General features: G+C 44.6%; 1 protein-coding gene across 1 annotated transcript; it reads right to left on the bottom strand.

Moving 5' to 3' along the window:
- Positions 1–50,867: 50,867 nt before the first annotated feature.
- On the bottom strand, positions 50,868–135,091 carry LOC148534612 (speriolin-like protein). Its single transcript, XM_088465864.1, has 3 exons — positions 134,884–135,091; positions 80,369–80,508; positions 50,868–51,203 (listed from the first exon to the last, which is right to left on the bottom strand). The coding sequence occupies exons 1-3, from the start codon at positions 135,089–135,091 to the stop codon at positions 50,868–50,870; spliced, it is 684 nt and encodes a 227-aa protein (XP_088321990.1).
- Positions 135,092–144,179: the final 9,088 nt, after the last annotated feature.

Below are 144,179 nucleotides of genomic sequence, written 5' to 3'. Positions count from 1 at the left end.
CACGCCAGGCCATCTATTACCTGCAGGTATGAAACTCCAGGCACCGGGATCCGCTGTCAGCGTGCCTACGCTATTTATCAGCTGATGGTGTCGAACTACAATCTCACCACCGCTGTCACGTTCTGCTACCAAGTACACATAGGCACGGGAGCCTTTGCTGATCGGGACCTTCCGCAGTGTGACCACACTATTGACCAGCTGATGGGTGACTGTTGAGTAATATCTAATCATCTATAGGGGACATTAATTGAATTATCAGTAGTACTGGACGGTATTATTTATGTGCACTGGGACGCCAGTGACATAGAATATTCCGAATTTGTTGCTTTACTTTGACCAGCACAATGGATTTGCCTGATGGAACTTGAATAGCTGATTAACTGCTATACAATACCAATTTAGCTACACTAAACATATTGTTGCAGAATGCAAAATACTAGTAAATCGAAACGATACATTGTCCTAGCGATCTGCTAGATTTCTTCTTAAGGTGCCTATACACATACCGATTTTTTACAAAATCTGTCCGATTCCGAAACATTGGAATGACAGATCGTGTAAAAAATGCCCAAATTGTGAGTCCCCACTCACAGTCACGATGCGATGTGCGTCCCCGCTGGTCGCACATCGCATCATCAGATCTGCCGTGCTGTAGGGCAGATCTAACAATCTAGGACGCAATGCACTGTAAAAAGTCTGGATGCAGGAGAGATCGTATGAAGATTGGACACCAAAATCGTATGCAAATCGTGTGCAGATCGTGTGCAGAGCTGCCGGGGAGAGTTTCAAGGGAAATCGTACACATCGACTGATCGTCAGCACATTGCTATGTGTATTGCACCTTTACACATCTCTCACAAAGATCCTGCTCTTATCAGCATTCAGATACATGAGATTATTGATGAGATTATTGCTGCTATATATGTTACTTGTGATATGATTATTAGGGTGCAGGTTCTATGATTAGTTTAAGCAATTATTAATGACATTGTTACAGTATATATGTATTGTGGGCTATAACTTTCAAACAGATTTTTATTTATTATTTTAATTGCCATTTTAAATGTGTATATTTTTGTTATGTGTATGTAAATAAACCTATACTGGGTATACTACTAAGGATACTAAAATTAAACCTCTACACGCTCCTGCCTATACCTTCTAAAACCTGCCTATACCTTCTAAAATTTACCCTATTTGCGTACGCAGTCATACAGTAAATAAATGCCTTCAGACTTTGAGAAAATGTGTTTCCAATGCACAAAGGTTATTATTCAAGCAAAGTACAGATAGTTACACGCTGTGATCTAAATACAATTTAGCGCAAAGAAATTATGCAGACCCAAGGTACAGTTATACATACGCACGCGCTCTGGGACCAGATACCGGCATCAACAAGAAACCTCCATCAACAGCATCAGCATGAAGACTCCAGATTGGGGTCAGAACACACATATATATACCCTTACAGAAATAGACAACAAAATAGAGAGTTTTGTTGCGATCCCATTGGTTCTCCATCACGGTGCTTCTGTTACAGGGCATTTAACAGGTCAATTCAAATGGACACAGACCAGCCTCCGACAGCCTTTTTTTTCAGTTTTCCCGCCTCATGCAGATCTAAGCTGTTAATTTTACAAAGTACATTTTGGTGTTTTAACTCTCTACGGTCCATAAGTTGAGAATGCATGTTGCGATCATCACAACGATGATACCGGAAAGCTGTTGAGAAAGTGCAGATCAGTATAACACCAAACACGGGTTACTTATCACGTATTAAACCTTAGATACCAAATAGCCTTTATTTCACAGCATTAGTAATAAATGAATAAAACTTGAATCTAACACTTTGATACTATGGAACCTTTTATGTGAGTGTGCAATGTGTAAGTAGGGGTTTGGGAAAAGATGCTAATTAACTTGGGGAAGATGTGTACACATGAAGCTAATAAACAGCGTTTACATGCAGGATATTATGCATTCGCTAATGTGCGACATGTTAACAGCGCAACTGTGTGTATTAATGTGTGTATGGGGTATGGTAAAATATCCGATCGCATGATGCTAATAATAGCATTGCCATATGTACTTAAGTGTGAGTTTAGCTAAAATGGCTCTGAGCGGCCATTCGCAAAATGGCGTCTTGCAGATCTCATTTTCAAGATGGTGTGTTGCAGCCTTTCGCAAGATGGCATCGTTTCAATCTAATTTTAAGCTGATCTTGTCTCAGCCAATTATCCAGCTTCGACAGTCCACCCTTTGATAGCGAACAACATGCTATCACACTCTGGTTTTAAAATATTAATTTAGGCTTACATTTATATATATTATTTAATGTTATTAAGGGATGGCACAAGGGGCTTCTTAATCCATCACTAATGTGTCTCTGGGAGGGGACATAAAACTACCATTATACGCACACCGTGGATCTTGGAAGATCATGGGAATGATGTTGGGGTGCATCAATCCTATAAAGGCAGTCTCGAGGGGGAATAGGGACTTACATTATTTGAGGTGTTTTTTTTTTAAATAACATTTTAATAATACATTTTGTGCACGTCCAAATATAATACATTATATGATGGTATTTCCTAGTTCAGGGTTGTAATGCAGTTCTATATTTACCTCAGTATTCATATTGTCATTACTGACCACCATCAGAATTTCGTTCTTTCGTTTTACCTTATCTTTACATTTTCCACACTTCAACACAGTAGGAACACACTGGACACATATGCCAATTACTATGATGACTACCAGTATAAGGATCAGGAGTTTACCTATGCTTGCAGTCATTTCCTGGACCCATTTCCCCAGGCCTGAGAACCATTTCTACCTTCTCCTCTACTTCAGCCACTGAAGCATTATGGTTCTTTCGAAATTCCCATTTTAGCTGCAGAATTTCATCCATCTTCCGGTCTATCACCTCCTTGGGGTCGCTGGTATCATTGGTGACATAGGTGCAACACTTCACTCCAAATTGGGTGGCCAAAGTTACGCAGTACCCTCCAGTGACAGCGGTTAAATAATTTAACACTAGCCTGTGTTGCACCAGTTCTATCTTGTACGCTTGCAATTCCCTACCTGTATACCTGAAGGTGTCATCATACATCTCGGTGATATTATCTATCAATTTAGCAAGATCCTGAATATATCTAAAATTTAATGTACCCCGAGCGATTCTGGTGGGATCCAGTGCTACTAAAACTTGAAAGCCAGTTGTCTCACTAATTAACTGAGTGGCTTTATGCACATCACCAGGTATCATATTTATTTTGCCTCTGTGTTCATACTGTGTGTGAAGATATGGTGATGGTGTGTTTTTATGAATACCAAGCATTTTAACATGTGTGAGGGTCATAACCTCTGGGACTACTCTTCCCAGGTAACACAAACCTTCGGAACTCGGGGAGAGCCACTTATACGCTTTTCTTCCACATATAAAATATACATTATCGGGGAGAACATAAGGAATAGTATGCATCATTATCATTAAACACATTTCCCTTGCAAATAATCCTATCTCAGGTTCTTCCATCTGGTACATGCAAGTTTCTGGTTGTATTATCTTAGCACAATATCCATCTGGTACCTTACCAATAATTCCTTTGGTGGAACTTAATGTATACCGATACCTAAAGTGTCTCCCATTAGATCTAATTGAGCGTAACAGATCATGATTCATAGACTCATTATCAGCTCTCAGTGAGCAGGTCATCGTCTGATTATTCCCCGTCACTTCCCAACTTCCTGGTTTATTGGGGTTGGTTATGTTTAAACACAAAAGTGATCTATCTACTTGGAATTGATATAGTTTAAAATGAGGTGGTTTGGATGAGAGGAATTTTCCATCCAGCGTTTTCCCTTTTTGCAATTCTAAAATTTCCGTAATATTCAGCGGAAATGGCACCAACCCTACATTTGGCTGACCCTGTGGCATTGTGAGCACACCCAACCATCAGTCTGGTTTAATACTTTGCCTACCATGCTATGATAATCCTCTAAAGGATACCCACCCCAGTAATTGTTATATTTAGGCTGGCACCATTGGATACAGTTCTCATCAACTAGGGACCCACAAAGCTCACAAATACAGGAATCTTCAGACGATAAACGTCCACACCATCCCCAAGTGTCCAGAATAGCAGCTCTCTTAACAATTACAGTACTAAGATTGGTCAGACACTCCCCTGATTGGCATAGCACTCCTCCTCCTGACTCCACTCCATCAGCACTACCATCAGCTACCATCTCCTCTATCAGTCCCCCATCACAGAAACCGGAAATTCCCGAACCAACCAGAATGGTGGAAACTCTGGAAGAGTATATGAAAATGAACACAGCAGGCCAGTCCATTGCAAACAAACAAAGGCCTGCAAATTTCTTTTAGTTCAGGTATCTCACTACGACCTTTTAATCCTCCCGGAACAAGCTCGCGATCGACAGGTCCACGTTATCAGCCTTGTCTCTGCCTTGTTTCTCCACCGGTTGGTTGACCTTTTTGCAGTGGGTGGAATGAACCCAGGTATCTCTCTTAGCCACCTTCAAGGATGTGGTACTTGTCAGCAACACCTGGTACGGGCCTTCCCACTGATCAGTCAAACAACCTGAACGCAAGAAATTTCTGATCATTTTATATTCTCCAGGTTCAACATCATTACAGTTGGTTTCAGGCATATCATGGGACAACAATTTCAGTTTCTGCTGTTGCTGTTTTAACTGTTTACTCTTTGATATAAGATACCTTGCAGTTACCTCATTGTTACCCTTCAAGTCTTCCTGTGGACTTATAATCAAATGAGGTTGTCTACCAAACAGTGTTTCAAAGGGGGACAGATTTAGAGGGGGTCTAAGAGTGGTCCTTATACTATGTAGGACCAACGGTAATGCTTCTGGCCATCCTAGTCCAGTCTCTGCCATGATTTTACTTAACTAATTTTTAATAGTCCCGTTCATCCTCTCTACCTTGGCACTGGCCTGCGGTCGGTGTGAAGTCAACTATTAATACCCATCAGCTTACACATATTTTGAAAAACATCACCTGTGAAATGAGTATCCGTGTCACTCTCGATAATTTTAGGGATACCGTATCTGCATACAAACTTCTGTACAATTTTCTTGGCAGTAAACGCAGCAGTATTAGTGGCCGCTGGGTAGGCCTCAACCCAATTGGAAAACACGTCAGTGCACACTAATACATACTTGAGATTCCTGCAGGGTGGTAATTGGATGAAATCAATTTGTATTACCTGGAAAGGTCCGTCAGTCGGTGGAATGTGGGATGGTTCGGTAGGGATCGCTTTCCCTATGTTCTTCCTCAAGCAGGTCAGTCAGGACATTGCTCTCTTCTCTGCTTGTGAAGAAAAACCCGGTGCACACCAGTATGCTCTCACCTATTTGCACATAGCTTGCTTTCCCAGATGAGTCAGACCGTGTGCTGCCTCAGCCAGGCTGGGGTAATATGCCTTGGGGGCTACTGGCTTACCTTGTCCATCCCTCCAGAGCCCGGAGGTCTCTTGCCAACATCCCTTGGACTTCCAGACTGACTTTTCCTGGATTGAACACAAATTTTGCATCTCAATTAATTTCAGCATATCAATTGTTTGAAAAGACATTATTTGTTCCTTTGGTATGTTCATTTTTAACCCTGCTGCCCATTTTGCAGCTTCATCTGCTCTGTTGTTGCCCAGTGACACCGGATCATCCTCACATGTATGGGCTTTACACTTAATTACTGCCACCGTTTTGGGCAGTTGGATTGCTTGTAGTAATTGTTTTATATGTCTGGAATGTGCAACTGGTGTGCCTGCTGCTGTCATAAAATTTCTCAGACTCCATAGAGCTCCGAAATCGTGTACCACTCCGAACGCATACCTAGGGTCAGTGTAAATGTTAGCAGATTTGCCTGCTGCCAGTTCACACTCTCTTTTTAGTGCTACTAACTCTGCTACCTGGGCTGAGTGAGGAGGGCCAAGGGGTTCAGCTTCTATGATGTCTGTGTCATTTACAACAGCATAACCTGTACATAATTCACCTGTGTCTGTTTGTCTATGACAACTCCCGTCCATGTAAAATGTCACATCCACATTCTCTAAAGGTGTATCACGTATGTCAGGTCTTGCAGTAAAGGTCTGGTTCAGATATTCCATACAATTGTGTGTATCATTATGTCCACTGAACTCACTTCCCGCCAGCAAGTCGTCTCCTTCCACCCTTTGTACATCATGTTGTACATATGGTAAATATGTTGCTGGATTCAGCGTATAGCATAATTTAACAGTGATGTTTGCAGGTGTTATTAGAGCTAGTTCCCATTTGGTAAACCTAGCTGAAGAAACCTGTCTGGTTTGGGCAGAGTTGAGCAGAGCAGATATAACGTGGGGAGTATAGACAATCATATCATGGCCCAATACTATGTCCTCACTTTTACTCACCAATAGAGCAGTTGCTGCTACACTTCTTAAACACATTGGGAGTGATCTTGCCACAGTGTCCAATTGGGCACTGTAGTATGCTACGGGCTTACTGTCATCACCATGTTTTTGTGTGAGGACACCTGTGGCAAAACCATCGGCTTCCGTACAATACAAATCAAAAGGTTTTTCATAATCAGGTATTCCCAATGCAGGTGCTTTTGTCAGACTATCCTTAAGATTAAGGAAAGCCTGCACTGATTCTTCTGTGTGTATGACATGATCGGGCTTTGAGGAAGAGACTAAGGGTCTCATTCAGAGGCGGCCGTACGGTCTACGACCGCACGGCCACCTCGATGTTTGTCCAGTGCGCATGCGCACGAGGGAGCTGGCTCCTTTGTGTGCATGCGTGAGACCCGCTACGACCGACAGCGCCGGTCATAGCGGGTCTCTTTCTCAATCAACATCGACAGCTCATTTGGAAGGCGGGCCGGGGGGGGTGGCAGCCCAAACAGAGGTGTTCCCTTGGGAACGCCTGCCATTTGGGGGAGGCCCCACTGACATCACTAGTGATGTAAGTGGAGAGCTTCCAGCTCTGACGGCGCTTACGACAAGTGAGACCCTACCCTAGGGTCTTGTCATAAGCCCCGATGGTCGCGATGGTCTCTGACCATCGCGACCATCACCCTAGCGGTCGTTAGAGCTGTGAGTGTTAACCCACAGCCTAACGACCGAAACAGAGGCGGCTGGTCAGGATGCAAGCGGCCGCCCAGTTTCTGAGCGACCGCTTGCATCCTCCGACTGCTTCTGAATGAAGCCCTAAGTCCTGTAATGGCAAGGCCAAAATAGAAAAACCTGGGATCCACATTCTACAGTATCCACACATTCCCAAGAAGGTACGAATTTTCTGTTGGTTCTGCGGCAGTGTCATGTTCTGTATGGCTTGGATTCTGTCATTTGTGAGATGTTGTAACCCCTGAGTTAGGCAGTGTCCAAAATATTTTACTCTGGATTGGCACATCTGTAGTTTGTCCTTAGCAACCTTGTGACCTGTGTGTGAGAGGTGAAGCAATAAAAGTTTAGTATCATTTAAACATGACATAAACGAATCAGAACATAGCACTAAATCGTCTACATGTTGAATTAGAACAGACCCATTGGCAGGTTGAAAAGATTGTAAACAGTTGTGCAATGCCTTGGAGAAGATACTGGGGCTGTCTATGAAACCCTGGAGCAATTGTGTCCATGTGTATTGTGTACCCCTGTATGTGACAGCGAATAGGTACTGACATTCAGAATGGAGAGGCACAGAGAAGAAAGCAGAACAGAGGTCAATGACAGTGAAATGGGTTGCATTGGGTGGGATCTGCATGAGAATGACAGCTGGATTTGGCACTACGGGAAATTGGCTTTCTACCACCTTATTAACACCTCTAAGGTCTTGTACCAGCCTATAACCCCTCCCACCACTCTTCTTTACCGGAAAGATGGGACTGTTGGCTACACTAGCTGTACGAACTAAAATTCCCTGTTGTAATAATCACTCAATTATTGGATAAACTCCTAATTCTACCTCCTGTTTTAGTGGATACTGGGGAATTTTTGGAGCTTGCCTACCGCCTTTTAAATTTACCATTATGGGGCTTACGTTTGCCATTAATCCAGTGTCCTGTCCATCCTTGGTCCAAAGTGAATCTGGAATTTGGGATAACATTTGATCTACCTGAGATGGATTTTCACTTAAACTGGTAGAGTGATACATTATCCTTTGGGGAGTGTCCAACATATCCCTCACCTCGTGTGCAACTCTCTCTGGGATATCTAAGAAGACACCATCAGGGATACAATATATGACACATCCCATCTTACATAACAGATCCCTTCCCAGTAAGTTAGTAGGAGCTGCTGCTGCCAGGAGGAAAGAATGCCTGGTATGCAACGGGCCAATAGCAACCTCTGTGGATTTTGTTAAAGGATAATGTTGCACTTTACCCATTACGCCCATTGCTAGTACTGTCTCGTTGGTTACCTGTAAATTAACGGGAGATTTTATCACTGACCTGGTCGCCCCTGTGTCTACAAGAAAAGGATATTGAGTACCAGCTACATCAACCATCATTACCGGTTCTTCTCTAGTACTTCCCGTTAACCTGACTATCTGTAGACTACAGGTATGACCTGACCCCTAGCGTTGGCTCCCACTCTCCAATAAAGCATTAACGGCCACAATTGGAGCTGGTGCCTGTTGGATATTGGCTGGTCTCTGTGTATATCCTTTATGGGGATATCCAGGTACACCCTGGTTAGGGGGTCCTACCCTCTTTCCGTACAGTTTTTACTTACATGTCCTTGTTGATTGCAATTAAAACACTTTCGTGAGTGAAGTGGAGGAAAGGATTGTTGTGTGGGTTGAGCAGGAGAGAAAGGTGGTGGGTATGGGTAAGGATATTGAGGGAAAGAATATTGTGGGAGATATGGGGTTTGTGGATAGTATGGGACCTGTGGTTGTGTGTGATAAGTGGGGTATGGCAGCATTTGCATTGGTGTGGGGTTAGTGAGGACATGTAACCATTCAGGTGCTGGTGCAGGGATGGGTGCAGGTGTGGGTGCAGGCTGTGATGTTACCGTCATTCTTTCTAGAGCTTGAATACTGACAGCCATTAGTTTCTCGCTCTGGGTCTCTCTCTTTTTAGAGATGTTTTTGTCATGTTCAATTGCAGATTCTATGAGGGTGTCTATTGTGACTCCCCTCCAGCCAGGCTGTGAGGTCTGAACCCGGGTCTTTAGGTTCTCTTTAAGACCATCCATGAGTACAGTGACAATCATTCCCCTGTGGTGTGTGCTGTCTTTAATATCTTCTAACCCAGTGTACTGGGTGATAGCCTGCAGAGCCCGGTCACAATAATCTTCTGCAGATTCACTCTCTTTTTGTTTTATGGTGAAGATTTTGTTCCAGTTAACTACTACTGGAAAATATACACCCAATTGAGTTACAATACGGGAAATGTTATCTTGATTGATTTGGTCTGTTAAGGGAACGTCTCCATCCAATGCACAATCCGTGATAAACTTTGTCACATCGATATTGCATAGAAGACAAGTCCTTAACACTACTCGCCAATCTTTGTTGATTGGCTCGTGAGAACTACCCAAATTTCTCAAAAATCTTTGACATTTGGCTAATTCCTTTTTGGGATCAGGGAAATCATTCATGATGGAATTTAGCTCCGCTCTTGTCCAAGCACAATGCATTACTACTTCCCTTGCGGGCACTACTCCGTTCGCATCCGCATTTCCATTTGGAACAGTTATTGTCCGGATGGGATGCAGACCGGCCGCACTGCTATTTTGACCTTATTACCTGGCTGGGGGTTTAGTCTGTTACTGCAACGTATAGGGTTAACAAATTCCTCTACAGGTGCAGTGGATGTTAACACTTCCTGTACCACCACAGATGAAGATGGCGGCGCCACTTGTGATTGTCGTGGGGGAGCATCTAACATGTGTACAGCATGGGAAATGGCAGACATAACAATAGGCTCATCATCCACATCATAAACATTTTCCTTATGGTTACTCAAGAGAGGGTACAAATTACTTGTTACATTTTTATGGGTTTTTTCAATAACTGTTCCTGCACCTCCATCCACATAAGGTGGCGGTGGTGCGTGTGAACCACTGGCAATACCTTTTACAACGCTACTTTGCTGCATGTGCACGCTATTTTGCGGCTCGCATGCTTTGCAATCCAGCTCTGCGGGTGTACTTTCTGGTAATTCGTTCGCAACAGCAGTTGACGTTGCTTGCACACCATTAAGCCACGCATCCCCTTCATGCTACCACAATTTTAAACATTACCTTTTTCACTCGAGAACGCATCAGGCTGATGTGATCTCGGATATTGTTCAATACATCTTTATCAAAACTACCAATTCTGGGAAACGGCCTAACACTCTTCATCGTTATCTTAAACCATAAGTCACAATGCCTTATTGCATAAGCACCATACTTAGTATGCATAATACGACAGCGGCGCTTCCATTAGCAGCACATCATTGTCTAACATCTCTATTGTTTGCGTGGCTCCCATCTTGGGACAACTCCTACGTTTTTCAATAAAGATTTAAACTGGTGAAAGACAGTCAAGATACTTTCACTTACCTGCGGACGCCTTGGAAAATGGGTGTATCCACGAACCCTATGGAAGACCTCTAGATGCCTCCACTCATCTATGGAAGAAAGGCCGCTTCCATGCAGCAATCCCTTTTTTGACTACTTTCCAACCGCTAGGGGGCAACAAAGTACCCTTTGTTTTCCAGTTGATTTCGTCCACCCTCTCACCAGTTCACAATCAAAGTTTAGCCAAAACTATGCGGTTCAATTATAGTGCTCAAATAAGCCTAACAGATCACACACATTGATTACTGAATACTATAATCACACTGGGAGCCGAACCCTAACAAAAATAACAACCCATACACCTGCCTTGTGTAAAGCAAATGGTAAGCTGCTATCGAGTCACTAGGCCAACTCCTGCGCCTAGCACTTAAGGGTCCTACGATACCCTTAAAATTTAGGTCCCGTGTTACACCCTAAACAAATACTCACAGTTACACACTTTTTTCCTGAGCAGACAAATACACGTTAACCCAGTTATTGGCAACAATTGATAAAGTAATCTCAATGGCTTTGTTTAAACACGTGGCAGCACAACCAGAAATACGTATACACTTTTGTGCGACTAGTCGCATACACAATAATGTGACTACTACACAACCGTACTTAGCTGCGTACGCAAAAGTGCGTCTCTGCTGCGCCCTCAAAAATGCGACTCAGCCGTGTACGCAATACTGCGGCACCCTTTTTAGCGTGAAATTCTATCAACAAAGGAAAACAAACTTTTTCCTTTCTTGTCCCTGGATTCTAGTCAGCGTACCTTGACACACACGATAACGGGTAGCTATCTGTCAGCATCAAGTGGTTACAGGTAAACTGCATGTGGCCACACTCCACCCTTTGGTGAGTGATCGATAACCGTATGTTTATCATGTGAATAGGTAAGTGACCTCACTCTACGAGCCCCCAACTAAGGATACTAAAATTAAACCTCTACACGCTCCTGTCTATACCTTCTAAAACCTGCCTATACCTTCTAAAATTGACGCTATTTGCATACGCAGTCATACAGTAAATAAATGCCTTCAGACTTTGAGAAAATGTGTTTCCAATGCACAAAGGTTATTATTCAAGCAAAGTACAGATAGTTACACGCTGTGATCTAAATACAATTTAGCGCAAAGAAATTATGCAGACCCAAGGTACAGTTATACATACGCACGTTCTCTGGGACCAGATACCGGCATCAACAAGAAACCTCCATCAACAGCATCAGCATGACGACTCCAGATTGGGGTCAGAACACACATATATATACCCTTACAGAAATAGACAACACAATAGAGAGGTTTGTTGCGATCCCATTGGTTCTCCATCACGGTGCTTCTGTTACAGGACATTTAACAGGTCGATTCAAATGGACACAGACCAGCCTCCGACAGACTTTTTTCTCAGTTTTCCCGCCTCATGCAGATCTAAGCTGTTAATTTTACAAAGTACATTTTGGTGTTTTAACTCTCTACGGTCAATAAGTTGAGAATGCATGTTGCGATCTTCACAACGATGATACTGGAAAGCTGTTGAGAAAGTGCAGATCAGTATAACACCAAACACGGCTTACTTATCACGTATTAAACCTTAGTTACCAAATAGCCTTTATTTCACAGCATTAGTAATAAATGAATAAAACTTGAATCTTACAATTTGATGCTATGGAACCTTTTATGTGAGTGTGCAATATGTAAGTATTAGGGGTTTGGGAAAAGACGCTAGTTAACTTGGGGCAGATGTGTACGCATGAAGCTAATAAACGGCGTTTACATGCAGGATATTATGCATTCGCTAATGTGCGACATGTTAACAGCGCAACTGTGTGTATTAATGTGTGTATGGGGTATGGTAAAATATCCGATCGCATGATTCTAATAATAGCATCGCCATATGTACTTAAGTGTGAGTTTAGCTAAAATGGCGCTGAGTGGCCATTCGCAAAATGGCGTCTTGCAGATCTCATTTTCAAGATGGTGTCTTGCAGCCATTCGCAAGATGGCGTCGTTTCGATATAATTTAAAGCTGATCTTGTCTCAGCCATTTATCGAGCTTCGACACTAAACAAAGCCTCCTTGTCTGTAATAGAGAGCACAACCTTTAACATATGTACTTTTGTACCAGCACAGTAATTTTTCTGAATTTATAAGCGTTTTTGAGATCACATTGATCTTTGAGTTTACTGCACCCTTTAATTATCTGCACCATGTACATATTTAAAAAAAAAAATTATACAACCAACAGCACTAGGATTCTTAGTAGTTTACTACTTATATTGTTGTCCAAAAATAACTCTTTTTCTGTTAAAAAATAAATAATAAATAAATATACATTGTTTCCTGTTGTCTAAATATAACTTGCAGTTTTTTCTAATTCAATTTAAATTGTATTTTTAAAGAAGTGTCTGATGAGATGCAGCGTATATTACTGTTCTAACTGAGGGCCTGATTCAGAGTTGGGAATAGAGTAAGTTGGGATGCCGACGGTCTAAATGCCGACCGTCAGCACCCCAACTGTCTAATCCCGGCAAGTGTCTTTTGACCGGCGTCGAAATCCCGACGCCTGTCATTAGACCTACGCCAGGAGCCCGACACCCGGCTCACCGATCGAAGGTAAGCTTGGCGCGGACAGCCACGGGGGGTGGGTTAGGTTAGGGGCTCCTGGGGGGGACTTAGGGTTAGGCCCCACCGAGAGGTTATTGTTAGGCTAGGTAAAGGGGGGGTTAGGGTTAGGCACCCGCGGGGGGGGATTAGGGTTAGGCACCCCCCTGGGAGACTGAGGTTTAGGTTGTGGGGAAGGGCGGTAAATCATACTGATTCCAATAAGATATAGCAAGTAACCAATGCAAGGGGTGCAAATGCATACATTATTTTTGCATGCAGGGAAAATACTGGTTGCTTTTACATGTACCCCACAAATACTACACAGCTTTATTTTTACACTGTAATTTAGATGTCAGTTTGGATTCACCCCTCCCACATCTAACTCACATGTTACATCTGCCCAACCTGCAGTGCAGCATGGTTTTACCAAGATGCACAGTGACTTACTACATCTTACTCTATTCCCAGCTCTGAATCAGGCCCTGTGTGCGGTAGTATCCCTGTAATCTTCACCCCAAAATATTGTTGCAAAAGAGACCTTTTCTGTTCCTGGTGTGTAAAACAAAATTGCCAGTGTTTTGCAAAGGAATTTAAACATTTGCATAGTGTGTATTTCAGTGGCAGCTTACCATATCCATATCATAAATGTTGACATTCTGATGTTGACAAAGAATGTCGACATTGTCACCTTGCTTCGACAATCTAACTGCATACTCTCTCTGATGCTGAAGAAACCTCTACTTCTGTGCCCACAAGACCTGGGGGTAACTGAGCATATACAGCTCTAGGGCCTAGCATCATGCTTGGGAAACTGTGGACCTCATTCAGATCCGCTTGATCTGAATGTGGGCGTATTTTATTTTTATCTTTTTCTCCGGCCGCTCGCAAAGCTGTGGGAGACCACCCACAGCTTGTGCGAGCGGCCAGAAGACCATCGCAACCATCATGCTTGCGACGAGGCCCTGGGGTAGGGTCTAGCTGCCGCAAGCCCGAGTGGACTTCCTGCTTGACTAGTCCGAGTGGACTTGACTAGAGCAAGAAGTCCACTACTGACATCACTAGTGATGTCAGTAACCCCTCCCAACAAATGCCAGGCATTCCTAAGGGAACGCCTGCATTTGTCCGGCCACCCCCCCTACCCGCCCGAGCTGTCAATCAACATCGACAGCAGCACCGTCTTGTCATGAGCCCGGTAGCGACTGAACTTCAGTCGCTCAGCAGGGCTCATGCATGCGGACGCCGGACGTGGCGCATGCGCAGGGCATTAACATCGAGCCACTTGCGAGCGCACAGTGCTTGTGAGCGGCTCTGAATCAGGCCCTGTGTGTGAGTGGCTTGTGGTGAAGAAGACCATCCACTATTATTGCTGCAGTGGATAGTATTAGTGTTATTTTGTGGGTATTTTTTATCTTAGTTTTATCTACATGGTCAACCTGGATCACACAAAAGATTTTATTTCTCATTCTAACTAAGATCAATAATTACATTTTCTGTTCTATTTAATACAATGGTAAATGTGGTTTGTGGAGTATTTGCTTAATTAAACTTTGTTTTCAAGTTTGTATATATCCTGAATTTTCTTACTATAGTATAGTGATGCCAGGGCCATAGGGAGGAATGTGTGTGAGGGGTGTCATCGCACAGGGCCCAGGGAGTAGCACCCTTGCCACCTCATGTCCCATGCATCTGACTAGCAGGCAATGGCATAACTAGGGTATTTGGAGCCCAGGGAAAGATGAAAAATGGAGGTCCCCCCCTTGGCGAAAAAGTGGGTTTGGCCACTTGCCACAAGGGGCGTGATCACTGAAAAATGTGGGCGTGTAAACATGACACACCAGTGTTTCTCGTCACTCAGGGAACATTCCTTACCATTCCATATGCACATTAATGCACCCAGTTGTAGTGCCCCTCTTGCAATGCCCACTGTAGTAGTGCAATGTCACCAGTAGCAGTGCATTGTCACCAGTAGCAGTGCCCCATGTAGTAGTGTCCCAGTAGTGCCCCTTATACAGTGCCACCCAGTGGCAAACTCAGGATTTCTAGAGAGGGGTTTCCAAATGCTTGATTTTAGAGTGAGTGTGGCCTGTCCATGAAGAGGGCATAATTAGCACGTATCCAGCTTTAATATGTTACATACAAAGTATATTGTGTTGCATAATTCCAGCATATACAGGACAAGTGATCACAGTAACCCATTAGATGCAGCAGTAGGGCCATCCTGTCTGAGCAGAATGTTTTTTTTCATATGTGGTCATCATTCCAGAGCATTGGAGCAAGTCCGGGAGTCTGAGGGAGCAGCAGAAGAAAATAGCGCTGTCCTGGACATATATGTACATATTAGTCTCCTAATGCACTGATAGTGTATTATTATACAGTATTATTAATTAACCCTATTGATGGTCTATAGCAGTGCACCCCTAACAGTGCATGTTTTCCACATCTTCTAGTTGGTGCACAGGTATATTTATTACTGGCTGACACATTTTAAAAGATCCACAGGTGGTGCTAATAATTTTTTTTGTGATACTGAGAAGAACATGCAGCACTTGTAACATTCTATTACACTACTATTTCTATTGTGGTCATGGTGTGTGCTGGGGAGGGAGGTTTCCAGGCAGACGGAAATCCCCCCTGCGTTTGCCTATGCCCCCAGTAGTGCCCCTTATACAGTGCCCCCAGTAGTACCCCCTTATACAGTGCCCCTTACACAGTGCCCTCAGTAGTGGTCCCACCTCTGCAGTGCCCCTTATACAATGCCCCCAGTAGTGACCCTTATACAGTGCCTCCAGTATTGCCCCATATACAGTGCCCCCAGTTGTTGTCCCCCCCTATGCAGTGCCCCTGTGGTCCCCCTTATTCAGTTCCCTTTATACAATGCCCCTAGTAGTGCCCCTTATACAATGCCCCCAGTAGTGCACCCTAATACAGTGCCCCCAGTAGTTGTCTCCCCTATGCAGTGCCCCCAGTAGTGCCCCTTATACAGTACCCCCAGTAGTGGTCCCCCCTATACAGTGCCCCCCAGTAGTGGTCTCCCCTACGCAGAGCCCCTTATACATTGCCCCCAGTAGTGGACCCTCTATGCAGTGCCCCAAGTAGTGGTCCCCCCTATGCAGTGCCCCCAGTAGTGCCCCTTATACAGTGCCCCCCAGTAGTGGTCTCCCCTATACAGGGCCTCTTATACAGTGCCCCCAGTAGTGAACCCTCTATGCAGTGCCCCAAGTAGTGGTCCCCAATATGCGGTGCCCCCAGTACTGCCCTTTACATAATACATATACACAAGCACAGACATACACATACACAAAAAACGTACGCGAATCCCAGATCCTGTGTCCACCACCATCCATTCCTCCGTCCCCTCGCTCGGCATGATGTCTCTCCCATTACCCACTGCCAGAGCCAGAAGGCGGAGCTCATGAGTGAGCTCCAGCCCGAATCCCTCTGTGGGTGCAGCAGCTAATGAGAGTCTATTTGACTCTCATTGGCTGCTAAAACAAACACACCACCGCCGTGTAGAACGAGTGTACTACCCAGTGGCGGAGCCGGTGGCGTGTTTGTTACTGTGTAGTGCGGACTGCACTCACAGCGCATGGCACTACACTGACCTTAATGGACCTGGACTGCACCCACTGGCGCCCTACCCATTCACCGACGGTCTGACTGTGCCCTGGGCACAAGCCCCAGCCTACCCATCCTGGTTACGCCACTGCCAGCAGAATGACTAGAATGGCACCCTGTGGCCAGTAGTGCAACTTAAGTGCTGCTTGAATTACACACAATGCAGTGTGTGGAACCGCCCAGATCATTCGGGCAGCTCTTCACACTTGTGCCAGTGCCACTGAGAGGTGGGGTGGGTACTGATCACCCAGACCCGGGCTGGTTGGAGTGGCCCTGTGGGGGTTAGAGTCAGCTGCTAAATGTCCCCCTTTGCAGCATTGTGCATAGTATTTACTTTTTTTCTGAGGGGGTGAGATCACAAGTCTCTTATTTGGCCATGCCCCCAGTACCTGGGCCTGGTGCAGCTCTTGACGCTCCCGGATGTCACTGTTTTAAGGGCAGCACTTGCACAAGGTGCCAAGATAGTCCTGTTATGGTACTGAATGGTGCCTTCCCAGAGTCCCAATCTTGATCTTTTCTCTAGCCCTGACTGCCCAAGTTGTTTGGAAGAGCTCTAGTACTTATCAACACATGATAGTAGTCTCAGAAGTGCCCTCCTTTCCTCCAGAGGCACCAGACCTGGCTGACTACTAGCAGGTGTTTTTAACTTTTGAGGAGGGTCCCCACTAACCATTTTCTGTGATCTGTTTAAATGGAAACTGAGAATGTCACCCTGTCTGATTTAGCTATTTAAGTATTAACCACTTGCCTGGTCGCATCGTTTGCTCTGACATGGTCTCAAATAATGCGACCGGTCAGAAATGCCCACTGGACCGCTGTCGGAAGGTAATCTCCCAGCAGCCACCAATCGCAGAGGGACCTCATGACCCCTCTGCATCTCTGACTGTTATGCTGCTGTTCACTGCTGATTGGGCAGCATGGCAGGACCACCACCGAGCAGCTGCAGAGGAGCAGCCACCGGGAAAATGTAAATCCAGCAGCCCTCAGCTCTCCCAATGTATACCCAATGGCTGCAGAGAGGAGCAGCCGCCGGGGAAATGTAAAGCTACAATGGTCCATTCATAGATGGTCCGATATTTCGTTGTCCAGTATTAAAGTCAACATTAATGTTGTGTTTAAAAAAATATATAATTTTTTTTAATAAAATTGTGTTAGACAAGATATAAATAGATGTTCTTGACCTAATTCAATCATAAAAAAACAACAATTTCTGAGTGGTTTTTGGAAAAAATATTGATTAACACAGTTTTTACCGAATTAATTTAATAATATGCAGCAACAAGAAATGTTAATTGTCAGGCAAAGACCGGAAATGATGATAAGTAGGCTAAATTACTAAGTAAAAGTTTTGGTGCCATTTAGGAACCGCCGAGAACTGCCGCCGGCATTCGCTCACGGACCTGCTCCCCAACCAACGGTATCACCTGCCCTACAGAGAGCCTGTTGGGCTATCTTTGAGCATCCCGCTGGTCCACAAGCCCCTGGCTGAGTGCCACCAGCTCCCCCTACACTTGACAGTGCTGGCTGTTCAGCGGTCCTCCTGTAGCACTCAGAGGCTCTCTATTAGTCCCCTGACCCAACTCCTCTCTCTGGCTAAAGAACTCCCTGCCGGCCTGCTGTTGCATATGGAGCTGGACTATCCTTCTGTCTTCATCACCTTGCATGGTGCCATTTTTGGATATCTTCAGTACTCATACCAAGCACTCATCATTTACTTTGCTGCACTTTTTGAACATAGCTACCTTTAACAGTGAGTACTTGGCTTATCCTGACAAAATCATGGCTTCAGTTACAGGTGTCCCGGCAGTCTCTTACTCTGCGTCACAGCTGCAGTTATTTCAGGACCTTGCCCACACCATGCTTCAGAAACGACGGGGCCTTGTCAATGTCACTAAATCTCTACAGAATCACTCCATCAAGTACAAATGGGGCTTCCCTTTCCAACTTCTAGTTGTTATAAATGGAACAACTCATTCCGTCAAGATGCCTATGCAAGGATATGACTTGCTCCAAACCTTTGGGATCATTGATGACCTTCCTGAGTCCCTGCGGACTCAGGTTGACAAACAGCCTTGTGGTCCCTCTGCACCAACTTCGGATTGGTCTACACCGTGATGGACTATCTACATATCCTCCTGATGTCTTCTGCATAACTATCCCATTATAAACGGGTCTGCTAATGTTATAATATGTTTGACTCTAATTCATTTTCTATACTAGTTGCTTGTACGATCTCCCAATTTCAATTTTTTTTTACTTTATTGTCGTATTTTATCTTGTTTTATTAATTGATTCCACATTCCTGTATATTTCTTTCAAGATTCGTAATTTATGGGATGTTCTAGATATCTTTTCACCTAGCACAACTTTTTCAATAAAATGTTAATCTTATGATTTGTTTCAGCAAATTGTTTTCAAAAAGGTATAATTGTTCCTATGTTCATATTCTTTTGGTCTATCAGCAGCTACCCCCCTCAAAATGACCTTACTTCTTACCACTCGGTCGCTCTGCAATACACTCTCATAAGCTTATACCATATTCCCCACTGAAAGGAGTGTCTGAGAGGCACTAACTCTTTTCACTTTAGACCCAGCCCTATTATTGGAAAGGGCCACCCACACCCTCTTCACTTATTATACATATTGTTTCTTTACCAATGCCCATCCTATATATTTCCCTAGCCGCTCTGTGTTTGTCGTCACATTGTACCTTTGCTCTGATATTCACCATCCACCATGAAACTAAAAACTCTTACTCTTAGGGGAGAATTTACAAAGCAGTGCTTTCTGTATGTGGCGGGTTGCAGGTACATATTCAAAACAGGATGCGGTCAAAATGCAGACGGACGGGAAGTCGTCTGACTAAATTCCGGTGTGTAAATCATGATGCGGGACTAAAGACAGACGTCGAAATTCCGACATCCATCTAGATCCCGACACTGGAATCTAGACAAATGGTTTCCCACGTAGCAAAGCCAGGCACTGATAGCGCTAAGCGGCGGGGGGTGAGGGTTAGGTTTAGGCATCCCTGGGGGACCTTAGAGTTAAGCACCAGCCCAGGAGGGTTAGGTTTAGGTTGCGGGGTGGGGGGTTAGGCACCACCAGGGGGGAGGTTAGGGGTAGGCACCAGCCCAGGAGGGTTAGGTTTAGGGTGTGGGGAGGGGGAGTTAGGTTTAGGTACCCCCGGGGAAGGTTAGGATTAGGCACCACAGGGGGGGAGGTTAGGGTAAGGCACCACTAAGGGAGGGTTAGAGTTAGGAGGGAGAGTGGGGAGGGTTAGGGTACTTATCAGCACCAGTCGGGATCTTCAACGTTCGGGCTTGCGGCGTCGGTATTTAGACAGATGGCTTCCCGGACGTCTGCATTTCATACCCAACCCAAAATGGCACCCGGAGTCAGTGTAAAGTCTGGTGTGCTTTACACTGACACCGGGTGCCATTTTAAATATGTACCTGCAACCTGCCGGGAAGCAGTGGCTTACAGAGGCTGCTGCTTCATAAATTCTCCCCTTAATGTTTATGGCCTTAATTTTCACACCAAACGTGCCATGGCCATTCAATACTTTTCTCAATACAAACATGACATTGTTTTGCTGCAGGAAACTCAACTTAGAGCCCCACATCCTTCTTTAGCATGTAAACAATATCCACATGTTTATTACTCTTCTTACTAAACACAGAGGCACAGCTATCAAAAACTCAATCTTTTATGCTGGAGGCCGCTTTATTATATACATATAATCAGACTCCAATTATATTAGCCTCTGTTTATGCTTATGCACCGAATACGCAACAGGGTTCACTGTACTCTACCTTCTTTGACCACCTCACCCGACTCCCACATTTACAATTCTAGGAGGTGATTTTAAAGATACATTATATCCTACTCTGGATCGCTCCCATACAAATACAACCCTTCCTGCTCATGCCAAACTCTGTTATTTATCACACCTTTCTCTTAATGACCTTCATGATGCATGGTGTGTCGGCTACCCTTCAGCAAAAGGCTTCACTCATTACTCCTCACCTCATGATCTGTATACTTGTATAGATTATTTCTTTGTGGACAGTGCCACTACCCAAATCCTCCTAGGGGCTCAGACTCTCCATATCTCCGAGTCTGACCATTGTGCTATTGAATTTGAGTTAGCTACTCCCTGTCCCCCTGCTGCTAACTGCACATGGCGACAAAATTAATCACTACTCTTAAATTCTTCCAATATTAAAGATCTTACTAAAACTTTGACTGATTTTTACTCAACCAATGCCACTTCTGATATCACTCCCTCTACCCTTTGGGAGGCCCATAAAGCTACCCTCGAGGCTTGCTCATTAGTTTATCAGCTGCACAAAAAATAAAAGAAAAAAATAACAAGATACTGGACCTAGAAGCTACCCTTGCATCTCTAACCCAACTTCACCATCGTTATCTCAAAAAATGAACTTATCTAAAAATCCTAGCAGTTAAGGGTCAACTCTCACAGATCCCCTCTAACAAAACTGCTAAAGCTCTTCTTTGGGTACAACAGAGGTTGTTAGGATGCAGCCTAGGATCGTCCATTACTCACCCCAGTGTCAGCTTCCCCTGACTTCTCGAGCGGTCAGACGTCAGGTGCGGCGGCGAGTGACGTGCTGAGGATTATGCCTAGGGACCGCTTGGACATTCATGTGCTGCTCGGTGACTTGGTTGCCATCATGGGCGCAGTCATGAGAGTCTCCATCACCTGACTGACCCTTTACCCAATGGTAGCTTGGTTGTTGTCAGCTGACTCTATCCTCCAATGGACTGCTACCTTAGGGTATATAACAGGGCTCTGGACAACAGGAAGTTGCCTGTACAACAATGTTACTCCTTGTGTTTGCTTGCCGTCACTATGTTCCAGGTTCCGTGCTCCTCTCTTGTCAGAACTATTTCTAGTGTTCAACCGCAGTGTGTGTACTCTGGCCCTGATTCAGAGCCGGACGCTCTGACAGAGCGCTTGCTCTGAATTAGGGCCGTCCTTCTTAACTTTAGAGCGGCCTCCTGGCCGCTCGTATACCTGTGGGTGACCACCCACAGCTATAGCGAGCGGCCAGGAAGAATGTTCGCGATGGTCAAGACCATCACGACCATCGGACTTGCGACGAGACCCTTGTGTTAGGGTCTCGTTGCCGCAAGTCCCAGTGGACTTCTTGCTCTTACAGAGCAAGAAGTCTACCCACTGACATCACTTGTGGGGCCGGCCCTAGACGGAAGGCGTTCCCATGGGAATGCTTCCGTCTGGGCAGCCACGCCCCCGGCCAACCACCAAAGGGGGCGTGCTGTCACTCAACATCAACAGCACACCCCCTTTGTAGCGAGACCCGGAGTGACGGCTTGCCCGTCGCTATCCGGGTCTCTACGCATGCACGCGACGGAGCCGCCTCTGTCGTGCGATGAGCACTGTGCCAACATCGACCCACTTGTGAGCGCTCAACGCTCGCGAGCGGGTCTGAATCAGGCCCTCTGTACTTTCACCAAGTACCATCTCGTGATACCAACTTTCAGTGACAATGCTGCGTCTAAAACCACAGTGTGTGTATTCAGTACCTTCATCAAGTACCGTCTCGTGATACTAACTTTCAGTGACAATGCTGTGTCTAAAACCACAGTGTGAGCGCTCGCAAGCGGGTCGATGTTGGCCCAGTGCGCATGCAAACGACGGAGGTGAATTGCGCATGCGCGAGACCTGGATAGCGATGGGCAAGCCGTTGCTATGGGTCTCGCTACAAAGGAGGCGTGCTGTCAATGGTGAGTGACAGCACGCCCCCTTTGGTGGGCGTGCCGGGGGCGTCGCTGGCCAGATGGAGGCGTTCCCATGGGAACGCCAACCGTCTGGGGCCGGCCCCACTGACATCACAAGTCACAAGTGATGTCAGTGGGAGTGTTTTTGGCTCTGATAGAGCCAAAAGCACTCCAGGGCTTGCGGCAACGAGACCGTACCACAAGGGTCTCGTCGCAAGCCCGATGGTCGCGATGGTCTTGACCATCGCAACCATCTTCCTGGCCGCTCGCTATAGCTGTGGGTGGTCACCCACAGCTATATGAGCGGCCAGGAGGCCGCTCTAAAAATTCAGAAGGACGGCTCTGTCAGAGTGTCCGTCTCTGAATCAGGGCCTCAGTACCTTCATCAAGTACCATCTCGTGATACCATCTTTCTGTGACAGTGCTGCATCTAAAACCACAGTGTGTGCACTCAGTACCTTCATCAGGTATCATCTCGTGATACCATCCTTCAGTGACAGTGCTGCGTCTAAAGCCACAGTGAGTGTACTCAGTACCTTCATCAAGTACCGTCTTGTGATACCAACTTTCAGTGACAATGCTGTGTCTAAAACCCCTCACCTCACCTCCAGGCCCCTCACCTCCAGTTCATTTCCCAACCCGGGACCTCGACTTACAGCTCCTCTGTAGGAGATCTCCCTAACACGAATGTGACAGAGGTTCTACGACACTCTAACAAAGCTGATTCATTATTAGCTCAAAAACTACGAGCCAAGCATACCCGTAATCGCATACATACTCTACAGTGGTTAGATGGCTCCACTACTCATAACCCTCAAGAAATGGACAAACAATTCCATCATTTTTATGCATTCTTCTTATACAATTTACACCCTACAGCTTTGCTTTCTCACACTGATAGTAATACTATCCATCACTATTTAAACTCCTGTTCCCTACCTAAACTCATCGCAGCCCAACTTGACACCCTCAACTCTTCTATTACAGAGGAAGAAATCACTAAAGCTATTGAGCAATTGTGTAAGTCAGCTACTCCTGGTCCTCATGGGTTTACAGCCCTCTATTATAAAAAAGTTTCCAATCCTCCTCTTCCTTTGCTCTGTCTGTTATTTTATTCACTGTTAGAAGGCAATTCGCTGGACAGTGCCACCACCAGGGCTAACATTATAGTTATCCTTAAACCAGAATGTGACCCATTAGATATGGACAATTATAAGCCTATTTCCCTAATAAATGTACATATCAAATTATTTGCAAAAATACTCGCCAACTGCTTAGCTCCCCTGTTGCCATCCCTCACCCATCATGATCAAGTAGGGTTTATCCCAAACAGGCAAACGGCTTATAAGACCAAACGCCTTAGTAATCTCTTACAAATGCACCCAGGATAGATCACTGTTGGCCCTGGTGGTGGCACTTTATGCATATAAAGCCTTCAACCAGATAGCAGGGTCTTTTATACTTCAAACTCTTCAATGTATGGCTTTAAAGGCTCTTTTTACAAAGGTGTAGCAACCTCTTCACTTCAGTGTTCAATGTCAGTAAATGGTCTTTCTTTTGATCCTTTCACCATAAGTAACCATTTGCTCTTGTGATGGAACCATTGGCGGCCAGGATCAGGTGTAATAATAATATTACAGGCATTACTCTCCCCCTTGCTTCTTACCCGTATCTCCAACTATCTCTCTGCTATCTCTTCATGGATGTCCCAGCGCATTCTTAAACTTAACATGTCTAAGACTGAGCTAATCATCTTCCCACCCTCTTCCATTACCTCACTTCCCACAAATTCTTTATCTATTGATGGCACAACTATCTCCTCTCTTGGAGTTATTCTAGACTCCTCCCTCTCCTTTAAACCACACATTCAGCACGTCTCGCAGTCCTGCCGCTTCCACAAAAAAAATATTTCCAGGATTAGACCCTTCCTCACCCAGGATGCCACTAAAACCCTCATCCACTCACTGGTCATCTCCAGATTGGACTACTGTGACCTTCTCCTAGCTGGCCTCCCAGTCTCCCACCTCTCTCCGCTACAATCGGTCCTCAATGCTGCTGCTCGGCTCATCTTCCTCTCCAGATGTTCTACATCTGCTTCTCCTCTTCTTTAAGCCCTACACTGGCTCCCCTTCCCCTTCAGATGCCAATTCAAGGTTCTTACACTTGCCTACAAAGCCCTCACTAAATCCTCCCCCACATACATTTCTGACCTTCTCTCCCTTCACACTCCCGCCCATCCACTTCGCTCAACAAATGCATGCTGCCTCTCTTGCCAACTGATTACTTCTTCCCACTCCCGCCTCCAAAATTTTGCCCGTGCTGCTTCCTACCTTTGGAACGCTCTCCCTCTCCCTATCAGACTCTCCACCTCACTGCATATCTTCAAACGGGCTCTCAACACCCACTACTTCATCAAGGCTTTCCAGCTCTCATCCTAACCCACATAATACTCTCTCTTCCCTATCTTCCCCTTCTGTTTCATGCCTGTCTGTCTGCCCCTCTCCTTTAGAATGTAAGCTCTCACGAGCAGGGACCTCTTCCCTCATGTGCTTCTCCTTACACTTTCTTCTACTCCTTACTCCTCCTCATAAGGGCACGTAACATGTCTCTGCCAACTCCCTGCTGCTTATTGTGAGTGTTTTAATCGCTATTGCAGCAATGTATATAATGTCCTTCACTGTACTGTAGGTTACTTGTTTTTTTTGTTCACTTATTAGTTTTATGTACTGTGTAAGACGCTGCGGAACACTTGTGGCACCATATAAATAAAGGATTATAATAATAATTACTGTGGGTTATATAGACCATAAAATTGCACTTTATGCAGATGACATGGTACTGACATTAACCAACCCTCGCCTCTTGCTCCCCAGTTTGCTTGAAGAAATTTAAATTTATGTCCAACTGTCCAACTATATAGTTAATACAAACACATCAAAATTATTAGACCTCAGTATTTCTCCGACAAATCTTATCTTTCTTCAGTCCTCAAATCCGTTTAGATGACAACCACATAAACTTAAATATATCAGAGTTTACCTTACTAAATCATACTCTGACTTATACTCTGCCAACTTTCTGAGACGTTTGGCGTCCATAATATCCGATCTGTGAAATTGGAACAAAATGCTTATTTCCTGGTTAGGACATATACCTGCAATATAAATGACTATTATACCCTGCTTACTATATTTATATTATATTTATGGCAAACGCTTCCAATACTTATTCCCATGAAAATTTTAAAACATCTTGGGCAGGTAAGAGACCTAGAGTTAAAATGTGCCCATTACAGAAACATCATACCTCTGGAGGTGTTGGTGTCCTAGACCTCATTAAATATTTCTGTGTTGTTCACCTTGCCCCATGTATACACTGGCATGCTCCTCCTAACCACAGAGTTTGGACATCCATAGAGGCAAATATTCTCTCTATATACTCACTCTCTAGCCTTCTCTGGTGTCCACCTTCTTCTCACCATGCTATTATATCCCTGCCACCAACGATCCATTTTTATGCTAGCCACTCTTCCCACCCCCTGTTGACCACTCTATTGAACAACCCTGCGTTCCCTCTGGGAGTTGATCATACGTTGTTTTCTACTTGGACACGTCACAATATTTTATTCACCTTAGATATTGTGCCTTTACGCACGTTCCCAGATTTTTCTGGCCTACAGTCACGTTTCTCCCTTCCTTACAAAGTGTTTTATACATTTTTGCAAATACGACACTTTTACCATACTCTCCCACGCATTACCCCTCCCCCTTCCACCTCACCATTGGAATCCTCATGCAGACATGGCCAAGCTACTGAAGGTCTTATTTAAACTATTTACCAACTGCTCCTTTCTCATAATCAACCACCGATAGAAGCTCATTATTTTGCTTGGGAATGAGATGTGGGAGAGATTCTGTCCCCTGAGGAGTGGTCCAAAATTAGACAGGAAATTGCTAAAAGTTCTATTTCTGTTTGCGTAAAGGAGAATTCTTATAAACTATATTTTTGTTGGTATTTAGTCCCTACCCATCTACGTGCGATTTACCCCACCACTTCAGAACTTTGCTGGCGTTTATGTTGTCAGTGGGGAACCCTGCTGCATATTTAGTGGTCCTACCCCAATATACAGATTTTCTGGACAAATTATTTATTAACTTTATTAACAGTTTCTTATATAGCGCAGCATATTCCGTTGCGCTTTACAATTGCGCTTTACAAATGTTGCGCTTTACAAATGTTCATGATCTAATCAAATCTTTCCATTCATTTACCCTCTAGATTTCGCACTATTATTTTCCAACATATATACATATCAACTTTCTATGGTTTTCGATTGGATTACTAATCTGCAAATGTTATATTGTCATATCTGCTTAAATAGTCTTTTGATTTGATTTGTTATTCTAGTACACATTGATGATCAAATACTATCGCAATATTTGCCTTTGCACCTTTTCCTAGATTCATATCTGTCTTTATTGAATTTTGGTACATTTATACATTTATATCTGTATTATACATAACATTTTAAAACTCTTAATAGATTAAAAAAAGAAACCACTGGAAGTTGACAGCGGTTTCAGTGTCATTGACAGCAGTTACTAAAGGTTGGTTTTGATATCTAAACTGAAACGCCTGTCGACCCCTGGCGGTTTCTAGATGACAATCCTTCCAGGCGTGTTCTATTTGACGGCAGTTTCTATTGAAACCACTGTCGTTTAGGAGGCATTCAATTGAGATTCTTTTCCTGGGGCTTTTCAATTGGTGTTTGAACACTTGTCAATTGACATTAGCACAAAATACATAAATAGGCTATCCACTTCAGGCCTGATCCAGAGATGGCCGCTAAAGCAATCACAGCTGCGATTTCATACGCAATGCAGCTGCGTATATATGCTAATCTTAGCAAAGAACACTTGAGCATAAAGACGCACACTACCGCCTTCTTACCTGCGTGCGACGACGCATACCTGCGTAAATATCGGTAACATCGCCGCACATCTGCAGGCTATCTTTGCCTTGCGACGGGTCTGACCTGGCGCAGCGTTGGTGGCTCTTTAGACACGCAGAGCTGCATATGCACTCGCAGTGGCTAATTTATACACACCCATTTAACGGCGTTCAAACGGGCAGACATGCCTGCGTTCTCTGACCACCTCCCGTCACCACCCCAAAACGCTGACTGCCTGTCACTCAATTTGCGGTGGATTCCTATGTGAGTCTGTGATTGCAGTGTGATCACTGCGCATGCGCAGTGCGGCTTATACACGTGCGCGACGGCAAACAATCACTTGATTGCGCGTGTAATCGTCTTTGCGTCTGTCTCTAAATCAGGCTCTTCCTCTTTCACTTTGAGGTTTGTGAGGTGCAGAGGAGTATAAAATCAATATCCAAAACAAATAGTTCTTGTTATAAAGAGCAGAGATTTGATAGCTGAGTGCTGAGTGCTGGAGGTTTCTTTTTCAACTATAAAAATATTTTTTTCAGACATGCCCCAAGATTGTAGATTTATTTTTAGCTACCGAAATAAGTAAATTATAGCTATTTAAACCTGATTCTGCATTTTAAGAAAATGTAATTATCAATTATATTGAATTAGGTTTAAATAGCTATTATTTACATAATGTATTAAAAAAAAACATGGGCCCTCATTCAGACCCACTAGCGAGCGGCTGTCCGCTCGCAAGTGGGTCGATGGTCTGCACTGTGCATGCGCACGACGGAGGGAGCTCCGTCGTGCGCATGCGCGAGACCCGACGAGCGAAGGACTTTCCTTCGCTTTGAGTGTCTCATCAAAGGGGGCGTGCTGTCGATGTTGACTGACAGCACGCCCCCTTTGGTGGGCGTGCCGGGGACGTGCCTGCCAGACTACCGTCTGAAGCCTACCGTCTGAAGCCGGCCCCACTGACATCACTAGTGATGTCAGTGGGAGTGATTTTGGCTCTGATAGAGCCAAAATCACTCCTGGCCTTGCAGTTGAAAAACTCAACCGCAGGCTTTTGCTCGCAGTTTTGATGGTCGCGATGGTCAAGACCATCGCGACCATCATCCTGCACGCTCGTATATGCTGTGGGTGGTGACCCACAGCTATACGAGCATCCAGGAGGATGCTCCATATTAATGGAGGTGGGCCCTGATTCAGAGCGAGCGCCCTGGTCAGAGCGTCTGGCTCTGAATCAGGGCCATGATCTCTGCAGTGCTTCTCTCAAACTCACCTACCACAGGCAGGTCTATTGTTTGGGTGGGTTTTGAAGGCGGGATTTCTATTCTATTCTTTCTATGGTCTATCCCATCGATGGTGCTTTGATATTCAATTCTGTTCTATTCTATGCTATAGTGTGCTTTCATATCGCTTTTGCCCTTAGTAAATAGGCGAATAGCAAAACCGCCGCCAAACTGCTGAGAATTAGAACCTGACGCTTAGTAAATTTTGCCTTTACTCTCAAATACCAGTAAATAGACTATATATATTGATGCTTACTGTGACTATAAATGTGAGCTTTGTCTCCCTCATGTGGAAAATTTGAGTATACTGTATCCATCTAGCTATCTCTCTATCGATCTATCTATATATCTGTTAATGGTCGAAAAAATCTAAAAATAAAAATAGGAATTAATGAAAGTCTAAAATGAAACTCTGCACCTTTCACTCCAAATGTTTATTTTAAAATAATGTAGAGATTTTGCTGAAAACCGAAGTTTGTGGTTCCGAGTAGAACCAAGTCCCAAATCTAGTCTTCTATCCAAGTTCGGAACTCGGATCTAAAAACCGATCTAGTTTTTTTAGTTTTAGATTGCATTTAAGTCCCTCCCTCGTGATTTGTTGTGAGGTGATCAAAATGAATGTCATTGATGTTATTAATACACTAGTAACAAAAACTGGTCCAGGTTACATGAGTTTAGGTGTTTTTAACAATTTTTAAAGAAATCCAAAACCAATACTGAACCAAAACACTTCTGTGTGGTTTTGCCAAAATCAAAACATGGGCGTCGGCGCACATTACTAATGTAGTCAAAGCTCTCATGATGAATAAGTATCATGTAGCATAGGTCAAATGGTACCAATTAATTATATATTGTGTTGTGTAATTAATGTTTAAACCGCAGTCTCCAGAATGACACAAACAGATGTCAGCAATAGTGAGTTAATGTAAAAAAAATAAAACAAAACATAAAAACACAGAAATATACAAAGAGAACAGGAGCTCCTATAAATTAATCAACATATAGTATAGAAAAAGTCGGTAACAATCTGCTTCAAATATATTGGAGGTGATTCAATTCTTTTCTCAGGCGTCTGACCTAATGGGCGCCCAACGGAAGAATTCAATTGTTGTCCGGTTCATGCGCACATAGCAGCTAATAGACACATTTCTGCTCGCAGCCTAGTGAGGTGGTGAGCATAAATGTGCGAGAAGTGGCACTGTGGGCACACAAATGGGAGTTTCGGCACCCAAACCAGTACTTTAGATGGATTTAGCAGCACACCCGGTGCTGTCGGACGCGCACACTCGGCACAGGCAGCCTGAACAGAACAACAGCAGTTGAGGCGTCTGATAACAGAATTGAATCTTCCTCCTCTAGCAGGATTAATAATTAGGAAAAACATATGTATACATCTGACACTTCAGTGTAGTTTGATTACCAGTCAATATGAAAAGCATCTCCCCAGATGGGGGTGGCTAACCCCTTAGAAAATTGTAAAAAAAGAAAAAGAAAATGCTTGGAGCGCTTAACAGATATATTTATTGATTGCAAATGGATTTATAACAAATTATGCTGAATAATTAATTGAACTATTCAATGTTCACTTTAGTAATTAATAATTATGCATACAGTGTGGCACACAGAATATGGAGAAACAGATATTAATGTATCAGAAAAAAAAAAAATCCTCATTTAAATTAGGGGTGAGCGGGTTCGGATTTCTGAAATCCGAACCCCCCGGAGCCCCCCCGATCCGAGTCCGATTCGAGTCAGGCTCGACTTTTCCCGCCTGACTCGGATCTGAAATCGAGGCAAAACGTCATCATCCCGCCTTCCGAGTCTCGCGGGTTTTGGATCCTATATAAGGTACCCGCGTCGGCGCCATTTTCTCACTCGGCTGTGGACAGTGAAGAGGGAGGGTGGGAGTTAGGGCTGTGTAGTGTAGTGTAGTGTAGTGCTGCTGTTGTCCACTACTTCAAAGTCCATAGGGGCTGGCTGTGTTGTGCTGTGCTGCTGTTGTTAATAGGGGCTGTGTCCACTACTTCAAAGTCCATAGGGGCTGGCTGGACTGTGTTGTGCAGTCAGTTCTCCATAGGGGCTGTGTCCACTCCAAAGTCCTGTGCAGTGTCCTAGTCCTAAAGGGGTGCTGTAGTGTTGTCCAGGGGGTGCTCTGTCCATCAGGGGTGCTCCCCCCAAGTGCTAAAAAAATAATATATTTTCTGTGTTTGTGAATTGTGTGCGCAGTAGCCGCACGTGCATCAACAAAGTAGTGCCAAGCGTGCTCCTGTGTCATAAGTAAAGGGCCGGCTGGCTTGACCGTTAAAGGGTGCTGTAACCCCCGAAAGTACACTCCAGTCCAAACTAAAAAAAAAATTATTTTCTGTGTTTGTGAATTGTGTGCGCAGTAGCCGCACGTGCATCAACAAAGTAGTGCCAAGCGTGCGCCTGTGTCATAAGTAAAGGGCCGGCTGGCTTGACCGTTAAAGGGTGCTGTAACCCCCGAAAGTACACTCCAGTCCAAACCAAAAAAAAAATTATTTTCTGTGTTTGTGAATTGTGTGCGCAGTAGCCGCACGTGCATCAACAAAGTAGTGCCAAGCGTGCGCCTGTGTCATAAGTAAAGGGCCGGCTGGCTTGACCGTTAAGGGTGCTGTAACCCCCGAAAGTACGCTCCAGTCCAAACCAAAAAAAAAATTATTTTCTGTGTTTGTGAATTGTGTGCGCAGTAGCCGCACGTGCATCAACAAAGTAGTGCCAAGCGTGCGCCTGTGTCATAAGTAAAGGGCCGGCTGGCTTGACCATTAAAGGGTGCTGTAACCCCCAAAGTACACTCCAGTCCAAACCAAAAAAAAAATTATTTTCTATGTTTGTGAATTGTGTGCGCAGTAGCCGCACGTGCATCAACAAAGTAGTGCCAAGCGTGTGCCTGTGTCATAAGTAAAGGGCCGGCTGGCTTGACCGTTAAAGGGTGCTGTAACCCCCAAAGTACACTCCAGTCCAAACCAAAAAAAAAAATAATTTTCTGTGTTTGTGAATTGTGTGCGCAGTAGCCGCACGTGCATCAACAAAGTAGTGCCAAGCGTGCGCCTGTGTCATAAGTAAAGGGCCGGCTGGCTTGACCGTTAAAGGGTGCTGTAACCCCCAAAAGTACACTCCAGTCCAAACCAAAAAAAAAATTATTTTCTGTGTTTGTGAATTGTGTGCGCAGTAGCCGCACGTGCATCAACAAAGTAGTGCCAAGCATGCGCCTGTGTCATAAGTAAAGGGCCGGCTGGCTTGACCGTTAAAGTGTGCTGTAACCCCCAAAGTACACTCCAGTCCAAACCAAAAAAAAAATTATTTTCTGTGTTTGTGAATTGTGTGTGCAGTAGCCGCACGTGCATCAACAAAGTAGTGCCAAGCGTGCGCCTGTGTCATAAGTAAAGGGCCAGCTGGCTTGACCGTTAAGGGTGCTGTAACCCCTGAAAGTACACTCCAGTCCAAACCAAAAAAAAAATAATTTTCTGTGTTTGTGAATTGTGTGCGCAGTAGCCGCACGTGCATCAACAAAGTAGTGCCAAGCGTGCGCCTGTGTCATAAGTAAAGGGCCGGCTGGCTGGACCGTTAAAGGGTGCTGTAACCCCCAAAAGTACACCCCAGTCCAAACCAAAAAAAAATTTATTTTCTGTTTGTGAATTGTGTGCGCAGTAGCCGCACATGCATCAACAAAGTAGTGCCAAGCGTGCGCCTGTGTCATAAGTAAAGGGCCGGCTGGCTTGACCGTTAAAGGGTTCTGTAACCCCCAAAATACACTCCAAAACAAAAAAATATATATTTTCTGTGTTTGTGACTTGTGTGCACTGTGGCTGCACGTGCATCAACAAAGGAGCAGCGCCAAGCGTGCATCTGTGTCCCATAAGTAAAGAGCCGGCTGGCTCATTTCTTAAAGGGTGGTGTAACCCACAAAGTGCACTACTCTCCAGCAAAAATAAAAAAATATTTTCTGTGTTTGTGTGCGCTTTAGCCGCACGTATATATCAATATAACATAAATGGAGGACCAAACTTTCTCCGATAAAAATAAAATAGGGAAAGATCAAGAACCACTTCCTCCTAGTGCTGTTGCTGCTGCTGGGAGTTGTTCATCATCCCAGAGAGGAAGTAGGAACATCACTACTTTTACTAAACAATTGACCCTCCAACAGTCCCTAGCGATGAGGATGAAGTACGACAGCAGTCATCCTGAAGCAAAACGTATAAATGAGGCCTTGACTGCTATGTTGGTGTTAGACGTGCGTCCGGTATCCGCCATTAGTGCAGTGGGATTTAGACAATTGATGGAGGTAGTGTGTCCTCGGTTCCAAATCTCGTCTAGATTCCACCTGCATCCTCAAAGCAGCAGCGACAAGCATGCGTCTGTCTGTTAAAGGGTGGTGACACCCTCAAAGTGTGCTACACAAACAATTAAAATATTGTTCTTTTTTTTTCTGTCTTTGTGAAATGTGTGGGCTGTAGCCGCACCTGCATCCTTAAAGCAGCAGCGACAAACGTGCGTCTGTCTGTTAAAGGGTGGTGACAACCTCAAAGTGTGCTACACAAACAATTAAAATATTGTTCTTTTTTTTTCTGTCTTTGTGAATTGTGTGGGCTGTAGCCGCACTTGCATCCTCAAAGCAGCAGCGACAAGCATGCGTCTGTCTGTTAAAGGGTGTTGTAACTCTCAAAGTGCTCCAAAAAATAAAAAATTTTTTTTAATGTGTTTGTGACTTGTGTGCGATGTAGCCGCACCTGCATCCTCAAAACAGCAGCGACAAGCGTGCGTCTGTCTGTTAAAGGGTGGTGACACCCTCAAAGTGTGCTACACAAACAATAAAAATATTCTTCTTTTTTCTGTCTTTGTGAATTGTGTGGGCTGTAGCCGCACCTGCATCCTTAAAGCAGCAGCGACAAGCGTGCGTCTGTCTGTTAAAGGGTGGTGACACCCTCAAAGTGTGCTACACAAACAATTAAAATATTGTTCTTTTTTTTTCAGTCTTTGTGAAATGTGTGGGCTGTAGCCGCACCTGCATCCTTAAAGCAGCAGCGACAAGCGTGCGTCTGTCTGTTAAAGGGTGGTGTAACTCTCAAAGTGCTCCAAAAAATAAAAAACTATTTTTTTAATGTGTTTGTGACTTGTGTGCGATGTAGCCGCACTTGCATCCTCAAAGCAGCAGCGACAAGCGTGCGTCTGTCTGTTAAAGGGTGGTGACACCCTCAAAGTGTGCTACACAAACAATAAAAATATTCTTCTTTTTTCTGTCTTTGTGAATTGTGTGGGCTGTAGCCACACCTGCATCCTTAAAGCAGCAGCGACAAGCGTGCGTCTGTCTGTTAAAGGGTGGAGACACCCTCAAAGTGTGCTACACAAACAATTAAAATATTGTTCTTTTTTTTTCGGTCTTTGTGAAATGTGTGGGCTGTAGCCGCACCTGCATCCTTAAAGCAGCAGCGACAAACGTGCGTCTGTCTGTTAAAGGGTGGTGACACCCTCAAAGTGTGCTACACAAACAATAAAAATATTCTTCTTCTTTTTTCTGTCTTTGTGAATTGTGTGGGCTGTAGCCGCACTTGCATCCTCAAAGCAGCAGCGACAAGCGTGCGTCTGTCTGTTAAAGGGTGTTGTAACTCTCAAAGTGCTCCAAAAAATAAAAATTTTTTTTTTATGTGTTTGTGACTTGTGTGCGATGTAGCCGCACCTGCATCCTCAAAACAGCAGCGACAAGCGTGCGTCTGTCTGTTAAAGGGTGGTGACACCCTCAAAGTGTGCTACACAAACAATAAAAATATTCTTCTTTTTTCTGTCTTTGTGAATTGTGTGGGCTGTAGCCGCACCTGCATCCTTAAAGCAGCAGCCACAAGCGTGCGTCTGTCTGTTAAAGGGTGGTGACACCCTCAAAGTGTGCTACACAAACAATTAAAATATTGTTCTTTTTTTTCAGTCTTTGTGAAATGTGTGGGCTGTAGCCGCACCTGCATCCTTAAAGCAGCAGCGACAAGCGTGCGTCTGTCTGTTAAAGGGTGGTGTAACTCTCAAAGTGCTCCAAAAAATAAAAAACTATTTTTTTAATGTGTTTGTGACTTGTGTGCGATGTAGCCGCACTTGCATCCTCAAAGCAGCAGCGACAAGCGTGCGTCTGTCTGTTAAAGGGTGGTGACACCCTCAAAGTGTGCTACACAAACAATAAAAATATTCTTCTTTTTTCTGTCTTTGTGAATTGTGTGGGCTGTAGCCACACCTGCATCCTTAAAGCAGCAGCGACAAGCGTGCGTCTGTCTGTTAAAGGGTGGTGACACCCTCAAAGTGTGCTACACAAACAATAAAAATATTCTTCTTCTTTTTTCTGTCTTTGTGAATTGTGTGGGCTGTAGCCGCACTTGCATCCTCAAAGCAGCAGCAACAAGCGTGCGTCTGTCTGTTAAAGGGTGGTGTAACCCTCAAAGTGCGCTCCACAAACAATAAAAATATTCTTTTTTTTTTTTCTGTCTTTGTGAATTGTGTGGGCTGTAGCCGCACTTGCATCCTCAAAGCAGCAGCGACAAACGTGCGTCTGTCTGTTAAAGGATTACATCGGTGACAGCATCCAAGTAGGCATGTCAGACAGTCCGTACCTGTACTGGCAGGAAAAAGAAGCAATTTGGAGGTCCCTGTACAAACTGGCTCTATTTTACCTGAGTTGCCCCCCCTCCAGTGTGTACTCCGAAAGAGTGTTTAGTGCAGCCGGGAACCTTGTCAGCGAAAGGCGTAGGAGGTTGCTTCCACAAAATGTGGAGAAGATGATGTTCATAAAATGAATTATCAACTCTTCCAGGGAGACCAGCCTCCAGAACGTACAGAGGGACCTGTGGTTCCAGCAGGGACGAATTAATACTCTGTGAGGATGAGGATGTACACACTGAAGAGGGTGAGGAATCGGTGGATGAGGAGGATGAGGATGACATCTTGCCTCCTAGAGACAGTTTGTGCAGGGACAGATTAATTGCCAGCTTGTTTTGTGGGGGCCCAAACGAACCAATCATTTCAGCCACAGTTGTGTGGCAGACCCTGGCGCTGAAATGATTGGTTTGTTAAAGTGTGCATGTCCTGTTTATACAACATAAGGGTGGGTGGGAGGGCCCAAGGACAATTCCATCTTGCACCTCTTTTTTTTCTTTGCATTATGTACAGTTTGGGGCCTAGTTTTTCAAACTGCCATCCTGTCTGCCACTGCAGTTTCACGCCTCGATGGGTCACGTGTTTGTGCCGCCCACTCGTGTCGCTTAGCATAGTCATCCAGCTACCTCGGTGCAACCTTTTGGACATAAAAACACTATTGTGAGGTGTGAGGTGTTCAGAATAGACTGGAAATGAGTGGAAATTAAGGTTATTGAGGTTAATAATAGCATAGGAGCAGAAAAACCTACAAATTCTGTGATTTTAGCTGTTTTTATGCTTTTTTTAAAAAAAATACAGATCCAAAACACAAAACCCAGAACCCAAAACATGGAAGGGTGGTTTTGGCAAAACCAATCCAGATCCAAAACACGAAGAAAGATCCAGATCCAAAACCAAAACACAAAACACGAAAAGTGGCCGGTGCACACCTCTAATTTAAATTGATATAATAAATTCAAACGATGGGCATCAAATCCTCTTAGGTTTATCTAGAACAGGGATAGGGAACCTCACGCCCGCGGAATCATTTGGTCTGGCCCTCAGAGCTTTTTTTCTGCTAGCCTCAGCTGGCTAGCAGGGTGCCTAGAATGGCACCCTGCAGCCAGAATCTATGCAGCAGTGCCACCTAGAGCAGTGCGCTTCGGACGATCACACCGCTGCCCTTACAGTTCCCCGGAGCATCCTCAGGATGCTACGGGCATTACTGTAATAACAGGTGATTGGGACCCCGCCCCCATGTGACATCACACAGAGGGGGCGTGGCCTGCACCGGGCTGGTGAATAATGTTATATATATCAAAATAGCCCTTGCCAGGAAAAAAGTTCCCCACCCCTGATCTGAAAAGTCCAAATTGTATATGAAAAAACAGAGGAGCAATACCTGAAATATAATCAATCTCCGAAATATATAGTCCTCAAAAATAGATGTTCAACATGCAATAAAATAACCCATTCACTACTGTGTTTCGATATTAACCCAAATAGTCCATGGGTCTGTGTCTGTATCAGAGGCGGATCTACTGTGAAACTAATGAAGCTTAAGCTTCAGGGCCCCTAACCCAAGAGGGGCCCTGAAGCTATTTTTTTTTTTTTAAATGAGTGAATTTTTCAACAAAATCAATGGAGTTTTTTAAGTGTGTGTTATTAAAATAAGATTATTTTAATGATAGAATCATAATCCACTGGGTTGAACTACTTATTATTATTGATCTTAAAAAATGCTCTACATTAGTGCATGTAGGGGGGGTTTCTGAGTAACCAGAAACCCCCCCGCCGGATCAGTACTGGCCGGTAGACACTCTATATACAGCTTGACCAGAGGATGGCTCTTATGAGCCGGCCAGGCGCAGTATAGTGAGCTGCTGTCAGTGTCACTGCTGAGTGCAGTACTGCCAGGTGACACTAGATCAGTGGTCTCCAACCAGTAGCTCGCGAGCTACTGGTAGCTCGCGGTCTTAATTTTGATAGCTCACTTAGCTGCAGTACTGCCAAGTCAACTAACAACAAAAAGTATTCCCCCAGCACTCAGAATGAAATCAGCAATAAGATTTGAAAAACTACATGGTGGTAGGTAATTCAGAGATCTCAGTTGCATATATTTGCAAATATATGCAACTGAGATCTCTGAATTACCTACCACCATGTAGTTTTTCAAATCTTATTGCTGATTTCATTCTGAGTGCTGGGGGAATACTTTTTGTTGTTTCTTGTATAGACTAACCCCTCCCTTACATGCACCTGAGTGATATTACTGATTGAGCAGCTTCCAACTTGTATTTCTGCCAAGTCAACTAGGAGGTAGTGACCTCAGATGTGTGCTCCCCGTGGCATTGACACCATGGGTGGAGCCACAGGGAAGCACGTCAGGTGATTTCCGCAGCCTCTACAGCAATCACCTGACGTGCATCCCTGTGATTCCACTCACAGCGTCTACGCCACGGCAGAGCGAGAGACTCCCGCCCAGCCCTGCTGGAAAATCACACAGCAGCCCTGCCTATATCTTTTGCTAATCTACTGCACGTACCTCCTTGGAACTGGTAATTAATAGTGAAATGTGCCTGTGTGTAAAATTGTATTTAAAAACTACAGCAATATCACTGTAATAATTAAATGCACTTTTATTTTTAATGAAACATTTTTTTTTTCATGTTCATTAAATTACCTTCAATTGTTCGGTTATTAGCCAGCTTTTTTTTTTTTACAATTTTAGTAGCTCTTCAGGAGGTTTCAATTTTCTAAAGTAGCTCACACCTCAATTAACGTTGGAGACCACTGCACTAGATGCTCCCATCTCCATTTTTGCTTTCCCATCTGACCTCAAACTGAAAGCTTAGCTGAGTGAGGGATGACATGCAGCTCAGAGGCAGGCAGCATGGGAGAGAGATCCTACTCAGGAGGATCAGGAGCTGGGATCCTACAGAGGAAATTACTAAGTTTTGGTTTGTATTTGATCTATTTACAGTCTCTCTCTCTCTCTCTCTCTCTCTCTCTCTCTCTCTTTTTCTCTGAGGGGTATCTACATCTATCTATCTATCTATCTATCTATCTATCTATCTATCTATCTACAGTCTCTCACTCTCTGGGTGTCATCTATCTACAGTCTCTCTCTCTCTCTCTCTGTCTACATCTATCTATCTATCTACAGTGTCTCACTCTCTGGTGGATTTCTATATCTATCTAGCAATCTATCTATCTACAGTCTCTTTCTGGGGGTTCTCTATCTACAGTATCTATCTTTCTATCTATCTATCTATCTACAGTGTCTCACTCTCTGGGGGGTTTCTACATCTATCTATCTATCTATCTATCTATCTATCTATCTATCTATCCATCTATCCATCTATCTATCTATCGTATCTCACTCTCTGGAGGGTTTCTACATCTATCTACAGTGTATCACTCTCTGGGGAGTTTCTACAGCTATCTATCTATCTATCTATCTATCTATCTATCTATCTATCTATCTATCTATCTATCTATCTATCTACAGTGTCTCACTCTCTGGGGGGGTTTCTACATATCCGCCCTTTGGGCCTCAAGGTCCTTGCAAGGGCAGCAAGGCCTTTTGGACCTTTTTGGATGTTTCTCTATGGTTGCTGGCTGCAAAGGGGCAACCATAACAGTTCAAACTTCAGGGCCCCAAAAATGTAGATCTGCCACTGGTCTGTATTTATTGGTATATCAGTCATACAGGATTTGCGTGTTCACCTTTGTACAAATAAAAGGAAAACAACGGGGGAGAGCCTACTGTGTATGCTGAAGGACAAGCCCCATAGTCCGCTCTGTGTGTGGATAATTCCTGGCCGGGCTGTAACTAGCGGCAATAGAAGACAGGTGCTTGCCTGGATGTCCCTATGCAGCCTCAGCACGGCTGTGTGATCCCGTACAAGCCACAATGCACAGTGAAGGTGGTCAGACAGTTTACTGGCTGGGATTCTGAGATTTGTTCGCACTTGGGATATAAAACAATGGGTTCCGCTTGTGAGGCAAAGTTTAATAAAGGCAACAAATGTGTTTCTCAGCTGACAGTGTACTGGCCGTTTCCTCATTAGAACACATAGAGCACATAAAAGGTCCATTGGTTACATTTTAGGGGCATATCTATAATGGGTGCAGGGTTTGCTGGGCACACATGTACCTGGAGCCCACACCACACACCCTGCAATAATATTTGTAATTTTTATTTCTCCGGAGTCCCACATCGGCGCATTTTCTCAGTGTCCTGCACATGCAGTAGATTTTGGGCAGACTAGTGCCCAAAGTCTACTGCTGCGGCGCTGCGCTCAGTGTGCTGCTGGAGAGAGAGGAGGGGGCCTGGTACTTGGTTATAGCACATTAGTAAAAGCCAGGTTTCATTAGCTGTGATCCACAATCCACAGATGTAAGAAATATTGGACTTTCCAGTGGGCCACAAAGCTTAGTATGCAAGGCTTGGATTGCAACACTTTTGTTTACAAGACTCGTCCTTTTCCTGTCCAAGCAACACAAGTGCGTGAATCCAAACAAGCAAGTTTGAAAGTTGCATACAATTGAATTGCCCCCTATATCTTGTACAAAAAGGTAAAAAACAAGCTCTCTCTGGTGTGGTACACAAAATATAATTCAAATATAGAGTGAGAGGAAGCAGCCTACAAACAAGTTTAGTTTGCCCTTATGCCTGGAACAGCGCCCTCTACATCCCATGGTTATCCAGTGTTCACCAGATTGGATGCCAGAAAAACACCTGTCTGTCAGTGAGCTGATACACGAGACTGTGGAAAACATTTGAATATAATCAAAATCAAAACACATTTTTTGGTTTCATTATCCCATTAGGATTATCAAATAAAAAAGGCTATCATTTTTTAGTTTGTTATATTTGTATTGTTCATGCTTCTAATGATATAAAAGTGCAACCACCTGATGCTTGAATGAATCTTAATTATTTTTAGGTAAAAGATATAAAAAGCAGAATGCAGCTATATCAGCTCAAGATGCACCAATCCTTGAAAAAACTACAGATAGAAATCAGGGTATTTATATATTAACACAAATACTACAAAAAACTTATACAAATAAATGGATCATTGTGAATTAATAAAATCCTGAGCATCACCCCAACATATGATATGGCAATACAATAGTAGCAGTACTGTACACGGGTAAACGTGAGCTGTGTTTGACCATTGTTATTGGCTGCAGTCGAGGATTTCTCAGTCCTTGAGCGGTGTTATCAAGCATTTCATATAGTTGTTTAGTGGTAATAGTAATATTGTGGATACTGGGCCTGATTCAGAAGGGAACGCACATTAGCAGACGCACGCACCCAGCCGCTACGAGAATATGATAATCAATGCATACGCACGGAGACAGCAGCACAAGAAGCAGACACCCAGCAAAACATAAAGCCGGCCACCTATGCTGTGATTGACAGAGTAAACATCGGGAACATCGAGTGCCATCGAAGCTGTGTATAAGCTAAGGGTAGACCTGACCCTGCCGCAGGACTTGAGAGATTCCTGCACGCAGAGAGGTGCCCGGCTGCGTGCGGCGCCGCTGAGATTAATTTATGTACGCCTCTGTAATGGACAGGCACGCCTGTGTTCAGCCGATCACCCCCCTGTCACCACCCACAAATGGCACTTCCTGTCAATCAACATCGAAGGTCTCTGCGGGCTCCCTGCCTACTCTGAGAGAGCCCTTATCGTACTCAGCAACCTGTTTGCATACGAGCAATGCGATGCATATGCATGTGCAGATCGCAAACATCGGCTCGCACCGTTCGTTCTTTCACTTGCATTGCTTGCTGAATCAGGCCCACTGTCCCAAAACGATGGATGATTACTATAGTATTATTATCGTCCCATATGGATCCTGTGCAAATTGGATGGATGTCAGTAAGTGATGTGAATCACTGTCTGTTGTAGAGACCGACTCTGTTCTCCGGTCAGTTTGGTAATCCTCTTGATGCGATATGCCCTAGGAATCAGTGAGTTGCGTGATGGCATAGGAACAGTGGCGTAACTAGGGCAGGGTGAGCGGGATGCGTGCCCTGGGCGCCGTTGGACCGGCGACGGTACCGGCCCGCCTGCCCTAGTTTGCCAGTGTAGCGCCGACCGCAATGAGTGCGGTCAGCGCTACACATTTACACAGGACCGGCGCTAGGCTTCCAGCGCCGGTCCTGTGCTGCACGCGTGAGCCCGTTCCCTCCCCCTGAGCGCTTGCCCAATAGCGCCAGGAGGCGGGCTCAGGCTGTGCATAACACACGCATCGCTGCCAGAGCTGGCGGCGATGCGTGTGTTAAACAGAAGCCAATGAGAGTCAGACTCTCATTGACTGCTGCAGCACCCACTGCAAGAGCCGGGCTTCCGTCCGGCTCCTGCAGTGGGTAATGGGACTGACGTCATGACGTCATGACGTCTGTCCCATAATGCTGAGCGCGCCAGCCCAGGCGGGAGCGGCGTCGCGACCAGGACCAGGAGCAGAGATTCAGGTAAGTATATTTTTATATATATATATATATATATATATTTATTTATTTTTTCTACCTATCTGCACAACGGGGGAGGGGGTTGGCTACTACTGGGGGGACCTCTACTGGGGGAGGAGAGGCTACTACTGGGGGGACCTCTACTGGGGGAGGGGTGGCTACTACTGGGGGGACCTCTACTGGGGGGAGGAGTGGCTACTACTGGGGGGACCTCTACTGGGGGAGGGGTGGCTACTACTGGGGGGACCTCTACTGGAGGAGGGGTGGCTACTACTGTGGGGACCTCTACTGGGGGAGGGGTGGCTACTACTGGGGGCGCCATTGGGAGGACCTACTCTACTGGGGACTACTACTTGGGGGGGAACTACCACTGGGGGCATTATAAAGGGCCTACTACTAGAGGCACTGCACTTGGGGGGACCACTACTGGGGGCAATAATAGGAAGGGCCACTACAGGGGGCACTGGATAGGGGGGATCACTACAGGGTGCCTGCATAAGGGGACCACTACTGGGAAAACTGCATGGGGGGGACTACTGCTGGGGGCACTGCATTTGGGGGGCCACTACTGGGGGTACTGAGTAAGGGGAACTAATTGGGGGCTGTATAAGGGGGGCCACTACTGGGGATACTGTATAAGGGGCACTACTATGGGCCTGCATAAGAGGGACCACAACTGCATACTGGGGGTACTGTATAAGGGGTACTACTGGGGTTAAGGTGTATATGGATAGGAATGTTCAGCGTGAAAATAAAGGGGTGTGTCATGTTGACACGCCCCATTTTTAAGTGACCACGCCCATTTTTTTCCCGCGCGCGCCTTCGGGATGTTGAGGGGGGGGGCTCCCTTTTCATATTTGCCCTGGGCTCCAAATACCCTAGTTACGCCACTGCATAGGAATGATGCCCAGGTGAGTGCAGCAGCAGTCAGATGACAATCAACTCTGCCCTGTGGGCAATCCTAATGGGTTTCTCTACTAGGTATAACTTTGTCAAAGAGACCTGTATAGTTTTGGATATTTATATTGGTATTAACTAATTAATAATCGCATGATGTAGCAATGATAAAAGCTTATATGTAGAAGAATCCATACACAAACATCATACCTGCTTATAAATTGTTTACAAGTTATAAGCATTCTATGACCACTGACGATCAGGACATCACATGATCTCCATAATGGTTACAGTGTTAGTACTATATAAAGATATTTGTAAAAAAAAAAATCACATAATGCAAATGATCTTTGTATAGACCGATCATAATAAAGTTGATGTTCATTAGATATTCTGATCATAGTCGAATCTTTTGGTATAACATCATATTGGAATGTTTAATGAACACATGAAGATTTCACCTTATGCAGATGTATAAATATAAGTTATAAATAAAATATACATTTATGAGTATAAATTATTTATAGGCAAAGTTGGTGTTAATTAGATATCCCGAACATAGTTAAATCTTGTTGCATTCCATATATAGCAATGATTAGATGTTTCATTGTTTAGATTTGCGGACCAATCTGTTGTATAAATGTGGTAACAAAAATGGAGTAAATATAGTATTTGTCATGAATCAAACACAGCTTAGTTTTATAATTAATAATTATATATCTGTTTCATTATAGTTTACAAGTATTGAATTATTGCTGCCCATCATTAAAAACACAGGGCCTGACTTTGAGTCAGAAGCAAGTGGTATTGCAGACGCATCTCGCGTATTTCAGCATAATGCGCAAATGCCATAGAAAGAACCTGGAGACTGCGCATGTGCCAGATCAGGCATACACACACAGACGGGGGAGATTGCGAGTGCGGACAGACTGATCGGACCACTCTTTCCTTGAAATAGTTTCTTGGTGGCAACTGGACCATTCAGACACATGGCACTGTTCCGTCTAATGGGCGTGTTGTGGGTGCGTAAGCCGTCTTCCGTAGGGGCAGATGGAGATGAGAAGCCTGTATCAGACAGCCAGCATGGAGTGGATGCATGTCCAGCTACTAAGGATGATGGCTGCGGCCGCAGACGGATACGCAGTGGGTGAGACAGAGCAGTCTCACATTAACATTAGCTAGTAAGCAAGCTGTCACCACTGTATGGAAAACCAAAATGAGCCCCTATAATGTCCAAATCATATTATCATAATAGTACTGAACCTACTTAAACAAATACAAATTGCAAACTGTAAAGCTTGATATATATACGGCACTCATACCACCTCCATTTATTCACTCCACCACACCCACCAATAAAGGTACATATATACTCTCTGTGATGTCACTGAGAATTAATTATGAAATGGTAAAAAAATGAATGTAACTCTACTATAACATTATCCCTCTATGGAATAATAGACTAAACTGTCTACATATTATCCGGGGAGACCAGCAATCCCATGCGGGTAGGTAAAGGTCAATCTGGGTATGAGAGAGGGACAGGGTGCTGCTAGAAACAAAATGTATGGTCAAGGGTCAATCATAATATGGCGCAGAAAATGTTCAGAAAGTTAGATGTTGAGTTCCACAGTTTCATTCTAACCACTTGGAAATAGCATGGCCATTCTGCTCATCCACTGCTCATCTTGTTTGCATGATGATTTGTATCTATCTCCCCCTCTTTTCATTGTGCTCCAAACCAATCACATTCAGATCTCTAGGGTCACTATTGTGCCATTCTACATAATATCTGGATACACTGTGAGCGAATAATTTATTTATAATGTTTCTACATACAAGCCTACTCTGCCGGGAATCACGGGAGGCTCTTGATTTTTCGGATAACCCCCCGAACCCCCAAAAAAGTGAAGTGGGCAGAATTAGGGAGATTTTCCTTGGAATTTGCGGGTTTGTAGGGAGGGGGCGGGACTAAAGACGTGATTTGCGTCATTTAGCCCCGCACCCTCATCACGGACATACGAATCACAGGGTTTTCCTGTAAAAGGAAGATGAGAGCAGCAGGTGTTCCCTGGCTGCCCCTGGAAAGGTGCCCTGCAAAGTTGTGCTTCTACAGTGTTCTGAGAAACGTTTTTCAACTGCACACAGACTGTTTTGAACAACTACACTACAGTAAGGAGGGGGGTTGTTATCAAGCAGTGAAAAGAGTGAAGAAGGGGACCAGTGGAAAAGTTGCCGATAGCAACTAATCAGCCTTGAGGTAGCATTTGAAGTACATTCTATAAAATGATAAGTAGAAGCAATTGGTTGCTATGGTCCACTTCTCCACTCTTTTGCCTGCTTGATACATTAACCAATGAATAGCATAACTGGAATCGCAGTTGTTGAAGAAGTTTTGTTTTAATTTCTTTTTCTTTTCTGAGCTTGACACTACTTCTGTTGTTGTATGTGCCACGTTCCCAGGGGTGTATTAAAAGAGCAGGGGCCCATGTGCACTCTCCGTCTGGGTCCCCTCCTCTCTAGCTCGCAGTCTGGCAGAGTAGACTCCTATGCTGTGCCAGAGTCTACTATGGGGAAATGACATGGAGAACAATACCTTAAACCGAGGGCCTCAACATAGATATTGAGCTCAATGCCTTCCTGTAACCCACATCCTTCATGAAACTCATACATCCCGAATTCCAATCACCAACACACCATTTTTATATATTATATTTTATCATATTATACTTCATTGTATTTTTATTTATTTACATTTTCAAGTCTTATTTTTATATTTTTTATATTTTCTATACACTATTTTAATTTTTATTTATATTTAAAACATTTTTACTTTTACCCCCTTATTTTTATCTTTATTCTTATTTTTATTTTTTATCTTCATTTTAAGGACAATGCTGTATAGTATACGCACCTAAACATGTGCTTGCCGCTTCTTTGTATACAAGAGTCGGCCGAGGACTTCCGTTTTTAAGGTAATTCAAACACCCTGCTATATATAGGGACTGATTACAAGGTAGAACCATCCTTGACAAAATGCATTACTGCATGAAATGCGTTGGATGGTGGGAATGCCAACAGATGCAGAACCAGAAGTGAGATCGTGACCACTTCCGGTGAACGGAAGACACTGACGGGGACGCGGGACATCACTGCAAGGAAGAGGTGCCTGCTGCCCGGAGACAGAGGTAGGATCGGGGCCAGGGCCGGCCCGCCCGTTACGCCGACTACGCAGGTGCGTAGGGCATCAGCCATCAGAGGGCGCTTGGATTAGCCACCAGGCTGCAACTCAATCCCTAGCACGGCCTCATTCCTTCCCGTCCCCTCCCGTCGCTGTACTCCTTCCCGCAATACCTTCCACCTAGCCCCCCGCCGCCACACTCTTTCCCCCCCGGGCCACAGCAGGGAGGTCCATTTGCCGGGTGCCCGCTGTGATTTTACCAGCGGGCGCCTGGCTCCCCGCAGCCGCTGCTCATGCTCTGTTATGGTAGTGAGGCTGTGTAAATTTTTGGAAGCGCCGGCCAGGGCACTTGAAAAGACAGTCGCGTCCACTGCTATGTCCAGCCAGGCTCTGATAGTGACTACTTTAACTTTACTGGCCCAGCAACCCCTGTAATGTCCCACGCTATGTCAGGGACAGTGACAAAGACAGATTGCAGCGTTGGTGCTGCACACTGTCCCTGTCGAAAAGCTGCACAACAATTCCAAGCCCTCCCTGCACAGTGACATGATACAAGCGCTGCCCCAGCACCACCGTGCAGAACAACAGCTGCAGTGGCTGAGCTCACCTCCGGGATGGCGCCCTGTTGATGCGCAAACTAGCTGCTAAAGGGCTGTTTATGATGACAGGGGACAGCCTATTAGATGCTGCTGATGATGATGATTTTCGTGAACTCGGAGTCCGTGTCCTGCAGTGCCCTGGAAAAAAGTATGCTCACTGACCCTGACTGAAAATGTTACTAAGTGTAGTTTTTTTTTTACTTGTTGAGATAAATGTAATGTATATATATAAATACAGTCAGGTGCATAAATATTGGGACATTGACAGAATTTTCATATTTTGGCCTCTATTCACCACCACAATGGCTTTGAAATGAAACAAACAAGATGTGCTTTAACTGCAGACTTTCAGATTTAATTTGAGGGTAATTACATCCAAATCAGGTGAACGGTGTAGGAATTACAATGGTTTCTATATGTGCCTCCCACTTTTTAAGGGGCCAAAAGTAATGGGGCAAACTAAACAATCCTAAATCTAACTTTCACTTTTTAATACTTTGTTGCAAATCCTTTGCAGGCAATTACAGCCTGAAGTCTGGAACGCATAGACATCACCAGACGCTGGGTTTCATCCCTGGTGATGCTCTGCCAGGCCTCTACTGCATTGTTCTTGGGGCATTTTCCCTTCAGTTTTGTCTTCATCAAGTGAAATACATGCTCAATCGGATTCAGGTCAGGGGATTGCCTTGGCCATTGCATAACATTCCGCTTTTAGCCTTAAAAATCTCTTTGGTTGCTTTTGCAGTGTGCTTCGAGTCATTGTCCATCTGCACTGTGAAGCGCCGTCCAATGAGTTCTGAAGCATTTGACTGAATATGAGCATATAATATTGCCCGAAACACTTCAGAATTCATTCTGCTGCTTTTGTCAGCAGTCACATCACCAATAAATACAAGGAAACCAGTTTCATTGGCAACCATACATGCCCACGCCATGACACTACCACCACCATGCTTTACTGATGAGGTGGTATGTTTTGGATCATGAGCAGTTCCTTTCCTTCTCCATACTCTTCTCTTCCCATCACTCTGGTACAAGTTGATCTTTGTCTCATCTGTCCATAGGATGTTGTTCCAGAACTGTAATGGCTTTTTTAGATGTTGTTTGGCAAACTCTAATTTGGTCTTCCTGTTTTTGTGGCTCACCAATGGTTTACATCTTGTGGTGAACCCTCTATATACACTCTTGTGAAGTCTTCTCTTGATTGTTGACTTTGACACATATACACCTACCTCCTGGAGAGTGTTCTTGATTTGGCCAACTGTTGCGAAGGGGTTTTTCTTCACCAGGGAAATTATTCTTCTGTCATCCACCACAGTTGTTTTCCGTGGTCTTCCGGGTCTTTTGGTGTTACTGAGCTCTCCGGTGTGTTCTTTCTTTTTAAGAATGTTCCAAACAGTTGATTTGGTCACACCTAATGTTTTTGCTATCTCTCTGATGGGTTTGTTTTGATTTTTCAGCCTAATGATGGCTTGCTTCACTGATAGTGACAGCTCTTTGGATCTCATATTGAGAGTCGACAGCAACTGATTCCAAATGCAAATGTCACACCGAGAATCAACTCCAGACCTTTTATCTGCTTAACTGATAATGAAATAATGAGGGAATAGCCCACACCTATCCATAAAATAGCTTTTGAGTTGATAGTCCCATTATTTTTGGCCCCTTAAAAAGTGGGAGGCACATATAGAAACCATTGTAATTCCTACACCGTTCACCTGATTTGGATGTAATTACCCTCAAATTAAATCTGAAAGTCTGCAGTTAAAGCACATCTTGTTTGTTTCATTTCAAAGCCATTGTGGTGGTGAATAGAGGCCAAAATATGAAAATTCTGTCAATGTCCCAATATTTATGCACCTGACTGTATATATACAGTATATATATAGATATATATATATATATATATATATATATATATAGTATTTATATGTATACTGTATATATGCACTAGTTTAATGGTCTCCAAGCTTGGCTCTGCCTTCACCCTTACTGACCCCACCTCCTCTCAGCTGTGTGCATCCCCCATCGCAGTTCCATCCTGATCCCCCTAACCCCCCGCTGTTGTGGCTCTGTATCACCAATGGTTCCGTCCATGCCCCCAGCTCCCCCATTCTGGCTCCTATCGGACTGATCCCCCCTCCAATCACAGCTTTGTAACATCCTGGCTCCATCATATGTCATATTACGGACATGTTAACAAGGAGTGTTTACTTTTGTGAGGGAAATTGAAGGTAGGCACTAGTCAACCTCTACAGTACAGGCTACACCTCCATAATACTGGTCACACACCCCACATCACTAGTCACGCCCCCTGTGGCAGAACACAATAGACCCTTTATAAATTTCAGCTCCAGGCAAATGTGGACCTTAATCTGGCACTGTCTGTCTCCTCACTCCGTGGCAGGCTCTCTCCTCACTCCGCGGCAGGCTCTCTCCTCACACCTCTTACATTTATTTATTTATTAACAGTTTCTTATATAGCGCAGCATATTCCGTTGCGCTTTACAATTGGAGACATTGATAGAACAAAACAGGGTAATAACTGACAGACATAGAGGTAAGAGGGCCCTGCTTGTAAGCTTACAATCTATAGGGAAATAGGCATTGATACACAAGGATAGGTGCTATATATATTGCAATTTGCAATAGGGCATTACTACTGGGGGCACTTTTATAGGGGGCATTACTACTGGGGCATTATTACAGGGGCACTAGTACTGGGGGCTAACTACTTGGGGCATTACTACTGGGGGCACATTTACAGGGCATTACTACTGGGGGCACATTTACATGGGCATTACTACTGGGGGCTAACTACTTGGGACATGACTACTGGGAGCACTTTTACAGGGGCCTTACTATTAGGTGCAGTACTACTGGGGGCATTATTGCAGGGGCATTTCTAATGGGGGTACCAATACAGGGAGCATTATAATTGGGGGGCACTATTACAGGGGCACTACTACTGGGGGCATTACTACTGGGGTCACTACTAATGAGGGCATTGAATAAGGGATACCACTGCTGTGGGCATTATGTGTAAGTGACACTATTGCTGTGGGCATTGTAAAAGGGACACTACTACTGTGGGTATTGTATTAGGGGCACTACTACTGTGGGCATTGTGTATAAGGGGCACTAATGTTGGCACTGTGTATAAGGGGCACTACTGTGTGGTGTAGTTTGAATTGGGGATACTATTGTATGACCACACCCCTTTCTTTTGAGACCTCGCCTTTAGCATACCTCCGATTATGGCAAGAAAGTGTCCCAGATGAGGGGGGAAATGGTGAATAGATGCCATGCCTATGTATGCGGCATCTATTGACTGGAGTATGCCCAGCAGCTCAAAGAGCACTGGGCATATACCCAGCATGATTGTAATTACGTGGCGGCGCTCATGATTATGGCTTTTCCCATGAGACCACACCCCTTTCCTTTGTCGGGTGCACACACCATCGACACGTGCAAATTCCACCAGGGGGGCGCCAAAATGTATCTTCGCTTACCGAAAATATTAGGCTTGGGCCGGCCCTGATCAGGGCAAGCTAGTTAGGTAATCCTAGTGTCTCCCCACATCGAGCAAGCCAGACCACCCGCAGAGTACGCTCCATCTACAGGCCTCGATGCCTGGCTCCACAAATATACAATAAAAAGCTATAAACATTCAGTGGTATCACCACAATTACTAACTTTTTCCTTGCAGTATTGCCATATCATCTAGTGTTCATTTCCTCGTTTTACAGTATATATTGTATATATACAGTATATATTGTTTTTCTTTTCTTTTATCATTATTTTTAACCTCGTCATTATTTACATCTATTAATTTTCACCCTATCGCATTCCCACTCTGCACCATTTTCTACAAGCGCTCCTCTACATACCTAAAGATACATATATGAACATGTGGGTTCATGTGGGCATTATACAAAGATGCAGCAGTACAGTATATAGTGCTGGAAATTTGATGTGTTTTGATTAGGGATGTGTGGAAAAGGTAGACAGGGGAGGCAGTGCCTCACCTGCCATACATTTTTTACTCCAGAGTTTTGACTACAAAAATGGCCAGAACAACACAAAGAAGATATTTATGATATTTTCTTTACTTTCATCCCATCATCTTCAAAACTCTGGGGCATACCTAAAATGAAGAAATAGCCAGAGAAAACCAGATGCTGAGACTTTAATTTCTATATGCAGATTGATGAAGCCACTAATACTGGATGTTAATAAGTTGGCATTATTTTGTTGTAGTCCTGAGCTCAGTGGGAACGTAAGGCTCTACCAGGGAAGAAGAGGCTTTCCATCCTCCTCTGCCAGATAAATCAAGCAGTCAATAAGGATGTTGACATTTTTTAAGATATCTCCAGGTATGAATTCAGCTGCAATGTTCCGCAATTCTTCAGGCTGATACAAATAAGGAGCACTGTCACTGGGGCCAAGGGGTGATTTGTCCTTCAATACTCCATAAGTATTCACCAGGTGTTCCGAGAAAGGAATGTGCGTATTCTTATCAAAACCAAGTTTTGTTAGCTTTTCTAAGGTTTCATGATAACGATGGTACAACATTGATCTTTTGGGCTCATCCACTTTGTTGGTCATGGGACAAGTAGTCACCTGTAAGGATGAGAGCAGAATAGTGAGAATCTGAATATTTACTTTTCCAGCAGCCTTACTGGAGTCCAGTGCAACATGTGTGAGAATAACAGAGGGCCAATTAAGCATGAAGGAAGTGTAACCCAAAGGAGCTTATGCTAGTGGCAGGTATATGTGCATAGATTCTTACTGCTAGGTAGCATACACGTAGAGATTCATACTGGTGGTGAATATACGTGCAAAGACCAAAACTGGTGACAAGTACATAGAGACAGACATAGAGCCATAATAATGCTAATATGTACATAGGAACAGATTCAATTACGTGCAGAATCCACCGGATTGTGTCCCTATGGAGGTGTGAGCAGAATCCGCCTACCGTCATAGGTATATACATTAAATGCTCAATGCAAGCTGAATCCGCCCCATAGATCCATACTGGGGACAGATAGTCCTACATTGGTGGCTATATACAGTATGCAGAAAACCATGCAGGTGACTTTTTGCATAATGAGATCATGACTAATGCTTACTATATGTACAGAGTCAGTGGGAGGACTGTTAGAGGGGTCTATGGGTCTGATTCAGACATGGACGCTAAGCCGAGAACGCATGCTATGGGTGATTGTCGCGCGTCTGTGTATGCGTCAATATGCGGATGCTCGAGACACTCACTGCGCTCGGGATTTGTGCGCTCGTACTACACAGACTGGACGCTACTTTGAATGACAGTGCTGTTTGTGGGTGGTAACAAGGGAAGGTGCTTGTGAATGGGGGAGTGGTGCTGCAAACTGATAACACAGAATTATGTGGACCGTACACGTTCCTTCAGCAATTCACGAATATATGCATGCTTATGTATTTTATTTTCCTGCACTGCAATTTAAAGTATATAGAAATGATTGAGGTTATATTTATATAGTTGTGTGAGTTGCAGAAGGCCGCATTTGTTGAGTAGCCTCAGGCCTAGAGAGGATAAGGCCTACCCTTTCCCTCTAAAGTAAACAAGTGCGTGTCTGATGCAGCAGCCATCTTGTTTAATATTTTAGTTAAAGGTATGTTAACCGTTGTTCTAGCAGTAGGAATTATGGGTTTAAAGTATATTGGTTTTAACATGTGCAGAAAGGCAGACAGCAAGTCTCAGTTTTTATAAACAAAAATAATTAAATTAAGATAGCCTTGGTCTGCAAGAAGCAGGAGCTGAAGGCTACATGGGAACAGAAAGATAACACCAAATAGTGTCAATATTATGGTTAAGACACCCATAACCAATTAAGGCCTAACACATACGAATATTAAATAAATTAATATTCCCCATTGGATTATAGCCAGAATTATAGTATAAAATTTAGCAGAGAGAGAGGGAAGGGGTGGCAGTCGGAGAACAGAGGAGATAGACGGAGCACACAACGAGGAGCTGGGGGTTGCCGTACGTATGTATGAAATTGGCTGACTGGTATGCTGCACTGGGTGTCACAAATTAATTTTACAAGTATTCCCTACTGCTGTTGTTATGTTTTTGATGTAACTCTGCACTTGCAAAATACATGTGTAATTACGCTGTCTTTAAGTAAAAGCATTGTCATTTATTTTAGAATCTGTATTTGTGTGAATTATTTCATTTCTCTTTGTGATGGGTAAGGTTTATAAGTAATCTAGAATACATCGCGTTATCAAAATGCAGGCATGTCTGGGCGTCAAAACGGCGTTTTATTGGTGTGCATAATTAGCATGGAAGCGTCATTGTACACGTCACCTGGTTGTATTTCAGCCTGCAGTGATCGCAGTGCTTGTGGCAGGGTAGGGTCTACCTCAAGGGCTGCGAGCAGCCCCGATGGCTTTCAATGTTTTTGATTAATCATACACTTCCTGGAGATGACGCGTGCTAAGAAAGAAAAGTGGGCGTCTTTAGACTGGCATGTTGTTTGCTCTGCCGTCGCTCTCTAAGACAGAGAGTGTCCTTAAGCCTTGCCATGCGATTGCGAAATTTGCATACCCTGCCACGGATGGTAGCGAAAGTGCGCTGCTTTGCTTCCAGGTCTGAATCGTCCCCTATGTTCTAAAACTCCACTTACCATGGAGTTAATACCGTTCCTGCTTCGCTTGCTAGAGCCACACAGCAGGATGTGGCTACAATGATGTTTACTTGGAAACATGCTGCCTGAAAATGGTGAAAGTTTTCTTTCAGGATGATTTCCACCTCCTGTTGTGAAAACATGCATGTGCGCATCACTACAGTGCTGAAATAAAACACACATAGCTGTCTGCTGTCTCACTGCAGTCCAAGCACAGCTTTTTTTTTTTTTTTTTTTTTAAAACAACTGTATTGAAAAATGACAGAAACAAAAAAAATTATATCCAGATTTCTACTCTTCGCACTGCTGAAGGAAGCTAACCACAGCTGGAGGTGACAAAAATGGCACAGTAGAAGACAGATGACGGTAAGTAACATTTGTCCTTAATTACAGCTGGAACATTTAGCGCTGCTATAGAAGGCTATGGCAGCACGGGTTGGGTATGATATCCTGGCTGTCGGGATACCGCAGTTCAGAATACCGACAGCGGCATCCCTACAGCAAGAATACCGACGCCCATTGGAATGGAAGGTACGTTTTTCCCTACCCCTACCCTAACCCTCCCTTCCCGGTGTCTAAATTTGGGATGCGGTCAGGATACCGGTGGGCGCTATCCCATCTGCCGATATCCCGACACTCCCATCCCGACATGGGAGTAAAAGATAGGCGTCAAACTCCCGATGCTTATCATTAGCCCCACTACTAAATCCCGACACCCGGCATACCGAACGAAGGTAAGCCGGGTGTCTTAGCGTTTAGCTGCAGGAGGGGAGGGTTATCTTTACGGACCCCCAGGGAGACTTAGTGTAAGGCACCCCCCAGGAGGGTTAGAGTAGGGAAAGGGGGGGTTAGGGTTAGGCACCACTAAGGGGGTTAGGGTTAGCCACCCCCATGGGACGGTTAGGTTTAGGGTGTGGGGAGGAGGGGGTTAGGTTTAGGCACTAACGGGGAGAGGTTAGGGTTAGGCAGTAAGGGGGAAGTTAGGATTAGGCACCACTAAGGGAGGGTTAGGGTAGGGAGAAGGGAGGGTTAGGGTACTTACCTCCTGCTCTCAGGATTTCGACCCGTCAGGCTGCCGCTGTTGGTATTTGATCCGGCGGCTATGTTTTCCCCTAAATCTAACCCCCCTTCCTAGTACCTAAACCTAGCCATCATTAGGCTGAAAAATGAAAACAAACCCATCAGAGAGATAGCAAAAACATTAGGTTGTGGCCAAATCAACTGTTTGGAACATTCTTAAAAAGAAAGAACGCACCGGAGAGCTCAGCAACACCAAAAGACCCGGAAGACCACGGAAATCAACTGTGGTGGATGACAGAAGAATTATTTCCCTGGTGAAGAAAAACCCCTTCACAACAGTTGGCCAAATCAAAAACACTCTCCAGGAGGTAGGTGTATATGTGTCAAAGTCAACAATCAAGAGAAGACTTCACAAGAGTGAATATAGAGGGTTCACCACAAGATGTAAACTATTGGTGAGCCTCAAAAACAGGAAGACCAGATTAGAGTTTGCCAAACAACATCTAAAAAAACCATTACAGTTCTGGAACAACATCCTATGGACGGATGAGACAAAGATCAACTTGTACCAGAGTGATGGGAAGAGAAGAGTATGGAGAAGGAAAAGAACTGCTCATGATCCAAAACATACCACCTCATCAGTGAAGCATGGTGGTGGTAGTGTCATGGCGTAGGCATGTATGGCTGCCAATGGAACTGGTTCCCTTGTATTTATTGATGATGTGACTGCTGACAAAAGCAGCAGAATGAATTCTGAAGTGTTTCGGGCAATATTATATACTCATATTCAGTCAAATGCTTCAGAACTCATTGGACGGCGCTTCACAGTGCTGATGGACAATGACCCGAAGCATACTGCAAAAGCAACCAAAGAGTTTTTTAAGGCTAAAAAGTGGAATGTTATGCAATGGCCAAGTCAATCCCCTGACCTGAATCCGATTGAGCATGCATTTCACTTGATGAAGACAAAACTGAAGGGAAAATGCCCCAAGAACAATGCAGTAGAGGCCTGGCAGAGCATCCCAGGGATGAAACCCAGCGTCTGGTGATCTCTATGCGTTCCAGACTTCAGGCTGTAATTGCCTGCAAAGGATTTGCAACAAAGTATTAAAAAGTGAAAGGTAGATTTAGGATTGTTTAGTTTGTCCCATTACTTTTGGCCGCTTAAAAAGTGGGAGGCACACATAGAAACCGTTGTAATTCCTACACCGTTCACCTGATTTGAATGTAATTACCCTCAAATTAAATCTGAAAGTCTGCAGTTAAAGCACATCTTGTTTGTTAATTTCAAAGCCATTGTGGTGATGAATAGAGGCCAAAATATGAAAATTCTGTCACTGTCCCAATATTTATGCACCTGACTGTGTATATATATATATATATATATATACACACACACATATATAGTAGGAGACATGCATACAAATGACCCCTTACTCCAGTCTGCGAAGTCAGATGGCTTCTTCATTTCATCACTGATGCACTGTTGCACAACAATTGACACAATTCACGGCCTCCTGACCTACCAACCCTAGCTATCAACCGGCTGCTATTTAGCATAGAAATCCCCCCCCCCTCTGGATCCCACTGACCTGGGAAGCACAAACTATCCTGATGGTGCATATATCTTTTCTCTTGGGAGGAGTTTACTTCTGCGGAAAAGAACTGGTCTCTCCTTTGCCTCCATTCTCTGGGACAACACTGCCCCCAGACCAGTTCAGGAGGCATCTGTTTGCAGAAACAAACTCTCCTCAAAATTGGGTCCTTGTAGCACCGTTGTTGTACACAAGGTTTCCTTCAAATCCTTCCATGTGGCCTGCGAGGATTCGGACCAATTTAGACTGTCTGGATTGTTCCTTTTAAGGAGTTCTGTCAATGAAGCGATTTGGGTAGCGAAGTTTTGAACAAACTACTGGTAGTAACTGACCAAACCCAGGAAAGTACATAGTTGAGACTTCCTTTCTGGCTTAGGCCAGCCCCTCACAGCCTCTACTTTATCCACCTGTAGATCTGTAGTTTTACGTTCCCCTGACCGACCACATAGCCAAGGTACTTGGCCTCTGACATGGCTAGCGCACATTTGACAGGATTTGCCATAAAGCTGTGACATTTCAACAATTTTAGGAGCTTCCACCTTGGGAAGATGGGATTCCCAGTCCTGACTATGGTTGATTATGTCATCAAGGTCAGTGGTGACATATTCTCGATGAGGTTTCAGCATTATTCATTGCTCGCTGGAACATGGCTGGAGCCCCATGCAGGCCAAACGGCTTGTACTGGAACAGCCCTACTGGTGTCCAAAAGGCTGTTTGGGTTTGGCTGAAGTAGTGAGTGAAATCTGCAAGTACCCCTTTGTTAAATCTATGGTAGTCAGATACTGCCTACTGGCCAGCTTTCCCACTAGCTCATCCACATGCGACATTGGATATGTGTCAAACCTAGAAACCTTGTTTAACTTCCTAAATCATTACAGAAGCAGATGGCTCCCCTTTTTTTTGTACGAGGACTATGGGGTTATTCCAGTCTCAAGTGGACTCTTGCCCTACCCTGAGTTGCAACATATCCTTCACCTCTCTTTTAATTGCGACTCTTCTTGCCTCAGGTAATCTATACAGTCCTTGCTTAACTATAACCCCTGGTGGGGGTGACAATATCATGTTCAATTATCTTGGAACACCCTGGAATAGCAGAGAAAACATCTTTATTTCGAGCTACCATTTATAACGCTTGTCGTCTCTGAGTTGGTGTCAAGAAAGACTCCATAGGAACTTTGCAGTCCTTGGTTTTTACCGATCCCAGCATTAGCTTTGGGGTTTTCTCCACCCATGGCTTTAATAAGTTGACGTGAATGACTTGCTCTAACCACCATCTATCCAGCTCTCATACCTGATAATTTGCCGGTCCTATGGCCTCTATCATTTCATAAGGCGCTTATCAATGTGAATACAATTTGCTCTCTTGGGTGGGGACCTGTACAAGCACCTTGTCACCAAGATTGAAAGTGCGTATGGTGGCTTGAGTGTTGTAACTCCTCTTTTGCCACCCCTGTGCTTCCTCTAGGTGTTGCTTTACCAAAGGACCAATCTGTTGTAATTGATCATACAACTGAGCCACAAACTGTACCATATTTGGTTCATTTGGTCCCTGTTGTTCCCACCCCTCTTTGAGAAAATACAAAATTCCACTGGGTTTTCTCCCAAACAGAAGCTCAAAGGAACTGAACGCTGTTGATGCCTGGGGTACCTCCCATACCGCAAACATTAGGTAAGGCAACAGGGCATCCCAGTCTCTCTTATCTTGAGCCACGGCTCACCTAATCATTTTCTTGGAGACCCTAACCAACCCATCCCACTCAATCAACCCACCCATCGGTTTGCGGGTGATAGACTGAGGTCTGCAGCCTCTGTACCCCTAGCAATACAATTCCTTCATTAAGCCCAACATTAAGGGAGTGCCCTGATCTGATAGGATTTATTTTTGGAATCCTAGTTGATTGAACATCAGTAGTTTCATTTCAATTGTACTTGATTTAATATTTTGTAATGGTATCACATCAGGATAGTGTGTAGCATGATCAAGAACTACCAGAACATATTGATATCCTTGGGCTGACTTCTGTAAAGGGCCCATTAGGTCCATGGCAATCCGTTCAAATGGAACTGGGATTATAGGAAGGAGGTACCAGAGGAGTTTGGTAATCTGGTTTCGGGGCAGTCCGCTGGCATACTGCACAGGCTTGGCAGTATCTCTTGACCGCCATGCAGATTCATGGCCAGTAAAATCTCTGAAGTGTCCGATTTAGAGATTTCTCCTCTCCCAAATGCTCCCCATAAGGTGTGTATGGGCTTCTGCCAGTACCAAAGAGACAGGTACCTGTGGTACCAAGAGCTGATTAATTATTTTCTCCTGTATCACTGCTACCTTGTATAGAAGGTCCCCTTCTACTATAAAGTATGGTTCTCCCTCAGTCCATGTCTCCATTCACTTTCACCATATATCTGTAGACATTTTCCAGTGCACTATCATTAAGTTGGTCTTGAGCAAAGTCCTGGAGGAATACTGTTATGATACCCTAGGCTACTCCATGTAAACCTCCTAGAACCCAGGCTAGAAAGGTCTTCTTCCACTAACAGCTACCCGCTGTTCCCTTAGAACTAGAAACGTTCACCGGTACTTAAGTGGTCGTCTGGAATTAAACTCGGAATAGTAAGGGTTTACACAAATTATCTATGGGAACCATAGAATAGCATGAGATACTTGATACCAGCAAGATAGTCAGTGGTATGGCTAGAGCTGGTAGTACAACTTGGAGAGCTGGCAGTGCGGCTTGAGAACCGGTGATGCGGCTTTAGAGCCAGTAGTACAAGTTGGAGAAATGATGGTGCGGCTAGAGAGCTGGTGATGCGGCTTTGAGAGCCGATGGTGTGGCTGGGGGGCCAATGGAGTGGCTAGGGAGCCTGTAGCAGCTTTCCAGCTGAAGGAGTTTCCGGAGGGCCGATGGAGCAGCTAGGGAGCTTGTAGCAGTTTTCAAGCTGATGGAGTGGCTGGGGAGCTGAAGAAGCAGCGTTCACTACAAATTGGAATAACAGGGACGTTGATCATGCAGCAGAGCCAAGAGATCCACAAGGCATGCTATAGTAGGCGAGGTGGCAAAAGGCCAGCGTGCACAAATAAGAGAAGGAACCAATCATGCCATGTTGTGGAAAACACGTGACACCCTGCGGTGTCCGTATCGCCTAGCAACCGACAGAACTGGAACAATACTGCCGGAAGGAGGTAAATTGCTGGAGAGGAACAAGTCATGAACGCGACTTGCAACAGATATAGTCCTGGAAACTGGGGACCAATCTTTTCCACCAGCTTGCAAGGTTTCTGTTTCCTCCCAAGTCTCTCTGGCCAGGACTTATCCTCCCATTTTCTGGAACACGACAGTGGTCTAGTTAAAGCGAAAGCCTGAAACCCTGGCTCCAGATATTACCTGGAGGATTTCCTCCATCTTGCTATCCGATCCGATGGAATAGCGAAATTGGGTCTCCCTTAACATACACGACAAGCCATTTTCTAACACTTATGGAGACTTACAGTAGCTGCCAGCTGCTGCATATTACCTCCTGGGGTGGAACTACAGACACTGCTCACTGCTTCCTTGTTCCTGATTATAACAAAGTGCGAACATGACATCTATCTGTCAGCGATGCGTCACAATGAGAACGGGGAGCAGCAAAGGTTCAGGTAAGTGCTGCCTCTGTTGCAGAAAAACGGGAGGGGGTTTTACATGTATTAACAATGGGTGCAGAGTGCACCCAAGCTGGGGATTGTCCACTTTCAATCCCGGCTCGGTGCTGTAAAACGTAACAGGAGCCGCTGGGGTGGATGGTGGATGACAGCTGAGCAGCTGCCTGTCAGCTCCCTGCACTGTAATCCGATCTCTCCCTGTCTGTGAGAGCTCACACTGAGAACAAGGCAGAGGGGTCTATTTACTAAGCAGTGTTAGGAGACAGAGTGAAAAGTGATAAGCCTGTGATAAGGTGCCAGCCAATCAGCTCCCAACTGTCATTTTTCAAACACAGCCTGTGAGATGACAGTTGGGAGCTGATTGGCAGGCACCTTATCACAGGCTTATCACTTTTCACTCTGTCTCATAACACTGCTTAGTAAATAGACCCCAGAGTCTTCAAACTATTTGCCACTTTACACGTGTATTCAAACACTTTTGAATACACTTGTATAGTGGCAAGAAGTTTGCACACACTCCCTTTCTCCCAGCATTCGGGAGATCTTCCAGACAGGGAGAATGCAGCCATGAGGTTGGAACTAACACAGGGAGCACAAGGCTGGGGAAACACGGAGCATAAGGCTGGAGGGTACACGGTGGGTACAAGTGTTGTTAAACCTCTGTATGATGATGACATTGGTTATATTCTTAAACAAACAGACATCTTCCGGACTATAAGATTTCCTACATGAATAGTGAATACTGAGTGAAGACATCAGCTTCCCACGGAGGATCAATTACTTCAGAGGATTCCCATTTCAGAGAAATCACCATATAGGTAAGGTATATTTTTATTTAATGCACACACAAAAACTGTATAGATATATTTTTTTAAAGGGTGCGGCAAAGGGGCTTTTCGCACATGACTGTCTAGAACTGGTCTAGAACTGGCCCTGTATGGAGGGCACTGAGGTAGCTGTATTACTGTATATGGTGGTCACTAAAATGCTTTTTGTATTATATGGTGATCACTGATGGGCTCTGCATTATATGGCGGGCACTGCAACATTCCCTACATTATATGGCGGACTCTGCTACACTTTCTGTATTATATGGTGGTCACTGCAATGCTCTCTGCATTATATGGCTGGCAATGCAATGCTCTCTGCATTACATGGCAGTCACTGATGGTCTCTTGATTATATGGCGATCAATGCGATAGTCTCTGTACAGTATAACAGTCACTGTAACGCTCTGTGATGGGTAAGAGTGTAATACAGGTAGCAATACAATGCAGAAAAAAAATGCAGCAGTCCCTGGCATGTTAATGTAAAAGGACGAAAAATTTGGTTTTCCCTAATCCTACATACATTTAATTATTTACAGTGGCGGAACTCCCGGAGACAATGGAGTCATTTGCCGCCGGGCGCCAGCCCTGAAGGGGGCACCTGGCTCCATTGTCTGCCGGCTGTTCCGGGCACTGCATAGAGAAGGAGCGCCGTTGATCTGCGCTCCACCTCCAGTTGCGTAACTACGGAGTATGCAGGAGGTGCAGTCACACCCCCTGCACCCTCCATTTGCCGGGCGCCCGCTGAGTGTGTTACCACTCCTGAGCTCCCCCCGGCTTACGGGTCCCGCAGTGCACTATGGGAGTGACGTCATGACGTCACTCCCATAGTTCCGAGGAGCGGGCGCCGGGGACGGACGGACGGCAGCAGCCCTGGAGCGGGGTTTAAGGTAAGTATTGTTTTTTTTAAATTATTATTGTGTGTGTGTGTGCAGGGGGAGGGACATTACAGGGGGCATTGCAGTGGGCACTACTGGGGGCTGACTACTGGGGCATTACAGGTGGCTAACTACTGGGGGCATTACAGGGGGTACTACTGGGGGCTACCTACTGGGGGCATTACAGGGGGCACTACTGGGGGCTTACTACTGGGTGTATTTCAGGGGGCTAACTACTGGGGGCTAACTACTGGGGGCATTGCAGGGGGCACTACTTTGGGCAGTACTGGGGGCTGACTACTGGGGCATTACAGGGGGCTAACTACTGGGGCTAACTACTGGGGGCATTACAGGGGTCACTACTGGGGCTAACTACTGGGGGCATTGCAGGGGGCACTACTGAGAGCAGGTACTGCGGGCTAACTACTGGGGCATTACAGGGGGCTAACTACTGGGGCATTACAGGGAGCTAAATACTGGGGGCATTACAGGGGGCACTACTGGGGGCATTGCAGGGGGCACTACTGGGGGCTTACTACTGGGGCATTGCAGGGGGCTAACAACTGGGGGCTAACTACTGGGGGCATTACAGGGGGCACTACTGGGGGCATTACAGGGGGCTTACTACTGGGAGCATTACAGGGGGCTTACTACTGGGGACATTACAGGGGGCTTACTACTGGGGGCACTACAGGGGCCTTACTACTGGGGCATCAAATGTGGGCACTACAGGGGGCATTACAGGGGCCTTACTACTGGGGGCATCATATAGGGGCACTACAGTGGCATTACTACTGGGGGCATCATATGGGGGCACTACAGGAGCCCTTACTACGGGGGGGAACTACAGGGGCCTTACTATTGGGGGCACTATTGGTAGCATTACTACTGGGGGCACTACAAGGGCATTACAACTGGGGGCACTGCATAGGGGGACCACTACTGGAGGTACTGCTTAGTGGGACCACTACTGGAGGCACTGCAAAGGGGGACCATTACTGGGGGGCACTACATAGGGGGGCACTGCCTAGGGGGACCTCTACTGAGGGCACTGCATAGGGGACCACTACTGTGGGCACTGTATAAAAGGAACTGCATAGGGGGCAGCGGCAGCTGGGACTGGCATAGGTGCTGGGGGGGTGGTCAATTTTAATTTGGGCGGTAGGAGGGGGGGCACCAACATTTTCTTTACATGTTGACAGCTGTATCCAAGCTAGACGAGGCTGAATACTATCTACAAGGGAGGGGCACGCCAAGCCGATTCTTTGCACTTGGTGACAGAAAGTGTAGCTTCACCCCTGTCCGGACCTCAGTATCCGTCCATTCCTATGCTACCTGCAATTGTTAGAGGGCTCCTGCTATGGACTGTAAATTAATTACACTACTTACTGCCTGTCGGAGCAGAATGACATTCGCTAACTCCTTGTATAACAGTCACTAGAATAGTCACTGTATTATATACCAATGACTAGAATTGTGCCTGTTTTATATATCAGTCATTAGAATGGTCCCTGCATTCTATATTGGTTACTAGAATGTTTCCTATATATATTGCATATCAGTGACTAGGGAATTGGTATGGGATGCCGGCAGTGGATCCCGGCTGTCAGAATCCCGACATTGGCATCCCGACAGGGCTAGCATACCGACACTAAAGGGTAAATTTGCTAAGAATCGAGTCTGGGAGAGTTTGCTTTTTTTTGTTCAACTTGATTAGCTACGCCAAAACTCGGGTGATTTGAGGCTCCTGAGACTCTCAAATTTATGAAGAAGTGAGTTTAGCTGAGAGTGAGACTTCCGATGGTGAAGCAGAACGAGATTTCTCACCTAAGCAGCAGGTTTTGCAGGAGATCACTCACCCGAGATTGCAGTGTCTCTTCTCTCCCCTCCCCCCCTAAAGCTTAACCAGCCCTGGACTTGCAGCCTTAAAATTACGGGGAACAAAATGAGTAGGGTTCCACTGTAATTTAAGAACCAGCAGCTGGCTGCAGGGCCAGACCTGGTTTTATATATAGGGGAGAAAAGAGAAAAAAATGCATGAGTTCCCCCCTATATTTAAAACCAGCTCCGGACCCTTTCTAGTGGGGGACTGATGCCACAGCCAGGGGAGCCCTTTCACCGGGCTCCCAGCTGCAGCATCAGCCCTGACCGCTAGTCAGCCCAATAAAGGGGTCCCTCTCTCCAGGGCACCCCTGGCCTAGGCTGATAGCCCGGGGCTATCCCCACCTGGTTCTAAGGCCTGGATGCCATGTTTTCCAACCATACTAGGGTGGCGGGTTGATAGTGTATGTAGTGTATAAAAATGACAATTATTCACATTGTCTTTACAGTGGAACTACAGGTCCCAGAAAGCGTCCCCCCATGCTGTTACTTGGAGAACCACAAGTACCAGCATTCGGAGCATTAAGGGCCCACTGGTACGTGTAATTCACCTGTAAAGAAATGTGTAAACCAACAAGACACACACATTGTGAAAATAAAGATTTATTACATCCATACACACATACTCACCTGCTGCCAGATGTTCACGTCCCCTTCTCAACGTAAAGTATCCTATGGAAGTACCTGAAAAAAAGATCCAATACTCACCTTTTGGCCCACGATGTTCTCCGCAGAAATCCAATAAGGGCCACGGACACACTGTAACAACATGCTTCAGCATGTTGTTAGAGTACACGAATGACAGCTCATGTAGAATGAGCTATCATTAGTGGCGGACCGCAAGTCAATCAGCGGCCGCTCATTGGCTGGGACCCACGTGGACTTCAAAGGAGGAGCCGCTCATTGGCTAAGTCCACGTGGGTCCCAGCCAAAGAGCGGCCACTAATGTTAAGCCGCCGCTGATTGGCTCACGGCCCGGATGTAATAAATCTTTATTTTCACGGTGTGTGTGTCTTGTGTTTTTTTACACATTTCTTTACAGGTGAACTACAGATACCAGTGGGCCCTTAATGCCCCGCATGCTGGTCCTTTTGGTTCTCCAAGTACCAGCATGCGGGGGAGGCTTGCTGGGACCTGTAGTTTCACTGTAAAGACAATGTTGATAATTCTATTTTTAACACTACATGCACTATCATCCCGCTACCAACCACCCAGGGGTGGCGGGGATAGCCCTGGATTATCAGCTAAGGACAGGGGTGCCCAGGACCTCTTTATTGGAGGGGTCCCCAACTCCCCAGGGATCCCTAGCCTGGGCTGACTAGCGGTCAGGGCTGATGCTGCGGCTGGGGGGCCTGGTGAAAGGGCTCCCCTGGCTGTTGCATCAGTCCCCCGCAAGACAGGGTCCGGAGCTGGTTTTAAATATACGGAGAACCTCACGCAAATTTTTTCTCCCTATATTTAAAACCAGGTCTGGCCCTGCTGCCTGGTGCTAGTTCTTAAATTACGGTGGAACCCTACACATTTTGTTCCCTGTAATTGTAAAAACCAGGACTGGCTGGCGAATCCGGGGCTGGTTAAGCCTTGGGGGGGGGGCCCTATGTCAATTTTAAAAAAAAACTTTTAACCCATTTTTTCTATTTACAGGCAGAAATATACATCAATCACAGTGACCTGTTTATGTTTCTGACAAACTCGCAGATCACAGGCAGGTGAATTTTTTTCACAAGTTTTTATAGGAGAGCCCTCCCTTCTCATGAGAGTTTAGAAACTCTCTGCTTGGTAAATTCACGAATCCTATCTTCACTAGTTAAAAGGTTCTCGAGTTTTGCATTTGCTAACTCTCCAGTATTTTCCTTTAGCAAAGGAGATCTCTCTCCCGAATTTTACATTAGTAAATTTGCGAGTGGGAAAAAATGCCCAAACTCTCCAGAAATTGCTAACTCTCCCAGACTCGATTCTTAGTAAATTAACCCCTAATTGTTCAGTATGCTAACCCTCCCCCTCTCCCTACCCTAACCCTTACCCTCTCTCTTTGGTGCCAAACCGTAACCTCCCCACTAGTGCCTGAACCCAACCTCCTCCTCCCCGCACCCTAAACCTAACCCTCCCCCCCTAGTGCCTAACCCTAACCCTCCCCCTAGTGCCTAACCCTAATCTTGCACCCTATCTCTCCTCCACACCCCACCCCGCTATTTACCTTCAGTATCCCAGCAGTTGGGATGTCAGCGCCAGGATTGTGAAAGGCGTCGGGATTCCGGCGCCGGTAATATCAGTGCTGGCATCGCGGCCGCCGGGATACTTGATTGTATCCCGTGACTAGAATGGTTCCGGTTTTGTATATCGGCCAAGGGAATTGTCCCTGCATTGTATATTAGTCATGAGAATGGTCCCTGTGTATTGTATATTGGTCACTAGAATTGTTCCTGCATTGTATATCTGTCACTAGAGTGCTGTGTGCATGTTGTAGAGGTCACTAGAATGGTCGATGTTTTATCAGATAGGGCTTGTAGGTGTATTTGTTTATAGTTCTTTGACATAGCAATTTTTAATATACGAGTATTTCATTGGCTATTTAAAGCACACCCACATTAGACAGACTACACCTGCAGAGGTTATCATCATGTGTAAAAGTTGCCAGCCAACCTCTGCCCACCCTGCACCCACAATTTTTATCTGCAGTGCCACAGCTGCTACTAGGCATTAAAACGGCACCAGGGCTCTGTCCCCTCACACAGCAGGGCTGGAGTCAGGAGAGATTGCGATGACAACCATTGCAGCAAGAATACACTATATTCATTTGTTGATACAGAGCTGTTAATTGTCAACAATCTATGCACAGCTGATGTGCATTGGCTGTCAGAGATTGACAGCTCATAGCCTCCCTATGAATATAGGGCTCGATTCAGACCCGCTCACTAGATGCGTATGCTCGCTCGATGCGTATGCAAATTTGGCTAAGTGACAGCAAGGCAGGCGATCGCACGGCAAGGCATAAACACGCCCACTATGTATTGGCGTGCGATCGCCCTGAGTAGGCAGATGCCAACCAGCCAGTCTTAAGATGCCCACTTGCGCACGTCATCTCCAGGAAGTATATCTAACTATCGGTACCATCCTGTACCATCGGAAGCGAACGCAGCTCTTGTGGTTGACCATACCCTACCACAAGCACTGTGAGCACTTCAGTGTAAAATCCAGCTAGGTGACATGTACTATAACACTCCGCCATAATTATGCACGCCTCTGGAACGGCGTTATGAAGCTCAGACACACATGCGTTCACACCTCCACTCCCCCGTTTTCTAAGACCAACCCCTGTCACCACCCAACGGCTTCACCTGTCACTCACCACTTTACTGGGCAGTTTATGGGCAGCGAGCGAACGCTTCCCGATCGCTCAAACTGGTTTGCACACGCGCACTACGATGCGTGCGCATGCGCAAATTGTGAAACATCGCCAGCTACGCGCGAACACTTCCTAGCGAGCGGGTCTGAATCAGGTCCATAGTTTCTTTTTGCAGTCCTGCTTCCTGGGGGATTGATTGTCACTAACTGGTGGAGCTTTGATCTCATGACGCCGCATTTCCATCATTATTGAAGACTTCTATGCTCCTCATGTTATTCCTCCTGCACTGGAGCTGCCTTAAATGACAAGTGAATGCTGCTATTTTCTACTCCCATGCAGTATTAGCCAGAACGTTAATATTTCTAGGGCCTCCTGACCTGAAGAATACAAGCACTTACATCTCCTGTCCCACACAGTGCACATAAAAGGATGTACAGTAGATGGTTATTGTATTCTAATCTACTGTTTGTTTGGGGAGGGAATATGGAGACGCACAACAAAAGAAGGGGAGGGCACTAGGGAGCATTGCAACAGGCACACTTGTTTGTTAAAACACCCCTGTTTTGTCCCAGGCCAGCAAATATGGAGGGTGTTAAAATGACTATTTGGAGCTCGGTATAGCAGTCATTGGGATGCACTGTATGTTGTGTAAAGGACCATAGTATGGGACTTTTTGAACAGCAGTATCTAAAATCCCCTCTGCATTATATTGCTGTCACTACAATGTTCTCTGCATTGTATGACGGATACTATATTTTATATATATATATATATATATATATATATATATAGTGGATATATATATATATATATATATACCGTATATACTCGAGTATAAGCCGAGTTTTTCAGCACAAATAATGTGCTGAAAAAGTACCCCCTCGGCTTATACTCGAGTCAAGTGTAGCGCTGACCGGACGGAGTTCGGTCAGCGCTACACACTGCCAAACACACAGCCGCCGGAGCCGGCAGCTGCGTGTTTGGTGTAATCAGCAGCCGCTGAGAGTCTGTCAGACTCTCAGCGGCTGCTGCTGCTCCCACTGCGGGAGCCATCTTCCGGCTCCCGCAGTGGGTGATGGGAGACACGTCGTCATGACGACGTCTCTCCCATCTCCCATGCAAAGCGGCCGGAGGAGCGGACAGCGGCGGAACCAGGAGCGGGAGTTTAAGGTAAGTGTTTTTTTTTTTATTATTCTTTTCACGTCTCTCTCTACTAGGGGGGGGGGGACTACAGGGGGCACTACCAGGGGGCGATGACTACAGGGGGCACTACCAGGGGGCATTATCAGGGGGCACTACCAGGGGGCGATTACTACAGGGGGCACTACCAAGGGGCATTATCAGGGGGCGATTACTACAGGGGGCACTAAAAGGGGGGATTACCATTGGGGGAACTACCAGGGGGGGATTACTACAGGGGGGGATTACTACAGGGGGCACTAAAAGGGGGGATTACTACAGGGGGCACTAAAAGGGGGGATTACCACTGGGGGAACTACCAGGGGAGGATTACTACAGGGGGCACTACCAGTGGGGGATTACTACAGGGGGCACTAAAAGGGGGGATTACTACTGGGGGTACTACCAGGGGGGGATTACTACTGGAGGCACTGAAAGGGGGGATTACCACTGGGGGCACTACCAGGAGGGATTACTACTGGGGGCACAACCAGTGGGAATTACTACTGGGGGCACTACCAGCTGCTGCCATTTCCCACACTAGGCTTATACTCGAGTCAGTAAGTTTTCCCAGTTTTTTTGGGTAAAAGTAGGTACCTCGGCTTATATTCGGGTCGACTTATACTCGAGTATATACGGTATGTATATATATATTAGGGGTGAGCGGGTTCGGATTTCTGAAATCCGAACCCCCCCGAGCCCCCCCGATCCGAGGCCGATCCGAGTCAGGCTCAACTATTCCCGCCTGACTCGGATCTGAAATCGAGGCAAAACGTCATCATCCCGCCTTCCGGGTCTCGCGGGTTTTGGATTCTATATAAGGTACCCGCGTCGGTGCCATTTTTTCACTCGGCTGTGGACAGTGAAGAGGGAGGGTGGGAGTTAGGGCTGGCTGGGCTGTGTAGTGTAGTGTAGTGTAGTGCAGTGTAGAGCTGTGCTGTGCTGTGCTGCGCTGTGCTGCTGTTGTCCATAGGGGCTGTGTCCACTCCTCCAAAGTCCATAGGGGCTGGCTATGTTGTGCTGGGCTGCTGTTGTCCATAGGGGCTGTGTCCACTCCTCCAAAGTCCATAGGGGCTGGCTGGACTGTGTTGTGCAGTCAGTTGTCCAGAGGGGCTGTGTCCACTACAAAGTCCTGTGCAGTGTCCCAGTCCTAAAGGGGTGCTGTAGTGTTGTCCAGGGGCTGCTCTGTCCATCTGGGGTGCTCCCCCCAAGTGCAAAATAAATATATATATTTTTTTCTGTGTTTGCGAATTGTGTGCGTAGTAGCCGCACGTGCATCAACAAGTAGCGCCAAGCGTGCGCCTGTGTCATAAGTAAAGGGCTGGCTGGCTTGACCGTTAAAGGGTGCTGTAACCCCCAAAGTGCACTCCAAACCAAATAAAAAAATATTTCTGTGTTTGTGAATTGTGTGCACTGTGGCTGCACGTGCATCAACAAAGGAGCAGCACCAAGCGTGCGCCTGTGTCCCATAAGTAGAGGGCAGGCTGGCTTGTCCGTTAAAAGGTGCTGTAACCCCCAAAGTGCACTCCAAAAAAAAAAAAAAAAAATTTTGTGTTTGTGAATTGTGTGCGCAGTAGCCGCACGTACATAAACAAAGTAGCGCCAAGTGTGCGCCTGTGTCATAAGTAAAGGGCCGGCTGGCTTGACCGTTAAAGGGTGCTGTAACCCCCAAAGTGCACTCCAAACCAAATAAAAAAAATATTTTCTGTGTTTGTGAATTGTGTGCACTGTGGTTGCACGTGCATCAACAAGGGAGCAGCGCCAAGCTTGCGCCTGTGTCCCATAAGTAAAGAGCCGGCTGGCTTCTCTGTTAAAAGGTGCTGTAACCCCCAAAGTGCACTCCAAAAAAAAAAATATATTTTTGTATTTGTGAATTGTGTGCGCAGTAGCCGCACGTGCATCAACAAAGTAGCGCCAAGCGTGCGCGTGTGTCATAAGTAAAGGGCCAGCTGGCTTGACCGTTAAAGGGTGCTGTAACCCCCAAAGTGCACTCCAAACCAAATAAAAAAATATTTTCTGTGTTTGTGAATTGTGTGCACTGTGGCTGCACGTGCATCAACTAAGGAGCAGCGCCAAGCGTGCGCCTGTGTCCCATAAGAAAAGGGCTGGCAGGCTTGTCAGTTAAAGGGTGCTGTAACTCCCAAAGTGCACTCCAAAAAAAAAATATATATATATATTTTTGTGTTTGAGAATTGTGTGCGCATTAGCCGAACGTGCATCAACAAAGTAGTGCCAAGCATGCGCCTGTGTGATAAGTAAAGGGCCGGCTGGCTTGACCGTTAAAGGGTGCTGTAAGCCGCCAAGTGCACTCCAAACCAAATAAAAAAAATATTTTCTGTGTTTGTGAATTGTGTGCACTGTGGCTGCACGTGCATCAACAAAGGAGCAGCGCCAAGCGTGCCCCTGTGTCCCATAAGTAAAGGGCCGGCTGGCTTGTCCGTTAGAGGGTGGTGTAACCCTCAAAGTGCACTCCACAAAAAATTAAAAATTCTTTTTTTTTTGTCTTTGTGAATTGTGTGGGCTGTAGCTGCACCTGCATCCTCAAAGCAGCAGCGACAAGCGTGCGTCTGTCTGTTAAAGGGTGGTGTAACCCCCAAAGTGCACTCCAAGAAAAATAAAATATTTTCTTCTGTGTTTGTGAATTGTCTGCACTGTACGTGCATCCTTAAAGCAGTAGCGCCAAGCGTGCATCTGTCTGTTAAAGGGTGGTGTAACCCTCAAAGTGCGCTCCACAAAGAATAAAAAATTCTTTTTTTTTCTGTCTTTGTGAATTGTGTGGGCTATAGCCGCACCTGCATCCTCAAAGGAGCAGCGCCAAGCGTGCGCCTGTGTCCCATTAGTAAAGAGCCGGCTGGCTCATTTCTTAAAGGGTGGTGTATCCCACAAAGTGCACTAGTCACCAACAAAAATAAAAAAATATTTTCTGTGTTTGTGTGCGCCTTAGCCGCACGTATATATCAATATAACATAAATGGAGGACCAAACTTTCTCCGTTAAAAATAAAATAGGGAAAGATCAAGAACCACTTCCTCCTAGTGCTGAAGCTGCTGCCACTAGTCATGACATAGACGATAACATGCCATCAACGTCGTCTGCCAAGGCCGATGCCCAATGTCATAGTAGAGGGCACATACAATCCCAAATGATAAAGTTCAGGAAAATGACCTTAAAAAAACATTTAAATCATCTGAGGAGAAACGTAAACTTGCCAATATGCCATTTACGACACGGAGTGGCAAGGAATGGCTAAGGTCTTTCCCTATGTTCATGACTAGTGGTTCAGCTTCACATGACAATGGAAGCCCCCTTCCCGCTAAAAAAATCAAATGAGTTAAGCTGCCTAAAGTACAGCGAAGAACTGTGCGTTCTAAGAAGATATCAGAAAAACCCAAGGAGAGTCCAAGTGTGGTGGCGTTTGAGATGCCTGACCTTCCCAGCACTGGACGGGAAGAGGTGGCTCTTTCCACCATTTGCACGCCCCTGGAAGTGCTGAAAGGAGCACCCACAGTCCACTTGCTGATATGCAAATTGAAGATGTCACTGTTGAAGTACAACAGGATGAGGATACTGGTGTAGCTAGCGCTGAGGAGGAAGTTGGCGAGGAAGATTCTGATGGTGATGTGGTTTGTTTAAATCAGGCTCCGGGGGAGACAGTTGTTGTCCGTGGGATGAAAAAGCCCATCACGGTCATGCCTGGGCAGAAGACCAAACATTCCACCTCTTTGGTCTGGCAATATTTCTATCCAAATCTGGACAACAACTGTCTGGCCATATGTACCATATGTAAAGGTGAAATAAGTAGGGGTAGGGAAGTTAACCACTTAGGAACATCCTCCCTTATATGGCACCTGCAGCTCGTTCATAAAAAGTTACTGTCAAGTTCAGAAACTTTGGTAAGACCGTAAGCAGTCCAGGGACACCTAAATCCCATTGTCCTGTTGTAACCAAGCGCCTGCGAACCACACCGTCAACTCCCTCCTCGTCAATTTCCTCCTTAGTCAGGATCAGAAGTAGTCCTGCAGGCCATGTCACTGGCATGACTGACTCTACTATCCGGGATTCCTCCGGAGGATCCTGCATTGCTACGTCTACTGCTGTCACTGCTGCTGTTGCTGCTGGGAGTCATTCATCATCCCAGAGAGGTAGTAGGAACACCACTACTTTTACTAAACAATTGACCTTCCAACAGTCCAATTGATGGAGGTAGTGTGTCCCCGGTTCCAAATCCCGTCTAGATTCCACTTCACTAGGCAGGCGATACCAAGACTGTACAGAAACATCAGAAAAAGTGTCCTCAGTGTCCTGAATTTTGCCTCGATTTCAGATCCGAGTCAGGCGGGAAGTCAAGCCTGACTCGGATACGACTTGGATCGGGGGGGGCTCGGGGGGGTTCGGATTTCAGAAATCCGATCTCGCTCATCCCTAATATATATATATATATATATGGATTGTCTCTCACCTGAATTGCCCACATTCTGGTGGGATCAGCTCACTCCAGGGAAGGCTGAAGGCTGGAGTGAAGCCTGTGTGTTCTGCATTAGCAGTGGAGGTGTGGAGTTCCAGGTTTTCACATTTACACAGACCCAGCTGGAATAATCATTGGAGCATAGGAAGGGTTTAAAACTCTTCAGAAGCAGGTTGCAGAACTCGCCAGACAGGGGTGAAGTTGGCTCCACCCAAGAGACGGTGGTTATTGACCAGTGTATAAAAACCTTAGGGCGGACTATACAGAGCTGAGTCGTACATGCTGATTCTCAGAATTTAGAGGAATTAAGTACAGTATTGGAGTGGTATGAGACTGCAGGAAATATGACAAAAATGCCAGAAAAGAAACCAGGGAATGAGTGACCCCATTGGCCTGTGACCCCCGACTGTCACCCGTCCTCAAGGAAACTCCGCTGGAGATGCCAGGGTCATTTGCTATGAGTGCAGAGAGACATGTCATATAAGGCAGGACTGTCCCAGAAAAACAGAGCCTATGGATTGTGGGGTTTCTAGCAGGGCCGGCTCTAGGGGTGTTTGACCAGTGCGGTCGCACAGGGGCGCCACCCATAGAGGGCGCACCCCTCCCCAATATCCCGATTTTAGTGAGACAGTACTGTCCCGCTGTTCCACCGGTGGGCCGAAGTGGCCCGCGGGTGGTCAAATCGGGAGGTTGGCATCCATTCACTAACAGGAGAAGGCTGGGGGAAGCCCAGCCAGTGATGGAGGGCTGGGCTTTACACCAGCCTGATGCTATTTGGAGGCATACCATGCGGGCATGCCTCCAAATAACGTCACTTAGGGGGCGTGTCCTATGGTAATGCAGCCACGCCCCCATTTTGGTCGCACGCGATTGCAGGGCGCTGCGTACTGGGCCGGCACAGGGTGCTCAGACCCCTATAGCCGCCCTTGGTTTCTAGTATGGGTGTTATGTACCCCGTTTTTTGATCAATGGTACCCCTGGATTCCAGACCCCAGTTAATGTGGGAAACTGTGTTGCTGAAAGGCCGAGAACTCCCAGCTATTATAGACTCAGCGAGTGAGCTAACCTTGATCTCAGAGGCTGTCCTGCCCAAGCCAGTGAAAAAGGTGCCAGGGCTAGTTGAAGTACTCTGCGTTCATGGATCCACAGAAAACTTCTCCTGTGAGCCTCACCATAGAGGTGGTCGCTGCAATGGGTCCTAAACGCCCCTATCCTATCATATTGGGATGCAGTTTCCCAGGATTTGTTGAGCTCTTAAAGGAACCACAGAGACCACACCACGGTAAAGTCTCCAAGACCCTACCTTGGAAAAGAAGAGTGGAAAAGCATGGGTAGTTCTCTTTAGAGAGAGAACCTCTGAGCAATTAATGTCTGAGGAAAGAAATCTGCAACACTTTGCCCGGTTACGGCCAGACAAAAATATTTGTAGAGGCATTATACCCAATACAGATGTTGCCATGGATGTGCTGGAAACCGCAACCCCTTAGGTTCCTAGGAGCTGCTCTAGTTCGCTTGGCCCTACAGAAGTTCCACTGGCAGACACCTTGTCAGCAAAACAGTAAAAAGAAGCAGAAGCCTTAGTCCGCAATAATCAGGATGTGTTTTCTTCCCTGTCAGGGCACGCTGCCTTAGTAGAGCATGAGATAAGCACACCTGAAGGAGTGGTTGTAAAGCAGCAACTATATTGCATCCCTTAGGCATGGCGGCAAGCATTCCATCAAGAGGTGAAATAGATGCTCCAACTTGGGGTCATTGAGGAGTCCAGCAGTAACTGGTCAAGTCCTATTGTGTTGGTCCCCAAGCCGTCAGGAGCCATACATTTTTGCAACGACTTTAGGTGACTGAATCAGGTTTCAAGGTTTGACGCATACCCGCCACCATTGGTGGACGAATTAGTAGAAAATATGGTGAGTATCTGGTATCTTACGACCCTGGACCTCACAAAGGGATATTGGCAAATTCCCCTAAGTGAGACCACCAAGGAGAAGACTGCCTTCTTGATCGCTGATGGCCTGTTATAATATAAAATGCTCCCTTTTGGCCTTCATGGGGCACCAGCGTCATTTCAGCGTGCCGTGGATCACCTGCTGAGGCCACACCAGGGGTACGCTATAGCCTATCTAGACGACATTGTCATCGATACAAAAAATTGGGAAGAACACTTGACCAAAGTCCAAGAAGTGCTAAACAGCTTACAACAGCATGGGTTTACTGCTAATCCAGCCAAGTGTACAATTGGACTTTCAAAGACCAATTACCTCGGGTATGTGATTGGCAATGGGCAAGTAAAACCCCAACTGCAGAAAGTGGAGGCGATTCAGCCCTGGCCAAGACCCTCCACCAAGAAACAAGTGAGAACTTTCCTTGGGCTGCTATTACCGCTGTTTAATTCCAAATTTTGCATCCAAAGCTTTACCCCTGACTGAGACCCTTAATAAGGCTCAACCAGAAAGAATTCTCTGGGCCAAAACAACTGAAGCACCCTGAGAAGATAGGAGGAGACCCTCTGTTCCAAACCGGTTCTACAGGCACTGGCCTAAAACCGTAAACCCTTTGTCCTGCAAACCGACGCCTCCACGACAGGCTTAGGAGCTGTTTTGTCCATTGCGGGTGTAGAAAAGCCGATCTTCTACTTAAGTAGAGAGCTGTTACCATGAGAGACAAGAGAGACAAGATATGCCATAGTTGAGGGCTACAATGCTTGGCGATAAAGTGGGCAGTAGAAGCCCTGAAGTATTATCTCCTGGGAAGAGAATTTGTCTTGGCCATGGATCAGGCACCTCTGAGGTGGATGCACCTCAACAAAGACGTTAACCCAGAGTGACGCACTGGTTCTTGACCATCCAGCAGTACACGTTCGTCATACAGCACCGGCCGGCAGCTCAACATACAAACGCAGACGCATTGTCCCGGAAGTTTGAGAAAGCTGAGTGGAGTCGGCTGTCACGAAAGAAGGTGTGCGCTTCCCCAAGCTTGGAAAATTGAAAGGGGGGGATGTGTGGTGAGAGGGGTTGTCTCTCACCTGAATTGCACCACATTCTGGTGGGATCAGTTCACTCCAGGGGAGGCTGGAGAGAAACCTCTGTGTTCTGCATTAGCAGTGGAGGTGTGGAATTCCAGGCTTTTCACATTTACACAGACCCAGCTAGAATAATCACTGGAGCACTGGAAGGGTTTAAAACTCTCACACCTCTGATGTTCCTTGCTCCTGATGCCAGACAAGCTGGCCATGTGATAGGCCGAGGGTGGTGGTTAGCATTAGAGTGCTTAGATATTGTAACTGCTGACTGTTAAGGACAAGTAGTACTGGGACATTTACTCTTATGTTTATATGCTTATTTTCTGCTAAGGTTCAGAGTTTGCTGCTATTAAAAAGACACTGCTTCACTGAGTACCTGCCTGTCTGGAGTCCTCATTTCAACCCCCCTTATTTATATATATATATATATATATATATATATATATATAAAATCACAGCAAGAACGGGATGGCACTCAGTGAGACTTCGATAAAAATAAATAAAGAATGCAGCACTACTTTGCTTTAAGTCGTCGACGACTTAAAGCAAAGTAGTGCTGTATTCTTTATTTATTTTTATCGAAGTCTCACTGAGTGCCATCCCGTTCTTGCTGTGATTACATTTACCTTGGGAAGTGCACCGGAGCATTCTAACTGGAGAGAGAGTGCCGGCCCCTCATGCATTTGTATATATATAAATATATATATATATATATATATATATATATCTATTATATATATATGTATATATACTAAAATTTGTGTTTAATGATGAGCCATTACAGAACTTTTATAATATTCTTTATTTAATAAACTACTACTGCTCATTCTATAGTGGACTTGGCATTGGTAGGTCTTCTCAGGTGGCTTTGTGACTTGTGTTATACCCCTTTCAGACGGAATCAGTATGAATTACCGCCCGCCCTAAGCCCGGCAGATGAAATACCAATGCCAGAAGGCCGGCACATGAAGATCCCAACTGAGGTGAGTAACCCAATTCCCTCTCCCCCCCTAACCCTAACCCTCCCTTAGGGGTACCTAACCCTAACCTCCCCCCCTAGTGCCTAACCTTAACCTCCCCCTAGGGGTGCCTAAACCTAACCCCCCCTCTCAGTACCCTACACCTAACCCTCCCGGGGGCTGCCTAAACCTAACCTCCCCCCACTGGTGCCTGACACTAACCCTCACCTTCCCCTTGCTTGACCCTAACCCTCCTGGGGGGGTGCCTAACCCTAAGTCCCCTCGGGAGTCCCTAAACCTAAACCTCCCCCCCTCGCGGCTATCAGCTCCCGACGCCAGCTTACCAACGTTCGGTATGCCGGGCACCATGATTTCGGTGTGGGGCTAATGATAGGCGATATTTAGACGCCTATCATTAGTCCCATGTTGGGATTTCACTGTCGGGAAGCCGGCGGTCGGCATTTTGATTGCCGGCTTCGTGATTACATCCCCTTTCAGACATAAGCCTTGCCTAAAATTACTAAATGACATAATCTCCAAGCGCCTCACTGGAGACGCAAGACCTGGGTCACTGAAAGACCTGGGTCCAGTATGAAGGGTGACAACCCGGGAATAAACTGGGTCCTCACCCTGATGTGAACAAGGGTGAATACAAAAGACCCCGACTTCAACCCGTGACTCGGGTCACAGCTGGCTGCTTCCTGGTGGGTTGCAGGTGAAATTTTAAAACGTCACCTACACCCAGTGACTGCGGGAGCCGTTTAAATTTTCACCTGCAACCTGCCAGGAAGCAAACCGCTGCTTCATAAATATAGCCCCATGTCTTTTGTAGAGAGTAACAGACTAATAAAAGCAGGTAGCTATATTTATTTTTAAGTGGCCTAATATTAGAGTTTCAGCTGGTGGCTGGAGTGTTAAAAAAACAAATAAACTTAATTTCACACTACAAAAACCCTAAGTTTCTGGCGGCTCCCAGAACCCCAGCCCTTCACTTTAAATTTATATACCAGCAAATCTACTTTCCCACTTAGGGCCTGATTCAGCAAGGATTGCTATTCTGTTAATATGGATGCAAAACAGTTGCTAATATCAGCGGTGAATGATATGCAAATAATTGCATTCTCATTGTGATCGCAGTCTAACATAAGGACGCCCACTCCCCCTTACTCACATCTGTATACTTTAGCAATATAGCACAATATTTGGTAACATCGAGTAACATCGGACCCATACGCACAGTTAAGGCAGGTCAGATCTCACTCAGGAACTGCTAACCTCAGTGCACGCTATGAGTCCTCAGGCTGTGTATGGTATCGCAGTGGTTAATTTACGCACGCCACTGCAACGCCGTTGAAACGCACTGGCACGCCTGTATTCGCCTGACCACCCACCATCACCACCCACAAATGGTGCTTCCTGTCAGTCACTCTGCGATGGGTCTTTGTGTGGTCTCTGCAATCCCAGTCCCGATTGCAGTGGAGTGTTCGCGCACGTGCACTGCGATGCATACGTATGCGCATAACGCAACAATCGTCCGATTGTGTGCATATTAGGAACTGCAATCCTTGCTGAATCAGGTCCTTAATCCACTGAGCTGCTCAAAATAAAAGTACGACTATAGATCATATGCTATGATATTATACACAATTAACTATAGACAGACAGCTTATTCACAGCAAGCACATGGGTCACAGTCCCTCACACAGTTGGCCACACACCCCAGCCACACATGTCAATCATGGTGCGCCCCCCCCCCCCCTGTCATTTTTCCCTGGTCACAGATACACTAACACAACAACTGACACCATCCACGGCTTCCTGACACTAGCTGAACATGAAAGTAAAATGACACAACAAACAAAGGCATGGTCTAATGGCACTAACAGGTGTCACTTTACTTTCATGTTTTATAGCATGCTCAGAACGGGCCCTGAACACATAAAGATTCCCAATAAGCTGTAATATGCAATCAGCAGAACACTTGTGTGCACTGCTGAATCAGGCCCCAACTCCTCACTACTTACTCAAACAACATAGGAGAGTTATTATCACCCCCCCTGCACTAACATGGTTGCCACCCCTTTCATTTTTACTCCAACTTGGACCACCAGTAGGATACTGCCGAAGGGGTCCTATGCTGGTTGTATTCACAACTACCCCCTGACCAGGTAGATACTCTGAACTATATCTAGAGCCCAACATGGCTGACCACCCAAGACAAGTGAAAATAGGAAAGTGGGTGGCAAATTACAAGAGACAAAGAGGCCTGAAACCAAGAGCCTGCCCACTTACATAAACATGCCTAGAATCTACCCCCTGAACCCAATTGGTTCCCCCACTCATCAGCAACTAACTTAACTCTCTACCAACCATACAAAAACACATTACCTCATATTGGGACTGTACTAAGGAAATGTTTAGAATTGATAGGTCTCCAATGGGTCCCTGAGAACAATATATGCCAGATGTTGTTGTAGATACCAGAAAGTGTTTTGCTTTGTATACTTGCCATCAAAATATGATAGAGTTTTGGGTCTGGTTTGCACAAAACGGACAATATTCAGGCTCTATTATACCAGGTCTCCATGCCACTGTGATATATATGCTTTATCTAACCACATATTGTACAATTAGTAAATAACATTTTTATATCTTGCATTATATTGTTCTCTTTTACATGATGTTACAGCAGGCACATACAGTGTTGTTAGGGGTTGTGGGTGGTGGGATGGGGGAGGGACTTTTCTGTCTTACTTTGCAATCACAAACTACATAAGCTGTTTTGTGTCATCTTTGTTTATTACTGTACTAGTTGAAGTACCCGGTGTTGCCTAGGTTTAAATCTTCAAGTTATTATATTTTATTATATAATGTCATCCAATTCCATCCAGTGGAAGGCCCATAACAGGCTCCCTGGGTCAAAGTTCTTCCCAGAGCACTCTGCCGTGAGGTCTGACCAGAACCCAACCACTCCATTAGGCATCCCAGATAAATTGCCACCCCTCTGTGAAGTATTCATCCAATTCCATCCAGTGGAAGGCCCAGAGCAGGCTCCCTGGGTCAAAGTTCTGCCCAGCATACACAATTAAGAGGTCCAACCCGGGATCTCTACCCCCTAATGTATCTTCTGGGATCCAATGTTCATTACACTGGTATGCATGAAAGAATGTGCAAAGGGCCGCTCTCTAGGTAAGAGTGGTCATTGCGAATGAGGCTCTTCCGGGTATATGACTCAGAAGTTCCTCTGGTGTCCTTCTGCGCATGCCGCGGGAGGGTGCTGGGTAGAGACGTGCAGTGAGGTAAATAGCTGGGGAGGCATTGGCTAGTATCAGAGCCAGAGTTACAGATACATATATGAACACGAGGTTTCATGTGGGCATTAAACAAAGGTACAGCAGTATATAGTGCGGGAAATTTGGTGTGTTTGAATCAGGGATGTACGGAAAAGGTAGATAAGGGAGGCAGTGCCTCACCTGCCATAGACTTTTTACTCCACAGTTTTGACTATAAAAATGATTAGAATAATACAAAGAAAATATTTATAATATTTTCTTAAAATGTTTCTTATAATTTAAATAGTCAAAACTCTGGAGTATACCTAAGTATGACAGGAAAGGTTCTGCCTCACCTGCCCGCACATCACTGGTGCTGAGAGGGATCCAATTGGATCCCTCTCACAACACTCTCCTGATAGAAGCCCATAGGCTTCTACAGGGTAACCACCGTATCCAAGCCCCGGAGTGCATCACATTCTGAGGCTTGGTGCATATGAGAAATGCGGCCAAACCTGCATTTTCAGAGTTTGACTGCATTTCTCCCTTTGCTGCTTCCTGCCCAAAGGGTGGTTACACCAAATATTGCTTTGATTTAGATTTCTTTTCTGTTCATTCACTTTGCATTTTGTTAATTGCTAAAAATAAACTATTAAAAGTTCTATTTTTGAAAGCTTTCTTACATTGCAGCATTTTTTCCACACCTGCCTAAAAATTTTGCACAGTACAGTACTGTAGGTTCATGACAAAAGATGTAATTACACTTCAAAATAATGGTCACATTTATTCCAGATGGCAATGTGTGGCTCGTCATGGCATTAAAAACAGCCCACAGTAATCTTTATTATTATTATTATTATTATCGTTTATTTATATGGCACCACAAGTGTTCCGCAGCGCCTTACAAGGTAACTTTACAAATTTTACAGAGTTGCTGACTGCAAGCATGTGGCAGAAAAAGGTCTCTATATAATATGGAAATTTCAACTGGGACAATGCACAATACAATAATATAAGTGATGCTCTGTACCTGGTAAATGCTCTTCTCTATATTGCAGAGCGTAAACCCATAAAGTTGCTCTTTCTGAAATACTGAAAAGAGGATCCTTCTATTTAGCTGGAAAGCTATCTCTCCTGCTAGACATTGGCAGCACTCAAACAGTCCAGGATCTGTAGGAGACAGCACATTACAGGAAAGGAAGAGGTAATAAACATATATTAACCTTGAAGTATTATATACCATTTATGACTGGAAAAGTCTGACAGAATACACTAGGGGTTGGGGTGGGGGTGTAATAGGGTACAAGGTTGTAAAGCGCAGACTTGTCAGCAATTTTGCCGTGGGATTTACATATAAAGGTAGGTACTTTTACAAACTTGTACCCTATTACATTCCAGCCCATGTCTTCCTTTTACTCACACAATACCCCTATTTACAGAAATGATGCCCACTTTGTTAGTGACCACCTCACTTTTGGCTGCTGAAAATAGGGACTGTCCATAGAAAACTGGCTGTTGTATTTATGTGCACTTTCCATTACAATAACAGTGGACAGGGACTCAATACACTACATTCAAGCTTGCTCTAAAGTAAAAAATACATCTGAAGACAACAGGACTCAGGGCCTGAGTCATTACCGATCGCAACTGTGATTATGCGCGTAATTGGCCAATTGTTGCTTTCTGCGCATGCGTATACATCCGCAGAGCGCGTGTGCGCGATCCGGCCACTGCAGTGACTACACAGACCCATCGCAAAATGTGACTGACAGGAAGTGCCGTTTGAGGGATGTGATGGGGGGGTGGTTGGCGAAATGCAGGTGTGCCAGTGTGTTGAACGCCACTGCATAGGTGTGCATAATTTATCCACTGCGATGCCTTATGCATGCTGAGTACTCATAACGTGCGATGAAGTTAGCAATTCCTGAGTAAGGTCAGAGCTTGTGCAAGTGTGCGTGAGGCTGCGATGGTACCGATGGTTTCACAGTCTTGCTAAAAAGTACGGATGTGTGTAAGGTAAAGTGGGCGTCCTTATGTTATGCTGTGACGGCATAGCTACTGCAATGGATTAGCATACTAGCACAGTAAGACTGCGTGCGTAAACACTATTGCAATTGCAGTTTCGATCTGTAATGAATCAGGCCCTCAATTACTTGCATTTCAATGCACAACTGGCACTAGCCATAGAGGAAAAGTCTGAGAATGAGTGAACAATATTTGTAAAAACAGTAAGTAAAGTTGTCTAGTACAGGAGCTCTGTGTATGGTCATTGTCTGTGCAATAAGCACAAACTAGCAGGTTGGGTTGAGATATTAGTCAGTCTGAGTTTGGCATCCATTAAAATAAGAAAGCAGTTGATAGAAGAGAACAATAAGTTTTCTTTTTAATTTATAAATGTGATGATAAGTGCTCCTTCTGGCTCAAATCTTAATATATGTCAGCCAGTGCTAATTATTGGAAGCAATGTAGTTGACTAAGAGCACGTCACCAGGTTATACAATATTTTATGTATTCTTCTGCTAGTGTTCTGTGGCCTCATGTGGACGCCATTCTGATATTCACCCAAACAGGCAATGCGTCTGTGTCACACAGCTTATGTGTCCTGATTTTGTACACACAGTCGCAGTACTAATTTGGATGCACAGTAGCAGAAATGTAAGGGGTGTTCCTGGAAGCTGACTGGGAGGTAACAGGGGGGTGTCTAAAAAGACCATAATGCATCTAACGGGAATGTTGCAGGCGTGTCGTCGAAAGCGGTTGTGACTCTAAAGGCACATCAGATGGTAATGAGTCTTCTATAGATGCAACAAGTGGGCATCTCAGTCCTTGCACATCCAGATCCATGACTTTACACCATGAAGGGCTCTGTAGTGGCAGGTTAATGCAGGTCACTCACAACTCTCTTGACTTTAGAGATGCCGCCCAAATTCTTGGTGGATTTTCTTTACAGACCACAAATCTCTGGTGGATCCACTACACAAAACACACACGTCTCTGGTGGATTTACTATACAGACCATAAATCTTTGGTGGGTTTGCTATACAGAATCCAGGCCTATGTGGGCAAACCCAGCATCCTAGCTCAGCCTACACCAGATGTTGGGATGTGCTCTTCACAATAGACAGTCACAGCTTGATTGTACTTGTATTGTTATAAGGGAATGGAGAGCGGAAGTGTACAGCAGCTGTGGCATGATGGTGGGGGGGGTAAAGGTGCTCCAACACCATCGAACCATTCACAGCCCTCACAAACCTTCACAACAGGATATTTTCCTAGGAGAATGCACAACAGGCAAACATCACTCCAGTGTTGGCTGTACTCCAACACTAATCATCTCCTGCTAGTCTTTGGTTAAGTCTGGTTGTGAATGACAGTTATTTAGTTCAATAGACTGAACGTTCTCTGAAACATCTCACAACCCCTGTAATTTTACTTAACATCATCTCTTTCTGTTACTAATATTAAGATTATGAATGGTTTTACCTTGAATAGGGCTTGGGGGGTGTTCTTTTCTATCCTCTTCTATACACATATTGCAAGAATAAAAGGAAAAGCAACATTGGTGTTAATTAGGCAGGACTATAACTCATTGAATGGATGTGCACAGCTACTTATCAAGTCTTTCACATTCAGCACACTGAATATCTATTCTAGTACTTGACCTAACAAATAATTATACCAAGCACAATGTAGAATACCATTCAGAATGTAAACCCTAGTGTGCAAATGACAAGTAAGCAGAGTGTGAAATATTAAGTCCTTGATAAAGATGTTATTTTAGAGAAGGCTTCATAACAGAAGTGCATAATCTGACCTGCATACAAAAACTACAAGCAAATCAGATTATGGATCGGGGAAAAATCCATATCTTATTACAATTCTGTGTATCCCAGGGGTCTATTTACTAAGCCTTGGATGGAGATAAAGTGAACAGAGATAAAGTAACAACCAATCAGCCAAAATGTCATTTTTCAAACACAGTCTGTGACATGGCAGTTAGGAGCTGATTGGTTGGGACTTTATCTCCGTTGACATTATCTCCATCCAAGGCTTAGTATATAGACCCTATTCTGAATCATACTTCACACCTCCCAACATTCTCAACAGGCAGGTTGGGAATTTTGCAAGTTGACTGAAGGTGCGAGAACCTTCAAAATGGGGTTTAACCTGGCAACAAGGGGTGTGGCATCAAGGCAAGGGGAGTGGCCTCACGGAAAATGACATTCTCCCGAGCCATACCCCCTGTTTTCATCATGATGGTGGCATGCCCAAAACGCTCCATGAACTGCTGGGCATGTCCCCAGCCCCGCATGCATACATCTCACAGCACCACTTCATTCTGGGACCTCATTAAGATCAATTATCAGTCAAACGTGAGACCTCAATGGATACTAATTATTGCAAAGTAATTCCAACAAGGATATCTGATATATAAAGTTCACAAGCTTATGTCCTTTAAGATAAAAGTGTCTCGCAACAGGTGAAGTGCTGTGGTCTACACTTGTATTAGCCTATATATATATATATATATATATATATATATATATATATATATATATATTATAATCCAGGTACTGGTCACAGTGCTAAACCAAAATCAAGGTGTTTAATCAGAAGGTCAGTCTCTGATATGAAAATCCACTTCAAAACACTACATTCCAAATTCTGGAGATGGCTGCTCAACGTTCCCCAAATGTTTATGAAAATAAAAGAGTGGAAAGAAGCGCACAATGGTGTAAATCGTCAGGGGCGCTGAGATGGGGGGGAGCGGGTACACTTTACCCGGGCCCGGGCTTCCAGAGGGGCCTGGTGGCCCCGCCCCCCCTCCCTTCCTCCCGCAGCAGCCCAGCATGTGGGAGATTGCTAGCGCCCCCTCCCCGGAGCGCAGCGCCACTTCGCGGCGTTGCAAAAATATATATTTTTTTTTTTCCTCTTCAAGGGGGCGTGGCCACGCCTCCCATGAATAGGCCACGCCTCCTCTTTACCGGGACCCGGCGGCGCTCTCTACGGCCCTGTAAATCGTTACAATAATGGTGACACGCAACACACATATATAATTAGCGTGCCATGTTGCCCTAGTATATGAGCATATGATAGGTGGTCTTTTAAGGATATCCCTTCTGGTACCTCAGACAGTTCAGTATAAGGGTTGTCACAGGACCCAGTCAATATATGGAAAGATAGATAACACTCTCATGGTGTAGTAGTACACCCAATTTATTACAAGTACAAAAACACACAAAAAATGCACAATTACATTCAATAAAATTTCAATAAGCTTATCTGGTAGCTGACCACGTCAGTAAGCAAAAGGGGGACAGAGTGACCTTTTTTGTACTTGTAATAAATTGTGAGTGAGCGACCACAACACTTTTTATATACAGAGCAATGTCAGGCGGCACTCACAGGGCTTCACTTCAGGTAGTAGAAAGAAATAAGGAGACGCTACTCAAAATGCAGATTAACGTTTCAGTTATATTTTCAACTTTTGTCAGAATCAAGTGCTATAATACAAAAGAGCTTACCTTTATAGTGTAATCCCATCACCATGCCGCACATAGTGCAAAACCAACCAAAGAGTTTTTTAAGGCTAAAAAGTGGAATGTTATGCAATGGCCAAGTCAATCCCCTGACCTGAATCCGATTGAGCATGCATTTCACTTGATGAAGACAAAACTTAAGGGAAAATGCCCCAAGAACAAGCAGGAACTGAAGACATTTGCAGTAGAGGCCTGGCAGAGCATCACCAGGGATGAAACCCAGCGTCTGGTGATGTCTATGCGTTCCAGACTTCAGGCTGTAATTGCCTGCAAAGGATTTGCAACAAAGTATTAAAAAGTGACAGTTAGATTTAGGATTGTTTAGTTTGTCCCATTACTTTTGGCCCCTTAAAAAGTGGGAGGCACATATAGAAACCGTTGTAATTCCTACACCGTTCACCTGATTTGGATGTAATTACCCTCAAATTAAATCTGAAAGTCTGCAGTTAAAGCACATCTTGTTTGTTTCATTTCAAAGCCATTGTGGTGGTGAATAGAGGCCAAAATATGAACATTCTGGCAATGCAATGTCCCAATACTTATGCACCTGACTGTGTTTATATATATATATATATATATATATATATATATATACTGTATATTAGGGGTGTGCACCGGCCACTTTTCGTGTTTTGTGTTTTGGTTTTGGATCTGGATCTTTCTTCGTGTTTTGGATCTGGATTGGTTTTGCCAAAACCACCCTTCCGTGTTTTGGGTTCTGGGTTTTGTGTTTTGGATCTGTATTTTTTTGAAAAAAAGCATAAAAACAGCTAAAATCACAGAATTTGTAGGTTTTTCTGCTCCTATGCTATTATTAACCTCAATAACCTTAATTTCCACTCATTTCCAGTCTATTCTGAATACCTCACACCTCACAATAGTGTTTTTATGTCCAAAAGGTTGCACCGAGGTAGCTGGATGACTATGCTAAGCGACACGAGTGGGCGGCACAAACACGTGACCCATCTAGGCGTGAAACTGCAGTGGCAGACAGGATGGCATTGAAAAACTAGGCCCCAAACTGTACATAATGCAAAGAAAAAAAAGAGGTGCAAGATGGAATTGTCCTTGGGCCCTCCCACCCACCCTTATGTTGTATAAACAGGACATGCACACTTTAACAAACCAATCATTTCAGCGCCAGGGTCTGCCACACAACTGTGGCTGAAATGATTGGTTCGTTTGGGCCCCCACAAAACAAGCTGGCAATTAATCTGTCCCTGCACAAACTGGCTCTACGGAGGCAAGAAGTCGTCCTCATCCTCCTCATCCACAGATTCCTCACCCTCTTCAGTGTTATGTACATCCTCATCCTCACAGAGTATTAATTCGTCCCTGCTGGAACCACAGGTCCCTCTGTACGTTCTGGAGGCTGGTCTCCCTGGAAGAGTTGATCATTCATTTTATGAACATCATCTTCTCCGCATTTTGTGGAAGCAACCTCCTACGCCTTTCGCTAACAAGGTTCCCGGCTGCACTAAACACTCTTTCGGAGTACACACTGGAGGGGGGGCAACTCAGGTAAAATAGAGCCAGTTTGTACAGGGACCTCCAAATTGCTTCTTTTTCCTGCCAGTACAGGTACGGACTGTCTGACATGCCTACTTGGATGCTGTCACCGATGTAATCCTTTAACAGACAGACGCACGCTTGTCGCTGCTGCTTTGAGGATTCAAGTGCGGCTACAGCCCACACAATTCACAAAGACAGAAAAAAAAAAAGAATATTTTTATTGTTTGTGGAGCACACTTTGAGGGTTACACCACCCTCTAACAGACAGACGCACGCTTGTCGCTGCTGCTTTGAGGATGCAAGTGCGGCTACAGCCCACACAATTCACAAAGACAGAAAAAAGAAGAAGAATATTTTTATTCTTTGTGTAGCACACTTTGAGGGTGTCACCACCCTTTAACAGACAGACGCACGCTTGTCGCTGCTGCTGTAAGGATGCAGGTGCGGCTACAGCCCACACATTTCACAAAGACCGAAAAAAAAAGAACAATATTTTAATTGTTTGTGTAGCACACTTTGAGGGTGTCACCACCCTTTAACAGACAGACGCACGCTTGTCGCTGCTGCTTTAAGGATGCAGGTGCGGCTACAGCCCACACAATTCACAAAGACAGAAAAAAGAAGAATATTTTTATTGTTTGTGTAGCACACTTTGAGGGTGTCACCACCCTTTAACAGACAGACGCACGCTTGTCGCTGCTGCTTTGAGGATGCAAGTGCGGCTACATCGCACACAAGTCACAAACACATTAAAAAAATAGTTTTTTATTTTTTGGAGCACTTTGAGAGTTACACCACCCTTTAACAGACAGACGCACGCTTGTCGCTGCTGCTTTAAGGATGCAGGTGCGGCTACAGCCCACACATTTCACAAAGACCGAAAAAAAGAACAATATTTTAATTGTTTGTGTAGAACACTTTGAGGGTGTCACCACCCTTTAACAGACAGACGCACGCTTGTCGCTGCTGCTTTGAGGATGCAAGTGCGGCTACAGCCCACACAATTCACAAAGACAGAAAAAAGAAGAAGAATATTTTTATTCTTTGTGTAGCACACTTTGAGGGTGTCACCACCCTTTAACAGACAGACGCACGCTTGTCGCTGCTGCTGTAAGGATGCAGGTGCGGCTACAGCCCACACATTTCACAAAGACCGAAAAAAAAAGAACAATATTTTAATTGTTTGTGTAGCACACTTTGAGGGTGTCACCACCCTTTAACAGACAGACGCACGCTTGTCGCTGCTGCTTTAAGGATGCAGGTGCGGCTACAGCCCACACAATTCACAAAGACAGAAAAAAGAAGAATATTTTTATTGTTTGTGTAGCACACTTTGAGGGTGTCACCACCCTTTAACAGACAGACGCACGCTTGTCGCTGCTGCTTTGAGGATGCAAGTGCGGCTACATCGCACACAAGTCACAAACACATTAAAAAAATAGTTTTTTATTTTTTGGAGCACTTTGAGAGTTACACCACCCTTTAACAGACAGACGCACGCTTGTCGCTGCTGCTTTAAGGATGCAGGTGCGGCTACAGCCCACACATTTCACAAAGACCGAAAAAAAGAACAATATTTTAATTGTTTGTGTAGAACACTTTGAGGGTGTCACCACCCTTTAACAGACAGACGCACGCTTGTCGCTGCTGCTTTAAGGATGCAGGTGCGGCTACAGCCCACACAATTCACATAGACAGATAAAAGAAGAAGAATATTTTTATTGTTTGTGTAGCACACTTTGAGGGTGTCACCACCCTTTAACAGACAGACGCACGCTTGTCGCTGCTGCTTTAAGGATGCAGGTGCGGCTACAGCACACACATTTCACAAAGACCGAAAAAAAAAGAACAATATTTTAATTGTTTGTGTAGCACACTTTGAGGGTGTCACCACCCTTTAACAGACAGACGCACGCTTGTCGCAGCTGCTTTAAGGATGCAGGTGCGGCTACAGCCCACACAATTCACAAAGACAGAAAAAAGAACAATATTTTAATTGTTTGTGTAGCACACTTTGAGGGTGTCACCACCCTTTAACAGACAGACGCACGCTTGTCGCTGCTGCTTTAAGGATGCAGGTGCGGCTACAGCCCACACAATTCACAAAGACAGAAAAAAGAAGAATATTTTTATTGTTTGTGTAGCACACTTTGAGGGTGTCACCACCCTTTAACAGACAGACGCACGCTTGTCGCTGCTGCTTTGAGGATGCAAGTGCGGCTACATCGCACACAAGTCACAAACACATTAAAAAAATTTTTTTGATTTTTTGGAGCACTTTGAGAGTTACAACACCCTTTAACAGACAGACGCACGCTTGTCGCTGCTGCTTTGAGGATGCAAGTGCGGCTACAGCCCACACAATTCACAAAGACAGAAAAAAAAAGAACAATATTTTAATTGTTTGTGTAGCACACTTTGAGGGTGTCACCACCCTTTAACAGACAGACGCACGCTTGTCGCTGCTGCTTTAAGGATGCAGGTGCGGCTACAGCCCACACATTTCACAAAGACCGAAAAAAAAAGAACAATATTTTAATTGTTTGTGTAGCACACTTTGAGGGTGTCACCACCCTTTAACAGACAGACGCACGCTTGTCGCAGCTGCTTTAAGGATGCAGGTGCGGCTACAGCCCACACAATTCACAAAGACAGAAAAAAGAAGAATATTTTTATTGTTTGTGTAGCACACTTTGAGGGTGTCACCACCCTTTAACAGACAGACCACGCTTGTCGCTGCTGCTTTGAGGATGCAGGTGGAATCTAGACGGGATTTGGAACCGAGGACACACTACCTCCATCAATTGTCTAAATCCCACTGCACTAATGTCGGATACCGGACGCACGTCTAACACCAACATAGCAGTCAAGGCCTCAGTTATACGTTTTGCTTCAGGATGACTGCTGTCGTACTTCATCCTCATCGCTAGGGACTGTTGGAGGGTCAATTGTTTAGTAAAAGTAGTGATGTTCCTACTTCCTCTCTGGGATGATGAACAACTCCCAGCAGCAGCAACAGCACTAGTAGGAAGTGGTTCTTGATCTTTCCCTATTTTATTTTTATCAGAGAAAGTTTGGTCCTCCATTTATGTTATATTGATATATATATGTGCGGCTAAAGCGCACACAAACACAGAAAATATTTTTTTATTTTTGCTGGAGAGTAGTGCACTTTGTGGGTTACACCACCCTTTAAGAAATGAGCCAGCCGGCTCTTTACTTATAGGACACAGGCGCACGCTTAGCGCTGCTCCTTTGTTGATGCACGTGCAGCCACAGTGCACACAAGTCACAAACACAGAAAATATATATTTTTTTGGTTTGGAGTGTACTTTGGGGGTTACAGAACCCTTTAACGGTCAAGCCAGCCGGCCCTTTACTTATGACACAGGCGCACGCTTGGCACTACTTTGTTGATGCACGTGCGGCTACTGCGCACACAATTCACAAACACAGAAAATAATTTTTTTTTTGGTTTGGACTGGAGTGTACTTTCGGGGGTTACAGCACCCTTTAACGGTCAAGCCAGCCGGCCCTTTACTTATGACACAGGCGCACACTTGGCACTACTTTGTTGATGCACGTGCGGCTACTGCGCACACAATTCACAAACACAGAAAATAATTTTTTTTCGGTTTGGACTGGAGTGTACTTTGGGGGTTACAGCACCCTTTAACGGTCAAGCCAGCCGGCCCTTTACTTATGACACAGGCGCACGCTTGGCACTACTTTGTTGATGCACGTGCGGCTACTGTGCACACAATTCACAAACACAGAAAATAATTTTTTTTTTGGTTTGGACTGGAGTGTACTTTCGGGGGTTACAGCACCCTTTAACGGTCAAGCCAGCCGGCCCTTTACTTATGACACAGGCGCACGCTTGGCACTACTTTGTTGATGCACGTGCGGCTACTGCGCACACAATTCACAAACACAGAAAATAATTTTTTTTTTGGTTTGGACTGGAGTGTACTTTGGGGGTTACAGCACCCTTTAACGGTCAAGCCAGCTGGCCCTTTACTTATGACACAGGCGCACGCTTGGCACTACTTTGTTGATGCACATGCGGCTACTGCGCACACAATTCACAAACACAGAAAATAATTTTTTTTTTGGTTTGGACTGGAGTGTACTTTGGGGGTTACAGCACCCTTTAACGGTCAAGCCAGCCGGCCCTTTACTTATGACACAGGCGCACGCTTGGCACTACTTTGTTGATGCACGTGCGGCTACTGCGCACACAATTCACAAACACAGAAAATAATTTTTTTTTTGGTTTGGACTGGAGTGTACTTTCGGGGGTTACAGCACCCTTAACGGTCAAGCCAGCCGGCCCTTTACTTATGACACAGGCGCACACTTGGCACTACTTTGTTGATGCACGTGCGGCTACTGCGCACACAATTCACAAACACAGAAAATAATTTTTTTTCGGTTTGGACTGGAGTGTACTTTGGGGGTTACAGCACCCTTTAACGGTCAAGCTAGCCGGCCCTTTACTTATGACACAGGCGCACGCTTGGCACTACTTTGTTGATGCATGTGCGGCTACTGCGCACACAATTCACAAACACAGAAAATAAATTTTTTTTTGGTTTGGACTGGAGTGTACTTTGGGGGTTACAGCACCCTTTAACGGTCAAGCCAGCTGGCCCTTTACTTATGACACAGGCGCACGCTTGGCACTACTTTGTTGATGCACATGCGGCTACTGCGCACACAATTCACAAACACAGAAAATAATTTTTTTTTTGGTTTGGACTGGAGTGTACTTTGGGGGTTACAGCACCCTTTAACGGTCAAGCCAGCCGGCCCTTTACTTATGACACAGGCGCACGCTTGGCACTACTTTGTTGATGCACATGCGGCTACTGCGCACACAATTCACAAACACAGAAAATAATTTTTTTTTTGGTTTGGACTGGAGTGTACTTTCGGGGGTTACAGCACCCTTAACGGTCAAGCCAGCCGGCCCTTTACTTATGACACAGGCGCACGCTTGGCACTACTTTGTTGATGCACGTGCGGCTACTGCGCACACAATTCACAAACACAGAAAATAATTTTTTTTTTGGTTTGGACTGGAGTGTACTTTCGGGGGTTACAGCACCCTTTAACGGTCAAGCCAGCCGGCCCTTTACTTATGACACAGGCGCACACTTGGCACTACTTTGTTGATGCACGTGCGGCTACTGCGCACACAATTCACAAACACAGAAAATAATTTTTTTTCGGTTTGGACTGGAGTGTACTTTGGGGGTTACAGCACCCTTTAACGGTCAAGCCAGCCGGCCCTTTACTTATGACACAGGCGCACGCTTGGCACTACTTTGTTGATGCACGTGCGGCTACTGTGCACACAATTCACAAACACAGAAAATAATTTTTTTTTTGGTTTGGACTGGAGTGTACTTTCGGGGGTTACAGCACCCTTTAACGGTCAAGCCAGCCGGCCCTTTACTTATGACACAGGCGCACGCTTGGCACTACTTTGTTGATGCACGTGCGGCTACTGCGCACACAATTCACAAACACAGAAAATAATTTTTTTTTTGGTTTGGACTGGAGTGTACTTTGGGGGTTACAGCACCCTTTAACGGTCAAGCCAGCTGGCCCTTTACTTATGACACAGGCGCACGCTTGGCACTACTTTGTTGATGCACATGCGGCTACTGCGCACACAATTCACAAACACAGAAAATAATTTTTTTTTTGGTTTGGACTGGAGTGTACTTTGGGGGTTACAGCACCCTTTAACGGTCAAGCCAGCCGGCCCTTTACTTATGACACAGGCGCACGCTTGGCACTACTTTGTTGATGCACGTGCGGCTACTGCGCACACAATTCACAAACACAGAAAATAATTTTTTTTTTGGTTTGGACTGGAGTGTACTTTCGGGGGTTACAGCACCCTTAACGGTCAAGCCAGCCGGCCCTTTACTTATGACACAGGCGCACACTTGGCACTACTTTGTTGATGCACGTGCGGCTACTGCGCACACAATTCACAAACACAGAAAATAATTTTTTTTCGGTTTGGACTGGAGTGTACTTTGGGGGTTACAGCACCCTTTAACGGTCAAGCTAGCCGGCCCTTTACTTATGACACAGGCGCACGCTTGGCACTACTTTGTTGATGCATGTGCGGCTACTGCGCACACAATTCACAAACACAGAAAATAAATTTTTTTTTGGTTTGGACTGGAGTGTACTTTGGGGGTTACAGCACCCTTTAACGGTCAAGCCAGCTGGCCCTTTACTTATGACACAGGCGCACGCTTGGCACTACTTTGTTGATGCACATGCGGCTACTGCGCACACAATTCACAAACACAGAAAATAATTTTTTTTTTGGTTTGGACTGGAGTGTACTTTGGGGGTTACAGCACCCTTTAACGGTCAAGCCAGCCGGCCCTTTACTTATGACACAGGCGCACGCTTGGCACTACTTTGTTGATGCACGTGCGGCTACTGCGCACACAATTCACAAACACAGAAAATAATTTTTTTTTTGGTTTGGACTGGAGTGTACTTTCGGGGGTTACAGCACCCTTAACGGTCAAGCCAGCCGGCCCTTTACTTATGACACAGGCGCACGCTTGGCACTACTTTGTTGATGCACGTGCGGCTACTGCGCACACAATTCACAAACACAGAAAATAATTTTTTTTTTGGTTTGGACTGGAGTGTACTTTCGGGGGTTACAGCACCCTTAACGGTCAAGCCAGCCGGCCCTTTACTTATGACACAGGCGCACGCTTGGCACTACTTTGTTGATGCACGTGCGGCTACTGCGCACACAATTCACAAACACAGAAAATAATTTTTTTTTTGGTTTGGACTGGAGTGTACTTTCGGGGGTTACAGCACCCTTAACGGTCAAGCCAGCCGGCCCTTTACTTATGACACAGGCGCACGCTTGGCACTACTTTGTTGATGCACGTGCGGCTACTGCGCACACAATTCACAAACACAGAAAATAATTTTTTTTTGGTTTGGACTGGAGTGTACTTTCGGGGGTTACAGCACCCTTTAACGGTCAAGCCAGCCGGCCCTTTACTTATGACACAGGCGCACGCTTGGCACTACTTTGTTGATGCACGTGCGGCTACTGCGCACACAATTCACAAACACAGAAAATATATTATTTTTTTAGCACTTGGGGGGAGCACCCCTGATGGACAGAGCACCCCCTGGACAACACTACAGCACCTCTTTAGGACTGGGACACTGCACAGGACTTTGGAGTGGACACAGCCCCTATGGAGAACTGACTGCACAACACAGTCCAGCCAGCCCCTATGGACTTTGAAGTAGTGGACACAGCCCCTATTAACAACAGCAGCACAGCACAACACAGCCAGCCCCTATGGACTTTGAAGTAGTGGACAACAGCAGCACTACACTACACTACACAGCCCTAACTCCCACCCTCCCTCTTCACTGTCCACAGCCGAGTGAGAAAATGGCGCCGACGTGGGTACCTTATATAGGATCCAAAACCCGCGAGACTCGGAAGGCGGGATGATGACGTTTTGCCTCGATTTCAGATCCGAGTCAGGCGGGAAAAGTCGAGCCTGATTCGGATCGGACTCGGATCGGGGGGGCTGGGGGGGTTCGGATTTCAGAAATCCGAACCCGCTCACCCCTACTGTATATATATATATATTCTTGATAAAAGTCATTAGACTGAAACGTTGAACTGAACTACCCCAGCGTGGTATCATTCTTCTGATTCTGAGTCCTGTGAGTGCCGATGCCATGTCTCTATATGCATAGTTTTCACAAACTACAGAGGGCACCTGGGCAAGTATTTGTTTCTTGTTATGGAGTGCTGGCTCTTTTTATGATTATATATATAATGTAACACGGGCACAGAAATTAGGACTCGGTAGGCAGAGTTCTGGTGAATACACAGTGTCTTTTTACTGGTAGCAGACACTGTGGAACAGAATACTCAGGCTTAGGCCTGGAAATACTGGTACATACAAAAAATAAGCAAATAACCATAAAGGGTCCCAGGACTCCTCATGCTTAGCAGTCAGTCTACTGCAGTGGTCTTGCAGCCACAATCGGTCATGCTCTCCTGGCATAGCCCTTGGTCCCTGGCACTACAGTCACTTGGGCCTACTCACTGGATGCTATTCAGCACCAGTGCCCAGAGCACTAGGTGTATGAGCGTTTTAAACTCTTTCTGTCTCTCAGTGATGATCTCCAGCTGGGCCTGTGCAACTGTGAAAACCTGGAGTTCCACACCTCCACTGCTACTACAGCAGTGATTCCCAACCTCGGTCCTCAAGGCACACTAACAGTCCTGGTTTTAGTGATATCCATGCTGGAGCACAGATGGTTAAATCAAAATAACTGAGGTACTAATTAAGTTACCTGTGCTTAAGTATGGCTATCCTTAAAACCTGGACTGTTAGTGTGCCTTGAGGACCGTGGTTGGGAACCCCTGTACTACAGAATGCACAGGCTTCGCTTTAGCCTTCGAGGGAGCTGATCCCACAGGAATGTGTGCAATTCAGATGAGAGACAACCCCTCTCACCACAATATATATATATATATAATATTATATATATATATATATATACATACAGTATATACTCATATTTATGTAAAGGGTGGCCATAGTTACACTTCCCCTATTCAGAGCTGTCTGTAGCTTGAGCCAACAATCAGAATGTCACAAAATTTGGCAGGGAGACAAATTAGGTAATGGGAAGCAAGATTACTCTGAGAAATGTTTTAGTGCAAAAGTCGACGATAGAAATAATATGGAGCTGTACGACGTCTATATATGGAAAACGCCCCCCCCCCCCCCCCGAAAAAAAATAATAAGAAAATCCTGCATTTGCACCTGGTTTCCTCCCTACCTGACCTCAGTTACTACTGTAGCCAACAATAAGGGTATGACTGGTCTTACCTTGACTAGGTGCTGGGAGGATTTCATTTCTATCCTCTTCTTTACATGTATTGCAAGGATAAAAGGAAAAGAATATTAATATTAATTAGGAAGTTCTGTAGTTCACTGAATGGAATATGTACAGTTACTTATCAACTCTTTCATATTCACTGCACTGAATATCTGTTTTAGTATTTGACCATATGCAGATGGGTTCTCATACATCTAGCCTCCTTACGCGCTAAACAGCCCTTCTAGTCGTGCCATGCCGTGGCGTGACTCGGTAGCACCGAGCGTCTTTCGTGCAACTTTTTACTTTCAAATGCGAGTGCGGATGTATCTGCATGCAAAACACTACTTACAGTGTCAGCGGCTGTAACACTGTAACGTAGCATTTCGCATGAAGATACACCCGCAGTCGCACACAGAACATAGGCATGCTGCATATCATTTTAATCAGCAGAAGCTGCTTGTGCTAACTATTCACATCACTGTGCGAATATGATGCATTTGAAGGTAAAAAAGTTGTACGAAAGACGCTCTGCGCTACCAAGTCACACAGAGCTCCTGCGTTATGTGTGGCGCGACTTGTAGCGCACGGAGGATAGATGTATGTGGGCACATCTGTAAATACTTATACCAACATTCTGCTGATATTGCAAGTAAGCAGAAAGTGAAAGATAGCCCTTAATAAAGATATTATTTTAGTGAAGGTTTAGTAACAGAAGTGCTAAATCTGTCCTGCATACTAAAATTACAAGCAAATCAGCTTATGGATCTTGGCAAATCCATAGCTTACTATAATTCTATGACTGTACATTTTTTTGAGTGCTGAACAAATATTTCTGGTGCAAATTTATCACAATACAGATTCTTAATGTGGATGTGCTAGATATTTTACCCCTAAATTCGCAAAGTGAAAAGTAATATTTTCACGCAAATTCATGATAAAGCGCTTGCCGGGACAAGAGCCCAACCCAGGAAAGATCTGGGAGCAGAGTGATGATATCTTACACTATCACTCTGCTTTGGCATCTGTGCGCATACTGTGCTTGTGGGATCAACGGCTGGCGCATGCATCTGTGGTGGGCGACCAAGAGGGATCCCTCCAGAGGATCCTTTCCGAAAGAATTTGCAAAACAGCAGCTCATAGACTAATATATAGCATAAAACCATATGCAGATCAATGCACCTACTGGCAGGGGTGTCTTTAGAGAGGAGGAGGCCCGTGTGCATCCCCCGTCACGGGCACCTTCCTCTCATTCCGATGGCCGGCAGCCGACTGATGTGGATGGCCGGCCACCACAGAATCAATAGACTCTGGGCACTAGAGTGTGCCCAAGGTCTAACGCGCATGTGCAGATCGCCGGGGAAATGGTGCGGCTGCCATTTTACCGGCGATTTCCTCACAGCGCATGCACAAAATGGCAGAAAAATGGCCACGGTGGCTATTTTCTGGCATTTGTACAGTGCTGGGAGACCAGTCGCGGGACTTCGGAGAGGTAAGTTTTAGAAATATGTGTGTAGGGTGTGCGGTGCGAGCTGCCCCTGGACCCAGGGGCCCGTGTGCACCGCACACCCTGCACCCATTATAGATACGCTACTGCCTACTGGATATGTTTCCCAAAACCAATAGCTCCTATCTCAAAAATATTTTTTGTGCAGGGGGTTGACATAGAGCCCAAGAGTTCTAAGGTGTTCCAGAACTGCTTGTACATAAGTCTGTGCTTCAACAAGGTTTGCAAATAGGTTAAATATCATCCAAATAGATAATAACATATTGATCCAAGATTTATCAAAAAAACATAATTGACAAAATTAAGTAATATTTAGGGTTTTATTTAGAGTTAGGAGGTGATCCATATAAGGGGTTTGCACCTACACAAACCATGTTGTAATGCAACTCAGCATATTCAATTTGTTTGTTTTAAGGGGTATACACACTAGACTATACGCTTCATGATGGGCGACATCGTTTAGTGTGTCCCCGGCGGGGGTGCGAACAATTTCGTTAACGACATTGAGCACACACACTAAACGATATCATGCACGATATTGTTCAGTGCCGGGCACCCTCCCTCATCCCGAGCATGCAACAGCGTGACAATATCGTCAGGTTGGCCTGAATGTTCGGGCGATGAACGACAAAGACCAACGACCTGCTGGAGCGCGCATCATTGGTTGTTGGTCGTTATCGTTCATCGTTTTTGCTTACAATTTGTCTGATATAGTGAATGACTGAACGATAACGATATCGTTATCGTTCAGTTGTCCAGAATATCGGCAAGTGTGTAAGCACCTTTAGTGTTTTGAAGGCATTGAAAATATAGCTAGCTTTTTTGCATGTCGCACAAAAATACTGGGCACGTTTGTTTTACCACTGTAATTTGAGCTGGCTAGCATTTGCCCCTTCTCCACAGTAGATATATTCAGCATTTTGAATCCCTTCACCCTCCAGTGTAACATGGTTTTAACAATGTGCAAATTCCACCTTCTAACTGAATTCACTCCTAACTCTTATGGTGCATACACACGGGATTATCGTCAACTATAACGATATCATTGAACGATCTCCCGGGTGTGCTGGATGATTGATATTGATCATCCAGCACACCACCGACAGCCAACGACCAGCAATCAACGATCGGGGGTCCCTATAGTAACCTGGTCGATATCAACCAGGTTGGCCTGCATGCGCGGTCACGTATGGACAATAAAGATATCATCCATCGACCGTGCATGCAGGCCAACCTGGTTGATATCGACCAGGTTGGCTTGCATGTGCGGTCGATGGACGATATCTTTATTGTCCATATGTGCCCGCGCATCGCAGGTCGTTGGTGGGTTGGAGGCACCGAAAATGCACAATATGAACGATAACGATATGATCGATATCGTTATCATTCATATCGTGAATTTTAATCGTACCGTGTGTACGCTCCATTAGGGGAAGATTCAACACGTTGTTTAATCAAGGCTAAACAAAATAGGGTTGAAATAGGGTTGAACATCCATTGAGAGGGTATGAGCAAAAATGAGGGATGTTAAGCCCTATTGCAAGCTTAATGTTTATTACAGGATTATAGCATTGAAACTGGTGTTGGGACTTTAGCCGCAGTAAAGTGATGTGGCAACTTGCACTTAATGAATGTCTCCCTAACAGAGGTCCTAAAGGAAACTGCAGGCTGTCATTTCATCAGGGACCAGTACTTCATGAATATAAGTCAGGCCTCATGAATATTACTCAGGCAGCAAATTAGTGCTGAAGTTGATTTAATGTTGGTTCAGTCCACAAAATGGACGCTTCCTTTGTGTGTAAGTGACAGGTTCTCTAATTCACACAGAAAGTAGAGAATAAGGACCTAATTCAGAGTCGGTCGCAAGCGCCGATGCGCTCGTAACTGACTCGATGGTTAGGCCTGCGCATGAGCAGCAGCCGCACTGCGAGTGCACAAGCCCCGGAGCGACAGAGAAACTCTGTCGCTCCGGAGCTCGCTACCAAAGGGGCGGCTGTCGATGTTGATTGACAGCTGCCCCTGTTTGGTAGGCGGGCCGGGGAGGGGTGATTTCCAAAGCGGAGGCGTTCCTTTATGAACGCGTACCATTTTGTGGGCGCCCGCACTGACATCAGTGATGTCAGTGGGGAGCTTCCTGCTCCATCAGAGCAGAAAGCTCCCTGGGGCTTACGAGTGCCCAGACCCAACCTTAGGGTCTGGTCGTAAGCCCCCATGGTCGCGATGGTCGGTCGTTAAGCTGTGGGTGGTAACAAGGAGGCGGCCGTTCAGGATGCAAGCGGCCGCCCTGATTAAGACCGACCGCTTGCATCTAACAACCGCCTCTGAATGAGGGCCTAAGTTAAAGAATACTAGTAATGAAAAAAAAAAACTATACAGAAATAATGAAACAAATGGATACATGAGAAAAGAAGGCAGCGCTTTCTTGAGAGAAAATAATAAAAACTATAAGAATATAAGAAAAACAAAATTGTTGCCAGCTGGAGAGCATGTTGGGATTTGCAGTTCACAATAGATGGAGAACTAAAGCTTGCTTACTTGTATTCTACAGCAACAGGCAGACATTACACCAGTGATTATTGTGCTACACATCTAGTAATCTCCAGCTAGTCCTTGGCTAAGTCTGGGTGTGAATTACAGTTATTGTAGGTCAGGCATAGGGCCTGATTCAGAGATGGACGGAATTGCAGAGCCGCACACAAGCAGCTTTGCGGTTCCGTCCATATTAATGCAAATGGAGAAGGAGGCGGGTGGCATTTGCAGCACCATCACAATCAGGTCACTCCTTTGGTCAGGCTGTAGAAGCTGAAGCTGCCCGCAGCCTGACCGGGTCAATTCAGAGCCAGGAATCTGCATCCGCTGACGCAGACCTTGGCCTCGTCCCTCCCGGAAAACGGTCCTCGTTTCTGGGAACGGTGAGCAGCCATGCCCCATCTCTGCCTCCCAAACAATCATGCTGCGGCTTGGGAGGTCTGAAAGCATAATTGCGTTATCGGATGAATGTACATCTATGAATCAGACCCATAGGCTGAAGATTCTATGAATTATCTGACAGCATCTTGAAGATTCCTTTCTCCTTGACCTCACTTCTTTCTGCCGTTACCAGTAAGGGTGTGACTGGTCTTACCTTGACTAGGGACTGAAAGGGTTTCTTTTTTATCCACATCTTGATCTATATTTGTTGCAATTAAAAAAAAACAAAAATTAATGTTAATTAGCCAGTACTGTCATTTACTGACTACAAAAAGAAAAAATACATATGATGTCTTTCACATTGACCACACTTAATATATGTTCTCATATTTGACCAAATAAATACTTATTTTCTCCAGCTTAATGGCATCCTTGAAGTATCGGTTAATCTTAGTTCAGCTGCACAGTCAAGAAGAAATTGACAACCGATGAAAGAAATATAGTGACTCCTCCTACCCTTCCTTACCTTGTCCTGTCTCTTCCTTAGTTCCAGCCTGCCCTGCCATGTAGAGAAGTGCCAGATTAAGGTCCATATGGGCCTGGAGCTGACATTTAAGAAGGGCCAATTGTGTGCTGCCACAGGAGGTGTTACCAGCATGGAGCTGGTGTGACTAGTGATGTGGGACTGGGGGTGTGTCTAGTGATGTGAGGGCCAATGCCGCCCACTTCCTTTTACTCACATCAGTAATACCTCTCAAGACAGCGAAAACATTGGTAACATCGAGAATCATCAGACCCACACACACAATAGTGGTTGACCTGACCCTCTCACAGTCATTGCTAAACTTCCTGCATGCAGTAAGTGCTCAGGCTGTGTCTTCCGTCGCAGGGACTTAATTAACTATCCATAGATGGTGTATGGCACTAGTCCTCTGTTCAATTATGAATGTTTGTTAAAATTCACAAGCAACAGTCTCCAGTCCCGGAAACATGTATAATGTATGGCACTTCCTTTGATTTTGGGGTGGCAGCTATTCTTCAGGTAACCGATGTTCCATCAGTTAGAAATATGTTTCTTTTTTCATATATATATATATTTATTTATATATGTATATATACCCAGTCCAGGGTCCAGGCATTCACTGGATTAATTAAAAAATCTCCTTATTTATACAGACAACATAAAGTGCAATATATATATATTATATATATATAATGTGTGTGTATATATATTATGTGTCTCTCATAAAAACACAGCAGTGCGCTTAAGCGCAGATAATCCCAATAACGTCCAGAAAGTTTCCCAGATGTATTGCTGCTTAATCCTCAAGTTCCTCTTGCCAACAATATGCCAACAATATGGATAGCACAATCATGAGAATAGTATTAAAGGTAATCATTACTTATAATAATGCTCACATACATCAAGGTAAAATACTTTGCACATAATCAGCTAGGTCTAGCCCTCAGCTTGTAGACCTCTCAGCCGTCGTCGGAGCCTCCGGACCAACACTGCTTCTGGAAGTAGCAGGTGGCGTAACAACGCCCAACGCATGTATATATATACAGTCAGGTGCATAAATATTGGGACATTGACAGAATTTTCATATTTTGGCCTCTATTCACCACCACAATGGCTTTGAAATGAAACAAACAAGATGTGCTTTAACTGCAGACTTTCAGATTTAATTTGAGGGTAATTACATCCAAATCAGGTGAACGGTGTAGGAATTACAACGGTTTCTATATGTTCCTCCCACTTTTTCAGGAGCCAAAAGTAATGGGACTATCAACTCAAAAGCTATTTCATGGACAGGTGTGGGCTATTCCCTCGTTATTTCATTATCAATTAAGCAGGTAAAAGGTCTGGAGTTGATTCTAGGTGTAACATTTGCATTTGGAATCAGTTGCTGTCGACTCTCAATATGAGATCCAATGACCTGTCACTATCAGTGAAGCAAGCCATCATTAGGCTGAAAAACCAAACAAACCCATCAGAGAGATAGCAAAAACATTAGGTGTGGCCAAATCAACTGTTTGGAACATTCTTAAAAAGAAAGAACGCACCGCAGAGCTCAGCAACAAGAAAAAAGACCCGGAAGACCACGGAAAACAACTGTGGTAGATGACAGAAGAATTATTTCCCTGGTGAAGAAAAACCCCTTCACAACAGTTGGCCAAATCAAGAACACTCTCCAGGAGGTAGGTGTATATGTGTCAAAGTCAACAATCAAGAGAAGATTTCACAAGAGTGAATATTGAGGGTTCACCACAAGATGTAAACCATTGATGAGCCACAAAAACAGGAAGACCAGATTAGATTTTGCCAAACAACATCTAAAAAAGTTCTGGAACATCCTATGGACAGATGAGATAAAGATCAACTTGTACCAGAGTGATGTGAAGAGAAGAGTATGGAGAAGGAAAGGAACTGCTCATGATCCAAAACATACCACCTCATCAGTGAAGCATGGTGGTGGTAGTGTCATGGCGTGGGCATGTATGGCTGCCAATGGAACTGGTTCCCTTGTATTTATTGATGATGTGACTGCTGACAAAAGCAGCATAATGAATTCTGAAGTGTTTCGGGCAAAATTATATGCTCATATTCAGTCAAATGCTTCAGAACTCATTGGACGGCGCTTCACAGTGCAGATGGACAATGACCCGAAGCACACTGCAAAAGCAACCAAAGAGTTTTTTAAGGCTAAAAAGTGGAATGTTATGCAATGGCCAAGTCAATCCCCTGACCTGAATCCGATTGAGCATGCATTTCACTTGATGAAGACAAAACTGAAGGGAAAATGCCCCAAGAACAAGCAGCAACTGAAGACATTTGCAGTAGAGGCCTGGCAGAGCATCACCAAGGATGAAACCTAGCATCTGGTGATGTCTATGCGTTCCAGACTTCAGGCTGTAATTGCCTGCAAAGGATTTGCAACAAAGTATTAAAAAGTGAAAGGTAGATTTAGGATTGTTTAGTTTGTCCCATTACTTTTGGCCCCTTAAAAAGTGGGAGGCACATATAGAAACCGTTGTATTTCCTACACCGTTCACCTGATTTGGATGTAATTACCCTCAAATTAAATCTGAAAGTCTGCAGTTAAAGCACATCTTGTTTGTTTCATTTCAAAGCCATTGTGGTGGTGAATAGAGGCCAAAATATGAAAATTCTGTCAATGTCCCAATATTTATGCACCTGACTGTATATATATTAGGGATGAGCGGGTTCGGTTCCCTGAGAACCGAACCCACCCGAACTTCGGGGATCCGGGGCGATCCGAGCCCAAGCTCGGATCTCCCTGTCTGCCCCGGATCCCTCTCCCGAGGCAAAACCTCGAGATCTGCTGTCGGATCTCGAGGTTTTGCCTCGAGCGGCCATTTAAAAAAAAATGCCTTTGCCTTTAATGGGCAAAGTGCTGATTGGCTGACAGAGCCGTCTGTCATGGCTCTCAGCCAATCAGCATTATGGTGCTCATTTGCATGTAGCACGGACTCGTGAGATCCGTGCTACATGCATCTGTGTGATTGACAGTGACACAGAGCACAGATGGGTCAGTGAGACCCGTCTGTGCTGCTGTGTATTTCAATGACACAGATGCACGCACGGACCAGGAGATCCGTGCTACTTGCATCTGTGTCATTGACACAGAGCACTAACGGGTCCGTGAGACCCGTCTGTGCTGCTGTGGTAAATAAAAAAAAAAAAACCTGTGTAAAAAGAGAAAAAAATGGCGTCCTCCCCCCCAAAAAAAGAGCAACCAGCCCCGGGCATTAGTGACCCAGTGCTGGGTGTGCTTAAATACAGGGGACAAACGACATAGGGGTCCCCTGTACTTAAACACAACCAGCACCGGGCTAGTCAGAACCAGAGCTGGTTGCCAAAATACGGGGGACAAACGACGTAGGGGTCCCCCGTATTCTGCGCAACCAGCTCTGGGCTCTGATCCGGTCCTGGTTCTGGAAATACAGGGGAAAAAAATGAGTAGGGTTCCCCTGTATGTTCCAGAACCAGCACTGGACTTTTTCTAGCGGGGGGCTGATGCCACAGCCAGGGGAGCCCTTTCACCGGGCCCCCCAGCCGCAGCATCAGCCCTGACCGCTAGTCAGCCCAGGCCGGGGATCCCTGGAGAGCTGGGGACCCCCCCAATAAAGGGGTCACCCTCTCCAGGGCACCCCAGGCCCAGGCTGATAGCCCGGGGCTATCCCCGCCACCCCTGGTGGCGGTGGGTGGCGGGTTGATTGTGTGGTGTGGTGTAAATAAAGAATATCAAACATTGTCTTTACAAGTAGAACTGCAAGTCCCAGCTAGCCTGCCCCGCATGCTGGTACTTGGAGAACCACAAGTACCAGCATGCAGGGCATTAAGGGCCCACTAGTACCTGTAGTTCACCTGTAAAAAAAATGTTTAAAAAAACACAGGACACACACACCGTGACAGTATAAGTTTATTAAACATACATACACACACACACACACACACACATGTACACATACTCACCTATGTAACCCTGTAGCATCGGTCCACTTGTCCGGTAAAGTATCCCTAGGGGACCTGTGAAAAAAAACATACTCACCATCTCCTATGCGAGGTTCTGTCCTCTTCGTTCCAAAGTAGGCATCCCCGGACTTGGCAAAAAAAAAAAACGAAAACGCGATCCACGAACTTAGTACCGTTCTATAGAACGGTACTTCCCGAATGAGAGCTTAGCGGCGGGGTATCACCATGGAAACCCCGCTGCTAAGCGTTCATTGGCTGAGAGAGGCCATCTCCCGTCTCTCTCAGCCAATGAACGGCTCCCTCCATTGTAGTCAATGCTGGGAGCCGCAAGGTTATTAAAGTTTACCCTGCGGTTCCCACCATTGACTACAATGGAGGGAGCCGTTCATTGGCTGAGAGACGGGAGATGACCTCTCTCAGCCAATGAACGCTTAGCAGCGGGGTTTCCATGGTGATACCCCGCCGCTAAGCTCTCATTCGGGAAGTACCGTTCTATAGAACGGTACTAAGTTCGTGGATCGCGTTTTCGTTTTTTTTTTTTGCCAAGTCCGGGGATGCCTACTTTGGAACGAAGAGGACAGAACCTCGCATAGGAGATGGTGAGTATGTTTTTTTTCACAGGTCCCCTATGGATACTTTACCGGACAAGTGGACCGATGCTACAGGGTTACATAGGTGAGTATGTGTACGTGTGTGTGTGTGTGTGTGTGTATGTATGTTTAATAAACTTATACTGTCACGGTGTGTGTGTCCTGTGTTTTTTTAAACATTTTTTTTACAGGTGAACTACAGGTACTAGTGGGCCCTTAATGCCCTGCATGCTGGTACTTGTGGTTCTCCAAGTACCAGCATGCGGGGCAGGCTAGCTGGGACTTGCAGTTCTACTTGTAAAGACAATGTTTGATATTCTTTATTTACACCACACCACACAATCAACCCGCCACCCACCGCCACCAGGGGTGGCGGGGATAGCCCCGGGCTATCAGCCTGGGCCTGGGGTGCCCTGGAGAGGGTGACCCCTTTATTGGGGGGGTCCCCAGCTCTCCAGGGATCCCCGGCCTGGGCTGACTAGCGGTCAGGGTTGATGCTGCGGCTGGGGGGCCCGGTGAAAGGGCTCCCCTGGCTGTGGCATCAGCCCCCCGCTAGAAAAAGTCCAGTGCTGGTTCTGGAACATACATGGGAACCCTACTCATTTTTTGTCCCCTATATTTCCAGAACCAGGACCGGATCAGAGCCCAGAGCTGGTTGCGCAGAATACAGGGGACCCCTACGTCGTTTGTCCCCCGTATTTTGGCAACCAGCGCTGGTTCTGACTAGCCCGGTGCTGGTTGTGCTTAAGTACAGGGGACCCCTACGTCGTTTGTCCCCTGTATTTAAGCACACCCAGCACTGGGTTACTAATGCCCGGGGCTGGTTGCTCTTTTTTGGGGGGGTGCACGCCATTTTTTTCTTTTTTTACACAGGTTTTTTTTTTTTTTTTTACCACAGCAGCACAGACGGGTCTCACGGACCTGTCATTGCTCTGTGCCAATCACACAGATGCATGTAGCACGGATCTCCCGGGTTCGTGCTACATGCAAATGGGCACCATAACGCTGATTGGCTTCCTGTCTGCCACTGCAGTGCCACTCCTAGATGGGCCACGTGTTTGTGCCGCCCCCTTGTGTCGCTTAGCATAGTCATCCAGCTTCCTCGGTACAACCTTTTGGCCTAAAAACAATATTGTGAGGTGTGAGGTGTTCAGAATAGAGTGGAAATGAGTGGAAATTAATGTTATTGGGGTTATTAATAGCGTAGGAACAAAAAAAGGCCCATTTATGTGATTTTAGCGGGTTTTTTTTATTTTTTAAGAAAAAATCCAGATCCAAAACACAAAACCCAGAACCCAAAACACGGAAGGGTGGTTTTGGCAAAACCAATCCAGATCCAAAACACGAAGAAAGATCCAGATCCAAAACCAAAACACAAAACACGAAAAGTGTCCGGTGCACACCCCTAATATATATATATATATATATATATATATATACATACATTTTCCAGAGTCAGGCCGCACTCACATCCCATTAATGAAGGCAACAAATGGGGTGTCTTCTACAAACCCGTTAGGGCAGTCATACAAAGAAAGTAAAGAAAGAAGACACTCACCAAATTTTCAGGCACATAAAAAAACTTTGGTGTTGTTTTATTGCTTATAGCATAGTCCATATCCAAAGCGACAAAATACCGTCAAACATTTTCGGCCTCACCAAGGCCGTCATCAGGACGAACAGCATTATACACGAATGAAGCAGCTTACACCACACCAATCCCAGCAACATAGTGAACCCACCCCACCTGGTCATGTATACCACTGTGCAGCCAATAGATGCTGGGCAGCGTTATAATGTGTGTGACATCATCACAGGGGCGGTTAGAGATAACCAACCCATTTGTACTAGTGTTCACATAAACAAAAGACTCACCTATTAACACAGCCATATCGGTAATCAGCATAGATAACGCATCCATCAGCCACCACCGCTATATACAGAGGCCACGTGCTCCGGTCTGCACAGCACAATAGTCTGTGCACCGTGAACACATTGTCACAGCTCCATGTGCACACTGCACTACCGCTGGAGCTAGCACACAACTTCAACGTTCCAACTAGCAGAAGTGACAGGGAGTCCATACCAATGTGTCCCTAGTGTCGAAGTCAGATAATTGGATGTGATCGCTTGCAATTATTATCTGACGATTTAGTCATCTATGGTCTGATGATCAATTGCTTAGACGCTACTCTGCGTTAGCGCAATTCCGATACGCACAAATATATATTTATATTACTACAGGTTTGGTGTGTATGTCTGTGGGTGTTTGTATATGTTTTGGGAGACTCCGCATGCTGATACAGTATGCCTGTAACAAATAATTAAAAATGTAACACAGTCTAAATGCAAGGTTGGGAATCATTGTCGGGAACCTGTAGATCATTAACAATTGTATGTCTTTTTGTTCGGTACTGTTTTGGTTCATAGGAACTGACACCTACACTCTAGTTAACTGGAGAAAGGCCTGTCGCAAGCTACCAGACAGGGTGGCAACGGCAAACAGCTGGGGGTCTCCCCCTGCTTGGAAGTGAACCTTGCTGCTTGTGACACCTTTTACTGTAGTTTGGGCAGCTTATTGAAGTATGTCAGAAATGGATAAAATATATATTAATCCATCACAAATACACTGAATTACATAACACACACACATAGACTAGGGATGTGCAGGCTCGGATAGGTTCGAGTTTGCACGCCGAGTTCGGATTTTTCCCTCCAAAAAAACGGAACTCAGAAAGAGGCTAAACGTCATCTTGCATGGACAAACATCATCATTCCAGGACTTTTGTCCAGGAATGATGATGTTTGTCCATGCAAGATGACGTTTAGCCTCTTTCTGAGTTCCGTTTTTTTGGAGGGAAAAATCCGAACTCGGCGTGCAAACTCGAACCTATCCGAGCCTGCACATCCCTAACATAGACTTACACTTAAGCACGCACCTTTGAAGTGCGCACAAACCCACACATACGGGCAATGCAAACTAGCGAAACTACACAATATTCTCACACTTACACATACAATAATTTATAAAAAGGTTCCTTCATATTAAATGTTATATCAGAGCATAGGTCTTCAAACTTGGCCCTCCAGCTGCTGTGGAACTACACATCCCAGCATGCACTACCACCTTCTTGATATAACAGCATGCTAAAACTATGGCAGTGCATGCTGGGATGTGTAGTTCCACAGCAGCTGGAGGGCCAAGTTTGAAGACCCCTGTATTAGAGGTTTAAGTAGCATATAACTATGTTGTGAAATGTATGTATATGGTATTTAAAGTATAGAACTATTAGACATGTCATGTTTGGTACCATTCTAAACCCCTGTTTATATGAAGATCTTCGGTTCTATCGGCAAGGAGATCACAGCAGGTGTTCGCAAGATATGAATTATAGGTTAGAATGTATCTCTGTATGTAGTGTCTTTTTTTATTAGTTCTTCGGAGGGAAACCTACACAAAGAAGCAGTTGGACAGCTGATCCATACCTCTGATGACACCATATGAACTAACCAATGAACGGAGTGACCTGAAGCAAGAACCAATGAGCATCTGTTATTCTGTGCGTTTGTTGTCTCTGAAACCTGTACTGAATATAGGCTTGTGAGCTGGGGCAGTAGTCAGTAATTTCTCCATATGCTTGGGTGAAGGTGACCGCAGATTCAGGATTGAAATACTGCATACTGGGCCAGTGCGCACGCGTATGTATCGGTTTGTACCTTTGTATTTACTTGCTTTTTGCGCTAATTGTGTTAGATCTAAGCGTGTAACTTTCTTTTTCTTGCAATATAACTTTTTGTGCGTTGGAACCACAATTGGATTGGAAAGCAATTATTTCTTACTTGTAACACTAAATAGCAACATTATGGGTATATATATTAAGGGGTATTCATACTAGCAACCTAGATGCTGAGAAGCCAAATGTCAACACTAAAAACACAGTAGACATTAACATAACTTTGACCTTGTAATATGCACATGTGGATAATACAGACCAGGGGTGTAGATACTTACATATATTGAAGTAACCTGGCCCAAAAACTTTTTTTAAAAATACATCAATTAAAATCCACTGCTAAATTGCACCATATACATAATGTAACCACAAAGTTGCACATGCGTGAAGGAAAACTCCAACACATATGTATGATGAAAACATATATAAATATATGTGCATGCATACAAACAGAATTTCTGCATATGCATAAACACAAAAAAGCAACAAATCTATAGAAAAATAATAACAAAATAAACTAATAAATTATAATATAGGGAGTCTGTTGACAAACTGAAAAATAAAAAATATTAATGCAAAAAAAATAAATTCAAAGAATTATATTAGTTTAAGCCATTTGGAAAGACAACCCAGAGACAAAAAATCTACCTGGACTCCAATTTGTTCAGAATAAGGGTACAGTCACTTCCATGGTACCCAATAGATAATCCTGCACTTAAGCATTGACACCTGATGTCCAATCTCAAAAAATATTTGGCCACTGGCTTGTCGGTGACAATTGTTAATAGTGCTTGGTGTATAGGGCTACGGTGATTGGCCATATGTTCCAGAAATGTACAGGTGGTCATCCCGACATATGATAAGCCGCATGGGCACACCAACATATATACGACATGGTCCATGCGACAATGAAGTTTATAACAAATACGTATGGAGTTCCCACTGTGTGTATGTGGAAAAGTACTACCAGGAATCAATGACCTGCAGGTGACACAGTCTGTGCATCTCACACAGCCAGGCTTTTGTTCATTCAGTCACATACTTTTAGCTACTGGGGAATGGTTGGTGGAGTGCATGAGAAGCTGCTTAAGATTTTTACCCCTTCTGAATGCCATCATGGGTTATATTTAAATGTACCAGCAAAAGCTGGATCCGTCTAAATCAAGGACCAATGCTTTTTTATCGACTTGGATATCACAGCAGCCTTCTCATCATATTGTGTCATGTAGATCATACGGTTTTGTTCCTTGATTTTTTTTAGTCACTTGTCTTGGTGCCCTGGTGAGACAACCCTTGATTACACTGCGTGCATATCCCCTCTCATAGAAATGGTTCTTCATCTCACATATTTGTGTCTTCTCTGTAACAGAATTACTATTATTCCTCAAGGCCCACATAAACTGGGAAATACAGACCCATCCTTAAAGACTGTCACATATAGAAAATCAATAGTTGTTCGATCTATCGTTCCAGTGAATCAAACAGGGGACTCAAGTAGATTGAGTTCATCAACCATAGACCTAAAATCTCCCTCAGTGCCTTTCCACAACAAAAATATATCATCTTTAAATCTGTTATAGCACATGAAAGAAGTGCCATATTTTGGAAGGATGTTCGTAATTTCATAATCATGCATAAAAATTCCCGCATATGCAGGCGGCCTCATTGGACCCCATAGCGGTACCCGTTACTTGGACATAATAGTCCCCTCCATATGTGAAGTGATTATTTTCCAAAATCAATTCCAATAATTCAAGTATAAACTCAACCGGTGGGATTCATAACCCAGATTGTACTAACAACTTTCTAACAGCCTCAGTGCCTGTACTGTGTGGGATAATCATATATAGTGATGAGACATCGAGGGATGCCAGAAAAATAGCATCAGTAATATCACCTACCCCTTTTATCTTATCAAGAAAATCACTGGTATCTTTTAAGTAGCTAGGGATATACTGAATCAAATCCTGGAGGAAACTATCCACAGATAAAGCCAAAGGCTGTAGTAGTGAACCCCTGGCAGAAATGATAGGTCTGCCAGGGTGATCCAACAAAGTTTTATGCACTTTGGACAGAGTATAAATTAGAGGACATATTGGAAAATCAACCTTCAGGAACTTGGCCATCTATTCGGTCAACCACCCACAGCTGACAGCCATGTCAATGGTACCATTGACCTTCCCCTTTAAACCTGGTATAGGGTTTGTTTCACTCAAAAAATACATATATCAGCAAGCTGACGTCTAACCTCTTTATTATAGTCAATGGCATCCTGAATGACAATTGCCCCGCCCTTGTCTGCGGGGCATATTACAATTTGGGAAGATTCAACACATTGTTTAATCAAGGCTATAAAGTCCAGCAATGAGCACTGCATCTGAACATCCATTGAGAGGGTATGAGCAAATATGAGTGATGTTAAGCCCTATTGCAAGCTTAATATTTATCACAGGATTATATCATTGAAACTGATGTTGGGACTTTAGCCGAAGTAAAGTGATGTGCGAGGCAACTTACACTTAATTGAATGTCTCCCTAACTGAGATCCTAAAGGAGACTGCAGGCTGTCATTTCATCAGGGACCAGTACTTCATGAATATAAGTCAGGCCTCATGAATATTAGTCAGGCAGCACATTAGTGCTGTAGTTGGTTTAATGTTTGTTCAGTCCACAAAATGGACGCTTCCTTTGTGTGTAAGTGACAGGTTCTCTAATTCACATGGAAAGTAGAGAATAAGTTAAAGAATACTAGAAATGAAAAAAAAAACTATACAGAAATAATGAAACAAATGGATACATGAGAAAAGAAGGCAGGGCTTTCTTGAGAGAAAATAATAAAAACTATAAGAATATAAGAAAAACAAAATTGTTGCCAGCTGGAGAGCATGTTGGGATTTGCAGTTCACAATAGATGGAGAACTAAAGCTTGCTTACTTGTGTTCTACAGCAACAGGCAGACATTACACCAGTGATTATTGTGCTACACATCTAGTAATCTCCAGCTAGTCCTTGGCTAAGTCTGGGTGTGAATTACAGTTATTGTAGGTCAGGCATAGGGCCTGATTCAGAGATGGACGGAATTGCAGAGCCGCACACAAGCAGCTTTGCGGTTCTGTCCATCTTAATGCAAATGCAGAAGGAAACGGATGGCATTTGCAGCACCATCACAATCAGGTCGCTCCTTTGGTCAGGCTGTAGAAGCTGTAGCTTCCCGAAGCCTGACCGGGTCAATTCAGAGCCAGGAATCTGCATCCGCTGACGCAGACCCTGGCCTCGTCTCTCCCGGAAAACGGCCCTCGTTTCTGGGAATGGTGAGCAGCCATGCCCCATCTCTGCCACCCAAACAATCATGCTGCGGCTTGGGGGGTCTGAAAGCATAATCGCGTCATTGGTTGAACGTACATCTCTGAATCAGACCCATAGGCTGAAGATTCTATGAATTATCTGACATCATCTTGAAGATTCCTTTCTCCTTGACCTCACTTCTTTTTGCCGTTATCAATAAGGGTGTGACTGGTCTTACCTTGACTAGGGACTGAAAGGGTTTTGTTTTCATCAACATCTTGATCTATATGTTTTGCAATTAAAAAAGAAAAACAACATTAGTGTTAATTAGCCAGTACTGTCTATTACTAACTACAAAAAGAACAAATACATATGATGTCTTTCACATTGACCGCACTTAATATATGTTCTCATATTTGACCAAATAAATACTTATTTTCTCTAGCTTAATGGCATCCTTGATGTATCGGTTAATCTTAGTTCAGCCGCACAGTCAAGAAGATATTGACAACCGATGAAAGAAATATAGTGACTCCTCCTACCCTTCCTTGCCTTGTCCTGTCTCTTCATTAGTTCCAGCCTGCCCTGCCATATAGAGCAGTGCCAGATTAAGGTCCATATGAACCTGGAGCTGATATTTAAGAAGGGCCTATTGTGTGCTGCCGCAGGAGGTGTTACTAGCATGGAGGAGGTGTGACTAGTGATGTGGGACTGGGGGTGTGTCTAGTGATGTGAGGGCCAATGCTATGCAGGTGTGGTCAGCACCATGGAGGGCATAGCTACTGCCTACCTTCAACACATACTTGCCTACCCTTCCGATTCGGCCGGGAGCCTCCCGGAAATTGGGTGCCGCTCCCGGCCCCCCGGAAAGGGATGCAAGTCTCCCGGGCAGCAGCGACTTGTCCGTCCCCCACTGCACTTACTGGAAAATCCCGGCAGCGGAGGGGACGGTGACGCGTCATTGTGGCCCCACCCCCTGCAGCCAAATCCCATTAATAACGGCATTGTGAAGAGGGACAGAGCCGCGATGACGCGATCACGATGTCACACCCACATGCTCCGCCACCACTTGGCCATGCCCCCTTTTTGCCGCGACCCGCCTTCTGCCGAAAAAGCCCGACAGCTCCCTCCCAGAAGGAGGGAGTGAGATGTCAGCATGTATGCTTCAACAACTTCAATCTCCCTCCTCTCTGTGCTTATATGTAGCTATGAAGCATACATCACCTGTTATATTATTGATTTATAATATATATATAAATATATATATATATATATATATATATGTGCAAGTTGAAGCATGAGTGCTGCGGTGTCTGAGTACGAAAACATTTTAGTGACACACCTGCGACACTCCCATAACATGCCCATGAGATGGACCATTTTTGCCCACATTAAAAGCCACCTCCCATTCTCTGCCCAGGAACGCCCATCACTTTTTCATGACATTTCTAATAGCGAGCGTCTCATTCACACAGCACCTTTGTGTGTATACACAATGTAACACAAGCACCGTACAGATTTATAGGGAAACATCGCTCAACTACGTGAACATCAGCATTGCATGCGACTCTGAATCAGGCCCATAGTGTATTATATACACATGTATTAAGCATAAATATCATCCAACTGCAAACGTATTTGTGAGAGGAAATAGTTCACTTCTTAGTAGCTATTACCAGCCATCCATTGATGCCTAATAACCAGGAATTATTTCCAATGGAGACTACAGAAAAGCAATACATACACATCCATCTGGTGCCTGACCACTAATACAATTCTGTACTAGGGCGGACAGTTTTGATATCGCAGCTGCTACCATGCCTCCTGCTGCATTACTGTTTTGAGCTGCGTCCATGGACGCAGCATTGGAACATCTGCGTAGTCTTCTGCCGGCTCGAGTAACCATGGGGTCACGCACTTGCCCACTTTCGAAAATATGGTAATGAATCCAATTGCAATGAAACCGAAGCACAATAACCAGACACCCTCCATTACATACACTTCCTTTTACTCACATCCGTAATACCGCTCAAGACAGAGAAAACATTGGTAACATTGAGAACCATCGGACCCACACGCACAATAGTGGTCGACCTGACCCTCCCGCAGTCATTGCTAAACTTCCTGCATGCAGTAAGTGCTTAGGCTGCGTCTTCCGTCGCAGGGACTTAATTATGCACGCCCCTGTAACACAGACGCCATAAAGTGCAATATATTATATATATATATATATATATATATAAACAATAGCGGGGGTGGTGGCACTCATAGCGACTTGCAATGAAGAACACTTCAGTCTCTGTTATATCAACGTTTCATGAATTTACTTAATTTCATCAGGATGTTACAAAACATAATAACAAACATACTTTTATAGCAAACACCTTGTGAGGAACGTCGTCCGACCGCCCGGAAGCAGGAAGTGACGTCACAGAAAACAATTAGTGCACCCGTCACCATGGTTACTAAGACTAAACAAAACAAAAAACGATAAGTGTTCCACTAGACAAAACTCCACTAGATTTCTAATAAGAAAAGCATAAGCATATACAAAAAGCATAAGCATATACAAAACGCATAAGCATATACAAAACGCATAAGCATATTCAAAACCAGCTATCCACAAATAGAGAAAATGATAATGCAATATAGCCAAAAGAAGTATGCGCTCGCTACTTATAATTACATGTAAACAACATGACTAAATACAAGTATATACTTAACATATGAATGAAAAATTATTATTATGTGTGCCCATACTTAACTGGATTATAAAACTAAATCCACTTATTAAGATAAAGTATGTATCGAACTATAGGTAGAACATCCTGAATGTTACCCAGGGTGATCATAAAAATGCATCTATAAATGCTTCTATAAAAAACATTGTAATCCAAGATGGCCTCAATAAAATGACGGGCTACAGGCTGATCACTGGAGCCCTTTGACCATGCACTGTGGGTGGCACTTCTGTGCAGTGCCATTCTCTCTTTGAACATTCGTTCAGTTTTTCCCACATAATTTTTGCTGCATGGACAACTAATAAGATAGATGACGAACTTGGAGGTACAAGATAAATAATAATTAATAGTATATCGTTTGCCTGTGGATGGATGGTTGAAAGAACTACCAGGAACCAAATACCGACACGTAAGGCAATCCAAGCATTTCAAACAACCTTTTTTAGAGGTCTTGGGTTGCCCCAATATGCGAGATTTCATGCTAGAAATATCTGTTCTAACAAGCAAATCCTTTAAATTTCTACCTCTACTAAAGCTCTGCATGATTGTTGTGTCCTGCAAGCCCTTTAGCTCGGGGTCTGTAGTTACTATAGGCCAATATTTTTTGATTTCTTTATTGACCTGAGAGCTTGTAGGATTAAAATGGTTCACCCAGGGAATCTTAGACTTGGTGTATTTATTTGTGCAATATGATTTAAAAGGTTTTTCCTAGGAATGGCCAATGCCTTTTGTTTTTGGGTTATCAAAAGATCAAGTGGGTAACCTCTAGCCTGAAATTTATTTACCATGCCATCTAAATGTGTCTCTAGATGTGTCCTGTCATTAATAATCCTACATGCCCTTAGAAATTGAGAATAGGGCAAACTCTGCAGATGGCACAGAATTGCCATCTGCAGTGCATGGTCAAAGGGCTCCAGTGATCAGCCTGTAGCCCGTCATTTTGTTGAGGCCAAGCATAGCTTGGCTACACTTAGATATAAGATAATTGACCACATTCCACCCTTTGATAGAGGCGGGGATCGATCTAAGGCCTTGTTAAGATTAGAATCTCAGTGGATATTCTGCCTGAATACATTAGCCCCAACGGGGCTGAATGAGCATCTTGGATTACAATGCATTTATAGATGCATTTTTATGATCACCCTGGGTAACATTCAGGATGTTCTACCTATAGTTCGATACAAACTTTATCTTAATAAGTGGATTTAGTTTTATAATCCAGTTAAGTATGCGCACACATAATAATAATAATAATTTTTCATTCATATGTTAAGTATATACTTTTATTTAGTCATGTTGTTTACATGTAATTATAAGTAGCGAGCGCTACTTCTTCTGGCTATACTGCATTATCATTTTCTCTATTTGTGGATAGCTGGTTTTGTATATGCTTATGCTTTTTGTATATGCTTATCCTTTCCTTATTAGAAATCTAGTGGAGTTTTGTCTAGTGGAACGCTTATCGTTTCTTGTTTTGTTTAGTCTTAGTAACCATGGTGACGGGTGCACTAATTGTTTTCTGTGACGTCACTTCCTGCTTCCGGGCGGTCGGACGACGTTCCTCACAAGGTGTTTGCTATAAAGGTATGTTTGTTATTATGTTTTGTAACATCCTGATGAAATTAAGTAAATTCATGAAGCGTTGATATAACAGAGACTGAAGTGTTCTTCATTGCAAGTCGCTATGAGTGCCGCCACCCCCGCTATTGTTTACATGATTTCCTGATGCCAGTGAGCCAGGCACGTGGAGGGCACCGGCGCGCTACATTTATTACGGACTTCGTGAGTGCCAGCACCCCAGTTACATATATATAACAGCGGCCTCTGTTTTCTCTATTTAGAATGAACTGGACTCTAACAAAATGGCCACCGCCCTACATTAAAGCGGACATTTAGAAGATCTCAGCCCTGTGAAAAGTAGAGGAGGAGCTAGCTTTTGTGCAACGCAAGTAACATCAGACCGGGAGGAAGAAGTTACGGATGGCTGCGTCACTTCCGGTCTGACGAAAACCGGAAGCAAGGACAGTGAGCGGAATAATTTCATCCTGGATACACTTTTGAAAATGGAGAGACTCGTATTATGCATTATGCCTTATTCAGTGTTGGGGGGAAGCTTTGATGAGGATTGGATAATTGTTTTATTGGTTAGGGTATTTAGTGTTGTTTTGTCCCAGTGGTCCTCTACACCTTGAAAAAGATCCTTGATAGGATTGAAACGCGTTGGTGAGGACTTCTGGCTTGTTTTTTACATACCCACAAGGTTTACACAGGACCTTTTCAAGGCTTAGAGGGATCCCGCTTTTTATCAGCCTTTGATATTGAGAACCTGTTTCCATCTTTTTCATGTGGGTATGAACTATATGCCTATTTTATTTTGGATGTTTTAATAAATGTTTTTAATTTTGGACCTGTCTTTTTCATCAATAAACACCGCTGTTTGATGCGTATCTGAGGAGGTATCGTTTGTTTGGGGTCCTACCATTATTATATATGTCTATATAATCAGCGTGGATCTGTAAGTTTCCTGTGTGTGGGGCAACCCCATCTTTCATACCTCCGATTTGATATCACTGATATGCCTGATAACATTCTACACTTGTGAGTGGAATGTATAGGGGACCTTCCCCACAATTATAGACCACTTATAATATCATTTATACATTGTACATATTTGTATTTATATTGGTTGTACATGTTGATTTCAAAACTGTGTTACACTATTGGATGTTTTTCTCCCTCCTTTTATGTGACCATGAGATATTGACCCATTATATGAAATTTGGATTCAGGAGTTACACATAGAAGGAAAGTATTATTCTATATTTTCTTGTTATTTCCTAAGCGGCTTTTATCCCAATAAGCTTTTTTTCTTACCATATGTACTAGTGTTCACATAAACCAAAATCTCACCTATTAACACAGGCAAATCGGTAATCAGCATAGATAACGCATCAGCAATCGCGCTATATGCGGCTCTAGGTGGCCACATGCTCAGCACAATAGTCTGTGCAGACCGAAGCACATTGTCACAGCTCCGTGTGCACACTGCACTCCGTCGGAACTAGCACACAACTTCCGCGTTCCAACTAGCAGGAGTGAGAGGGAGTCCATACCAACGCGTCCCTAGCAACCTAGACGCTGAGAAGCCAAATGTCAACACTAATATGCACATGTGGATAATACAGACCAGGGGTGTAGATACTTACATATATTGAAGTGACCTGGCAAAAAAACTTTTTTTTTAAATACATCAATTACAAACCACTGCTAAATTGCACCATATACATAATTTAACCACAAAGTTGCACATGCGTGAAGGAAAACTCCAACACATATGTATGATCAAAACATATATATGTGCATGCATACAAACAGAATTAATTTCTGCATATACATAAACACAAAAAAAGCAAAAAATCTATAGAAAAATAATAACAAAATAAACTAATACATTATAATATAGGGAGTGTGTTGACAAATTGAAAAATAAAAAATATTAATGCAAAAAAATATTCAAAGAATTATATTAGTTTAAGCCATTTGGAAAGACAATCCCAAGAGAAAAAATCCACCTGGACTCCAGTTTTTTCAGAATAAGCGTATAGTCACCTCCATGGGTGGGCACAGGTACCCAATTGATAGTCCTGCACTTAAGCTTCGACACCTGATGTCCCATCTCAAAAAAATGTTTGGCCACTGGCTTGTCAGTGACAATCGTTAATAGTGCTTAGTGTATAGGGCTACGGTGATTGTTCCAGAAATATACAGGTGGTCATCCCGACATATGATAAGCCACATGGGCACACCAACATATATACGACATAGTCAATGTGACAATGAAGTTCATAACAAATTTGTATGGAGTTCCCACTGTGTGTATGTGGAAAGTACTACAAGGAATCAATGACCTGCAGGTGACACAGCCTGTGTATCTCATGCAGCCAGGTTTTTATTCATTCAGCCACGTACTTTTAGCTACTGGGGAATGGTGGGTGGAGTGCATGAGAAGCTGCTTAAGATTGTTACCACTCCTGAATGCCATCATGGGTTTTTTTTACGTGCCAGCAAAAACTGGATCCGTCGAAATCAAGGACCAATGCTTTTTGATCAACTTGGATATCATAGCAGCCTTCTCATCATATTGTGTCATGTAGATCATATGGTTTTGTTCCTTGACATTTTCTTAGTCACTTGTTTGCATGCCCTGGTGAGACAACCCTCGATTACACTGCGTGCATATCCCCTCTCAAAGAAACGGTACTTCATCTCACATATTTGTTTCTTCTCTGTAACAGAATTACTATTATTCCTCAAGACCCGCATAAACTGGGAAATAGGGAGACCATTTTTGAGGTGAGGGGGATGATTGCTAGTTGCATGCAGGAATGTGTTCCTGTCTGTTTCCTTTTGGAATAGTGTTGTGCCAAATACAGACCCATCCTTTAAAACTGTCACATATAGAAAATCAATAGTTGATCGATCTATCTTTCCAGTGAATCAAACAGGGGACTCAAGTAGATTGCGTTCATCAACCATAGACCTAAAATCTCCCTCAGTGCCTTTCCACAACAAAAATATATCATCTATAAATCTCTTATAGTACATGATACAAGTGCCATATTTTGGAAGGTTGTTCGTAATTTCATAATCCATGCATAAAAATCCCCGCATATGCAGGGGGCCACATTGGACCCCATAGCGGTACCCATTACTTGGACAAAATAGTCCCCTCCATATGTGAAGTGATTATTTACTAAAATCAATTCCAATAATTCAAGTATAAACTCAACCGGTGGGCTTCGCAACCCAGATTGTACTAACAACTTTCTAACAGCCTCAATGCCTGTACGGTGTGGGATAATCATATATGATGATGAGACATCAAGGGATGCCAGAAAAATATCATCAGTAATATCACCTACCACTTTTATCTTATCAAGAAAATCACTGGTATCTTTTAAGTAGCTAGGGATATACTGAATCAAATTCTGGAGGAAACTATCCACAAATAAAGCCAAAGGCTGTAGTAAGGAACCCTTGGCAGAGATGATAATCTGCCAGGGGAATCCACCAAAGTTTTATGTACTTTGGGCAGAGTATAAATTAGAGGACATATTGGAAAAACAACCTTGAGGAACTTGGCCATCTGTTCAGTCAACCACCCACAGCTGACAGCCATGTCAATGGTACCATCTACCATCCTCTTTATACCAGGTATAGGGTTTGTTTCACTCAAAAAATATGTGGAAGTATCAGCAAGCTGACGTCTAAACTCTTTATTATAGTCAATGGCATCCAGAATGACAATCGCCCCGCCCTTTCAGTGCTTGTCTCTGATCAGCCGTTAGGTTGCTATATTGCCTATTTGAGGTCTCAGTGTTAAAGTCATACTCAGTCATTCGCAAAAATGACAGTATGCTGACATTGTTACTCATAGGATCAAATAAGAGAGGTTTTGTAAACACAGATGATGATATTCCCTCATTGCTGTCACTTATAGAACCATCCATAAAATATTCCCTCAATCTTAGTTTTTGCCCAAACTTATAGTGATCTAGGGCTAAATTAAATTTATTTTGTTTGAAGGAGGGTATGAATTGACAGATTAAAAATAGTATTCACATTCTCCTCCTCCGGCCTCTTCTTCTTGTATTTCCCTCTCCTCGGGCAGGGCCTCTTTGGTCTACATGGGCAATGGGCAACACCTCTATGTGACCTTGGCCTAAAAAAACACTCGGGAGGAAAGGGGCCAATGCATCTGAGTCTGACGCTGATTAAGAAGAGGTGGATTCAGTGTACACAGGAGCCCTAGGGCAAAAGGTCCTACTTACTCTAGCACACCTATTACCTCAGGACTCACCTGTGAGCTACCTGTAGACATGATGTGAGGTGTCCACAGTCTGTAGTTTTTTTCTCTTCAATGTAGTGAGCTCATCTCTGAAACTATCCAACTGGGACTGTAGTTTTTCACACCAATTGTCAGTTCTGTCAGCCTTCAAACTTGGTAAGTCCCCTTTATCAAACCTGCTAAATTTTTCCCTGATCTTAGCAAGTTCACAACCAACCTCCTCCATAAACAGCAAAATTAAATCAAGGGAGCATTTATTTGAGACTCCGCATCACTTGTTGCAGAAGGGCGCATTTGTTCTGCCTATAGTGGGTATATTGTTTAAGCGGAATCCTCATGGTATACGTTTAGACCAATGGGAATGAAACAGAAACTGACAATGAAAGGAATATAATTAAGTAAAAAGGCCTCTGCATAATTTTTTACTTGAAGCCAAAACCTCCCAATTAGTGGGCATGACCAAAAACAGTGTATCAAATCTGCATAATCCTCACCACATCTATAACAAGAATGATAGGGAGAGCGTCCCCATGAGAGAGCTTCTGTGTGGTGACAGATATTCCCTATGAAAAATGTTTGAGAACATTTCTATGTACATGGAAGAAGTAAGAATTCTACAGGAAGAATTTAATGTAGCAAGGAGGTCCTCAATCGTGAATGCAGGAAACTTAGATGACCATTGTGACAACTCACTTGACGAGGATGAGTGATCCAGACTCACTTGGAAATGCTGATAATAAATTGAGATGGACTTCTTAAGTATAGGAGGTTGAGACAAAAGCGTATCCACTGGATTTTCCCAGTATTTATCTGAAAATACCTCGACCACAGAACTAATATAATGTTTGGCCTGCAGGAAAGCCAGGGGATAACCTGATAAAGTGCCATATTTTTCCACAGCTTCAGTAAATGTCAGTATGATACACAAGTCTCTATTCACAAAACAACCCAAGTAGTAATGCCGCCCACCCGCCAAATCATAAATTGATAAGCCGCTAAACCATTTTGGAAGTCAGGGTTGCCTAAAAATGGAAGAAACAAATATTTATGGGAGTTTAATCCCGATTTATTTCTTATAATATGCTATATTTTCCTTGTATTCCATAACAATGGATTATCCCGTAAACATGAGGAGACTTCTTGATCGTGGAGGTGGAGGAAGGACAGTAGATCCTCCTGTTCAAATAATTCCCTTTCGAGGGTTGTATTGGCATAATTGTCGTACCCATGAATCCAGTCAGACAGATATCTAAGTATTGCCGCTCTATTAAACATCTGAATAAAAGGAAATCCAATCCCCCCATTTAACTTGGATTTTAAAAGACTGATCTTGGGTCTTTTTCCATGCCAAATGAATTTCCTATAAAAATCTTATACAGATGTTGTAGGTCTTTTAATGTTATAAACAGGGGAAGGGATTGGATTAGATACATTAGTTGCATTAGAGATCATCTTTATCAAGTTACAGCATCCCAGATAAGACAAGGGCTAGTCTCTGCAACCCTCCAGCTCATCTGAAATTTCTTAATTATCAGTGTGTAATTACAAGAATAAAGGCTTGATAAATTAAGAGGTATATTTACAACCAGATTAGTACATTGATTCCTGACCCCTTGGAGTGGTATATCTCCTGGGATTCAGGGAAGCGCTGTTCGTGGACCTACATATAGTGCTACTGATGTATTTATATTTATCGCAAACCCTGACACTTCCGCAAAACATTTTAGAATATAAAGTACATGATCCATAGAATCGGTGGGATTAGCCATATAGACCAACACATCATCCACAAAAACTGTTAGTTTAACAGTTCTTGAACCCACAGAAATGCCTTTAAAAATCTCATCACATTCTAAAATGCAAAGTAAAGGATCTATACCTAGATCAAATAAGAGGGGTGAAAGGGGGCAACCCTGCCAGGTACCCCTAAACATTTCTAGCGGAGCGCTACTGTGACCATTTATCATTAAGAAAGTCATGGGTGATTTATGGAGATATTTAATATCTGTAAAAAAAGTGCCAAAACCGTGGGTCTGAAGGATGTTAATAAGGTGGGGCCACAGAACAGTATCAAATGCCCTGGTAGTGTCTAGGCTTAATAAAGTATTATTTGTTAAAGTTGCGCTAAAAGAAGCGGCAACTGCTGCAATTGCTGCCCTAATACCCCAAACAGAGTGACGTCCTCTCACAAATCATAGCTGATGTGGGGTCAGCAGGTCTGGCAAAATACTTTGCAAATGATCCGCCATAATTTCAGCAAGAAGCTTAGCGTCTGTATTCAACAGACTGATAGGTCGATACGAATCTAACAGCTGCGGGTCTTTTTGAGGCTTAGGAAACAAGACTGCAGTGGTATGAGTGAAATGAGGGAAAGGGGAATGATTGTTCATCAAATCATTAAATAATTCAGTTAAAGCTGGGGCGACTTGCTGTTGTAGTAATTTTTGGATAAGCAATTAGGGCCAGGGGACTTGCCTAAACGCAACTGTAATATGGCAGATGACACTTCAGTAATAGTAATGTTTCCGTTCTAAATGACAACTTTGTCAAGGAAACACCCTGAAGTAAATGACTATGCTTGGCAGGATCATAGGGAAGATCATTATATAAATCCCTGTAATAATTTTCAAATTTCCTAACAATATCCTCAGTAGTGGTGAGCGGATCCTGAATAGCAGTGATATATGTCCTCCCACGCCAGGGTCTTGAGAAATTAGCCAGCGGCCTTCCCGCCTTATTCCCCCATCTATACATTTTGTGTTTGGTGAACCGCAGGGCCGTAACTAGGGTAGTGCAACCTGTGCCATGGCACAGGGCACTGCAGGGTAGGGGACGCTGTTTGGACCTGTCAATTTTGCTGTTTATTATCATTCTCACTTCTCACCTCTTCTTTTATCACCAGCATCTCCTAGCTGTCCCAGGAGTACCCCTATCTCTTCCCTGGCCCTTCCCCATGAAGCCATGGCCCTTTTTCAGGTGTACTATCTTATGTCCCTATTTAAAAAATGGGGGGGGGGGCAATGCTCTCTCTAGCACAGGGCACCTGAAAGTCTAGTTACGGCTCTGGTGAACCGTACCTCCTTTTTAGTCTGGGACAATAAGTGCGACTCTAATAATTGTTTTGCCTGTGTATATGCTTCCTGAAATACTGTGGTAGATTTATTACTATAATTCTGCAGGACAGAAGTTAAAGCCGAAGATAATGACTTATATGTAGCTGCATCCTCCCTTCGTTGTCGAGAGACATATACAATAACATTTCTCAATAGAAAGTGAAAATCTCGCACCAAGTTACTGTGAATACTGTAAATGATGTTTACACATGAGGAATATATTATTTTCATTTTTCCTTATAGAATAGAGTTTATGTTTCTATAAGTATTTTTAGGTGCCACCCATTGATTCAAAAAATATGTAGAATAGGAGCAAAGACAAAAAGGGAATCAGTCATAAATTGGGTGCACTCAATCCCTCATAAAATTAAAGGAAAGGAAACAGGCAGGAACACATTCCTGCATGCGACTAGCAATAATCCGCCTCACCTCAATAATGGTCTCCCTATTTCCCAGTTTATGCAGGTCTTGAGGAATAATAGTAATCCTGTTACAGCGGAGACCCAAATATGTGAGATGAAGAACCGTTTCTTTGAGAAGGGATATGCACGCAGTGTCATCGAGTATTGTCTTACCAGGGCACAAAAACAAGTGACTAGGAAAACATCAAGGAACGAAAACTGTATGATCTACGTGACTGTTACAAGTTGCGGTCATGACTTGTCTCCCGCTAGCATTTTACCTCCTACTGATGCTGTTGTTCCAGCGCTGTCAATTGCTAGGCAATCCAGACGCCGCAGGATGTCATGTGTTCCACACAAAACGGCGTGATTGGTCCCTTCGCCTATTTGTGAACACTGGCCTGTTGCCGCCTCGCCGACTATAGCATTCCTTTAGGTTCTCTTGGCTCAGCTGCATGGTCAGCATTCTGTATCTTCTCGTGATATCATATTCTGGTTTTCCAGCTGAATTGCCTTGCTACCAGCTCCCAAGCCACTCCATTGGCTCCCTGGCCACACCAGCAGCTTCCATGCTGCCACTGTCTCCCAAGCCACTCCATCGGCTTCCCAGCCGCACCAGCAGCTTCCGTGCTGCCATTGGCTCTCAAAGCCACATTGCAAGTTGACCAACTTGTGTACCGGTTCCCTAGCTGCACCATTGGCTTTCAAAGCTGCATCGCAAGTACACCAACTTGTGTACCAGCTCTCAAGTCATACCATCGGCTCTCAAAGCCACATCGCAAGTACACCAACTTGTGTACCAACTCCCTAGCCACACCATCAGCTCTCAAAGCCGCATCACAAGTACACCAACTTGTGTACCAGCTCCCAAGCCAGTGCAGCTTGGGAGCCGGTACACAAGTTGGTGTACTTGTGATGTGGTGTACTTGCGATGCGGCTCTCAAAGGTGCATCGCAAGTACACCTACTTGTGTACTGGCTCCCAAGCTGAACCATTGACTCACAAAGCCATATCTCAAATACACCAACTCCTACCATCGGCTCTCAAAGCCACACCACCAACTTACCAAATTCTGCTACCAGCTCTGGCACACCATCGGTTCCAAAGCCGCATCATCTCTCAAAGCTGCACCACTTGTACACAATGCCATCGGCTCTCAAAGCTGCATCGCAAGTATACCAAGTTGTTTACCGGCTCTCAAAGCCACATCATAAGTACACCAACTTGTGTACCAGCTCCCTAGCCACACCATTAGCTCTCAAAGCCGCATCGCAAGTACACCAACTTGAGTACCGGCCCCCAAGCCGCACCATCGGCTCTCAAAGCTGAATCGCAAGTACACCTACTTGTGTACTGGCTCCCAAGCTGCACCATCGGCTTACAAAGCCATATCTCAAATACACCTATTCCGACCATCGGCTCTCAAAGCCACACCATCAACTCACTTTTTCCCACAACCAGCTTCTGCCTCACCATCGGTTCCAAAGCCGCATCATCGTCTCTCAAAGCCGCACCACTTGTACACAATTCCTGCTTCCGGCTCTTGCCGCATCATCGGCTTCTAAGCCGCATCATCGGCTCTCAAAGCCGCACCACTTGTACACAAACTTCTGCTCCTGTCTCTCAGCCACACCATAGACTCCCAAGTCGCTTCATCGACTCATAAGCCACATTATCGGCTCCCAAGCTCAAACACTGAGTGTACCTAATCCTGCTGTTTCTCTCACCATCGGATCCCATAGGATATTCGTGTGAACCGCTACTACCCCGAGTTTTAAGACCAGATGGCCACCTAAGTACCGGTGATCAATTATAGATCTAAGGGAACAATGGGTGGCTGTTAGTGGTGGAAGATCTCACTAGCCGGGGTTCTAGGGGGTTCACACGGAGCGAGCTTTGGGATTCATAACAGTGACAAAATATGATGAGAAGGCTGCTATGATATTCAAGTCAATCAAATAGCATTGGTCCTTGATTCAGACGGATCCAGTTTTTGCTGGCACATTCAAAAAAAAACCATGATGGCATTCAGCAAGGGCTAAAAATCTTAAGCAGCTTCTCATGCACTCCACCCACCATTCCCCAGTAGCTACAAGTACGTGGCTGAATGAACAAAAACCTGGCTGCATGAGATGCACAGACTGTGTCACCTGCAGGTCATTGATTCCTGGTAGTACTTTTCCACATACACACAGTGGGAACTCCATACGTATTTGTTATAAACTTCATTGTCGCATGGACCATGTTGTATATATGTTGGTGTGCCCATGCGGCTTATCATATGTCGGGATGAACACCTGTATGTTTCTGGAACATATGGCCAATCACCGTAGCTCTATACACCAAGCACTATTAACAGGTGTCACCGACAAGCCAGTGGCCAAACATTTTATGGAGATGCTAGGTGAAAGACTGGAGAGGCGCTGTCAGAAGCAGTAGGTTCAAGAAAGGAGTGTGTCAAACCCCAAGTATGATATAGATATAAAGAAAAGAAGGGAATGAACAGCGCTAGTATCAATGATATCAATGAAAATAATAAATAAATAAATATACTGTGATAGTTTCCACTCAAACAGTTAATACATTGGTCATGTTGGGTATAGATAAACAATCAGACAATACCTAATAAAAATATATTAATATATTGATAGTTCTCCTATTCAGAAGTCTAATACGGCTTGATTCAAAATGTAAATATATAATGATATAAAACCATAACATACATTAATGCATAAAATAAACATGGAAATTAAAAAAGCAATAGTAATCAGATCCTGTGGATGGATAAATTTAGCTCAGTCTAATTAAGTCCATTGTCCATAAAGAAAATGATGATAAAGTTAAAAGTCACAGTGATATAGTCACGTATTCAATAGCAGCATTGGTGTGAAAAAAATATGTATTAAATTTTCAGGGCAATCCGGATGATTATCCAGCAACGATATAATATATTACCAGCCTTCAGAGGTAGTCCGTTTGGGGACTTGTCTCTTATGCAGCAAACGGACCACACTGGCGATGGCTAGAGAAAGGTAGTGGAATGATGCTGGTCCGGAACCTCCTTTGTGAGTCTCCAATCCAATGGACAAATTCCTGGGGTGCTAAAAACGTTTCGTTGTGGAAACCCCCCACAACTTCATCAGTAGCTTGAAGTTTTATGGAGATGCGACATCAGGTGTCGATGCTTAAGTGCAGGATTATCGAATGGGTACCTGTGCCCACCCGTGGAGATGACTGTTCGCTTATTCTGATGTCCAGGTGTTCTTTTTCTCTTGGGACTGTCTTTCCAAATGGCTTAAATTAATATAATTCTTTGAAAATGTTTTGCGTTAATATTTTGTATTTTTTAGTTTGGCAACACACTGCCTATATTATAATTTATTAGTTTATTTTGTTATTATTTTTCTATTATATTTCTTCCTCTAGTTGGAACACAGAAGTTGTGTGCTAGCTCTGGTGGGAGCTGGGACAATGTGCTCATGGTGCACAGACTATTGTGCTGTGCAGACCAGAGCATGTGGCCGCCCAGAGCTGCATATAGCGGTGGTTGTAGACAAGTTATCTATGCTGATTACCGATTTGGTAATAATAATGTTGCTGGGATTGGTGTGGTGTAAACTGCTTCTTTCATGTATTATGTTGTTCGTCCTGATGACGGTTTTGGTGAGGCCGAAAACTTTGACGGTATCTTCTTTCTTTACTATATATATATATATATATATATATACATATATACATATATATATATATATATACATATATATATTATACTTTCAGCAGCATCCAGGCTGGCAGTCAGAAGGACTGCACCTCAAATCAGGAGGCCACTTTCACAGAGCTGCCTGTAACTACTGTGCTGCTGCTTCTTTTGGGGGTGACATCTTTGTGATGTCACATGTCCTGACATCACGTGGGGCAGAGGAGGTGCCGGGTCACTGCGTGTGGGTGTGCGTCACAGTGAGGGCTAGTGAAGCCTTCCACTGCCCTGCCATGTTTATCCAATGTATGTTGGCTCCAGAGTTTGACCCACAGGTGCCGTGGCTGGGAGCGGAAGGGGGGGGGATCACGGTCCGCGGCTGGGGGGCGGGGCCTCAGATGTCCACTGAGGCTGCTGTAGCAGGAATTTTTTTTTATTCTGTGTACAGAAGCAGAAACAATAGAGCAGTTGCTGTGGGCCTATTCTCATGGGAGGCCTGGAGCTGAAGCTCCTTCCACCCCATTGTTAATCCGGCCCTGATTTAGAGGATATGTTGGGTGTACAGTTTACAATAGCTGGAGGAACTACAGCTTGCTTACTTCTGGCAAATATCACCCCAGTGTTTGCTGTACTACAAATCTAGTGCTTGGCTAGGTCTGCTTGTGATTTACAGTTGTTTAACATTCTCCAAAACATCTCACAGCACTCTGACATTACCCTTTTTCTTGGTATGACTTCTTTCTCCTGCTAATAATAAGGATATGAATGGTCTTACTTTGACTAGGGGCTGGAAGGCTTTAATTTCTAACTTAATCTTGAACTCCCATCACATTTCATGTGCAGCATGTACCCTTACATACCAAACACCCCAGCTCATACTATAAATAAACCCATAGACAACTGGACTTTGGTGAAAGGGGTCACAGCTTTAAAAGTATTACCCCATCCGTCCATTTCCCCATATAATGACTAACATCCGATGGGCAGCAGTATCGTCACCATGAAGACCTCCTAAATAAACAGGCAAAACAGGGAAATCTGCTCAAGAAACAATAACAAACCTTCTTCAATCAAATGAAGACCGTCAGGGGGAAATAGATGAGGAAAACAGAACTGTATCAAAGGATGATGCACAACCAACCCTGTCAGTCACAAAGGTGCCAACTGCAGAATTAACCTTGCTGAAGACGTAAATAAACTCGAATGCCTCGCATGCCTCCAAATTCTATGAGGAACAATGTTAGACCAAACAAAAACACCCAACAAGTTAAGCATCTACAGGTAAGCCTTAATGTCCAAAATCAAATCTAGGTATGTCACCCCAAGTCATTGCCTCCCAAATGCAGCACCAGAACTCAGGGAACCCCAAACCATGAATCAGAGTCTTCTAAAAGGGTAAACAAACCAATCCAAATAATACCCCTCACACTAAACCACCAATCCTCTGAACTCCAGAAAAAATGGGCACATCCTAAGCAGCCCAACTATGGGCCACCTAAAATATGAAAGTTTACTGTACCACAGTTCATACCTCTGACGACAACACCTGTAACAAAAAGGAGTGGGAGACCCACAAGTCAGTACATGACTTATGAATAAAAGAGGGAATGAAAGAGACACCACATCCCTTAGCGATTACCTATCTGTCTGCCTCCCCTGTTTGGATTAGATCTGTACAGACCTAGCTTGCTCTTTTGACCTCTTGTTTGGACTACCTGTGTACTGAACCGATATATATCTAGACTTGACTCTGCAACTGACCCGTTGTGTGTATTGCAGATGACTCTCCTAAAATCCTGGGAGAGTGGACAAGTATCTCAGAGGATGCCCCACCACCTCCCCGCTTCTCAATGCTGGTGATCACGCCAGTGCCAGCATATTTTTTAAGAAAATTAGATTATTATGGGTTTGGCTTAACAAGAACATAAAAACCAGCTAAATACTTAATTAAATTAGAATATATGGGGTTTAGTACTTTCTAAAAATGAATTAATAAAATACATGACAGATTTTAATTTCTATTTATCATATTGGTCACTGCAGCAATAAAAAAATTATTTATCGCTTCAATTTACTATTATGTTATCACCACATGGTAGTGGAGCGAAACTTTCACATAGAAAAATATCCAAAGTGATAAAGGTTGCAGCAATAAATTATTTTTTTTACAGTTTCTCTATCCTGTGATGGTGCTTGCAGAACAAGTATTATGAAAGTACAATACTTCCACATGTCTTTGCAGCAAAGGCTCCCTGAAAACTTTGCATGGGTGAAGTCTACTCGTCAAGTAGTACAGCAATACCTATTCTCTTAATGTCATCTCATTATAGGGAGCGTTATTTCTACAAAAATTTTTTAAGACGAAAGCTTTAGATTAATTTTTAAAATGGGCTGCATTCAATTAGAGGTGAAAAGCCAAAATCCGCCAATTGCGACTTTTCGCCAGTCGGAAACTTATCTCTGTATTCAATTTCACCCGCTTTTCGCGTACGCGGGAAGTCCATGCAATAATAGGCGAAAAAGGTTCACCTCTGAATAGCAGGAGAAAAGAAGTGCAAAATTTTTATTTTGAGGTGCAAAGGTGGGGAAACCACTCAGAGCCCTTGGGACAGCCCCCCGAAGGACAACTGCGTCAAAAAAATCCTGGAAACAAATGTAAGAACACCCCAAAAAAGTTCTTTAATTTTGAGGGTAGAAAAGCACAAAGTGGGGTTATAATGTCGCAAACTAGCGAAATAAGGTTCTGGGGGTACTCTAAGAAGGGGTCAAGTGTTTTTGGGATTGCAGGTGCTTTTATGAGGGAGGAATTTCACTTTTATTAAATCTTCACTTTAGAGACATTAAAAGATGCTTGCACCCATTTTCAGGTACCCCAAATTTGCCAGGACTACTTATTTTCACCAAAAAATACTGCTTATTACATTCTTCACCACTTGTGCAAAGAGGCAATTGTACCAACTTAAGTACCACAAACATAATAATTAGGGCTAATGGGGCACTACTGCTTTGATCCCCAATGTTTCTGCATCTTTTTGGGGGTTTCAGGCTGATTTCCCCGATTCTGACGCCACTTTCCACCTGTTCTGGCAGTGGGGATTGTGGCAACGAGACCCTACCACAAGGGGCTCGTCACAAGCCCAATGGTCTTGATTATCGTGACCAGCTGTGGCAACCCACAGCTATGCGAGCGGCCAGGAGGCCGTTCTAAAAAGAAAAAAAGACTGGCCCTGATTCAGAGCGAGCGCTCTGTCAGAGCAACCGGCTCTGAATCAGGGCCAGAGTACTGAAATTAAGAATACCCTGCATTAGGAAGTCTTCCCCTCAGGTAGCAGCTGATTGGCCCACAACCCCCCTCCCCAGTCCATACACTCAGGGGAAACTGCAATCTTTTGATCATTGAAGGCCCTGCAGATGTGGAGCTGCCATGTAAGATTCAAAAGTTACCAATAGGAATGAAGCACTTTAAGGCCCGTATTCAATTTGGAGTGAAAAGCCATTTTCGCGTGTTTTTGGTGAAAACTTTTCGTCGATGACGTCAATTTCGCCTGTTTTGGTTTTACCCCGTATTCAATTTGAAAGACTTTCTGCCTAGGCAGAAAGCCAATGCAATGTACCAGGCGAAAAAGTTTTGCCTATGAATAGAAGGCGGAAAAAAGTGCAGAATTGGGGTTTGGGGTGCAACATTGCGGGAACCTCTGTGCAGCCTTTAGACAGTCCCCTCAAAGGTGAACTGTGTCAAAAAATTTTAAAAAACACGTAAGGACACCCAAAAAAATGACTTTGAACAAGGGGGTGAAAAAAAAAAAGTTGGGGTACAAAGTTAAAAACTAGCGAACTTGACTCTGGGGGGGTCCCCAAGTATGCCCCAATTGTTTTTTTTGATTGCAGGTGCTTGGTGCTTGCGGGAGGTGGATTTTTCATTATTTTTTCAACTTCACTTTAACAACTTTTAAATATGCTGACCCCCATTTTCAAGTACCCCAAATTTGCTGGGATAACTTATTTTTGTCAAAAAATACTCCAGAATACTATTCTGCACCACGTATAGAAAAACGCTATTTAGCAGCTATTGAGCCCGTTTAAAAACTCCAAATATCTTCAGCAAGCCAAATCGGGGGGTACCATAGTAAACCCCCATGTCAGAGCATCTTTTGGGGGGTGTCAGGCTGATTTACCCATTTCTGACAGTACTTTCCACCTGGTCAAGTTTCGCCGGGTCCCGTTTTTGCATTCTTTCAAACTGAATACGGGGATACGCGGGCACGCGCGCAATAATTTTCCGCCTGCAAAACAGGCGAAGTAGGCGAAAAGTCCGGGCAGCGAAAAAGTATCGCGGCTCACCTCAAATTGAGTACGGCTCTAAGTGTTGCCATCATCAAATAAGGTGAGATACATTCAGAAGTCAATTGGATATAACTTGCTTACCAGAATTTTATGTAAAATAAGTCTGCCTCATTTTCAGTGAGTGGTGTGTGTAGTGGATGTTATACTGGCAAGGGGTGTCTGTGTAGAGGATGTTATAATGGTAAGGGGGGTGTAATGGATGTTATAATGTACTCCTGGGGCACCAACTGAACTGGAGTGCACTGTAATGTGGCACAGTCTAAACTGGGGTGCACTCTAATGTGCCAAAATATGAAATGGGGGAGCACTTCAATGTGGCATAATATGAACTGGATGGCATCGTAATGTGGCACTTCTAAACTGGAGGGCACTGTGGGGCATAACATGAACTGGGGGCACTGTAATGTGACATTATATGAACTGGGGGGGCATAATATATACATTACAGTGTTGCATAATATGAACTGAGTGGCACTAGTAAGAACTGGGGCACTACAGTGTGGCATAATATGAACTGAGTCACTACAGCATAGTTTAATATGAATTAGGGCATTACTATGGGGCATAATATTAACTAGGGCACAACTATGATTTTAAAAAACAAATTATCGATGCTGAGAGAGGCATCACTCTAGAATAATTGGGGCAGTGCCCCTTTAAAATGTCGCTATGGCGCAAACAAAGTTATGGCTACTCCCCTGATAGGCTGGTATTCTCTAGGTGTGAAGACCCGATAATGTTTCCAGTTTCCCCATTAGAGGATGGACCATGTCTGCATAGGCTGGACTCAGAAGTGTAAGGCAGGGCATCTTTTTTTTCTTTATTTTAACAATTTTACAGCATGCAGTTGAACAATCTCACCTATTAAAACCACATATCCAAAAACCTGACTCTTTTCAGGTGGTTTCATCATACCTCCCAACATTAGAATGTTGCCTACATCAAGGGTATTGCAGTGGTGATCTGGGGGTGGTGCTTCTTGGTGTGTAGGCAGATGACTGCATGGTGAGGAGCAGTAGTGTACCCTAAAAACTGCCTGAAATTGGGACTATTGCTCCCAAATCAGGACAGTTGGGAGGTATAGTTTGATGTTTTGTATGCTCTTCATGTTGGAAAAATGGATCTGTTTTTCATGTTGGAAAAATGGATTGAAATAAGCAGTTTGCTGTGCAAGTTGGCCTTTATTAAAGTGTACGGTTTTATAACTGCACAGAAAAACACAAATGAACCTGCATATTGGTGAAACTGCAGTCAGTAAATTTTCCCCATAAAGTTTTGGTGCTTTCAAGGATGTGAGACCGGTGAAAACACTAGTTTCTGCCATATAGTATATTGTGTACTAATCTTTATTAAATAATTATAGAAAAAACATTTTATATCTAAACACCAAAACATCTTATGTGACTTGAGTTGGTTGATTGGACGATGCCCACCATGTGCCATTTCAATGGCGTGGAAATGCCCACAACAACACACCGAATTGCATATTGTGGATCATAAGAGTAACTACCATCAGAGCCGTAACTAGACTTTTTGGTGCTCTGTGCCAGAAAGAGCATTGGCGCCCCCCCTCATTTTTTAAAGGGACATAATGTACCCAAAAAAGGGCCATGGCCTCATGGGGAAGGGCCAGGGAAGAGACAGGAGAGGCCAGGAGATGCTGGGGATGAAATTAGAGGAAGCTACAAGTGAAAATGAAAATAACAAAAATTTGACAGGCCAAACAGCGCCCCCTGACCTGTGGTGCCCTGTGCGATGGCACCAGCCGCACTACCCAAGCTACGGCCCTGCCTACGATAGGTGCAAGGGGCGCAGCTGCTATGGATCCCAATGCTTAGAGGGGCCCATCTTCCTTATCAAAGTTAAGTGTTATATACTTTTTTCACTACTGGGTGGTTCATAGGGGTCCTTAGAAACTTTTGCACTTGCTCTCAGGTATAGCTGACACAGCCGTCATCATGCACAATTGAAACAACCAAGAAAAACAAAAATTATTCAGCACAGGACTGATAATTAAAGAAAAATATGTAGCAAGCCAACGTATACGTTATATACAGTAATATAAGGCTAAGAACCTGATTCAGACCCGCTCGCTAGGATGCGTTCGCTCGTAGCTAGCCGAGTGTGCGCATCCATCATAGTGCGCATGCGCGAACCAGTGCGAGAGATCGGGAAGCGTTCCCTCACTGCACTAAGACTGCCAAACAGAGTGAGTGACAGGAGAAGCCGTTTGTGGGTGGTGACAGGGGCTGGCCATTAAAAACAGGGGAGTGGAGGTTTCAGAGGCGTGCATAATTTAGAGACAGCGTCATAGTACACGTCACCTGACTGATTTTTACACTGAAGTGCTCGCAGTGCTTGCGGTAGGGTATGGTCAGCCACAAGCGCTGTGATCGCATCCGATGATAGTCGATGGTACCGATGGATCATTACACTTCCTGGAGATGACATGCGCAAGTGGGCGTCTTAAAACAGGCTGGTGGGCGTCTGCATACACAGAGCGATCGCACACCAAGATAAAGTGGGCGTGCTAATGCCTTGCCATGCGATCGCCTGCCTTCCCAAGTTTGCATACGCATCGCGCTAGCGAACGCATCTAGCGAGCGGGTCTGAATGAGGTCCTAAATTCCCTGTGGGAAATAGAAGTTGTTGATGATGCTCCCATGGAGTAATGTAATTAATTTACAGAGGATAGACTCTTATTGAAGATAATAATAATAATAATAATAATAATAATAATAATAATAATAATAATAATAATAATGAGTGCCCCGAAAAGGAGTTTTTAGTTCTGTCCATCCTGCTTCTTTATAGGAGATATTTTTGTTGTAGCAATTAAAACAACCCCCAGGGATTTGTTTATTTTGCCGTCAATCATGTAAAAAATGTTATAGAGGACCACTTACCTCTGTAGCTATGTCTTCCTACTACTATGGGTATGCTGCACACCTTCATTTCATACTCATGTACGGCTGTGCGTAGCGCCAGATTTTCCTGTAACAGCCAGATCATCTTTCGCAGCTCAGAACTCTCAGTTAGAAGTTGGTCACATTGCGTCCTTAGAATATCCAGTTCCATTTTGGATTCTGTGCAAAAACTTTGCTCTTGATTCATGGTTGGTATTTGCTGCTACAGAACCTCTAAATCTGTTGGGTAATTTGCCCTTGTTCACATACCCTACTACATCTGTTTCTTTATAGATAGTACTGAAAGTGGTTCTTCTATGACAAGCTGCTATAGTGTCCTGCAAGCCTCTTGTGATGTCATCTTTTGTGACACATTGTGATACAGTGCTGCTTAAAGAAACAGTTCACCTTCAATCTGGCAGCTTAATCATACTTACCTACTTTGAAAAAAACATTTCAGGGAGATTGTGAAAGTAACACCAATGAGCGCGTGTTAAAGTGGATGTGTACTGCTACATCTGAAAGGAGTGTCAGAAAATGTACTTAAATTCAAATGTAAATGAGCCCCAAAGCAGTTAGAAAAAATTCTTGTTGATGAAAACACACTAATACTTTTCAGAATATTCATGTAGCCATAGGGATCATTGTGCCTTATAACTAATATTATACTAATGATCCCATTTGAATGTATATATCTGTTATTTTTTTTTACTTAACAGCTACATAATGGGGGTAGGGGGCAATCAGGGAGATTGCTAGACCCTTCAGGGAGTCAGGGAGATTGCTACTATTAGGGAGCAGGGCCGTAACTAGGGTAGTGCGAACCGTGCCATGGCACAGGGCACCGCAGGGCAGGGGTGATGTTTGTGCCTGTCAATTTTCCTGTTTATTATCATTCTCACTTTTAGCTTCCTCTTCTTTCATCCACAGCATCTCCTGGACTCCCCTATCTCTTCCCTGGCCCTTCCCCATGAAGTCATGGCCCTTTTTCAGGTGCACTATCTTATGTCCCTAGTTAAAAATTGGGGGGGCAGAGGAGTAACGTGGAACCATGGTGCCAGGAGAAAGTGCATGTCATACCACCCCCCTCCCTGTACTGAACTGTGCCAGTGGGGTATAACCAGCCTGCGGGGGAATACTGAAGTGAAGAGAGAAAGAGCAAACAGTGACAGTATGACACCTGGCATTGAGGTACCATCGTGATGCACTATCTGACATTATGGGGCAGCTCTTTGGCACTGCTTTATTTATGTACAGCACCTAGGATCTGACTTTTATCTCCTGTGAATCATTGTTATTAGTCAATAGAGGAGATTGTATTATATATTCTGATCATTTAACTTAAATTGACAAAATATATATGTGCAAGAGTGAAATGCCACAGGGTACACAGCAAACCGCTTTCACTGGAGTGGGAACACCTATGGGAAACTCCCTTCTTAGCTATGCTTTTACTTCACAAATATACATTGCACCTATATTAATGTGAATACTACTAATCGTGTTATGTCTGCCACCCTTATTATAATTTCAGGTCTCCTAATATTTTTTAAAAGACCATTCAAATAACACTGTGTGGTCATGCCTGGGAACATCTCATTACTTTAAATAGCAAAACAGTGACTTTGTTTAATCTAATACCTTATAAACTCACTAACGTGTATTATCGTGTTACCATATAACAACCTTCTTAAATACAATGTAACTTAACTTCTAACTAAAGACACATGCAACAGTGTTGGCATTTAAATATTTTGTCAAATTTATTTTTGACAAGTCGTTAAATAATAATGCTGACGGCACAAAAAGAATGCACAGGACAATAACAACCAAACAGCTCAAACAAACACACACACAAGCCAAGCATTGGTGATCAACTCTCATTTGTACAATTGGCTGTCGCCTTACTCCACTTTAATGAGAGCGCACCCACTAAGCGCACCCACTATTAACATAAAGTAACTCCAAGTGTCGTTCTTTTCTGCCAAGCGAGGCCTAAACCGATGCACTGCAACCATAACTCAACCCTGTAACAAGAAACACCTAAACCAGCAGAAAATTAGCCAATCCTGCAGGACTTAAAAATGCACTCCATCTACACGAATGAATGTGCATCGCAGAATTGAATAAACACCACTCCAACCACCATTCTCCACTATGCCACCACCATTCTCCAACATGTACCTCACCACTGCATTATATACCTTCCTCTTAGCAACCTCCAACCGGGCACCAGAACCAGCACACCACCAAACACTCCTGTGGACAATGAAAGACCACAATACTGGCAGGAAGGCAGAGCTTCTGCTATCAAATGGATCTAATGACAATAGAGCGCCAATCCAATGTAGTTCGCTGACCTAACTCATTCCCAATATGGGTAGAGAAGGAAGGAGTTGTCTGCAATGGATGCACATAATTAAAATAGAACTTTTATTATTCTTTAAAATATGTATATCATGATATAGTCCATGAAAAATTAAAAGAAAGAAATTAAAGTGTTATATAGGTAAGAAAAAGTGTAATTAAACTAGATTCTCGGGTACCAATACAGGCGTGTTTTTAATGTTTTCTGACATATATGGTAGTATCCTGGATATCTATATATTATGTATTTAACCTATTGCAATAAAATTGTGTAAAACAAATGCCACTCTGTCAGTATTATTTCAAACATTAATTATAGCACTGCATTAAATGGAGTACATATATGTCCACATATCACAACATAAGTAGATATGTTCATTCACACACAGATGCAGCACCTATAATACGGAAAGGAAAAAACAAAAACCAAGCAGTTGACCACAAACACACCGCAACAACAAGGCATGGCAATGTAACAAAGAGGGGGAAGGGGTACAACGTAGCTAACCAGACTTGAGGCAAAAAACCTAAAAAAAAAACCCGGAGTAAACTAACCATCACGCCATATCATATAATTCAGAAGCCAATTGGGCCCCCGGGGGAAAAATAAAAAATTCCTCATAGACTCCCGCAGTAGGTTGGTGAGTGGTTAGGCCTCCGGTGAGCTACGTTGGAGCAAAAATAGCGAAACCCGTAGGAATATAACGTCGGAACGCAGCAGCACGCCACCGACCAAGCAGTGGCGGATCCAGGGGGGGGGCGATTGGAGCGATCGCCCCCCCTAGCACAGTCCGTCCTTTATCGGCTGTCTCCTCTCTGCATCATTTACAAGAGAGAGATAATAAAGCCTGTGCTGGGATCGAGGAGCTGTGTAAGCGTGCTCCCGCCTCCCAGTCAGTGTGTCACTGACAGGCTGTCACCTTGGAGCTGGGGAGGAAGAGATCACGGCCGGCTCCTAGGTCCTCACACCCTGCTGCTGCAGCAGGATTGGCCGGAGATTGCCATCCCTGCACATTGCATGCAGCTGCATTGCTGCTATCATCGGGGCCATCACTGCAGTGCTACAGTGCTGCTGCTGTCCTTCACACACTGCAACCAATGAGCTGTGGTGAGGATGCCTATTCCCTCCTCTCCTGGACGAGACTTCGCCCCTTATCCTCCGTGAAGCCCCGCCCCTTTCTTTAATGTACCCTCTGTCTGTGCTTCTCCTCCAATCCCCTAGTCTCCACCCAGTCCTCTCCTCTCCCTGTCTGTGTGTCTGTCTCTCTCTCTCCTCCCCTGGAGCTCCGCAGTCTGCTGAGAGCAAGCAGCCTACTTCCTGCGCAGGTAAGTATATGGGAAGGTGTGGGGGGCATATTAATGCAGTCTAGGGATGGGTGTATTAATGTTATATCTAGGGGCAATGTTAATGGGATGAATGTGTAATAATAATATGGGTGGTATATTAAAGCTATGTGGGTAGTGGGTGGGGGTGTAGTATAGGTGGGTGTAGTATAATATTAGAGGGGTATATTACTGATAACAGGGTGGTGGGTGGGGGTGTAGTAATATTATAGGGGGTATAGTACTGCTATCTGGGTGGTGGGTGGGGGTGTAGTAATATTATAGGGGGTATATTACTGCTATCTGGGTGGTGGGGGTGTAGTAATAGTATAAGGGGTGTAGTACTGCTATCTTGGTGGTGGGGTGAGAGTGTATTAATAATGTGCCTGATACAGAGTTGGATGGATCTTCAGTAGCAGCTGCAACAAATTTGCAGCCACCACTACGTCTTTATGCTAATGCTGCAGTTAGTGGGCATCTTTCGAGCCGTCCACCAGCCACAGACAAAGACCCACCACCGATCTAACATCGGCTGCACCATAGGACATTAGAGCAACCCTATGGTTTCTCAGAATGCCCGTTGGATCATGGATGCCAATGCAAGTGGAACTGCATCTTTCAATGTAGTTCCTAACACAGACATGCCCACCGCCATTAGCCACCCCCCTAGTGACTGCCCAGGAACACATATTAAAAATGCATGGATCTCCATGCAATTCCAATATGCGTACCCCGCAGTAGCCGACGGGGCACCTGAGCAGTGCGACTCTGACTCGTGCACAGAAGTAAAACATTGGGCGCTTGCATCCAAGGTTTTCCTAGCGCCCACCTATGAATCAGGTCCTCAGTGTGGGGTGTGGGGTACAGTAATAGCATCCGGGGCAAATTGATGTTATACGTATAAATTTTATATATACAGTATATATATATATATATATATATATATATATATATATTAGGGGTGTGCACCGGCCACTTTTCGTGTTTTGTGTTTTGGTTTTGGATCTGGATCTTTCTTCGTGTTTTGGATCTGGATTGGTTTTGCCAAAACCACCCTTCCGTGTTTTGGGTTCTGGGTTTTGTGTTTTGGATCTGTATTTTTTTTTAAAAAAGCATAAAAACAGCTAAAATCACAGAATTTGTTGGTTTCTCTGCTTCTATGCTATTATTAACCTCAATAACCTTAATTTCCACTCATTTCCAGTCTATTCTAAACACCTCACACCTCACAATAGTGTTTTTATGTCCAAAAGGTTGCACCGAGGTAGCTGGATGACTATGCTAAGCGACACGAGTGGGCGGCACAAACACGTGACCCATCTAGGAGTGACACTGCAGTGGAAGACAGGATGGCAGTTAGAAAAACTAGGCCCCAAACTGTACATAATGCAAAGAAAAAAAAGAAGTGCAAGATGGAATTGTCCTTGGGCCCTCCCACCCACCCTTATGTTGTATAAACAGGACATGCACACTTTAACAAATCAATCATTTCAGCGCCAGGGTCTGCCACACAACTGTGGCTGAAATGATTGGTTCGTTTGGGCCCCCACAAAACAAGCTGGCAATTAATGTGTCCCTGCACAAACTGGCTCTACGGAGGCAAGATGTCATCCTCATCCTCCTCATCCACCGATTCCTCACCCTCTTCAGTGTGTACATCCTCATCCTCACAAAGTATTAACTCGTCCCCACTTGAATCCACCACCACAGGTCCCTCTGTACCTTCTGGAGGCTGGTCTCCCTGGAAGAGCTGATAATTCATTTTGATGAACATCATCTTCTCCACATTCTGTGGAAGCAACCTCCTACGCCTTTCGCTGACAAGGTTCCCGGCTGCACTAAACACTCTTTCGGAGTACACACTGGAGGGGGGGCAACTCAGGTAAAATAGAGCCAGCTTGTACAGGGGCCTCCAAATTGCCTCTTTTTCCTGCCAGTACAGGTATGGACTGTCTGACATGCCTACTTGGATGCTGTCACCGATGTAATCCTCCACCATTCTGTCAATGGTGACAGTATCATATGCAGTGACAGTAGACATGTCAGAAATTGTTGCCAGGTCCTTCAGTCCGGACCAGATGTCCAAACTTGGTCCTGCCTGCCCTGCATCACCACCAGCGGGTTGCTTAGGATACCTAAGTTTTTTCCTGGCAGCCCCAGTTGCGGGAGAAAATGAAGAAGGAGCCGTTGACGTGTCACGTTCCGCTTCAGCTGACAGTGTGTTCACCAGCAGGTCTTTGCACCTCTGCAGGCTTGTGTCGGCCGGAAAGAGAGACACCACATAGGCTTTAAACCTAGGATCAAGCACGGTGGCCAAAATGTAGTGGTCTGATTTCAACAGATTGACCACCCTGGAATCCTGGCAAAGCGAATGAAGGGCTTCATCCACAAGTCCCACATGCCGAGCGGAATCGCTCCGTCTTAGCTCCTCCTTCACTTTCTCCAGCTGCTTCTGCAAAAGCCTGATGAGGGGAATGACCTGACTCAAGCTGGCTGTGTCTGAACTGACTTCACGTGTGGCAAGTTCGAAGGGCTGGAGAACCTTGCACAACACGGAAATCATTCTCCACTGCGCTTGAGTCAGGTGCATACCCCCTCCTTTGCCTATGTCATAGGTGGATGTACAGGCTTGTATGGCCTTTTGCTGCTCCTCCATCCTCTGAAGCATATAGAGGGTTGAGTTCCACCGCGTCACAACCTCTTGCTTCAGGTGATGGCGGGGCAGGTTCAAGAGTGTTTGCTGGCGCTCCAGTCTTCGGCACGCAGTCGCTGAATGGCGAAAGTGGCCAGAAATTTTTCGGGCCACCCAAAGCGTCTCCTGCACGCCCCTGTCGCTTTTCAGAAAATTCTGCACCACCAAGTTTATTGTGTGAGCAAAACATGAGACGTGCTGGAATTTGCCCAGATGTAATGCCCGCACAATATTGGTGGCGTTGTCAGATATCATAAATCCCCAGGAGAGTCTAAGTGGGGTAAGCCACTGGGCGATGATTTCCCTCAGTTTCTCTAAGAGGTTGTCGGCGGTGTGCCTCTTACTGAAACCGGTGATACACAGCGTAGCCTGCCTTGTAACGAGCTGGCGTTTCTGAGATGCTGCTACTGGTGACGCTGCTGCTGTTGCTGCGTAAGGTGATACATCTACCCAGTGGGCTGTCACATTCATATAGTCCTTAGTCTGCCCTGTTCCACTTGTCCACATGTCCGTGGTTAAGTGGACATTGTGTACAACGGCATTTTTCAGGACACTGAGGACACTTTTTCTGACGTTTCTGTACAGTCTCGGTATCGCCTGCCTAGTGAAGTGGAATCTAGACGGGATTTGGAACCGGGGACACACTACCTCCATCAATTGTCTAAATCCCACTGCACTAATGGCGGATACCGGACGCACGTCTAACACCAACATAGCAGTCAAGGCCTCAGTTATACGTTTTGCTTCAGGATGACTGCTGTCGTACTTCATCCTCCTCGCTAAGGACTGTTGGAGGGTCAATTGTTTAGTAAAAGTAGTGGTGTTCCTACTTTCTCTCTGGGATGATGAACGACTCCCAGCAGCAGCAACAGCAGCAGCGGCAGCAGTAGGCATAGCAATGCAGGATCCTCCAGAGGAATCCCGGATAGGAGAGTCAGTCATGCCAGTGACATGGCCTGCAGGACTACTTCCGATCCTGACTAAGGAGGAAATTGACGAGGAGGGAGTTGACGGTGTGGTTTGCAGGCGCTTGGATACAACAGGACAACGGGATTTAGGTGTCCCTGGACTGCTTACGGTCTTAGCCAAAGTTTCTGAACTTGACAGTAACTTTTTATGAACGCGCTGCAGGTGCCGTATAAGGGAGGATGTTCCTAGGTGGTTGACGTCCCTACCCCTACTTATTTCACCTTTACATATGGTACATATGGCAAGACAGTTGTTGTCCGGATTTGGATAGAAATATTGCCAGACCAAAGAGGTGGAATGTTTGGTCTTCTGCCCTGGCATGACCGTGATGGGCTTTTTCATCCCACGGACAACAACTGTCTCCCCCGGAGCCTGATTTAAACAAACCACATCACCATCAGAATCCTCCTCGCCAACTTCCTCCTCAGCGCCAGCTACACCAGTATCCTCATCCTGTTGTACTTCAACAGTGACATCTTCAATTTGCATATCAGCAAGTGGACTGTGGGTGCTCCTTTCAGCACTTGCAGGGGGCGTGCAAATGGTGGAAAGAGCCACCTCTTCCCGTCCAGTGCTGGGAAGGTCAGGCATCGCAACCACCACCACACTTGGACTCTCCTTGGGGATTTGTGATATCTTCTTAGAAAGCACAGTTCTTCGCTGTGCTTTTGCCAGCTTAACTCTTTTGATTTTTTTAGTGGGAGGAGGGCTTCCATCGTCATGTGAAGCTGAACCACTAGTCATGAACATACTAGGGATCGACCTTAGCCGTTCCTTGCCACTCCGTGTCGTAAATGGCATATTGGCAAGTTTACGTTTCTCTTCAGCTGATTTAAATGTCTTTTTCAAGGTCATTTTCCTGAACTTTGCCATTTGGGATTGTATGTGCCCTCTACTATGACATTGGGCATCGGCCTTGGCAGACGAGGTTGATGGCATGTTATCGTCTATGTCATGACTAGTGGCAGCAGCTTCAGCACTAGGAGGAAGTGGTTCTTGATCTTTCTCTATTTTATTTTTATCGGAGAAAGTTTGGTCCTCCATTTATGTTATATCGATTTGATATATACGTGCGGCTAAACACAGAAAATAATTTTTTTTTTGGTTTGGACTGGAGTGTACTTTCGGGGGTTACAGCACCCTTAACGGTCAAGCCAGCCGGCCCTTTACTTATGACACAGGCGCACGCTTGGCACTACTTTGTTGATGCACGTGCGGCTACTGCGCACACAATTCACAAACACAGAAAATAATTTTTTTTTTGGTTTGGACTGGAGTGTACTTTCGGGGGTTACAGCACCCTTAACGGTCAAGCCAGCCGGCCCTTTACTTATGACACAGGCGCACGCTTGGCACTACTTTGTTGATGCACGTGCGGCTACTGCGCACACAATTCACAAACACAGAAAATTATTTTTTTTTTGGTTTGGACTGGAGTGTACTTTGGGGGTTACAGCACCCTTTAACGGTCAAGCCAGCTGGCCCTTTACTTATGACACAGGCGCACGCTTGGCACTACTTTGTTGATGCACGTGCGGCTACTGCGCACACAATTCACAAACACAGAAAATAATTTTTTTTTGGTTTGGACTGGAGTGTACTTTCGGGGGTTACAGCACCCTTTAACGGTCAAGCCAGCCGGCCCTTTACTTATGACACAGGCGCACGCTTGGCACTACTTTGTTGATGCACGTGCGGCTACTGCGCACACAATTCACAAACACAGAAAATAATAATTTTTTTGGTTTGGACTGGAGTGTACTTTCGGGGGTTACAGCAACCTTAACGGTCAAGCCAGCCGGCCCTTTACTTATGACACAGGCGCACGCTTGGCACTACTTTGTTGATGCACGTGCGGCCACTGCGCACACAATTCACAAACACAGAAAATAATTTTTTTTTGGTTTGGATTGGAGTGTACTTTCGGGGGTTACAGCACCCTTTA

The sequence above is a fragment of the Taudactylus pleione genome, unplaced genomic scaffold, assembly GCF_031769625.1.
Source record: "Taudactylus pleione unplaced genomic scaffold, aTauple2 ptg000065l, whole genome shotgun sequence".
NCBI classification, from domain to species: Eukaryota; Metazoa; Chordata; class Amphibia; order Anura; family Myobatrachidae; genus Taudactylus; species Taudactylus pleione.
The sequence above is the reverse complement of the archived record's forward strand: the minus strand, read 5'-3'. Positions and strand labels throughout refer to the sequence as shown.

Coding starts and splice junctions, on each gene's coding strand:
- LOC148534612 (XM_088465864.1), bottom strand. CDS start 135,091: ATGAATCAAGAGCAAAGTTTTTGCACAGAATCCAAAATGGAACTGGAT. Junction 80,509..134,883: donor AGGAAGACATAGCTACAGAG/GTAAGTGGTCCT, acceptor TGTCTCCTACAG/ATCCTGGACTGTTTGAGTGC. Junction 51,204..80,368: donor TAGAGAAGAGCATTTACCAG/GTACAGAGCATC, acceptor TCATCCTTACAG/GTGACTACTTGTCCCATGAC.